Source organism: Dermacentor silvarum, chromosome 4 (genome assembly GCF_013339745.2).
Source record: "Dermacentor silvarum isolate Dsil-2018 chromosome 4, BIME_Dsil_1.4, whole genome shotgun sequence".
In the NCBI taxonomy this organism is placed as follows: Eukaryota; Metazoa; Arthropoda; class Arachnida; order Ixodida; family Ixodidae; genus Dermacentor; species Dermacentor silvarum.
In genome coordinates, this window is record NC_051157.2 from 108,990,130 (window position 1) to 109,134,308 (window position 144,179).

The window sequence follows — 144,179 nt, forward strand, 5'->3', positions numbered from 1 at the left end:
CTCTTTCCTTCCGTGTATCTAGGGCCTCGCGACACACCAAACAAACCTGATTGGTCGCGCGCGTGTCACGTAATCCGCGTGTAGCATATCCAATGCGGGTATACGCCGCACTTGATTTTTTCTTTTTTTCGCTATTTTTTTCTGTCATTCTTTCTTTCTTTATTGTCCCTGGTATCTGCCATTGAGCTAGGACCCTTTCTGCACTCTCGCCAAGATCAGCCCACTTTTTAGCGTGACACCACCACCACCGACACTTGTGAGCCTATAAAGCTTCGATTAAAACAGTCTATAAAAAGAACAATTTTTCAAAAAAAAAACCCCGTGTACATACAACAAGGCGCAAAGTGAACGCAAAAGAAAAAGGAGAAGCTCAGTTGAATAATCTGTGAAACTTTGACACAAGAATGCAAAGCTCGGAAACGAACAATGGCAGCAAGTTCCTCAAAGCATCAAACGACGTTTTTGTTAAGAAAGTAACTGGAACGCCAATGCATTGCTTCGGAAACTTCAGGAATTAGTATCTCGAAACTGGTGCCATCCTGAGAAATTGTTCCGAGTCCCTTGCGAACTCCACGGCTATAATTTAAAACTTGTAATATGGGCCATAAGGTGATTAGTTAAAACTTCATTAGTCAATTTTAGATGCGAATCATCTTATGGTCGGGGTTATGCCACTCCCTCCCTCCCTCCACTGTGCGGCGCCCATACCCCTACTGCGCATGCGCATCCACCTCCCCCTCCTCTCCTCTCCTTGTCTCATCTCCTCTCCTCCCTCCACCCTCCCCTCTCCTTGTCTCATCACCTCTCCTCTCGGCATTCCTCCTCTCCTCTGCGACGCTCCTCTCCTCTCCGGATTGCACAACGAATGGCAACACCTGCGGCTCCGCGCGCGATAATGCGAAGCAGCTTAGGTTAGAGGCGCGACGGTAGGCGCCCCAGAGGCACCGGCAACAGTAACCAACGTCGTGCGCGTTCGGTGCGAACGCGGGCAAAACTCCGACGGCGTCGCAACAGTTCTGCGCGTTGCTGGTGCTGCTGCATGTCCAAGTTTATACAGCTGATAAAACTACCTTGAGTCGACCCCATGGCTGCTTCGCATACTACTCAAGGTTCCCCTACGGGAAGATGGTGTAATTTTTTTATTATATGTATTATGCATTTCAATTCTTTGTGCAAGTAATGTACGCCTCGTCGAGTAGATCAGCTCATGAAATAGAATTGCGCTATCTGCCACAAGCAACCTTTAAACATTTAAAAAAAATGACAGCAGATCCACGAGGTGAATGATGATGAGTGGGCGAAGCTCCGGAGGGAATCATCGGATCTCCCGCTTAAGGGGACGCTAGCACAAACGAGTTAGAAACGTGCAGTACTCTCTAGTAAGGGGGAGCGGCCACAGCGTCTTACGCAGCCATTTACATATGCCGGAACGTGCACCGCGTTTGCCGACGCCATCACATGACTGCTGAGAGAGTATACCCCCCGTATTCATAAACGCTCCTCGACTGGAACTTGACTTGCCACCGCTTTGGGCAGCGCGTTCGAAACGCGTTGAAGGTAAGGTGGAGAGGCCACAGCGTCTTACACCAGCTTCTTACACGGGCCGTAACGCGCTAGCACAAACGCGTTAGAAACGCGCTAGAAACGCGGCCTTTCGTTAATGTTGGGTATTTATAGCCATCGTGGTGCGTTTGTCCATGTCCGCTTCGTGGCGTGGTGGGCTAACGCCGCGCGCTTGGAAACGAGGGGACCCTGGTTCGATTCCGCGCTACGGACACAACTTCGGAATTTTTTTCTCATTTTTCTCAGACTGGTTACACACTACTACTACTACTACGACGGGGACGGAACGGGTGCCGCCATAAGGAGCTTCGCCCCTAAATGTGTTCGCTGAAACACCCTGTATATAACATAGGATCTCGCATACCGACGTTTTCAGCACACGCATTGTCGGGGAACATAACCAGCGTATTACGTCTCGGCACGCACTTTCCGCATTTCATCTTACGCAGGTTGCATTCGAAGCACAAGCGATCGCGCAACTGACGTTATGTGACAGGAATGTTTAAAAAATATAATACATCGGTCGAGGCGGCGTGAACAGGCGCTCATGCATGGCGAAACAGGATGAAGAAAACACATTAATAAGCTGTTCTGCCCCCCATCAACGTGGAGGAACATTTGTGCCGCCTTTATTGGCCGTGAAAAGATTTCCGCGAGCTGTGTAATCCGTCAAATATATATATATATATATATATATATATATATACATTTTTTTCGTGGGACTCGCTAACATATATTACATTGCCGGAATTATTCCTACCCTGAAGGCACCATGTCCACATCTCTTTCATAAATTTATAACTCAGGTTCAGTCTACATAGGAGAGAAGTTATGTACAACCGAAATTTTCATTTCGGACAACGTATAAAAGAAACCCGTGAACATATGCCATAATTTCTCCATCCCCTCACGGAAGCCGGCGCTTGGGTAATTGGATGCCGCCAAGAGTAATCTCGCGCGATGTACAACACCCTCCAATATGGCAGTGAGGCTATGAGAGACCCACAAACTCGGCAATCTAATTCCGTAGCATCACGTGCTAGACGCGATCCAATTTCGGTCGGCAGCTCCGGTGAAAGCGCCCGTAGGGTTCTGATGTTCAGCGGACGAGTAAGAACTGGAATTCTGATAAATTTAATTGGAAATTAAAAACGGGGAACTTGGGCAAAAAACACGATTAGCGGAAACTGATTTTGCATGCTTAATACAAACCCTGTCTTGTGTAAGCGCTGTACTTAACTGGCAGTCACCCCAATGAACGCTTGGTATCACGCCGAGCGCTATCTTAAGTGGCGGCCGACCGAAGCCCATTTCATAACTACATGCTTTCACACACACAAAAATCTCCGCTGAGTACGGGCATAGATCGGCACCGGCGCTCGTATACACCTGCTGTTCTTATACGCTAGAACCGCTCGTGCGAGGTCGTCGTAACCAGTTGTGTGATGGTGGTCATATATCGTCAAGCTGGCCGAAAGAGACGAGGAGGACGGCAGCTACAGGCAGATCTAACTTTGCACAGACATGCCAGCAATTCCTCTGCCACAGCGTGCCTTTTATCAGGAAAGTTCATCACCGTTCCGAAGCACAGCCGGGACGAGTAAACAAGGCGACGCCCACAGCGCGGCAGCGCAGGACACAAGCCCGACAACTGATGCTGCGCGTAAAGTGCTATGCAAGAACGGCGAGATGGCGAGCAGACTCTGCTGGGGTTCACAGTCGCAACACCTTTCGAGGCCACGTTTTCTACACACTGCTCTGGCAATTATATTCTAGTACGGCGTATTGATGTACCGCCGTACAACACAGGGACGTTGATATGCTTGCATATATTTTCCTAACTCCGAATTACGCATTATAAAGCTACCTCAGCACATTTCAAAAGAAATTATTTGTACAAGAACTAAAATTTTGGCGAATTCGTACGTATGCATGCTTGCCTTAATAGCGGAAGGAGGACCCCGACATTAAAGAAAACGCGTGTTCTGTCGTTTCTCTGTCGTGCCGTCGTCTTTCTTGTCGTATAAAGGCGAACAAATAGATGTAACTAATCTGCGGAAAACGGTCACGTCAAACATTCTAAATGTCATCCTTACACCATAAATATATTATCTGCTACTACTGCGCAAAATGTTTGCACCCACAGTCTTCATCCGCGGTACCCTTTGGACAATGCCTGATTCCCTAGTCTCTGCTTTCTTTGCATTGCTTGTGAGATTATATTTAGAAGCATTGCCTCTAGAGCTTCAATAAGTAGCAGTGTAATGGTTGGGGAACCAGTTTTTATGCCTTCCTGTAGGCTTACTCCTTTGATTAGAGGGAGAGGCTCTTGAGGCACCGTATATGATCGTGGTAGTCTTTTTCTTACCATCACAAAGTCTGCCATTTCAACTTCAAGCACTAGGATGCCATGCGCGTTGTCAACAATTCTTTTACCTTTCAACCTTGCACCTTAATTTGCTTGACTCTCTTGGCCTCCTAGTGTTCTCGTAAATTTTGACATATTGCGAAAACCTAAAGAGGTGTCAGTGGAAAGGTGTGTTGTTATCCCACTCACTACCAGCAAGCGCAGTGCAGTTGGTGAGGCTAATTCATTTCTGTGCGTAAATACCATACTGCGCCACGGACTAACAAGAAAAGACGAATTGGAAGGACATGGTAAATAAGGTAAAATTTACAAAGATATCTAGCTGTTATGAACCAATGCGACGTAAAGCAAGACGCGTCATCCACTGTGTACGAAAGATAATAAGGAAGAAAACGAGGAAAAGAACTGTTGATGTCACTCAGAAACACCTGTCTACAACTGTGCTGGCGGGCTTGCCGGGGAGGCTTCCATTTAGGTAGCGCCTAGTGCCGCCTTGATTACAATGTCCCATATATCAGCGCAGAGAGAATGAAGAAATAGTTGCAGGCACAAACCTTCGCAGAAGTACCAGTTTCTGACAAAAGAAAAAAACAACAACATGCAGATACAACGCACAAGTTGAAATTTATAACATGCGAATCTTTAGTGATGTGGAGTTTTAAATGCTTTACTTTATAACTAACAGCCGTGCCAACAATATTACTCATTTCATGCTATGCAAGGTGGAATCTCACTGAATGTTTATGTTTATCACCCATTAAAGTCCTAGCTAACTTTATTGTCATCCAATGTTTATGGTTATGTACTATGTACACAGCTCACAAGCTATGCCGAAACGTAAACACCAAATCAGACGGACGCACAGTATGAGACGCATTCACAGCGATGTAATGAGGACGAAGGCGACGTATGACACTTGTCGAGGTAAAAATTGTGATGGCTGGTGTATGAACAGACATTTACAAGCAACAACTAGGAAGTAGGTACCGCTTGTGTCACAGTGGGACATAATTAACTATTCTGTAGTATTCGCCAAAGAACGCGGTTTGGCCAGTAACGCCAGTGGCACGTAGGAATGGCTAAATCAAAATTAAGTAAATCAATTATTCCTTCAAAAAAGTACGGCAAAACATATCTCACGATGACTGTCAGTATTGCGAATAGCAATTGAGCAATGTAGCGACAGAATACGAGTATATTATTGAAGTCACGAATATTCAACCCGTGTAGTGGTAATTATGAGACATCCGTGGCTTCCGCTATGTGCCACATACTCTGATAGAGAGATAGAGAGAGAGATAAATGAGATACGAAAGGCAGGGAGGTTAACCGGAAGCTAGATATCCAGTTTCCTACCCTGCACTGGGGAAGGGGTAAGTGGAGATGGAAATATAAGGAAAAAAGTCACAGGCCTGCGCGGCACACGCAGCACTGTCACAGCGTAACATGGTACAGCGGCTCAAGAGTACCTCCAATTTCGGCACCACGCACAACAGGGTCTTCGCGGCAAAGTCGCTTCGCCTCGATCGTTTTGACGAGAACGATCTGGACTGTCCGCCCGGCGGCGAGCTGCGGCTTGTAATGCTCTCTGCACAGCAGTCTGCTGAGCCCGATGATACCTGCTTGTAGCCGCGCACGTAGCTCTACGATTCGCTTCTTCAGCAGCGGTTAGTACCTTGCGAGGAGACGTCATAACGTGCACCGAAGAGGTATACAGAATACGTGGCGCACATCTCACATCCCTTGACTCGTGGCACGGTATGTTGTTCTTGTTGTTGATGATGATTATTTATTGGAATCTTCAAAACGGGCTGGTGACAAATAGTCACCTAGCCTGCTTGAGTTAACCAGGTCCAGTTACATAAAGCATGCAACTGCTATTGACCCTGTTCGCGGAGCAGTTTGTTTTAGAGAAACGAGATGGCGCTCACGGCTGCGCGCCGTACCTCTCCTCAGCGACAGCGCACGAATCCGAAACCATTACCGCTTCTAGCTTGCTTCTGTGCGATCAGCTGTCGGAAATGCAACTGAGTTGTCGCTAACACACTGTCCTCCAATCATGCTAGATTGAATCATGTGGATTGAAGACGTGTGCAGTAGTTCGCTGCAAAAATAATGACTGGCATGCTAAGGAATAGAATGAATCTGCGTGGCGAAGTTCGCCGACCGCTGCTGCAACTGCCCGAACGTGTTACCGGCACTTCGTGATGTACGGCTTCCCTCGACGACACAGAAATTTGCTCATGCGCCAGCCTTATATCGCTAACCTTCAAAGAAAGGGCTTCATCCCAGGAACGTCGGCCACAGTGAGTACCGCTCGTTAAACAATGGCGAAGGGAGTAGCGCCACTTTCTGTCATGGTAGGTTTCGCGCACAGTTTCTGCACACATCTACCCCAACTGGCACGGAAACTTACGCCCACTCTTTCACCAACGTGTTAAGAATAAGTGAATGGGTGCACACTTGAATATATGCGCGCTATATACGCACAATAAATGACGGACTACACCGATGGCGCACGAATGGTCGAAGCTGAATGTTTCGTGACGGTCCACAAGAGTGGGCGAGTTACTAGCTGTAATATATATTTGCTACAAGGTATTACAGAGTACAAAACAGCTACGTTTCAAGCCTTGTGCGCAGCAAGAACAGATCTATCGGAATTGAGCACACCCGCGATCGATTAGGCAGAAAAAAATTAGATAGTAGCCGCACCGAGGGACTTCACTGAGTCAGAAACTGACAAGCCACTGCTTCAAAATATTTGCCGAATAAAGAACAAAGATCAAAACGAGCTAATCCTGACTGAATTCATGAGCGGAATGTTTGGATAGCTTGGAATACATATTTAGCCCCGCTTTTAGAACAAGCACCATATACGCTGCTTGCACCGTTTAGATATAGCTTAATCAGCTCCGAAAGCGTTTTTGCATGTTCTCTGAAGCTGTGAACAAAGCTTCGTGTCGTCCACCTAGTCACCGTCTACGATATCTCCGAAAACAGAGGTTTTCTAAGCTGCGCCGGCGTCATGCACTTCCATTGTAAACAAGGAGGCAACGGAGGCAGTTGAGGCAAGCAATGGACGCGTCACCACGTCAACAAACATGGCAGCACCCGCGGGATCGCCGCGAAAAGGGTCAATATGCAACTTACATGTCGGGCACGCTGCGTTTGCAGGGGCCTTAACCATACAGGCGGAGGCTCGGGATCGCGTTGATTGCGCGCCTCGTCTGAATCACATTTCCTCGGCTGCGCCTGCGCTGCTGCCTAGGACGCGTTTATAGGGCTTTTCCGCTGCCTGGTAGCAAGTACTTGCGTGGCTCAGTGGTAGAGTATCTGACTCCCGCGCAGCGGGGCCAACTTCAATCCTGGCGGGAACCGAGTACCTTCTTTTTTGCATTTCCGGCAATAGCGGTTACGGACGCCGGATATCGGCGGCGGAGGCGGCGGCGGACACCATCGCGAAGCGTAAACGGCTATTGGAATGAGGCCATAACAGCTTACGCTGTAAAAATGCACACACGTAGAAAGAGAGGGCGATGGAAAAACATCACATCATCTCACCCAACGGGCAACCATGGTGGGATGCGAAAGCAGCGCGGGGGGTGCGCGTCGAGTTTCCGCTTCGTTTCACTTGGCAACACAGCCCAATGAAAGTTAGAGTGAGAGAATGTATTGAGAAGAGAGGAGACGTTTGTACGGGGCTGTTGCGTCGTCCCGACCTTGCTAAGGTTGTCAAACCAAAGCCGATTGCACACGTTGCAGCTGTGCCCGAAGCTCCGATCGAGAAGGTCGCGCTTGAACCGCGCGTCAGCACCGTCGAAGCCCGGCCGTTGTAATGGCCTCGAACGTGTTGCTGCTCTGGCCGCAGACTCGCGTTGCCTCGTCGCTTCGGGATCGGGAGCTGCCACTCCACGCTGCCGTTGCGCTTCGACTTTCCGAGCCCGGAGTTCGGGGTCGGCTTGATAACGCTGACGTTCCACTACGGCCTGCCGAGCCCGGGTTTCTTCCGTAGAAGTTTCCTGCCGACGTTTACGTTTACGTTCGGCTTCCCTGGCCCGAAGTTCGGGGTCCGCTTACCGACGCTGACGTTTACGTTCTTCTTCCCGAGCCTTACTCTGCTCCGCGGCGGTGGCGCTGCCGCTGCAACTAGCGCCGACGTTGACGTTGTTTATGGCGTTTTGCACATCGTTGCACAGAAAGACAATGCCACAAGCACAGCAAACGCGCGCTTTATACTGCGCCGCGACACTTTCGCCGCCTACCGGTGTACCTTAGAGAGAGAGAGAGAGAGAGAGAGTGAGAGACAGAGTTATATGCAATAATTTGCTGCGCCGCACCTGTGGCGGAGAGGGGTAGAGAGGAAGAGGAGAGCGCACACCTGCGTAGAAGAGGAGAATGAAGGAGAGTTGTGCATGCGCAGTATGGGAGCGGACGCCTCAGAACGGACACTGCCCCGAGCATAAGATGCTCTCGCATCTAAAACACTCGTACATAAAGAAACGAAGGAGTTTCACAGTCGAACAAACAGGTCGCTTGACCGGAGGAACTTCAGCAGTGCCTTCGTCGCCTTCTGGTGTGAAGACCGCCTTCAGAAGGCGGCCGCTCGTCGAGGCGAGCCAATACCATCACGAGGGACTCTTTCTGGGAGCTGTAGCGGAAATCATGACAAAGGATATATTCGCTTGTTTCATCTATGCCACAACTATCACAAGCAGCACTGGCCGCCCTTGCGATGCGGCAAGCAAATGCATTCGTGAAAGATACTCCAAGCCAAAGTCGGCAGAGAGCAGTTATCTCAATGCGGGATAGTCCAGATGGAATGCGTAGTCGAAGGGATGGATCCAGGCGGTGCAATCGAGTATGCTGGAGACCTGGCGTGTTACACATGGATCGTGTGGCAGTACGCGCGAGCGAAACCTTGTTACTGTATCGGTTTTTGCATAGCGGATCGGATTCCTTCACAGCATTTTTGTTAGCCCTCCTAGCAGCTTCATCGGCATGTTCATTGTCCGTGATGCCGCAGTTGCCTGGGAGCCACTGAAAAGTAATGTCATGTCCTTTTGCTGCTAGTTCGTTATATAGCTGCCTTATTTCCAGCACAAGTTGGTGTTGTGGTCCACGACGTAGAGCGGATAGCAGACAATGTAGGGCTGCCTTCGAATTGGTAATACGCTCCATCTTCGTGGTATATCTTCATGAATCATGCAAAGTGCGCTGCGAAGTGCAGCAAGCTATGCTGCAGTTCGACGTTGTCCGGTGAGTGGTTTTAAACTGAATGCTCACGGCTCTTTCGGGGGAGGTCACAGCTCCTGCATATCCGTCTACTGTTGTCGAGTCATCACTGTAAATCTGAAGATTGACCTTGTATGTCTCATGCAGCATGAGTAGAGATAGCTGCTTGAGAGCTGGCGACGAGAATCCTGCTTTCGTTCGAATTCCTGGTACCGAGAGTCAAACTTGTGGGCGAGCCAAAAACCAAGGAGGGGATAGCAACTTCTCGGCAGGCGTATAGTCACTAGGCAGGCAGTCAAGGTACGCCGATATATCCTGGCAAAAGGAGGCACTGGGCGGTCTTTCGGCAGTGCGGCGAGGTGGTGGAAAGGGGCGCGGGCAATGTGTCTGATGTGTGCTCTGAGCACTTCCAATGTCACATGAGTTGTGATTGGATAATCTTGAGCTATCGCAATTGTTTCCGCTGTCGATATGCAGCGTGGTAATCCAAGACAAGCCCTGAGTGCCCGCGCTTGAGCACTCTCGATTGTGCGGATGTTACTTCTGCAGGTATTGCTCAGTACAGGTAAGCTGTACCTCACATACCCGAGAAACAGCACCCTGTAGAGTTGTAACATCGCGTGTACTGACGAACCACACGTTTTTCCGCCAAGAAATTTGAAAAGGTGTGAAATGGACGTTAGACGCTTCTTCACGTTGGCCACATAGGCACTGCTGAGGTCTCAATCAATGACTACCACTAAGAATGTGTGCGTCCTCATGTAAGAGGTACTGCCCATTGATAGATATGGCGTAATACGTCATTGGCTTCCGCGTAAACGCGACCAGGGCACATTTCTCCGGTGAAATCTGTAGGCCGTGTTCGTTTAGACACGCCGATATTGAAGTCGCGGCTTTTTGAAGTCTCGCGCGCGCCGGACGACAGTTACACCTGCCATCCACACAAAGATGCCATCAACGTACATTGATATGTGAACAACACTTCGTATGCGTTCCACGAGACCGACAAGAACAAGGTTGAACAGTGTGGGGCTCAAGACGCCACCTTGGGGAACACCATGGTGTGTGCAGTGTTGAAAGGTCGGACCATCATCGGCCTGCGCAATAAAGGACCTCTTGTGTAAGTAGTTGTGGACTCGGCCACCAAGGCCAACCGATTCAAGATTAAGTATGGCGCCATGAGCAACATTGTCGTAAGCTCCTTTTACGTCCAGAAACATAGCGACAGATAACCGTTTACATGTCTTGAGATGTTGAACGTAAATGACGAGATCGATGTCATTAGCAATGGAGCAGCGTAGACGTCGAAAAACGGCCATAGCGTTTGGATAAACTTTGTAGCGCTCCAGGTACTGCTCCAATCTAGCAAGGATCATGCGTTCCATTACCTTGCCTACGCAACAAGCCAGCGTGATTGGGCGGTATGGCGTGAGCTCTAGTGTAAACTTGTCAGGTTTATAGGAGTGGCACCACACAGCTTGTCTTCCATTCTTATAGAACATTTCCACCCCGCCAGGATTGATCTAATATATCGCGCAACGCATTTCGTGCTCGCTCACGCAGGTGACACAATATGTGGTGCGATATGCCATCTGGTCCAGGTGACGACAACCAATTACCTAAAGCAAGGGCTTCATCGAGCTCCTCGGTGGCGAAAGTCAGGTCCTTGCGCGAATTCCATGAATGCGGCACGATGCTATCCGAACCAAGGGAGCCTGTGTGCGTTGATTGTACGCTGTTCACGCTGACGAATCGGACGGAGTCGCTCTAACTCCACGTCGGACTGCAAGAACATTGGAGAGGATGTCAGCGTGCACATCGCAATCTGAGTTGCGTCTTTGATAGCTTGCTGAAGGACAGAAGGGGAGACCTTTGCGACAAGAACCTTCCATGTTGGTTTCAAATGTGGACCGATCAATAATCCCTATTGCGTTGGGCGAATTACAGCTGGCCACACCTTTGATCTTAAGGTAACTGGAGATATAACCACTCCCACGCGTCTCAATGTCTAAAAACCACTTCACACGAGTAGCAAAGCGACGTGACACAAACGCCAATTTCTAAACAGCTGCTGTATAATGAGCCTCGTAGAAAGGTAGGGTTCCCGTCATTAAGCAGGGACAGCCCATGATCTGATAGAAATGAAGCGAGTCGCCGGCCCGTTACGTTAATTCTGGAGCTACCCCAAATAGGCTGGGCCGTTGTTAAAGTCTCCAGTGATAATCCATGGACCAGGGGTTGCTGCCAAGATGTCTTCTAGTCCCTTGCTATCAAACCGGGTTGATGGGGATAAGTAGGTGCCCACCAGTGTGAAGGCTACCTTTTTCTTCTTTACAGTCACGCAAACATACTGACTCTCATCATGAGGCGGCACATGCTGAACGACGTTGGTAAGTTCCTGGCGAATGAACACCGCAGAACACCTTGCTGCCTTCGCTGTAGGTTGAGGACATCATTGATTCGTAGCCGGATAGCAGGATTGGGTTTGATGATTTTATTTCACAGATTACGATGATATGGAAATGATTAGAGTATACACATTGACGAAATTCAGGCATTCAGACATACAAGTGTTCTCGCATTCTACTGGATAATGGCTGCTTCCCTGACCTCTTGGCGGAGCAATTGGTGATTGCCAGCCATGGATCTATTCGAGGGCTGCTAGGATTGGGCTCATCGCGTCCAACACTTGCAGGCCACTTCGAGCGGTTGGAGTCGAGATACTGGTCAGTAGTTCTTTGATCAAATTCATGAGGGACTCGAGCATCGCTATGATCTGTCGGTCAACCCTTGGTAATTCATCAACCTAAGTATGTGTGGAAGTAGACTTCAGGCGGGTAGGCTCCTTGGCAGGCTGTGTGCGCGGAAGCCTAGGCGAGTCAGCAGAGGCGTTTGACTTCGCCGTTTCATTCCTCTTCGTGCTTGCATGTTTACTTGCGCTCGAAGGTGATGAGTTGGATACAGTCTGCGTATGAACAGGAACCCGTCTTGTATGCTTGCGTCGACGATTACACCGGCGTCGTACAGTCTCAGCAGCTTCTCTTTGGGATCAGCTGCTCTCACCATTTGTTTGAGAATGGCAATTTCTCTCTTGATTTGCCGACAGTCTATGGATTAGGCATCATGGGAGCACTCACAGTTACCGCACTTTACATTTTTTGCGCTGGCATGCGTCCGCCGTGTGCGACTCAGTGCAGCGAGTACAAACCGCACCCTTTGTACAGACGACCTGGACATGGCCAGCCTTCATACAGTTATGAGACTGAAGTTCCGTGGGGACGAATGACCGTACATCATGTCGGAAGTGGCCAACCTTCACATGCGAAGGGATGGAAGCGCCCTTGGATATCAGTTTTACGCAGCGGGTGTTAACAAGGCGAAACACTTGCGTGATGCTATCTCCTTCGGTCGCTGGTTTGATGACAACTGGCAGGTACGAGTTCGTCATGGCCTAATTAATGTCGTAAATGACGCCCACCATGCCTGCTGCGTGCTATGGCAGAAACCCTCGGACTTTGATGCCACCCAACTTTGTTATATTTTGAGCCCTGTCCAACGCGCTACCATTTGTCGCCTCCACAACGAGGATATTCTTTCGTGTGTTTAATCAGACTTCCCCGATTTCAATCGGCGCGATCCTCTCAAGGAACGCGGAGAGAGCTTGCCTGTTACGAGTGTTCGGAGGCTGATAGAGGAGTCATCGGGCACGAAGCGGATAGAGTGCGGCCAGCCTTCACTTTTTGTCTGCATAGTTAACGTTCTCGCTGGTGAGGACACCTTGAGGATCCTTCCTGTTCATCACAGACTCAAAGATGTCCTGTGACGAGTCATCGCCTCTATCCCAGTATCGTTCGGTGACCTCGGTGGTGCTGGACTAGGTGCCTCGTTTCCTCGACGAGCTCGCCACAGTTCACCTCTGGCCGGGTGTCACCGCCGTTGACTCGGCGTTCATAGCCACAAGGCAGCGAGCGTCGCTGATGACCTCGCTGGTGCTGGACCAGGCGCGTTGATTCCTCAGGGAGCATGTCATAGCATACCTCCGGCTGGGCGGGCCTGTGGAAGGCTCCGCGTCCGTCGCCAAGAGGCAGCGAGCAGCGTCTCCGAAACATGGGGAAAACTTGATGAAAATGCAAGGAACAGAGACAGAAGCGTTCTATCAAAGAAAAATTTTCACATGCTCTGATATCGCCCCACTATGCTGTGGCACTCGCTTACGAAGTTCGCCATGAGCATGTAGGCATGGCGACGACAGCATGACGCAGTGACGATGGAATGATGAAGAAGGTATTATATGTATTGAACGACAAATGCGTGTAACGACGATGGCGTGACGACAATGATGCGTCGATATTTAAATTACGACCATGGTATAATGACGACAACGCCTTGATGACTGACATGATGACACTGAGATAACGACGACTTTATAACGACGATGGCGGGACGGCGATGTTACGACGACACCCGGATGAAGAAGCTGGGAATGACGACGATGGCACGACCAAGATGGAATGGCGGCGACGGCATGACAAAGAATGCATGATAGCGTCTCTGGGACGACGACGACGTAATTACGAGGATGACATGACAATGGCGGCATAATCACGATTTAATGACGACAGCATGATTACGATAAAATGACCAACAAAGATTGGAGACGTTTGATTGAAAAAGTTGGAATCATGGCGATGGCATGGCGATAATGGGATGACGATATTGAAGTGGTGACAATGGTGAACCGACAACATATGGATGATAACATGACGACAACGGTATGATACATTCTGACGATATTTTTTCATCATTGTATCGTAGTGGGAAAACATGTTTTAAGCGTTTATACGGCCAGTTCTGCTGCTATACCTTCGGGACAACGTCAACCCGTCTGGACACGTAAGTGGTATCCTTATGGCATTCGTGTTTACGAGATTTGCCATGGCTTTGAGGGATATTTGAGTGTTTTTCATACTTTCCAATCGGAGCGATGTTGACCAAAAATGTTCAACGCCAACGCCTAGTGCAGGACGCGCCTTTCTTCATGGGAACGTTCTCGAATGTATCGCTAATTCTATATGTTGTTTATGTTTCGCCGAGCCTTAGTATAATTAGATTGCGTTTGTGACGAGAATAGTGAAGTATGGTGTACAACCTATGCCAGCCCCCTGTGATTACGCTGGATTGTTCAATAAATCAGGTTTAAGATGCCGACGCATGTGCTCCGCGGACACGGAGTAAGATATAAAGGAGTGGCGATTTCGCTTGTCTGGGAGGGGAAGATCCTGAAACGCCGGTTGCCGGTTGACAGCGCGTTCGCCAGATGGCGCTACGCATGAGAGAAAAATATCGATGGGGGGGAGGGCTGGCTACTCCAATCAATCGATGGAGAGTGCGACCCTGCGCCAAGTTCGGCGCATGCCCTGACGTCAGCAGCGCGCATAGGTATTGCGGTTCAAGGAGAGACGTTTGAAGACAAAACATGTCTGCATTTCATTTTAATTGATTACTAACTTACATTATACCTTACCATTCATTATTATACCTTACAGGTCTCATGCTGGGCCTTTATTACGGGACGTCACATGGAAGTGTGTTAAGCACATGAAAAACAGAATATAAATGAAATACGAAGACTATGCAAGAAAAAAAAAACTAGAACGTTGTGTGTGCCTGTTTGTGTGTGCGGGGGGGGGGGGGATACAACAAAATTCTGTATGAGTCGAGCTACGTCAGAATACAGTGAAACCAAGCTTTAAGCGCAAGGCTGTATTTATTAATGTTTTTCTCAGAGTGTCGTTCTAATAGACAGATACTTCGCCTGCTTCATTTCTCGTGACGCTTTTCGTGTTACCCTGCTCTATCCGTATCTTGTGGCAGTCCCATGAAGGCGGAAGCTTCACTCTTTTCTCAGAAATTGCTCCGGCAAAAGTGCGTTTTGACTTGCGCTCGTAGAGTTTGTGCTGTTGTCATTCCGTGGTGTGGAGCTGCTTGCAGGCGCCCCTTTCTTGAGCAATATCGTCGTTGCAAGGCTTCTGTTCACTGAACAGGTCTCTGTAGCCTCCCGGCTGCCAATCGTGGGAATCCTCTTTTTGACAGCACGGTTCGACAATTCCAATCACGGCACCTCCCTGAACAAGGATCAGTTGTACACAAATTGTGGTTCTGCTGCCTTTCCTGCATAGGAGTCTTGTGGTTGCTCCTGCCATTCAGAATCAGTGAGCTTGCGCTGGCGTTTCTCGAAAATCGTAGAAGCGGCTGCTTCCCGAAGTCAATGAAGGAACTGTTTTTTTAGTCTGAAGTACTTAATAAAAATGAGATGCTACTCGAAATGTCATGTACATAATTTGTCTTTTGCTTTAAGTGGTCGCTTACTTCCTGGAATTTTCTGTTGCCACTGCTGCATGCAGCAGTTGCGGATCAGATGGTGCTGCGAAGAGAGGAACTTTCTCCGGTCCTTTGTCATGCCCGGATTTAGAGTAGGGCCCAAAACACGTCCTCAATTGCTGTTCTGTTGTTCCGCATTTTCAAGCACGAGTAACCACACACCTTGTTCCGTCAGGCACGCAAAGTAAACAAAGCGCCAAACACAAGAAGTACAGCAGCCCAAATCTTTAACTAGCGTGCGCTAGCGGCGACTTTCTGTGCGCCAGCATCTTAAATTAGGAACAAACTTGCAAATGACATCGCTGTCTTCACGATCTTTGCGAGCATAGTCAGATAGCATAGTCATTTGTAAGTTTGTTCCTAATTTAAAGTGCTTGTGCACAGAAAGTCGCCGCTCGCGCACGATAGTTAAAAATTTGGGCGGCTGTACGTAGCACATAACCTTCATTTCAGCGAAGACGTTCGGGCGCGAAAAAACGTGTACTTCTGCTGTGCCTTTTCGTACAACTTTAATTCTCAGTCTGCTTTCTCTAGGGAGATGTACAAATTGATTTACGTATGTGAAGACAAAGCCAGGGACGTTTTATTTGCGTGGTTTTATTTGCGCGCAATTTGGGTTTGATCGCTGTCGAATCGAGACGCCGAGGGCCCGAGTTTCTAGTCGATGGCAAGCTGTACGCACGCCGCCGTTCTTCGCCACTATATCTCATGCGCGTACGGAAGCAAGCTGTGGAATCGTTTCCACGCACCCCAGCAGACGGCGATACGCAAGGAGTGTAGTTAGGGAGCCTAACTAAAGGGCGATGTTATATGTAGTTGGCTAGGCGGCCGGCATCCACGTTTCACGATTTGTTTCGAGCGAATGCGTTGCGCGGTGGCGAAGTCCGCATCAGTCGGCGCTCCTGTCTATTTCACTACATGTCCGCGGGTCAAATTTCGATGATCGACCAGTGTGCTCGTCGCTATCCATGTACTGAGCTTTACTTGCTTTGGTGGGCACAGGTTCGCCCAACAAGGATTTTGTTTCGTGACGACCGTTGTGTCACGGTGGTTGTTCAGAGTCCCGACAACTTCAAAATATGGCCGACTCGACGACATATTGGTTGGGCCAACAGAAGCTCTAATTACACCGGAAATTCCACAATTTTCTTGCCTTGTTTTAGAGCGCAGCTCTTGGGACCCCGTTCCTAGACTGAGCGTGGACGTTGCAATACCTCGTAAGTGAGTGAACGAGCGCAGCGGCAGATGAGTAGTAGAAGTGGTTGTGGAAATGAGAAAAGATACATGTTTCCGCAGCCATTATAGGGAGCACGGCTCAGCATCTGAGGGGCGTGAAAAGGGGGAGAGACAGTAGGAAAAGTGGAAGAAAGGGGAGAGAGGGTAGTCGTCCTCGTCTCGGGCAGGGTGAACTTACAGTCGGTCAGCAAGCACTGAATCAGCAAGGTAGCAGAGTACGACCTCGAATGCCCTGCTGGGACTGCGGGCAGGGAACAGCGGGTCCGTGCTGGAGGCTGAAGGCAGCCCCATGAGGCGTAGTTGAGCCACCATGGTGGTTCGGTGTTGGTTGAGTGTGGGGCAGAAACATAGGAGGTGCTCCGGTGTTTCGTCTGCCCCGCACAGTGGGCAGGCTGGTGAGTCAGTTCTGCCCAGGCGGAAGCTTAGGGCGGCTGTCCAGCAACAGCCAATCCGTAGGCGTAGCAGGAGGGATCTCTCCCTCCTTGTCAGTCCCCTGTCTCTCAGCCGTGTCGGGGCACTACGCCTCGCCAAGCCTGCGTCGGGGTGACAGCTCAGCAGCAGTCGTTGCAAGGTGCTACCAGAGTAGCCTGAGGTAACGACTGCCAGGCTGAGTGCCGTATCCGTGCCGTGTGCCTCCTTTGCTAAGGCGCCTCTTCATTGCCCTGAATTCCCACGTGTGCAGAAATCCAGTGCAACGAGACATTGGTGCCACTGGCGCGGAGGGCGTGAAGCTTGGTTACCAAGAGGGCTGCACTGAAGCCAGCCCTCTCCGGGAGACACACGGCCTGGAGGGCTGCTCTCGACTCGCTGGCCGCTGCAACAGGTACTCCAGGAGGGTCTGCTGCCAGCAGGTCTACGACCAGGTGGAGGCCCGCCATCTCAGCAGCGGTGGAGCTGGCCCAGAAGCAGAGTCGGCAAGTCGATGCCCTGCCGAGCGCGGGGACCACACAGGATACAGTGGCTGAGCCGGAGTCAGGGAGGACAGAGTCATCCGTGAAGATGAGCAGTCTCCCCGCCAGCTCTTCCTCCAGCTTCTAGGTGGCCACCTGCAGGAGTGTGCAGCTGGGTGTTGGGTGTTGTCGCCACTCCCTTGGGTGTTGTCACCGCCGACTTTGGTGGCACCATTTCCCCGCGACGAAGGGCCCCTCTCGTCGTTGGTGGAACGAAAGCGTGCGAAGAAAAGGGTAGTGCCGCGCAAGACGGACTCTGTGGTGACGATGGCTATATACGATGTGGCGCCAGAGTAGCGCATGTCGTCTGTATGGAAACAAAGCGCTGCATAAGCTGCATGGCGGCTGCTGTGGATCACGCCCACGCGGCACCCACGCGCTGCCTCTCCCGATTAGCGAGGCGGTCGCGCCACACTTCGCTCCATTTGCAATGTGCCTTACGAGACAGATTGCCCACGCCAGCTAAGCTACTCACAGTGTTCTCTTCCTAATGAAAAGCGTGTATCTATACAATCATAATACAAAATATTCACCTGCGAAATGAAAACACGTATAGAGCTGCCCTCCAATTTCGCATTAGGAAGTATCGTAATCATCGGTGATTTTTTTAAACCGAACATATTTGTTTTCATAAAATATATAAAGCATATGTCTTCTGTTATCCAAAGTTTTTTAACGCTGAGTTGATATTCTTCCGACCTAATTGATATTTGTTCAAATAATAACTATATTTATTTGAAATAATAATCATTTACTACAAAATATAGGCTGTAATTTCAGAGCTTTCGTGTTACTGAAGCGAAGCCTTCGTCACCCACTTTCCAGAGTTTGGCGTGGCTGCTTGGGTGCAGGATCGGTCGCTACCATGGTGGATATATTTGTGGATATTAAGCGCGTCTCAACTATCATGCACCAAGATTTAAATGTATGCAAATGCCACGTAGCTCGACAGAACCAAGGTAATGTTGTTTGCCGTCGCTTGGAGTACGCAGATTATTTTTTTTTTCATTCCGCATACTTACACAATTTGTCTTAATTAATCAACTTCTCAAATATCTGAATTAGATGAAAGCAGTAAATGAGCAAAGTGTACAGTTACATGAAAAGCTTACGATACACCTTGCTGTTGCTCAATACGTCCAACATAAAAGTTTTTTGCCGACCGTGAAAGAAGCCCGCGAATACACGCAGAATGCCTCGAGCGATTAGTAGACAGCTATACGAAGTAAGGATAGTAGATTTATCGGCCGTGTAGACTTGTAAATATCGCTTCAACACAAATGTATCGATTCAACGCAAACGAGAACACCGCACGCACAAAGGTATGAGCCGCCTGCAGACCGCTGTCAAAACAGGGCGCGTGCGACCGCGCGCGGCCGCGCAATGTACGTAGTTGGTGCCGGAGTAGAACCCCCCCCCCCCCCCCCCCCCATTTACCGCGCTGCCTCCCCGCTTCCCTCCCTGCGTGCTCGAGATTGAGCCGGGATTGTCGGTTCCCCATGCGCGCGGTCGCGAAATACGCATCTGCATCCCTTATCGCATAAACAACACGATTGAGCCCACGTCGTCGTTGACGTAGTCAGAGCTGATAGTGCACCCCGTGCGAGCGTATAAACTCTGTAGTGACTCATTTCTAAGCAGAGAAACCTCCTTTACGTTTAGCTTAGCAATTCGTGCAAGGAAAAACCGATAGGAATTCCATTTATGGCATTCCTATCGAAAATTAAACCCACAACGAAAATTAAACTGCGCACTACGATAACGTGACGGGCGCCTCGCCGCTCTACCGTAGCCTCCACTAGAGCACTGTACGGGCTCGGGCTTACCCGAAAGCCCGGGCCGGGCCGGGAAGTTATTTCACGGGCTCGGGCCGGGCTCGGGCACGGCATGTGCTTTTTGACCCGAGCCCGGGCAAGGTTCGGGTTTTTTGACGCGGGCCCGGGCCGGGCTCGGACTTTCTGGTGGTGTGATATAACGTGCAACGAGTTATCCTCGCGCGTCTCGACTCTGAAAAACATGTCTTTTTCGGTCTCGGGCCGGGCTCGGGCCTAAGGTAAAGGGGTGGCGGGCCAGGCCGGGCGGGTAACGTAAATTATTTTCCGGACCCGGGCCGGGCCCCAAGTTGTGTGTGTGTGAGTCAACTTTAATAAATATCCGGAAAATTGATGGCCTCGGTCTAGGCCGCGCCGGGGGCAGCAGAGAGACCCTGTCTCTCGGTAGCTTCCCGGGCTTGCTGAATATCCCAAAGTTGGTCCTGAAGATCAGAGCTAGTCAGTGCGGTTCTCCACCGCGCCCTTAGTTCATCCGGGGGGACTGCAATTCTCCTCTGAACTATTTCACAATCCCAGAGTATGTGTTCTAGGGTGGCTACTCTCTCATTACATAACTTACATTTGGCCTCAGGGTATAAATCTGGAAACATGCGGTTAAGATGTACCGGGTTCGTGTAAGTTCTGGTTTGAAGTCGCCTCCAGTCAACCACCTCAGACCTGTTTAATTTTCGGTTAGGAGGTGGATATATACACCTCGACTTTCTGTAGAATTGAGTAATGTCACTGAATGAGAAAAGTCTAGCCCTATCCATCCGTTCCATCTCCTCCTCGGCCAAAGCCCCCCCCTAGTCGGGCGCGGTTAGTGAGTCCTCGCGCAACACGATGGGCGGATTCGTTAAGGTTTTGCCATAAAACTTTTGGTCGGAGTCGGGCGGGCAGCCCAACGTAAAAACGGGCCCGTGCCCGGCCCTGGCAAAAAAAAAAAAAAAAAGAAAAAACGGCCCGTGCAGTGCTCTAGCCTCCACAGTGCAAGCCGTTGAAGAAGGTAGGGGATTACCACCGAGGGGTTGAAAGGCCAGCTTGGATGAACGCATAAAATACTTATTTCTGCAGAATATTGCTAAAATAAATACATGTGGAATAAATTTATAGCATATCACAACTGCGTTAAAGGAGAAGCTGGGTCCTTCAAAAGCGCATGCACATAAAGCATGAACAATTCCAAATATTTTAGGTCTCGATGATCACGTCTCGATAATTTTGAAGCGTCACCCAGTGATGTAAATCTGTGCTCAGTTTGAGATAACTTTGCAGACCTCATGGTCTACATGAAACCTGTTTAACAGAACTACGTAACTCTACTGCACCTTTCACCAGAGAAAGCAAATTAGAAGCTCTCAAAAATACTACTTACGTAAAATGGGTTATGCTTCTATATTGTCAAACAAACCCATTTCACACGAAGTTTCTCATGGGAGTTCAATATTTTGCAACATGAGGCGCCCTTTAGAAGAGAAATTTCACAACCAGTATTTTATCCAAGTTGTTGGCAGGGCCCGTTAGTGGAAGATCCTTGACAACGCTTGCTAGCACTATAATAAAATCAATTATTACTTTCTTTATGCAACATATCTACAAGCCAAGAGTCTCACATTCCTGATTTCATCCTGCTGCACACTTCTTCGAAGTTCTCATTTTAGCTATAGCCTATATTCTCTTAGTAACCCGCTGAAACTGCACTTTTTTGTCTTTGAGGAACTAACTACCAAATTTTGATAAAAGGCTTATTGTTCATCGAAAATAATTACATAATTGTCTACAAATTACAGGAAAGCAATGTTTTTACAAAATATTAGGAAAGGGAACTGGAACTCGGATGGGTAATGTTGAATCAATTAGGAGTAGACGCGTGATGCAGCTTTGCTCTCGCGTAAACATTTCTGTGTAAGTCATTTCCCGCAACCTAAAAATCATTGGAAGCAAAGCTGCATAAGGGAGTCATAAAACCCTTCGGAAATGCTAGCGGGCTTGTTTTCCCACTGTCCCAAATTTGCCCAAGGCGCTGCAAACGCCGCTCACTATATCCGAAGCAATTCATTCGCTATACCCGATCCTTATCAAGTGAATCAATATATCCGAACAAAATAATTATAAATACAGAGAAACACATACATTTATTTATCGAAATCTTAAATACAGCGTACACTTGTGGCAGGCGTCATCCATGGATGGAGAGGTAGAGGGGTTGGGTTTGTAAGGGTAAGGGGTTACCATTTCAGCAGACATCCTGGAGTCCTGCTTCGCCGATAAAGTTTAAAGTGGTGTCCAGGACAACCTTGACCTCGCCTTGTGGTCGTTGAGGGTCATACCATTCGTCGAGGCTGTCAGCTCGAAATTGCAAAGGCAAGGTCTCGATGCGGAGAAGTGGCTGCAAACTTTCACGGAATGCGACGGGCACTTACTGGGGTATGCCCATCGAGGGCAGTGACCTGTAACTGCGATGCCTAGTATCTTGTGCTAGACACGCAGCTGTAGAGCCGGAGTGTAGGCCGTCTCGGTTTTTAGCCCCCTCTGCATGACGGTTTGCTGACAGCCGAGGCCCCTTAGACTATGAGTTCTTCGGTTAGAAGAAGGTTTCGCAGGGCAACTTTTCATCCTTGTTTTCGTTGTCCATCCACTTCCCAGAGTTATGGTGGGTTGCGATATTTTCTTCTGTTAGAACTACCGATGTTTGGTGTCCAGCCTGACCATTAATCTAGTAGGTTTGATCCATCAGAGTGTAAAAGTGATCCTCAAAAAGTCCGCCAATCGAGGTTCAAGACCATCGAGTTTCTCACTATAACACCTAGAGGGTAATGTGGCACCACCGTCTTTGCGAGTTCCTTAAAGGGCGATGTGCCGTCATGGGAATGATGGGATATGTGTATTCGAGGCTTGTGTTGGCTGGTGTTTGTACAAGGCTTCGTCTAAAACGTGGATATGGCTACACAAATGACGCGTTCTTAAAATGAAATTAGATACTAGGATTTCATTCACCCATATTACATCTCTCAATAAAGTTTACTCACCTACAATGCAGGATCAAGCGAAGAAAAGCAAGAACAGACGACAAGTTGTTGCAAGGCGAGCGAGAACCTTGTCGTCTGTCCGCCAACTTTAGCGGCCGGCTGACACTTTTTACGCTTCATATAATTGTACACCTGATAATAGGTCCTAATAATAAAACAGAACATGCTTTTGTGTAATAATAAAGCTAAAAAAGCTTTTTACTTGCTGTTTTAACAGAAAATAAATCATTGTGACAGACGGAACTGTGCTAGCCAGGCGCGTCTTCAAGGCTTTCTGGTTCTCCGAGAACGATGCCAATCCGAACCGGCATTCCCATGGACAACAGAGCGCAGCAGCACCAGTTTTCCCTCTAGGGTATAGTGAGAAACTCTATGGTCAAGACAAAGGTCGCCCTTTATTCGGTTCATGTGGTATAAGGATGAATTTGTACCCAAGCGACTTCAAAACTACTCAAATTCCTTTTTTATTTTAATAGGCTCGGATGTTTTTGCAGCAGTTACATAATTCCAACATCGAACCGTTGGCTTGCAATTACAGTATGCTTAGGCACCGGTGATAGATTCACCGGTTACACGTCGCGCTGCACCATGTGATCATTCAACAGGCGTGAACTGACCACTTATTTCCTGCTCAACAATTCTCTGCACGCATACCATTACTTATGCGATCACAGTAAAATGACTCTACATGTTGCAGACATCTTTTCCGAGACGTGACCTCCGTTCAAACTTCAGAGCATCAGCAGTATCCGGCTCACCAGAGCTAGTTGGCTTTCTCATCACCAACGCACGGCTATACCACACGCTCGGCAGCTTGTTTTTTTCGTTTCTGTCTCTATTTTAGAAACTTTCATTCGTGAGAAAAGGCGATCATTTCCCTTCCTTCCCTAGTGTCCTGAAAGGCACAACTAATTATATAAACGTGCCATGAGACTGACCTTCTCGAAGGAATGGCACTTAATTTTCACTTATCTACTCTTCCTTCATTGTTTCTCTCTCTTATGCTCTCTTTGCTCTTTCTACTTTTCCTAAATGCTGCGACGTTTCCTATTTGTCTCACAACTCACGTCCACGTTGTTCTAAAGTGTCCGGCTCGTTTGTCAAAGTTTGCCTTGTCTTCTTGCAGCCTGCGACTAGCGAGCTTCCAGCCTCACGTTTGTCAGCGTGCGTTTGTGTATTATTTGTGCCAGGAACACTGCATCGCCCAGGCACCCTGATGCTGTGGCTGATGAGTGCGATAAACACGTTTTCCTCTAGAAAGTTCAACTCCGAAAGGTCAAGTTAAGCGACTTCGTTCCTGTGCGTTTCGGTCACTCGCCGACGTAGTGTTTCCGGTACTTTACTCTATGCCTTTATAGGAGCTCACAGAAAACGAAGAGTAAGCTAGGTGCAATGTGGTAACTGCCTCAAACGTGGAGGCGAAGCTGTAAGTAAATTAACCATGGTTAGAAAAACAAAAAAAAAAGAAAAACACGCATGGAAACCTCAATCTTGTAAAGTTGGAGACGAACGCGCTGCAGGGCTGCTTTCAGCGGATGAGAATTCTCTGTCTTACTGCAGCAAAAATAGAGAGAAAAAGAAACAGAAAAAGTTGTATAAGTGAAGTCAAGTAGAAAGCCGTCTGTGAAGCACACTTGTCGTGCACTTAGTTGCGGGCGTCCCTTGAAGGCCCATTCGCTTCTTGGGGGAAGCTCCTTTCTCAAAAGCACCTGAAATTGAGTTGAGTTTTTTTTCCTCCTCGCATTGTCGTTAAGAGCCGCTCAAGGAACTTCGAAACTCGAAATATAATTACAGTTAACTGCTGAAATTACTGATCTCCAGAAAGCTGGACCAGAGAAGTGTGCTAGTTGTATACGAGCGGAATGTTCGCGCAGACGGTATGGAATTTTCGGCGTTCTCTTCGTGCTTTGTAATTTTGTGCAAGCAGCCTAGTTTAAGATATTGTAGATATAGAGGAACGCCCATACAAAATGTGACGTTCGGAATACGAACGCAAACGTCATGAAAAGCTCGCGAACACTGCCGTTTTTGATACCGAAACTGAAAGAGAAAAGCCGCCAGTAACACTCGACTAAAGTGACGTATGACCGATAAAAGGGCTTTTCCTCGGAATGACCTCTGAGATACGGCGGCAGCTGGGCTACTCGCCTCAGGCTGATGTATATCTCGCCGGCACTGCTCTGGGACCATGGCGTTGGCTGGGACTTGCATGATAACGACAACCACCATATGCACGCGTCGTCTGATGATGTGCTGTTTAACGGTTGCTAACAAGAAGAATAAGCAATTATCATCCCTGCGGCTTAAATAAGAATGATTCAGTGGTGCATACTACCCATTTACAACAAATTTAGCCAAAGTGAAATTTTGTTACAGTTGTACTTTAAGGTTTCGCGAAGGGAGTCAAGGACTGACAAATTAAAAGGGCAATATTTCAGAGTAGCGGAGTAATCATATTCAGCATAATAATGTTCAGTATTCAATTTGAGCGTAAGTAACGTCACGCCGTCGAATAGAGGTATGCATGTGCAGTTTATACTGTTCCGGACAGATATGCACTTTTATCCTCCTATCCACCGTCTCTGATCATTTTCATTATGATTTGATTATGAATCTTGATATGTTTATAAACCTACAACTGTAATATGTTTCGACAACCTCACTGGGCGTAGGAGCTCCTGCTAAATATGTCTTTACCCACCACTTATTGACCATGCAGTTCTCTTAATAGTGGTGTATGTATTTGCGCACTCATACTCCTTTATGGTGGAATAAGCTTGAACTAAGCTGTATGTTGTTCCGACATGTCATCTCAGTTTGAATGCAGAAGGCTTCTGTATAAATGGTTGCAAAGTTCAAATACCATATGCCGAAGTATTGCAGAGGCGGGACAAAAGTTACATGTTGATTGAACTCTGCGCCCACTGCAACGTTATCTTTCTTGCATTATAATATAATCGTGGGTTATAAGATATCGGTAATATTTCTTACTTATGCATTATTTCATTTTTGTTATTTTTCTTTTTGCTGTACAGCAAAGACAAATGGAATACCCTGGTAGATCCTACCCCAATCTTCGCAATTATGTCACATAACAGATTAGCACCAGCGCACTTCGTGCTCCATTCATGAAACACTTAAAGATCTTTCCAATATGGCACTTGTTGATTGCTCTGCAGCATCAAAAATGTCAGACAATACAGTGACACAAAGTTTTTTTTTAACATTGATGATAGTACTGAAGTAAGAACCACTGGTCAAGGAAAAAGAATTAGAACATTATTATGTTAGTTGTAATTATTAACTGTTTTCTTTAGTAAATACGAAATGCTCCTAATGCGAGAAGACCGTCTCGCTTCTTGTTTTCCCTTCTCGTACGTGATGGAGCTGCATTCAAATGACAAGAGGATATCGTAATTGTAGTCAATTTGAACTCAAGCAGAATAAAAAAAATTAAAACCCCTCCCATACCAGGAACAGGGATGCACGCGAAGCTTGTCCAACATTTGGGGAGGGATTCGTTAGTTTTTTGAACGCTTGAGACTCATTAAAGCGTTGTCGTTGTGCTTCGGCGATGGCAGCCCTAACCTGAGGAACGTCCCGTCACTGTCGTTTCGCTTAGACTTCAGCTTACCGAAGCTCTGGATTCGCCCGGCCAAGCACGAGCACGTTGACGGGCCCGCTCCCGCTGCCGTTCCTTCAACGCAGCCTGCTGTTCGGCAGAGCGAAGCAAACGCGTCCTCCCCATGTGACTGACCTGGCATGAACTGGCGGGAAACGGAGGGCACGAGGCCAGCGAACACGCGATCACACCCTTTCCCTCCTCCGGAGGGAGGGGACCCCTGTGAGACATCTTTGTTTGACGAGCGTGCACAGAAGACTGTTCACGTGCTATGGGCGCGCACCTTGCACTGCGTCTACTTCTTCAAGCGTATGGTGTGGTATGGTAGGAAGCACTTCATTGGCTCCTGAAGGTAAACCCTGGGTTGACACGGGCCGCTCCCACGTTGTTACTGTCAGGCCAAGCCCTTCAGCCACATCTCGGGCCTTCAGAATCGCCCGTAATTGGTCGGAGAGTGATTCACTGTGTATGGTATGATAAAGCTTTATTGAGAAAGGGATGGCTCATTGGCGTACTAACGGTAGCGGATAAAAAAGCCGTGCTAAAGGGCGCGTATGATGAACCGACAGTGGCTGAGGTAGAAAAGGAGAAGCTGCTTCAAACAGCCGTGTTCAGAACGTGCTCTGGCTGGAAACAGCGCATCGGCCCTAGGCCGAGGATCTCTTGCACCGTCTACCGGTACCGGTAAATACAAGATCGTTCTTCCCGTTTGCTATCGGGAAACATCGTTCTCAATAGAGTGTTTCTACACGTGGACCTCGCTGGTCGGCCGTACCATGCCCCGAATTTCCGTGACGCCCTGCTCTCGGTGCTCGATACCAAGGACATTCTCGGAGCTGGCCAGTATCAGATGAGCCATATGTGGCTCGTCACCGGTGCCAACAACCTTTCCAAGCAGAAGCTCATCAATAAAGGTGCGCTTCTAGTCAAAGGAGTGAAGTGCTTTGTCGTGGACCCAGAAAGCCGGAATATCAAAATGAAGCTTCGTTGGCTTCCTCCTTACACAGAACAGAAACGTATTGTCTTGTATTGTGAAACCATATGGCATGGAGCAGTCGATAGCCATATAAATGTGACGTTGTGAGTGCATGGAGAGTTGGCGGATGACGAATTGCGATGTGGAGTTCACGCTCAAAGAAGGTGTCTCTGCCAGTTCGCTTCCTCATCTTCTGACGATCTTCGGACATCAATGCCTAATTTTATTCCCGGACGACCTCCCTTGTGTCTTCGATGCAACAGAGTAAGGCACATAGGAAGACGGTGTAAAACAACACGCTGTACTAAGTGCCACCGTTATGGTCATAAGGCAGAGGCATGCGTTGGCACGTATGTTGACAAGCCTCGTTGTAGAAGACCAGTAGAAACTGGTGAGTAATGCGCTTCATGGTGGGTAATGCGCCTGCAGAAAACCACCAGTATCGCCAGCTGCGGGCACAGCTACAGCAAATGCTATTGAAGAACATACAGTGACCAACCGTGAAATGTGGGCCGAATGAACCAGCTTCATCCTGCCGAGGGATACTGAAATGACTGAGACGGCCAAGAAGCGTCCTGCCCCGGCAGATTATTTGGAATGCTCTAAGACAGAGCACAGGGTCACCGTGGCTAAGGCGAAGAAACCCCTTCATGAAGCCCCTGTGAGTGCAGATGCCGCTGCAGTTCAAGAAGTTCCTCTAGCTGTGAATCCTCAAAGGGGCGGGACAGGCAAAAGAACCGTAGCAGCGCTACGTGTAGGCGCTGCGCTTCAGTAGCGAAATGATGGCGGGCGCCCTTTCCTTAACGCTTGGAACACTGAATGTCCGTGGCTAAAGTAAGCGACGGCAGGGTCAGTTGTTACACTTGATGCGTAGCCGAGCGTTAGATATTATTGCAATTTAGGAAACAAAAATTGAATCCGATGACGACAGAGCAGCAGCTGTAGCTCCATTTCTTTCGGAGTATAAAGCATGCGTCAGCCACGCGATTGGTGTCTCTGGAGGATGAATGCTATTTGTGAGGAAAACGCGGCAATGCAACGTGCTGGGACTGTGCACTGATAGGGACGGGCGCCTTATATGGTGTGCTGGCAATACTGATAATCAAGTCTGCGGGTCTCTTTGCGTGTATGCGCCAAGTAAGGCACGTGCCCAGAAGGACTACTTTCTCTCAATGACCCAGCACTTACGCAATGACCGTGTACTGGTTGTCGGAGGTGACTTTAATTGTATGTGTAGTTCACAGGATCGGTCGTCTACAAGACAGCGTCATGATACCAGTGTTTACGTTTTGAATGTCATGACATCTTACTACTAGCTTGTTGATGTAGGGGAGCATGAAAAAGTCCCATTTCGCTACACACACTTTCTAGATACATCTCATGCAAGGCTTGATCGAATTTATGTATAATTACCTATCCTCCCTAGACTATACGGCTTCAATGTGTTCCCTGTGTTCTTCAGTGATCATTGTTTGGTGTGTCGGTTTGTTTTGTCAACCGGCAGTTTCAAAGTTCGCGAATGAGTTGGGATTTATGGAAAATTTATAATCTCTTACTCTAACCTAAGATTTTTCTCAAGCGCGTCCTGGAAATTCTTATTAACGTTTCAAGTCGTAGTTCTTTATCTGTCTTTGCGCAATGGGAGATATTCAAGCAAGAAGTTAAAATGATAGCCATTGAAGAAGCTTTCATATTGTCTTTTGAGAAAAAAAGGAAAATATAAAGAGTTGTGCAAGTTGCTAGATAAGCTACACGAACTTGAATGCCTGCATCCTGGCAACTACATTGAGGACATTTACAACGTTAAGGTACAAATGCAAACAATGGGCACTGAGATATACAGAGGTGCACTAGTCCGAGCGCGTACATATTGGTATTTGGAGCAAAAGCCTTGCAGTTGTTCGCTTGGTGATGAGTGTCGACATGCTCTGTCCAAGCAAGTTCTCGAGATAGAGTATGCTGGAGTGATTGTTAATTACCAGGATAGAACAGGTAAAGCACTCAAACATCATTATGAGACTACCTTTCAGTGTCATGAAGTAATTCATAGTGAAGCTGTAACAAAAAATTTGTTTCGTTGCTGCCACAGCTCAGTCAAGAAGAATGCGATGACGTTGATAGAGACATAAGTCTCACGAAAGTTGAAGCAACAATTGATTCGCTAGCTAAAAACAAAGCTCGTGGGCCTGATGGCTTGAGTGCGGAATTTTATTAGTGGTTTTGCGCTATATTGGCTCCCTTTCTGCTTAAAGCGTATGATTAAGCTTACAGGATTGGATACCTACCTGCCACGCTCTATAAAGGGCGCACAGTACTTATACTAAAAAGCAGTGATGCAACAAAATTGCTGGAAGTTGAGGGATATCGCCCCATATCACTTTTCAACGTGGATTATAAAAAAATTTGCTAAGATATTAGCTAGTCGCCTTCAAGACGTAATTCGATCAGTGGTAGGAGACGATCAAACATGTGACATTAGAAGAAGATCAATCCAGACAAATATCCACGTTGCTCGGTCTGTGCTTGATTCTGTAGCACAAAGTGTGGGTCAGGTTGGAATAGTTCAGGTTGATTTGGCAAAAGCATTTGATTAATTTAATCACTACGTCTTGTTTCGTGTGTTAGAGCACATAAACATTTGGTCTCTTCTTTTTAAAGGCATCACCATCCGTTATGCTAATGGCACAACAAGGCTAATGGTTAATTGTTGCTTATCTGAATTTATCTACCTCAGGGCATCGATAAGGCAAGGTTGTCTCTTGTCTCCTCTATTATTCCATTTGTACGTGGAACGGCTTTGCGCACGAATTGTTATCCAATGAGGTCCGGGTATTTGCCTATGCAGATGACATAGTCTTCTTCGGCGCTGACAAGAAAAGTGCAGAGACTGCCCTTGCCAGAACACAGCAGTTTTGCTCAGCTTTTGGTGAAACAGTGAACGTTGAGAAGAGTTCAGGGTTTTGGTTCGGTCTATGGTGTACAATGCCAACCCAATTCGCAGGTATTCTGTGGAGGCAAGACTTTAGGTACTTAGGTTTACCCCTCTCTCAATATCGCAATACTAATCCACACTGGTCAGCGGATTGCAGAAGTACAACGGACGGTTAACAACTGGCAGGGGCTGCAGTTGTTCATATTTAGCCGAGCTGAAGCTTGCAATGTGTTCCTAGCAGCTCAACTAATGTATGTCCTGCAGGTTCACGACGTAGGCTGCAAGCTTCCAATCGTGTGTTTGCTACCTATGTATGAAGCTCACGTGTTGAAGCCATGCGGGGTTATAATCCCTTGTTTTTCCTTTTAGAGTGGGGCCTAAATCACCTTTTTCTTACGCAACTTGTCTCTCGGTTATTCTTCTTTCGTGACGTAAACCGCCCATTTCTAAGAGAGATGTTACAACTTCGACTAATCAATTATCTTCCGGAAATAGTTCTGTCGTGACCTGTCAGAGATGCAGCACCTGCTCCTTGAGGCTTCTTGAAAGAGGTTGTTGAAAGCGTTCACTTACTTAAGGCTGCACCCCGTAAAGAAATTTCGGCTGCGCTGATAGACATTGTTTTGTGTTCCTCTTTAAAGTGCGCGTTATTTGGAATGTGATTACTTATATGTACTTCAGCGTGTCCGTCGAAGAGTCATTCCTGCAGGTATCAAAATATTTTTCTTTATTTTTAAGTTACATTCGGCAACCCTTCCTGTCAAAACCTGGTTTAGAAAAAAGGGGCTGTTTCGTGTCGTGGTTGACAAACTGCCGTTTGTGCCAACATGCTGAAACGATTGATCACTGTTTTGTCGATTGTATAGATGCCGCTGTTCGTCTGGGACATTCTCCAAAGAACACTTAAATAAGATTTAGACATCACATCATACACAATTCGTTTCTAATCTTTTAACGATCCCTGTGACCCACCATATGACATGTTATAACATGTTCATGGCCTACAAAGCCTTCGGCGCAGTCGAATGTGTGACAGGCGCGCGTAACCACCACGAAGCACTCGGTGCCTTTTTTTCGGGAATTTGCCGCCTGCGTTCGTCGTGTTTACGCTGCATTAGAAACAGCACCGGACTGAATGCCTTTATTGGACGCTTGCACATGCTTGACTGAGTTTTTATTGTGGTTTTAGTCACCGTAAATTTCTGTAGCGCTTTGTTTTTTCTCGCTTTGCTGAAGATTCTTCTCCTATGTAATAAAGAAAAAAAAACGACATTGGCTGAAAGAGTTAGCGTCGTGGTCTCGCAACCGCAGCACGACGAGCAATTTTTCTTTTCGTGCGGCTTGGGTTGTTTCGTACGCCAACACCAACAGCGGTGCCGACACGAGTAAGGCAATACAAGCTTCGCTTGAAGTAGTGATTGACAAAGGCCCTTGGTCGGTTTTAGTCGAGGGCAATTAGCACTGGTAAGGGCAATTATAAGACACCAAAGCAATAACAGTTCACCCATTTAAGCCAATGTGGCTTCTCTAAATGTCGTCAACAGTCCCACAAACGGCGCCAATGAATATTATATGATGCGTGAAGCCTTTTAATGAACAATCTGCGCAAAATAAATACATTGCGCATGGGAACGCATGGGAACTTTAGCCGGTGTGTGTACGCCATCTAAATTACGCCGGCTACACCTAGCCCTACCGTGAAACACGCTATGAAGAGGTAGCATCAGTGCGGCTTAAAAACAAGGATCCACTTGGAAAGACGTCGAAAGCTATGGTTAGAAACTCCAATCTGGCACTCGTTGTCGCTCTGCTAACAAGCCCTGCTCTCCTTCGACCAATGCTTCCTACCCTTCTTCGCACGACCGCCATTCGCATGCCCCAAAAGTTTAATGTGCAAACAAAAATAAAGAAGAAAGAGACAGGCATGCAGTGCACGAGGAACGAAGCGTTAAAATCGACCAGAAAGAAAGGCTTCTCGCAATTTATTGCTCAAGGGCCAAGACTTTAATCTTCCTGCAGGTTTTCCAAGTTGAGCTTGCTTTCGTGGTTGATTTTTTTGTCTATCGACTTCTTCCTTTGCCAACCCTTTGCTCTTTGACTCCTTGCAGCTGGAGATGAGGCTGAGACTTTGCTAGGAGACCTGGACCCCAGTAAAGGGTCATTGAGCTGCTTGGGTTCATGGAGAGAAGAGAAAGCAGCGAAGAAAGGGAAGCACCGAGATGTCGAGACGTACGGTTGCCAACGGGATTCCACTATAGCGACCACGACCAAGTTTCGTGGACATTTCTGAGCTTCCTTTAGTAAAGTAAGATGTATAGTTTGTCTTTTCTTTCGTGCCTTGGTTTCCTTTCGTATGTGTGCTTCGCGGTCATTGCCCTTACGTTTTTTGAGGACTTACTGCTTGTCTCCTTGTAGCTAGTAGCCTTTGGCCGCCCTGCCCCTCTCCTATTTTATGGTCTCTGTCGGGTCACTCTTTCGTTAGAGAGGTCGTGACCCCTAAAAAGAAGTTCAGTAGCTGCTAGTCCCGTCAGCGTTTCGCCGATGAAATAGACAGAGAGAGAGAAAAGCACGCGCAACTTAGGAGAAAGCAAAGTGCAACGATAAAGCAAACAAGTGGTGAAGTGTCCGAATGGGTTGTAGTGTATTTCAGAATTTAAACCTGATATAAGAAAAAACCATCAGCCACATTCTGTGCCAGAGCGCACAGTATTGTGTAGAGCGCTCGATTACCGCTTTGCTCAAGGCAAGCTTGCGTGTAGAGGTAGTGAAAGGCTGAGTTGGTAAAATTAAATATGTTAAAGAAAATCTTTTCGCATAAGACACAAAGCAACGGTTCGTGCACTACTCGCATTGAATACTCTAGGCGAGACCGCTTGCTTTCGCCAGGGCCACGAAGCACACATTCATATTGATTATTTTACGATGTACACGCTATTTCACCGCGTTTTGCATAAGCGCCCCTTCCACAAAATTTGCTTAATGCGTCGCCGCCTCTACCTGCTGTAGGTAAACGATGAAAGATGAGTCCACATGCATCGCTTGCATGTTTGAATTGTGTTTTGGCGCGTACCAAAAATTTGGTCGTACAGGTAATTCATCTCCTCTCTACACTGCAGCTTTCACGTAAGTTCTGAGATATACTAGTGAGACATGCCTGTGGTGCAACAACGCAAAAAAAAATATATAAAAAATAGACGCATTGATAACGGAATAAAAGTTCATTGATAATGGAGTGAAAGTTTGTCTAGCTATGGGTTTGAGTTTGATGTCAGCAATCACTTTGGCCATCGTCTAAAATTTAGCCTGCGCGAACTGCTTGTCTTCATATAAAACCAGAAAATTCATTCGCTGATGTGCATTCAATAATAAAAACAAGCAAGAAGGCTGCAAACTTGCGAGCGAAAGAAGCAAAACAAAAATCGAGCATTGATATAGCAACACGAAATAGGTAAATTTTTTATAGCGGCAGGAAATTTTTAGCACACTATTATTATAAATCATGGTGGGTAATGGGTGCAATTCCTCTACTTTCTAGATAGGGGTGTATTTGCGTAGTTATCGGCTAAGTATTGATGTTGTGGAAATTATTTCCTAAAATATTGACCTAAAGTGGCTAATTCGAGAATCTCCAAACGCGTCCTCGACCTCGTTTAGCAGCCTTACGTTTCGAAACCATAATCATCCCTTCAAATGCAAGACTGCATTTGGCATCGGAACACTCATGAAAGCCCAGTCAGTTCTTTCTCAGCACACCCTTATTTCATTGTATTTGGCTTTTATTCATAGTCACACCAACTATGGCAATGTTGCTTGGGAAACACGTAGAAATGTCACCTTTTACCGACTCAGCGCATTCAAAATCAAGCCATCCGCATCATCACGAGGACTTATAACTACACGAGTCGAGAGTACTTACGCCGTGATGACACGGTTTTAATTTTTTTTTACAACGGAGCTATTTAAGGTGAACGTTGAGCCGTGCCTAGTGTACGCTAAGAATAGGCGCATCTGGGTGAGGAGTGCGCGCTGGGCGCAGGTGTTCGGAGAGCGGCAATGGTGAGAGAGGAGGAAGGCGCGCGCTGAGAAGCCGGTGGGTGTAGCTAAAGAGAGGGTAGTGAAGACCTTGTGGTGAAGAGATCAAGGGAGAGTGTTCGTCAAGCAGTAGTTGAGGCGGAGCTTAAGAGAGAGAGAGGTTATGATGTAACCATGATGCACAGGGTTCTCCTGAGTTGAAGAGAGCATGCTCTGGCGGCGGCGTCATTCTGCCATGAGCATGGCTAGGACGAAGAGGCAGCTTTCTCCCGAAGAAGAAGGGGCGCGGCGTCAAAGGCGTCGTGATGCTACTCGGGAGCGACTTCAACCGACTGCGCGCAGATCCGGAATTCCGAGCAAGGGCTGCTGAAGCAAACGACGGAGTAGGCTTGGAGATACAGACTTTACAGAGAGAGAAGCTGTGTCTCGGAAACGCTACGAAGAAGCTCACCGTGAAGATAGACAAATCGATGTTAAATGAAAGTTAAAGCTAAGGAAAAGCAAAAGTTGAAAAATTGAAAATTCAAGTTAACGCTAAGTATAAGGCAAGTTACAGCTAAGTTAAAGCCAACTAAAGCTAAGTAAAAGCTAGCATAAGCCACCAGCTCCGCTGTTTCATCTGTCTTTGCAACGTTAAGTCTATGAAGCTAGCTATTTTTCTATTGGAGAAATTGTTTCGTTTTAACGTGCTTGCTTGTTATAAGATAGCAACAAATGAGCTAGCTTATAACTTCATTGATCTTAAGATGCTCAAAAACAATAATCACAAGAGATTTGCTATAAACAATTTCTTACTCCCCAGAGGCGTGTGTTCACACTAATTATGAACAAATGACTTCAGCATACACAGCTATACGACAATTTAATGTTTTCCTTAACTCTTTGAAATAATAATCATCTACATGTTTCAAATCATCACTTAGAGAATTTATTTTACAATAAATACAGCGATATTCATTTACTTTCAGTTGTATAATGTGTTATGTGCAGTAATTGTACTGTTGTATGTAATCTTTTGTTGCTTCTGTTTTTACCCACTAGATTACTATCAATATTTCAGACTTCTTATTACTGACTGAATTGGGTTTGTTGTTCATTTATACTAAGTACCTGTTATGCTGCTTCTAATCTATAATTATTTGTATTTCGTGTTGGGAGTCCCGGTCCAATCTCTGATTTTATAACCCGCTCCTGCATCTAATTCTACCTGTTCCTTCCGATTTTGTAAAGAATAGACAGTTCTTGGATGAATGAATGAATGAATGAATGAATGAGTACATAGGCAATGATGTGCGTAATAATCATTCTATATTAAATGTCACCGAAGCTGGCATCCCGGGGTACTTCAAAGTAAATCTTTTGCTTCTCCTCAAGGACGCTCATTATGCGGCAAAGACGACTTTCGGCGTCTAGGCTTCAGAACAGTGGCTTCTAGGTCGCCGCTGTTCTGAAAAGTTCGCCACTAAACCGAGAGTGAGACAGAGAAAGGGAGAGTGAGTGCTTGATCTTCGACGCTGACTGGACTCGTGCATCGGCAAATTCCTGCGTCTGTGTAGTTAGGGGAGAACGAGGGATACTATGCAAACACGCTTGCCGAGCGCCAAGGATTGCATTGGGGATTCGAAACGCGTACGCATCAAGGCGTGGTGCGTAATTAATGCAGCGCACGCTCTCGGGTCGAAATATCCTTTCAACTAGAGCTTTTCTGCTGCTTTCTCTCAATCTAGCTTCTGTGTATTGAACGCTGTCAGCGACTCTTATCGCTTACATTACTCTCCACATTTATATCCCGACTCCTCCCGTTTCTTTTAGAATCATCTCCTTTTAATATAATTCAGTCGGTTTATAATATCGTTCGTGTGCTTCAGTAGGACCCACAGTACTTTTTCTTTAATGTTACACAACTCTTAGGTTATGCCAAACAGCTCCGGCAGCTCACTTTGTAGCCTATGAATCACGCCATTTGCAGCCGTAGAAGCTGCGCCAGCACGAAACGTCATCGCCGCGCTCAGTACAATTTAGGTCGCCGGCTTCGCTGCCACGTAAACACTCCCTGATTACCTAATTGCGGTCGGCTGTTTTTGTTGTCAGCTCTATGCACGAATGTTATAGCTATTTAACTTCACAAGTCAGGAGGAAGTTCGCGTTTTGCAGGATTACCGTGCAACATACATCCAATATTTATTACTTGTTTTGACCCCACAGCATTCAATGTATCCTTTCTGATACAATGAGTTTCCTGCCTCAAAACGCTGATTTAAACGTGCTACAGAGTACGAAGCCCACATTAGCCTCCATGACATAATGACGGAAAGTTTAGGCTGTGCATAACTCAGCACACCACTTACTAAATAAATAATTACTCTAAAATAAGTTTTTCCTCAAATACAACTTTATTGTTATTTTGGTACGAATAAGCAAGGAATGATAATGAGTATGATTATAAACACCCTTTTATACATTTTTGTGTGCGAAATTGTGTTTTAACTCTGTAGGCTTAATGTGGAAACAGTAGGCTACTTTTCTATCATACCGCTTGTATGGTGACGTCATGACGTATGGTGACGTTGTTTTCATGCTGGAATCATACTTTCCTTCACGCACTTCCACGTTAATGTTAATTTAAAAACACATGGGAATCAAATTTGTTTAAGGGTTCCGCAAGCCTCCTATAAGAATGTTGTGTTGCATCTTTCTCTATCCTATCGACAAATACACACGGGTCTGTTAGATCACCGCGGTGGCCGTTACGGTTATACAGCGGGGAGGTCAAAGAATCTCTAAGGATGAACGGTTCAGTGAATCAAGCATGCGCTAGAATTATTTATTTATTTTATTGCGATAGCAATTATATGGACACTTCAACCGGATTTCTGCCGTCGGCGTCGCCGTCGCCGTCGCCGTCGCCGTCGGCGTCGCCGTGAGGTTCCGTATAGATAAAATCTTCGCCGCGCGCCGTATGCCCCAGAGGCAGCGTGCGGGGACGCGCGCTATCACGGAGAGCGAACGCACTCAATCTCCCACGCGCAAGCAAGGAAGCGGAAAGCCAGCGCCGGCACTTCTCTGCCAACAACCGCGCTCGTCGCTCGTCCGCACAGTCTCTTATCTCTCCCACGCGCAAGCAAGGAAGCGGGAAGCCAGCGCCGGAGGGAGCAGGGGGGGCACTTCTACGCTGCCAACAACCGCGCTCGTCGTTCGTTCGACCGCACCGTCTCTTATCTCCACACGGCTCTGACCTTTACGCGCATTCGCCGCTCAGTTTCCGTTGAAGCGATAGACCGCACGTACCTTCGCCCGCTCCTGCGGCGTCTATATCCGCTCGCTGCCAGCGTTTTGACGGTCGTTGTCTGCAGTCATTCAGTGTGATCTATTCATGTTTGTTTGTGCGCGCTCACACCACGCTTCTTCAATCAGTTAGTAATAGTCGGGCCACATTTTCCAAAGCACGCTACACATGCAATGCTGCCCGGGTCGGCAGTGCAGCGCTACAGGTGTGTCCCTTCGCACGCGCTGCCCACGGGAAGCGCTTCTCATCAACACCACCGTTTCACACGCGCCTTCTCGTGGTCATCGAGTCTCTCTTCATGTCGGTCTACTTACGCCGCAGCACACCTGCTTACTTAATCAGCTCATGTTTACTACAATTCATATTGCTACCAAAGCCGCTCACCTTACTTCGTATGACATTGCTGTGTTGCTATCGCATTCATCGCTTCGCCCTTAGGGCGAAACTGTGACATTTTTTTATTCAGCTGCCACAACGGAAGTTTGAAAAAAAAACAGTAGAGGGGGAGGGGGTGGAAAGGGGATGAAGGAGAAAGAGAGTAAGCTTAAGGGCATGTACAATAGCCGATAAAGCATAATGAAAATCACAAACATTACTTGTAATAAAAGTCGGAAACTGAAATTATAGCGTGCCATTTATAACCGCAACCATATTACAGATAAGGTAAGTAGGATAATTAGTTGAGCGCTTGCTTCTGACATAAAAAAACATGAAATATATTTCACTAATAATCATCACATTTCTCAATAGGTTGTCCAGCAAATCTGTGCATGATTAAAATGGAACTACGGCAGCAACACGAGAAAGAAACATTGCACCTCTCTACTATAGTATGATATCGGGCGCATACCGATTTAAAGCATTTCGACAGTTTTCAATTGGAAAACCAACATTTCATAATTTTGAATGACAGCGAAGGACGAAGACAATCGATTCCCAGTGGCGAATCGTTTTAAGAATCAACGCATAGGCAAACATCGTAGTTTCCAATTGTATTATCTTATACTTTCTGCATGGATGACACGCATGGTTTACATGGATACACAATGATTTATTTCTGACTGTTAAAGGACACAACTCAGCTCGCTTATGCTTCAGATTACCTAAGTTGGAAGCGTTAAATAGCTGTGTTAAAATGACAAATTTTACTTTCAAGTGTCAGAAGAGTTGACGCGACGACAAGGGGTAAGGTTGCTGAGCCCCCTGTGTCGCTGTTAGAACAAACGAGACCGTTTTGACTCTCTACCTGTCTACTTATTACAGATAGATGTCTCTACTTACTGCACCTAAACGGTACATTTTATAATGCTCGATAGTTAATCACTACGGGGCGCTCCTGTTGAATAACAAGTTAGCTTATTTCGTGTGCTAATATCCAGGCTGTATCAGGTAGATAAGCCGAAGTGATACGTGCCTGCGTGTAGCATCTTCGGCCCATGCTCGCCACTTATGTACCCTTTCTTGCACTGGGTATGAAACGAGCACGAATAATTGCTGGGGCGTCTTCGTTTGTTGAGAACTGTTCCATGCTTTTACTCTGTCGACACTACTCACGAGACATGGTGTCAGAAGTCACGACCATAGTACTCGTGCACGGTAAAGAAGCATGGAACTTGTGAAGCCACCGGAGTCGCTACACTTCACCGGCGAATTCAGTAAGCAACGGAAGCTTTTCAAACAAAAGTTTGAACTTTTCTTGGTTGCCTCCGAGCCCGACAAGAAGCCTAGACCGGATGCCTCAAAGATTGCTTTACTGATAATTGTGGCAGGCGGCAACGTACTGGAAATCTACAACAATTTCACCTTCGGGGACGATGAGAGCCGGGAAATTTGCGCAACTGTCATCGCCAAGTTCGACACCTACTGCGCAGAACAGCTGAATGAAGTGCATGAAGGCCTACCAGTTTAGGCAGCGCGTCGAAGCTTAAGGTGAGCCAGTCGAACTGTTTGTCAGAGAGCTCAGGAAGATGTCTCGTTCCTGCAACTTTGGCCCCATGGCAGAGTCGTTCATACGTGACCAAATAGTCTTTGGCACAAATGATGACAAAGTAAGGCAAAAGCTGCTGCAGGATAAGAAGTTGACCTCGGCTAAAGCGGAAGAAGTAGTGCAAGGCTACGGAAATGACGGCCGCGCCAAACGAAATCTCGTCTCTAGAAAAATAGACAGATTGACGCTGTCAAACTACGGGAGCATTCGAAGCAGCAGCAGTGCGAACTAACAGCCTGCAATGTCCAAGTGCCGCAGGTGTGGACATACGCACGGTCCGCGAAGCTGCCCTGCATTTGGCAAAGTGTACAGAAAATGCCAAGGGCAGAATCATTTTGCTGTCCGTTGCAAGGTGCATAGACAAGTTCGGGAAGTGAGGAGCACCGAAGATAGCGAAGCGGAATAAGGCATCCTTGATGTATCTGTGAACAGCGTTGGAAGATGGTGTGACCGTGACTGGGTGGTCAGAGCTAAAGTTGCGGACACGACACTAAACTTCAAAGTGGACACAAGATCGCAAGCCAACCCCGTGCCATTCTCTGCCTACAAAAAGCTGAAGCTGAGAGTACCCTTGGCTAGAAGCAACTGTCTCCTACGATCTTACAACGAAGGAGTCATCAAGCATCTCGGAGTCATGACTACCATGGCGGCCGTCGGAAGTAAGAAGGCTAAGTTCGACTGTTCTCGCGCACCGTAAACGACATCGGAATAAGCAGCAGCGAGGTAGCCGTCCAACAGTTTTGACGACTTACTTTTTTCTGGGACTGGATGTATCAAGTGACCATACCGCAAAGTTATTCGAGAACATGCGGTCCCAGTCATGCAGACAGCCCGCCACGTGCTCCTTGAAGGAGCTGTGCGAATAACTTGCCCGCATGGTCAAAGCCGGCATTATAGCCAAGCAAGACCAGCCGACGGACTGGTTGAGCCCTCTAGTTATTGTCAGAAAAAAGGACGGAAAACTACGGTTATGCATGGACTCTAGGAAAATTAACGACAGCCTCAAGTGGGAGCACTATGAGATGCCGTGTCGAGAAGAGATTGAATCGGAACTAGCTGGAGCACGCTTCTTTTTTTACCGCCTTGACGCCAACTCGGCATTAAGGCTAAACGCACATCTACAAATAAACTAACAGTGTATGGAAGCTTCTCCATGCTTTGTCTACGCTTCAAGGTGCACAGACTCATCTTTGATTGGCCAAAGGAATTCACGTCTGCTAATTCCCCAGGGTCCTTACAGTTCTGGAACATTTTATTCGATTGGAGTAGAGTTAGTACAGTTTAAGCATTAACTTGTGTTGTGTTTATCCAAAACTCATACACACTGTATTATGACTCAGTCGCTTACAGAGTGAACACTTCATGGTGAGATGACACAGTGTCAATAGCCTATAAGAAGTTTCCTCCTCTGTGTCTGGACAGAACGAATCGATTGCTACTATTTATTGTTAGCCATAACGTCATTTGGGGAAGCTAGTTCGTCTTGAACGTATGTTGAAGCAGAACAATGTCCTGTTCTGTATGTTTTTAACCACGTACAATCACACTGCTTCAATATGTCTTTGTCCCAAGGGCTCCGCTGACAACAGCGCCGTTCTCAGGAGGCCACCCGCCTCTGTTTTGTTTAGACAAATTTGCTCACTATACAGTAAAGTATGTCTGCCTTTCCCAAATTCTTTCAGATAGCTTTAGTATTTTTCGTACATTCACTTCAATAAAATACTACTTCAGCGTCCACTGTTATGCTACGCGGTCTTCATGCATCGCTCAAGTGCCATTTTAGAACTAGATGTCGGTATGGTTATGAAGGTTCCCTATATATGTTATGCAAGTGCAGAGCACTCATTGAAAAGGTACGGCAAAAATATATCACAAATGTCTGGCATGAAAATAATCAGGTGACCCATGCCATGGGTGTACGTCACCAAGGTTGTCGTATTATAGCACATTCAACACATTCTGTAGCTGCACGTTTCTCGCAATCAACTTGTTTCCAACAGCGAAGTGAATGCTACGAATTACACTATATTACCTACGCGACGTCACACCATTGCTAAGGAGTAATATTCCTCGAAAATATAGAAAATCGTGTAAGGAAGCGTTTCGTTTGCTTGTGCTGAATTATGGTGCAAGGAGCGATTCGAGAGCCGTTCTTTTTTTTTTTGTGACACAATGGGCACGCGAAACCACACCTTTCAGTAAGAAATGAAGGGTAAACTTTCATGCTGCGCTAGGGGTTAAAGTCCCTAAACTGCAATGGGCTGTGGGGGCCACGATGGTGAAAGGCTCCGAATCAATCTTGATCACCCGGGACTTTTTATTAGAGAGACAACGCATGCGTGATACACTAGCACTTCATGTGGTCATGCATCCGCTTTTATTCTGGGAGGCGTATGCTTCCACACCGCATGAGAAGTATGGGGTGTCCTCACGACGTGTAGAACCGTTGCAGATGTATCTAACATTTATGCCAGACATTTGACTGATCGACTTATGGTGCGCGATATATATGTGACGCGGATACACGCACTCAAACGGAAGCTTTGCCGGCCACCAAGTTTGCCTATTTAACCCCGCTTGCATAAACATTATCACAGCCACCTCACAGCGTCACAGCGGTGGGTGGAGCGGTCTCCTCACGGTTTCCACGCAACTACAATGTGACAAAGACACGGTGATCAATTTCGAATTACCAATCGGATATATCTGAACTGTATTGGGTGGTCAAACCGAATGACTTATATTCGAAACACCCAGTACTTATAGAATACTTTTCATATATTTATCAGCAACGTTCGAGCCCTCGAAAAAAAATGTACGAACTAAAACGACGATCGGTTCATGTTTTCGTTTCCCTTATTCTGATTAACCGGACATAACCATTAGCTCAAGAATTGATATCACTGGGGGCACAGTATTGTTGTCGAGGCGATGTCCCTGCCTAATGCTCGCGAGACATCGTTGCTCATGCCACACCAATCTGATGATATTTTGATATTATTGCTAGCTTGGTTAACTATCACACACATTCTATCACGCACCTTTTTGTTCACCGCACTCTTAAGGGTTTTCTGCTGCGTCCGCTTCGCTTGTGAAGTTTCCGTCTGTATAAACATTTTATATAATTTTAGTGTCTGACTTATGTAACACATGAACTACTATATTCATTGCCAGATAGGAGCTTATTTCAAAGTATATATAGTGTTCTGGTATTTTTTTTATATAATGTTTACGAAATGTATGCGAGTAAGTAGAACTGCGCGAAATATTAGCAGTATCTTGACAGAAGTATTATTAGAGACTTATCCGAGAAGTACTCGATTCATATTCGAATCGTATTGCATGTGGCTTTGAAAATTACTATTCAAACACCCCTAAAAGCTACACGTTCAAGGGCACGCGACAAGGAAGCGGCGCTTTGTTCTTGCTGAGAGCCGGCACTCATGCCGGGGTGGAACTCCGGTCATTAAGGCCTCATTAAACTATGATCAGCTGCAAGAAGAGCAGGACAGCTTTTTGCGTCATTTACATCAAACGCAACAAGCGCTGAAGACGTCAAGAGATAACCAGTAAATCTTGTTTGCAGGCACGAAGGAGAGGAGCGTTCGAAGCGAGAAGTTGTGTAGCACCTGGCGCAATTACAAAGAGACCGGCAATTACATCCTCCCGTGTTTATTGATCAAGGCGCCGGCAAGTGAAGGAACCTCACGTGAATCGCTGCAGGAAACGAAGAAACTGAGGAGGTTGACAATGAGTGTACAGCGAAAAGGCACTGAATCGAGAACGAAGGAAAAGGGGAGAGGAGGAAGGGAAGAGGTTAGCGGCTTAAGGAAGCTCCCGTTGCAACTTTGCACCAATCACCGATGACTCGGTGGCGAGGAATGCCGAAAAAGCAAAGCGTGTCAGCCGGCCATAGTAGGCGACACTGGCAAAGCAAGGAGCGTGTCGACGACGATGCACCAAGAAGCGCCACCGGCTCCTAATTACCCAGCGGCACTATCACGTCCTTTCTCTTTCGTGTCAACCGGGTCGTCCCGTGCTGGTGCTGTACATGTGCTAGGAGATGGCGCCCGAAAAGGGAGAATGGAAGAGAGAGGCGGCTTCCTTTTGCAAATGGAAGCTGCCTCTGCAATACTTGGTGGTGCCACGAAAGGCGTTGGGCGTACATTTGCCCACGATGCTTTTTTTTGTTTTGTCTTCATTCGGCAAATTTCAGAGCATGTATTCTCAGAGACTAAATAAACCACCTCAATTACACTGAAAGAGTTTTGCTTAACGAGCGAAACTCAAGAAAGCGCAAGGAGAGTTGCCAGTATTTCCTTCAATACGACATGCTGGTAAATATTAATGAGAATACGTTATGTGATGTCGCTTACGCGATAGTCCGCAGTAGTCGGCGGCGTGACCGAATGACGGTACCAAAAATGGCTGACGGTGCAAAGATAAAGAACATGTAAAAAAAAAAGCTCGGATTGAGGTCAAATTTCTCAAGAGGTTCCTGTACAGAAAGCAAATTTTTGTTTTTGAAAAGAAAATTTGGTAAATTTTGGTCTGACTGCGAATCGAAACCGGCCCTCCGGGGTGCGAGATGAGCACGCTTCCCCACGCCACGACGGCTCCACGGTCCTGGTTGACTAAAGTTGTGCCTAGTACGTGCGTCATTTTACATGTCACGTAGAAGCCATGAGTTTATAAAAAAAATTCCGAGTAGCTTGCACTAGTGGCGCAAGGCGAAAGACAGAGTGGAGCTGATCGGTATCGTTCGTTCTCGGCTTCTCTCACGTCGGGATCTTCTCAGAGCCGACGCTATCTCTCCCGTTCCCTGGCATTCTCTCGCTGGACGTAGACTGGGTGTCCGGTTCGCCGTCGTCGTTTTGCAACGGCTTCTTCGGGTAAACGTGCTGGGTCCAATCGGCGTCGACGCTGGCAGTCTCGCTTTCGCGGCGCGCTTTCGAGCTGGTTATTATTCCTGCTACCGTGCCTCGAGACAAAACTACAATAGCGAGAATATTCCTGTCTCTTAACGCATTAGTAACACTAATGCTGGGACAGAAAACTCTAAACGAACAAAAACAAATGAGGCTGAAGCGTATATCACTATAATTCATTAAGCCCTTGCCTAAACGCTCCGTGATTTGAAACACTAGGAGATATTTAATACGTGTAAAAATAAAGCAATATTCTACTCGCCTGGAAGAAAGAAGTAGAGCACTGCACGGGCTCGGGCTCCCCCGAAAGCCCGGCCCGGCCCACGGGCCGGGCCGGGCCGGGCTTTCGGGCCGGGTAGAACAGTTTCTTCACGGGCTCTGTCCGGGCTCGGGCACGGCGTGTGCTTTTTGAGCCGGGCCCGGGCCGGGCTCGGGTTTCTTGATGCGGGCCCGGGCCGGGCTTGGGCTTTCTGGTGGTGTGTCGGGTGTCTCAACTCTGAAAAACATTATTTTTCGGTCTCGGGCCGGGTTCGCGCCGGTTTCGACTCGGGTTCGGGCCGGGCTCGGGCCGGGCTCGGGCCTAATGTAAAGGGGTGGCGGGCCAGGCCGGGCGGGTAACGTTGATTATTTTCGGGCCCGGGCCGGGCTCGGGTCTCACCATAAAAGTTTTGATCGGGCTCGGGCGTGCAGCCCAATGTAAAAACGGGCCCGGGCCGGGCCCGGGCTGGAAAAATCGGCCCGTGCAGTGCTCTAGAAAGAAGTCCTCCCGAGTGAAGTGTTTCGAACAAATCGGTATAATATATGTGTCACCATTTCTCAATGCGGAAGTTTTTTTATCCGAGTGGCTCTCCGATTCGCGTCGTCCGCGTCTTTCGGGAAAAGATGAAATCATACATTGCTGTCTTTCCACCGCGATGGCACGCATATTAGTACGTACGCGTATTAGTACATAACAAAAGGGTTTCGACATTCGTTCTTTTTTTTTCAATTTTGGGCTTGTTCCCGGTGGCATCACAACGATTTGAGAACTACGAGAATTCAGCGCATGTCGTGATAGGAGACCGTCTTTCGCTTCGAGCTTCTATCTGGATCGGCTTTTTATTGGCATGACCGCTAGGTGGCCAGCGTTTACTTGGAGTCGCGAATATGCTTGACATGCAACACTACCACGAGCCCGACTCTGCAACACCTCTTGTGGAATTTAGTCGGCCTGCAACAACTCCGCAACCAGGATATCACTCCGAATATTAAATTCTTGAGGGATTGGTTTTACCTCGACATGCTGTTTGCGCCTGGTAACATTTCGAGCCGACGCACGCACCAACGTCGTCAACCGCCGAATGTGATTGCTTCCTTCTCGTCCTTATTCGAAGAACGGAAGTGAATCGATCAACTTGTTCTTCCAGTTTTAGTGTTGAAGCGCGCATGTGCAGAAAGAGAAGCCAATAACAATAATGCAGGAAAGTTTCCATAGTACACGTAGCCTGAGACTGGGGGGGGGGGGGGGGGGGGCAAGCTGCCTCCTCCCTCTTTTTGGTGGATTAAAACGTGGAAGGCTATGCAAGTGTATTGTTTTGTCAGTTTTGTGGCTTCTAGTGAAATGTAGTTGACTGCACACTTCTATCCATTACTTCCTCTCTGTCAAATGTGTTAATATGAATCGAGCAATACACTAGAGCGTTCTTTACCTCTCTGAGCAGACGCAGATAATCTACTTAAAAGGGATCGTATTACGCAGAAAAAAAAATTACACCATCATCCCGAGGGGAACCATGGTCTGATGCGGAGCATCACGGTTGTTATAACGGCGTTAATTACGTTGTTATTACGGTGTTATTAACGTTGTTAGCTTGGTGTTATTACGTTTTTATTACGTGTTAACTTGCGTTGGTCACCATCACATCGCGTGAACGACGTTATAACGACCGCGATGCTCCGCATCAGCCCATGGTTCCCCTCGGGAAGATGGTGTAATTTTACTTGAAGAAGAGTAATAAAATTGCGTAGACGAAGGTGAAACGGTTAACGAATGTCTTTATTGAGCATCGTCTATTTGAGGTGTGCACTTGCTTTGAGTATGATGGCTTTGTGGTCGGTGAAATGAACTGTGAGTGGATCTCGTAGCAGTGGTTGTATCTTGAAATTGCTGAAGACGTGATCGATGTATGTTCCGTGAATGGTAGTTGGCTGTTGTTTACGGTCGTCGTGCTATACGTGTTGTAGCGAGTGGTGGGATGACATGTACTCAACCATCCAATCGTTCTTCATGATGTCGACATTAAAGTCGCCAATTAGCATGAAAGGTTGTGTGTTTGCGTATTGTTGCTTTCGCTATTCACCCATGGCCTCGTCGATGTACTTCTCCACGGCTTTGCGTGAGAGGTTAATTGGGTGCGAGGTACATTGTCATGACGTTAACGCCGTAGACGCTAGCGGCACAATGCTCGCCGTTGCTACGTTGGTCAGCAGTGGGGCGCAGTTCTAGGTCCAGCGCGTTGACAGTACGTTTGTCGGAACGCTTGACGTCGATTTCCACACCGCCCGCAGGTCGTCCAAACCCCTGCGTATACGCGCGACCGTAGCGTAGCCCGCAATGTCGACGTTCACGGCGTTCCACGTCTCCGTAAAGCAGAGCACGTCCACTAAACAGATCGCGTGGAGAGGGGGAGAGGAGGAGCGAGGCGTTATCGCACAGCTGACGTGGAGAGAATGAGGAGAGGTGCGGACGGACGCCGACGCCGACGCCAACGACGCCGCGGGACAGGCCGCCGCTATAATATGCTCCGCATCTAATAGAAAGAAAACGAGTATTGAGCAAGTATGTCTACGCGTCTATTTGACCTAAACGCTTCAAACATTCGGCATATGTCACCCGGCCACAACGTGGTACCCATTCTAATTAAATATATCATTGCTTCGTCTTTTGATTCTTCCGCGCAACGAGAATACAATGCGAGCTTTGAATATCAGGTACGCCTTCAAACATGCAGAAATTAGAGGTTTACAAATTTTCGTTGAGCTCCTTATCAACGGGCACTTTTCAAAATTTGACTGACCACCGCTCCTAACGGGCCCGCCGCTTCCCCAAAATGTAAATTCAGTGAATAAGTTCGTTGGTTCAGGACACCATGAAAACACTCCTGAAGCGCTTTCGAGAGTTTCCAGTCGCAATAACTGCACAAAATGACAGTGGTGCAAGTACATTTCGTGCAATTGCGAAAAGCCGCAAAATGTAAACGCATGACGTGGTCATGAGTTAGTCCACCATATCTCCATATTCACCTCACGCTGACCAATTTGGTACCTACGTTTGAAGCAAGCGGAGAGCTTACCCGTCATGAACACGTGTAAATAAAGAATTTCATTACAGCACAATATGGGACTGCGAATTCTGAAACTCCACCCTGGAGGATCGCAAAACACTGGAGCAACTCACAAATGAATGAATAAATATAAGTCAGAAGATCAACGAATCTTTCTACGAAGAGATTGAGCAAAAAGGGTGCGTACGTTGTACATACACTATGTACTCCTGCTGAACACACATTTATACTGCGCTGCAGATTTTCAAGCAAATACGCACGAAGGTAATGAATGTGCCAGGAGTCACTATGGTCTTATAAGCGAGTAAAACATGTCTGCAGAAACGAGTTGCTCTCGACTTGATAGCACGCACTAAATTTATCTCCTGCCTTCTCAGCTAGCGTGATTGTGCCCTGTTTATTCTTTCTTTTCCCCTCTGCTGTTAATGCTCTCCCACGATATCTCGATCATATGAAAGATATCCACGCTTTCAGTAAATAATATTGCTGCAGATTTTACTGGTTGTAAATAAACCTCTAGCGCCTTCATAAAGCTCCATTTTTGCGTAGAACGATCGGCGACATATGAGGGCTTCCCGGTTGCCTTTGGGCGCCTATGTAGAATGCAGAATGCCTTAAAGACTTTCTAAAGATTTTCGGCACATTTGTGTTTTTAAATTTAGCCGATAAAGATAACAAAATAAAAAAGAAATAGACTGAAAAAGGACAATATAATATGTCCGTAAAAGCGAAACTCTAAAACTTCGCATATCAGTTCATCATCACCAGCAGCAGTCACCTACTCTTATGTCCACTTCAGGACGAAGGCCTCCCCAGTGATGTTCATTTCCCCATGTCTTTCGCTAGCTGTTTTAACTTGCACCTGCAAATTTCCTAATTTTCTAACAAGCCAGAAATATTTGCGGACAAAGAATAAGAACCATTCAATAGTCATAGAGTCAAGCAGATCCTACGTGCTTTTGGAACCTCTGTAAGTGAATTTCTGACGTCTTACACTTTGTATTCACGGCCGGAACACGAAATCGCTTACGCCAATCAATTCGGCATGCCTTCACTAACTTTGCTCACGCATTCCTCTTCTCTGCCCTACCATTCTCCTCCTCCTGACCGTCCGCACTTGCCGCTCTACAATCCTACCACCGACCCCGAGCACAGCTTCTAAATGCGTCGGATGCGAAGCGGAAAACCTAATTTTAGAAGTAACATCTGCAGTAATATCAATAAAGCAGGGAAGCAACCTTCTCATTAATCTAGTTGAACAACCAACCACAACGACAAAACCCGTTCGACTCTGTAATGAATTTCTTAATTTACACGAAGCTGGTCCAAGATCATGGAGAATAAAACTGCTTCCAACAGAAACACCTCAGAGACAGCCCGAAAGCTTCTACATTACCCTCTCCATTTCTCGCAGTCTGCTGCATTGAATTGAGCCTCATCTGCACCGTTTTCTTTCTCTTTTTACACAAGAGCTGCCTTTATTACTGCGCTTGGTATTCTATGTCGCGTCTATATTGACAAGTTCCACTTGTGCCTAAATCATTCCAGCACTTCGTCCTTGTCGCAGAAGTTGGGTAGGAGGATAAGACAAGATCAAGATGGTGGATGTGAATGTGCACGGTAAGATTCTCGCCTTCCCGACAATCCTGAGATGGCAGGCGGCTTCTTTTAAAACATTCGCCCGTCTTCACATTCCTGTATGAACACCAAAATGCTTCATCGCGTACGCCTCCACATAAACACTCGAAATGTGCATTTCCAAGCGACGACACTGCGTAGAAAGGCAAGGCAAGTAGCGGCCCACATTTGTTTTGAAAGAGAAAACTCCTACCTTCCCGGTCACCTCTTGTCCTCTCGAAGAGCTTCCAAGTGTCGCGCGTAAAATTATACCGCTATATTTCTCCTTACGAAGCACTCACATATTGATGGCACTATCGAACTCTGCAGCAGAGTGCACCAGTAGTAGCGGATCAGTGAATACTTTTGACAATGCAGCGCACGCACGGTTAAAAAGAAAAGAAATATAAAATCAGATAATGAACGAAAGAAAACGCGGGAACTATTGCACGAGCACAGAAAAATATCAATCAGCGTAACTGAAAACAAGTTATACAATAGAACTCATATGCGAAAAAGTGTCTTGTCATTCTTTTTGTTCCTTTATGTTTGCATTTCCTGCAATCCAATATTCCCGCGGCTTCCCTTTTGTTGCAAAAACAACGCTTATATTATAGCATCGGCGAGTTTTACATCATCTTCGAGTGTGCCTGTATACGACATTACCATTGACGCGTATGAATTTACCCAGGCTCGCAGACACAGCTCGCAACATTGCACGTGGGCGAATTCTGAATCAGCAATACATAGACTCCCGGAGGTATAACGCTCGCCATGGCGAGGTTATCTACCAACCCGGTGATGAAGTTTGAACATGCACCCCCACTCGCCAACGCGACCCGTTGAAAAAGTTACTGCGCTGCTACTTCGCTGCCAACAGAATCCTGCGTCACCTCAGTGAGGCCAGCTACGAAGTTCTCCATGTAGAAATGACCCGTCAATCCCGTCGTATGCAGCAGACGGAGATGGTCTATGTTTCTTCTCATTTCCACTCGCCTTCATGCCCACTTGTGCGACCCTTTTCTCTTCCTAACTTCATCAGTGCTACGGTGTGTGCTTTGTATCCTTGCGTTTTCCTCTGTTTCGCATTGGAAGCATCGAGAGGGTGCTTTCCGGAAGGGACTTATTGCTACGGACATAACAGCTGGCTGTTTTGTAATTTCGACGCTTAAATCGGGAGCTGAGGACTACGAAGTGAACTGGGTGGCGACAAGGACAAATGCGCGCTCTCGGTGAAATTGTCGTACTGAAGCTCTGTGCTTTTTCTCCTTTCAGAGGTTTCACGTGCCAAAACCAGTTCTGAATATGACGCACGCCGTAGTGGAGGGCTCTGGATTAATTTCGACCACCTGGGGTTCGTTAACGTGCACTACAACGCAAGCACACGGGCGTTTTTGCATTTCGCCTCTATGGAAATGCGGCCGCCACGGCCGGGATTCGATCCCGCGGAAGCTCTGCGCTTCCTTTAGATTGCAGTTAATAGTTCTTGCCATATATAGTAACACGGCTATATATTGGAGATTAGTGGTTTTCTCTGGTTTAAGTGTAATATCAGCCGATCGGATGGTTGCTAGCACACTACGCAGGTGATGAAGATGTTGCTCAAGTGTTTTGTAAAACACTACTACGTCATCAAGATAGACCGAGGCCAGTCTGCCACTTCAGTCCAGCGAGGACAATGTTCATCATTTGTCGGAAAGTTGCTGGGAAAGAAAACAAGTCAAAGAAAACAAGCAAGTGTTACACGTTTGTAAAACATTAAGGCGAAAGCCTGATTGAACTCTTGGCAGACTTTTTGTCACGATTAAGATACGTTTATGACGAATTGATTGTATCAACTGTGCGCCAAGTGTGTCATCAGACTTTCGCCTTCACGTTTACAAACGTGTAGCAAGTGCTTAATTTTTTTGTACCAGCTCTGTCGAACGTTCGTCCATCGGAGTGCACGACGAAACTCACCGAAATCGCCACACATACTGGTAGTCGGCAAGTGCCGCCGGCGTCTTCGCATAAGGAGAGGCGGTATGGGAAAGCTGACATGATGAGTGGCATCGGAGCCATCTGCGGAAGACAACGAGGGCGAACGCGCGAGCAGTGGCACGAGCGCGTCTCCGTGACGTGTGTAATCACGCACGCACTAGGCTCACCTTTAGTAAGCCAAGACCGAGGAGCAGCCATGGATTCAGGGAAGCGTAGTCGTTTCGCACCCCCGAAGGTCCGTGTTAAAATCCCACCCAGACCGAAATCTACCAAATTTTCTTTACAAAGCAACTAATTTACTTTGTTTGCAGGAAGGTCCCCCAGAAATATGACGTCAATCCGAGCATTTGTTTTTTTTTTTCACTCTTTGTGGCGTCGGCAATTTTTTTTCACGTCACAGTTTCGCCAAGGGAACCGCTAACATAGACACCTAAGGCTTTCGTCTTAAAAAAGAAAGAAAAAAAGAAACACTCAAAATTTGTAAAGGCCATCTGAAGTCACAATGCAGTTTTTTAAGCTGTCTCTTTCGTCTACCTATATCTGCTAGTGCCCGCGTTTCAAATTCAGGGTCATTTCACTATGTGAATTAATGTAGATCACCAACGAAGCTGTGTATGCGGTGATTGACCATTGCTGCGGTGAAACGTTTTAATTTTGCAGGATCGGGGCCACATGGACGGTTTCCATTTCTTTCCGCCTTCCGGTCCTGGTGGGCTTCACACTTACACTTGGCGTCCGCGGCCTGCTCATCGTCAGTGGTATCCTTCCGCCACCACTGCGCCCATTCCCTTTTCTCCGCGAAACCCGAGAAATTTCAGTGGGTGCCACAAGGTGGCGCTACGCTTTGAAGCAATGCAAATAGTTGCACGTCGATTGGCGGCACCGGCTGTAGCTTTTTTGGGCGGGCCAAAGGCAATAAGGAAGCAAGTATAAGTATTAAATGTAGTGACACACTAGTAAAGGGCAGAAATACACCACAAGGAATTAGTAAAAGATGCACAAATGATAAGAATAGAGAAGGTAAAACAGACAGACAAAAGAAAAGGGAAATGGCAGGGAGATTTACCAGAGGGGAACGTCTGGTTTGCTATCCTACGCTAGGGTAAGAGGGGAAGGGAGGTATAGTGACAGGAAAGTAGATATAGAGAAAGAAAGGGAACACAGATGCACAATCACACTCAGTCCCTGAAACCGCATACAATCACTGCTCAGCACAGTAGCACTTGTAGCACTGTAAACATCAGTTCTGGCTGCAGCCGCTTGTCCAATTCTGTATTCTTTAAAACTTAAAAAAAAGCTTTAGTCACCCTCCGCTGCGATGTCTTGTGACGGCGGCATTGTAAAATGGTTTCCTCTGTTACAGGTATTTGGCCCCAGCACGCTATCGCGATTGTGAGTGATCGGGTCTATAAATTGTAGCGAAGACAGTCACAGAGAAGATGTTGAGGAGTCTCCTCGCTACCACAGTCATCACATGAGGCGTCGTCGGCCCATCCGATTCGGAAAGCAAAAGACTTAGTAAAGGCTACTCCCAGCCATGTTCGATAAAGCAGGGTAGCTTCGCGTCTGCAGAGACCAGCTGGGATGCGAAGGCGAAGAGAAGGGTCTAGGTACTGCAGTCGGTTGCATTGCAAACTTCGTGTGTTCCACACGGAGAACTTTATATCACGGGTGAGCATTCGAAGTTTTCTAGCGGCATCGGTCCTTGATAACGGTACAGACTCTTCTTTGTCGCCTTGCAGAGCCGACCGAGCAGCGTTATCGGCGTGCTCGTTGCCTATGACGCCGCAATGACTTGGAAGCCACTGAAATGTCACGCGGTGTCCTTGCTCAGCCAAGGTATGGATTAGCTCTCTAATCTCGAATACCAATGGTTCGTGCGGTCCGCGGAGCAGAGCTGGTAGTAAAGACTGCAGTACTTCCTTGGAGTCACTGAATATGGACCATCTTCGAGGTTGTTCCTGGTTGACGAGACGAAGTGCAGTGCGAAGAGCTGCAAGTTCCGCAGCCGTCGACGTCATTGGGTGACACGTCTTGAAACTGATGGTAGTGGCTCTCGCACGGAGAACCGCGGCTCCAGAGGAACACTGGAGAGTTGCTGATCCATCTGTATAAATATGCACGTGTTCGGCGTACCTCCTTAGCTGTTTAAGAGCAGATGATGGTGGCTCAGATTTTTTCGCGATTGTTGCTACGGTGAGATGTACTGCAGGTCGAAGCAAACACCATGGATGAATTTATGGCGTAGTTGCCGGCGTGAAGCCTTAGGGAAGGCGGGTATAATAATCAGAAACCGTAGTACAAAATGATGCCTGTGGCCTTTGTGACGGTAGTGTTGCAAGATGATGAGAACGGGCACGGGCAAAGTGCCTAATGTACACTCTCACCGCTTCCACCGCAAATGTGTGTTTGTATGGGTTCATCTTGCGCAATTGCTATAGTCGCCACTGTCGATGCGCATTTAGGCAAAGCAAGGCAAACTCTAAGAGCCCGAGCTTGAATAGTCTGTAGAGCACGAAGATTTGTCCTGCAAGTGTTGGTCAGTACGGGCAAACTATCTCAGAAAGCTCAGAAAAAGAGACCTGTACAATTCCAACATTGCATGCACTGACGTTTCCCAAGTCTTGCCACCCAGAAACTTGAGAAGCTGGGAGATTGATGTCAGGCGCTGTTTCAAGTAGGTCATGTAAGAGCTCCATGAGAGATCTCTGTCAATGATTATGTTCAGAAATCTGTGAGTCGACTCATAAGAAATGACCTGACCATTTATACAGATGGCATAGAGTGTCATTGGTTTGCGAGTGAATGCCACCAGTGCACATTTGTCTGGCGAGATTTCAAGACCTTGGTTGCGGAGGTATACAGCTGTCAGAGTAGCAGCTTTTTGAAGCCTTGCACGTATCTGAGGGCGTGTCACACCTCAAGTCCATACACATACATATGTCGTCCGCGTACAATTGATATCTTGATCGCTGCCTGCTACATGTTCAACAAGACCGATGAGTGTCAGGTTGAATAGGGTGGGGCTTAGTACTCCGCCTTTGAGGAACGCCTCCGTAGTGTAGTGTCATGCAGTTTGGCCATCTCCGATACTCACAAAGAACGATCTCATAAATAGATAATTAGAAATCCATCGGCAAGTCTCCGCTTATACTCATCTCATACCGCCCAAAATATCTGGCCAGCTGTGTAGGGAAAGATAATGGAAAATATTATCCTTGCCCGCTTGGAGGGGTACCTGGAACACGACAACATGTTCCCAAATTGCATGGCTGGTTTTCGTCGAGATCGCTCATCAATAGACCGTGTTGTTGATCTCGCTATGTATGTCCAGCATCAAAAGTCATGTAAAAGTTTATCTGCAGCTATGTTTTTAGAAGGTAAAATTTGTTACATAAACAGGCAGGGTGGTTGCAAGCAGGAAAAATGACTGGAAATTCAAATGCAGCTGAATGATGATGCTATTAATGTGTACGTCTTGATCGAAACGCATCTACGAAATTTGGAGCAGCCACCTGTTATTAACAATTTTGTATGGGAAGGGTGCAACAGAATGACCCGGTAAAGCAAGCAGTGCGAAACCGTAATCGCTACGAGAGCCCGGTCTCCATAGCTGCACGGCACGCTTCCCAATAGTCTAGTACATTATAACACTGGGGCTGTGATTGATTGTTCACGCTTCCCAACAATCTAGTACGTTATTATAACACTGGGGCTGTGATTGATGGAAATTTTATTAGAAAGGATGGCCTGTAGCCTAAGATGGGGCTGTGAGAAATGTATGCAGCAGAATTACAGGCGTCGCACCTAGGTGGCGCTCCAGATGTGACCGATGGGAAACTGTCGGCGCTTCTTCAGCGCCCTAGAAAGAACTTGATTTAGTTCATCGTTTCGTGTCCGTTCTGCTCAGGCCAGTGTATGCACCTTGGTTTCGTGTGCAAGCAGCTGCTTAGTAGGAACGCTAATTTGTGAGTGCCATAAGCTCACCCCTAAAACGGAGACCAGAACGCAGCCACGACTCCAGCAAGGCAGATTGAGCGGAGCCTGGCCGTATGTCCGCTTGGCTTCGTTGCTTTCGCACTTAAGCGCACTGCGCGTCTCTAGTGCCCTAACCTTCCTTCCACGTGCGGTGCACGTATGCCCATAGATACAACGACAGTACGACGGCGCGAACACGAGCCGAGGGTCAATATAATTACAATCGCAATGAAAGCCAGAAACAGTCCTTACATCCGAGAAACCTCTTTGTTTTCGTGTGTTATGTGCGGCACATTCCATCTTTGTTAAGTGCGCGACCCCAGGTCGGCCCCATTACAAAGTCTGTAATACCATATTTTGATTTACTAAAAAGAAATAAATGACATAGTCTTCATGCATCTTGGACCAAGAATGTGCTTCGATTACCGAGCCCACTAGAGTGCAGCGTTCACAACGCGCACGCAGCCCAGCTTTGTGACACTAATTTTGTTCTTTACTGCTTGCTTCCATGCGCTGCTTGAAAGGTGCTTGTCATTGACGACGAAGCGCAATTTGCCATGGCTTGCAGTATGACATTAACGTTCATTAATCACTGACAGGCGCTTAATGAGTACGTCTTATTTCGCTTTTAGTTTTTCTGGTGGCTTCATGACTTATGACATTGATAACTGGCGCCATGGCCTCAGCTGAAGTGGTTAATGGGGTGTTTGCGCACGTGAGATGCACGTTGAAAGCCCTAGGAAATGTAAGACGATATGTTTTCGTTTTATTGCTGTCAGGCTAAGGCCGACCTGTCCTAATGGAGGGCTGTGGGCTCCTTAATTTGTCATTGAAGTTCATTATGCAGTTTGGCCTGATTCAAATAAAACTGACCACCCCACCTTATATATTTATATCGTGATGCAGTTTCTTTGTTCGTGAATACTCCGGCGGCAGTAAAAAAGTAGAAATTGCTTCGTTACCGTACCGTCATGAGAGCGCTGGCTTTTCGCCCTTTTACCCTCTGTTCGGGCGTCACCCTATTTTGCCCCTTGACACACTCGTTCCTTCCTCGACGAACACTCCTACTGACCAGGCTCAAGACATCTTCGTGCGGGGCTCACACAGTGCGTCAGAGTGCCGGCTCTCGGCTCATTGAGCCTCAGACCGCGCAGAACATACGGTACGACAGCCTACATTGGGATGTTCGATAACCCCTCCCCCCGTCTTCGTAGTCCTCCTATGGACACCAAGTCACCGCATCTGCTTGTCTGAATAGCTGCAGCCGCGCTTCACTAGACCCTATACGATATTGCGGTAGCTTCGTGATGTCAACTACGAGAGCGCTCCGCTGGACTCACGTGTCCTCACTGACGTTGTGCATGTATCTCGATTTGAGCCTTACATCAGCGCGAGTTCTCCTCCATTATACGTAGCAAGCGCCAAAGCGGTGTCGTTACAGCTGGGGTGATGTAATGGCACAATCGAGAGTGGCGCCAAAGACAAATTGTCGAGACCAGCAAACACGTTGTGCATGAGTTTGCTATCAACAATACTGCCTGTCAAAACACAGATGTGTGGAGGGCTCACCACAACTGCATGTGTGGCACATAGTGGCGTCAGCCATTTCAGTGAGGAAGGCATAGGAGTTTGTAGATGTGACGCTAGCCATAAACGGTGTTGCAAATCGCAGCGCTTTCACCACTGTTGCAAAAGGGCTCACGAGTCCGTAGGTGTAGCATTGGCCTTGTGGGCAGGAGCTTCACCACCAGCGCGAAAGGACCCAAAATCATGCGAGGAGACGTCACGAATAAGTTTAATTAAATCGGCACCGTAACAAGTGGTCAGCTGGAAAAGCTGCTCGACGAAGAACGACTGCTCAAAGCTTGTGTTGAAGGCTGAAGATTCAAGGGTGTCTTGGTGCCGGCAAGGGGCTCTTCTTAAAGCTTGCCAGAAACACTCTCGCCTATGGGAGATGGGAATCGGCTCTCACCTCACTTGCGGCTGGCACTCGCTAAATGTCATAGCTTTGCCCCGTCACGCGGCACCCATACTGTGGGTCACTCTGAAGGGGAGAAGAGACAAACGCGCATACGCGCACACACAGAAGCCAACGGTCGCGGGCATGCTGGTTCAAATTCCTCCAATCAGGTCAAACTACAGGTACGCTTGCCGGCGCGCAAAAGCTCTCGCCCGCGCGCATTGCGTTTGCCCGTGCCTCGCGAGGAATGGCGGTTTGAACCTACAAGACGCACGCCAGCGCGCATTCACATGGCTCGCATTTTCGCATTGGTAGACATTGTTTCTTATTTATCTCAGACAGCCAGAGCACCGATATTTGTCAGGAGAAGACAGACAGTTTTAAAATAGCGCCGTGGCCTTACGTACGTGAAAGGCAAGCACCTTTGCGGGACGTTTCGGTGCACTTCCCGTCAGGACTTATAGTTTAACGCACAGGAACGCAAACGCAAAGAAGACGTTAGCATGCGGGGTGCATTCGGGTGCCTCGTGCGAAATGTGCCCAAGCCAAGACAATTCATTAGCAACCAACCTGTTGCTGCTAAGCGGACGTGCATGGAGGAAGGAAAAATCCTGCGCTTCTGTTGTTCAAACCCTGCTCAAATCCTGCGCTTAATGTAGCTTCAATATGCTCAAATTTGCGCTTGTGAAGTTAAGATCCAGTGCTAATGACGCTCCCCTAACCTGAAACCTGTGGAAGTTCGAAGCAGTGTGGCGCCGGTGTTTCCTTTTGTTATTCTTGAGCTATTCTTGTACAAGTGAGGAGGAATCTAGCACTTGTGGGGTGGTGGCGCCCTCTCTTGTGCTGCGCTGGTACCAGACTGGCGTTTCGGAAAGGATTTTTATGAGTATCGGCTAATTCCCGCATATACCTAGCTCATACCCGCATATCCAATGCGGGCATGTGTCACACGTGATTTTATTATCGTTAACCGGGACGTAACTGACGAGCATGTGATGTTATTGATGTAATGACCTATCAGTCATGTTAGTCATACATTCTTACACTTCCATGACAATGTTGGTATATACCAAGTGAACGAGACGCGAGTTTTCGGCAGATGTTTTTGTGCGTGACCACAAAGACATGACATCACATTAGATGCCGACAGCCCGCGCCCCTGAAGTGGTTCGCACTGAAAAGGACCATTCCACTTGTCGAGGTGGTATCAGTGTTAGCAGCCATCTTGTTTGTGTGTCATTGCCCCTTGCTTGTAAATAACTTGTAAGTACATCTGTACGTGTGATCCGTTGATTTCTGCAACGTAACAATATGAAGAAGGTGTATGTTTCATTCCACAGAGGACAACCAGTGCACATCAAATCATGCACGGAAAAGGCGAAAAGAAGTGATGGCTTAATCATTATTTGTAACCGTCCTAATCAATCCAAAGAAAGTTAAAACGTTGGCACATATGTTAGTTAGCATGGCCTGCACTTCAACGAAATTTAACTTTTGTGCAAGGCAGACTTCTTTTGGGATATTGGGTAACAACTGAACACAGCAGCATTACACTTTGAAGCATCTTCTAAAAGAATAGTTTACAAAGGCTGTATTTAGGCGACATGCGTTTTGCGTGGCACACAAATTTGACAGTGTCCTCTTCTCAATTTCGCTGAACCGGATTTTAGTGGCATTTGTATGTACGCTAAGGCATATGGCTGAATTTTGCGTCAGTCATCAAGCACATAGCTTGTTCTCCGGAGCCTTTGCATGCGTCATTTAGTGCACACACGGCATTTAGGCTACACACAATTATTTTGCGCACAAATTATGGATAACCCTCGCCTTAAAACCACGAAACGAATTCAAGGACGAGACAAAGAATCAGATTAGGCTCCGAATATTTATACAACGAAAATAAATTGATTAACAAATCGCGTAATCGCGTGTTCATCCTCAACAGCACGAGAGTTTCTAGAGAAAATGAGCACACCTGAAAACGAAGGATAAGTACACAATCGGGAGTATGGTGGGTTCTTTTGTTCTGTATTAGTTCTAGCGATGAAAGCACAAGCGCTGCAAGCTACCTGCTCCATTACCTACCACCGAAAACTACCAAGAACTACAAAAAAGAACAGTTAAGAAGGAATACACAAATGACATTTAGTACGGGTGTCACACGGCACACTTTTGATCATGATCGGGGTCGAATTTCTGGTCGCGATTGGCTGCCTTGCTCAATGTGCGGAAGGGAGCCAATCGCAGTCGAACATTTCGATCCAGGTCGGGCTAGGTCGCTATCGAAAGTGGCCATGTGACACCGGTCTAAAACTTAGTCTCCGCCCATCTTTAGCTACAGAATGAACCAGCTAGCCAAACCAAAGTATTGTTTACCTGCCTTCGCCGAATACAGGCGCGTAGGAGAATATCATGCTTTACAACTGTATCTGCTGTCCCAGATTACTTTAGGACACATGAACAATGAAATATTCGATTTTAATTCTTTTTCACAATCAGGGCCCGTGGGCTAAGTGTCTGGAGTACACATAGCTCACTCATATACAAAACACCTTGTGCAGTTCTTTTACGAAATTAGGCGAAAATACTGACTCAATGACGCACCACATAAAAACGTTAAACGGAATTACATATGTACCTATTACATAACCAGTTCATGCGCATTGCAAATGTCCCATGGTGTGAAGGCGAAGCGCTGTCATGATATATATTCAGTACACGCCATTTCCTCTACGCAGTGGACAAACGATGTTGAGGATGGATTCCGCCGAAAAAAAAAAGAAACATGCACTTCATCTCTGTTCAGACAAACTGGAAGTGGGTTTATCCTTTGGCATGAATCATGGCCATCGTAGGAATAGGAGGAGGAGGAGGAATAAACTTTATTTTTGTACAGCAGATTTTTGAGACCTAGGCCACTCTACCTAGATGACGGCCTCGAGCGCTTGGGCTCTGGCGGCATCTTCGGCCTGCTGGATTGCCTTAATTTGGTCGTCCGGTGCAGAGCTGAGCAGCGTGGTCTCCCACTGCTCTCTGGTCTTGCGCGTTTTATTCTGTGTGGGTGTCCCAGGACAAGCCCAAACCATGTGTTGTAAGTCCGCCCTTTCTTCCCAGAATCTGCATCTATCGGTGTAAAGTTCTGGATAGCAACGGTGGTAGGCCACTGGGTTGGGATATGTTTCTGTTTGCAACAAGCGCCATGCTGTCGCTTGCCGTCTGCTTAGCGAGGAGTGGGCCGGAGGGAAAAGGGTCCTGCCCAATTTATAGTGTTTGGTTATTTCGGTAAAGCTGGTCATCCGGTCTCTCTACGTTCCCAGTATTCCCGTGTCACCTGCTCGGTCCGTCAGTTCTCGAGCCAGGTTGTGCGCTATTTCGTTCCCGGGAAGGGAGGAGTGTGCGGGTGCCCATATAATGTGAACATCTCGATCTTCACGATAGTTGGCTAAAATTCTTAGCACTTCCGGCGAGATTCTTCCTTTGGCATAATTCTTGACGGCGGTCTTGGAGTCGCTAACTATGATGTTGGCCTCCGTGGAGGCTATTGCCAGTGCTAAGGCAGCCACCTCAGCCTTTCCTGTTTTTATAGTGCCACCAGCTCTCGAGTCACCCTCTAGACTGGTAGCAACTATCGACATACTCTGTCTATTTGTGTACTCCGCCGCGTCCACATAGACCACGTCCCTAGCACTACTGAATCTTTTGTGGAGAGCTCTCGCTCTTGCGATTCTTCTATCTTCGTGAAACTCCGGGTGCATGTTTCTGGGGATTGGGAGTATTGAGAGATGTTCCCTTATTTTCCTTGGGATGTCTCCCCGCAGTCCATGCTGTGCTTCGTAGGATACTCCGATGTCGTCTAAGATGTGTCTGCCCGTCAAACTCTGCGTAAGTCTTTCATACTGCGCCACTCTCTGGGCCTCAATAAGTTCGTCTAACGTGTTGCGGACTCCGAGTGCTAGCAACCTGTCGTTTGACGTATTTCCTGGATGTCCCAAGGCTTGCTTATACGCCCTTCTAATGATGCATTCTATCTTGGCTTTCTCCGCAGCGTAGAGCTTAAGGTAAGGGACCACATATACAATACGGCTCATTACAAATGTTTCTATTAATCGAATAATATTGTGCTCTTTCATGCCATAGTTTCTGTTGGATATCCGCTTTATTAGTCAAATTGTTTGGTGAACACTATTCTCCAGTAGTCTAATGGTTTCTCCATTATGGCCCTTTTCGGATATGCGGAGTCCCAGTATTCTTAGGCTCTCCACGTGGATATCGGTATCCTGGTGCCCTCTACTGTGACCACAACGTCCGGCCTTTCCTTAATGCTTTTTCGACCTCTGCATGTGGGTCTATAGAGCAGAAGTTCTGATTTTTGAGAGGAACATCGCAGTCCCTTGTCTCTGATGTAGTCTTCGACCGTGTTTACTGCTTTTTGGAGGATCTCTTCCACATGCCCATCGCTTCCAGCCACCACCAATGTCGTCCGCGTGTAGGCTGTGTCCGAGCCCTTGTATTTTTTCGAGTCTCGCAGGAAGACCAATCATTGCCACGTTGAATAGAAAGGGGGATAGGACCGATCCCTGCTGAGTACCCCTATTCCCTAGTTTGATCTCCTCCGATTTGGTTCCCCCAATTGTAATCTTTGCCGTACGATCCGTCAAGAAGTCCTCGATGTACGCGTATGTTTTAAATCCTACATCCAGCTCTTGAAGATTTTGTAGTACTGCCTTGTTCGTGACAGTGTCAAAGGCCTTTGTTAGATCGAGCCCTAGTATCGCCTTGGTATCTAGAGTTCTCGCGCCCGCATCTATAATGTGATGTTTCAGTTGGAGCATAATATCCTGCGTCGATAACTTTGGTCGAAATCCAACCATGCTATGTGGGTAAAGTCCTCCATCATCCATGTATCTCGTGAGGCGTGTGAGAAGCACATGTTCCATGCGTTTACCGACGCAGGATGTTAGCGATATGGGCCTTAAGTTTGTCTGTTGTAGTCTCTTTCCAGGCTTCGGTATAAAGATGATTTGAGCTGCTTTCCATTGACTTGGAATGTCACCTTGCTCCCAACTATTATTCATGTAGTCTATGAGAGCTCGGATGGATTCATCGTCGAGAATTCTGAGCATTTTGTTTGTTATCCCATCAGGCCCTGGTGCAGATTTCGGGTTCAGTCTGGTAAGTTCATGTCTGACTTCTGCCTCCGTAATAGGGGCATCGAGATCAGGATTCTCATTGACGCTGTAATCGGGGAGTCGTTCTCTATTCGCATCTCCAGCGTACATCTTTTGGAGCTCTCGAAAGAGCTCTTCTTCTGTACCTGCGTAGCTGTGTATAACCTTCTCTACATTGTGTCTTTGTACAGTTTCTGTACTCTCGGCATCCAAGAGGCACCGTAGAATGTTCCAGGTCTTGGACATACCCATTTGCCTCTCCATCGAATTGCACGTGGCTTCCCAATTTTGTTGGGTTAACCTATTTGCATAAACGTCGATTTGCTTGTCTAGTTCCGCAATTCTCTTTCTTAATTTCCGATTATGTTTTTGCTTTTTCCATCTTTTCAGCATACTACCTTTCGCTTCCCACATATTCAATAATCTGCTATGCATCTCCTCTAATCCTGCCTCTTTTGGAACAGTTTTGGTTGCTCGTTTAACACTTTGTTGCAGTTTCTCTGCCCATTTCTCGATGTCCGTTATATTCTCTTCCGCATCTTCCTTTCGGATTTTGCGGAAAGAATCCCATTCTACAAGTTTCAGTTCTCTGCCCCCCTTTTTCTTTGGGCCTGCTTGTACCGTTGTGACGACGATGTAATGGTCACTACCTAAGCTTTCCTGCATGTTTTGCCATCGAGAATCTACTACGTTTTTTGTAAACGTGAGATCTGGTGTCGTGTCGTTGCTTACACTGTTTCCTATTCTGGTGGGTACTTGAGGATCAGTTATGAGCGTTAGTTATTCGTGCTGAGCGTCTGCCCATAGGCTTCGGCCCTTAATGTTCCCTGAGCTGTATCCCCAAGCAGCGTGTGGCGCGTTAAAATCGCCGACCACGACCAGCGCCTGTTTGTCGGCTACGCTCAAAGTTTTTCGGCGTTGTTTGTCGGCTACGCTCCAGGAGGAGGAAACAACTTTATTTCGTCAATTTGGCTTAGTGAGGGGTGGCTACCAGGTGATGACTTACAGCCACCACCTCCGCTCTATCGATAGCCCGAAGTTCAATCTCCAGGCCCGGGTCCTGGAGTATTACTTCCCATGCTTAAGGTGAGGGAGCGGCCAGGAAACCTTGGGAGACGGCCTTCCTGCAGTCCCAGAGAATTTGATCTAAAGAGGCTATGGACCCAATTAATGAGCAGTTTCGGTCTCTCAAGTTAGGGTAAAAGTGTGCGTGTATTTGCGGGTTGGGAAAGGAGTGCGTTTGGAGTCGTCTGCTCCAGGTGACTTCTTGTCCCTTGGTGAGCTTGGGATGAGGTGGCGTTATGTCCACCTTGCGAGGCGGTAGTGTTGTGCAATGTCGTGGTAAGGGGTCAGTGGCTCACTGACCAGGTCCCCCGAGTCAGAGACGGAACCCAGTTCTCAGTTGACGAATCCTCGAGAACATTGGTGGGCCACTTAGTTCCCCGGGTTCCCTATGGGAGCCGCGACCTGTATCAATTAATTGGGTTGGGTTCTTCACTATCGTGTTGTTTCGTGGAGAGTAGGGGGTGCAGTATTCGCAGCGTGGTTGGGGCCACGATCCCACGTGCAAAGTTGGGTATGGCGGTGGTCACAAAGAAACACAAATATTGTAGGCCACTAGAACCTTTCTTTCTGCCGTATGTCGCGTCGCCTTATCCAGGACGCTCCTTTTGCATCAATGAACACAAATGGACACTAAAACAACGATGTGATGCAACTAAACACAGCCAGAATCAAACTAACTACTCACAACTTCAAGACTGTCACGGAGAACAAACACACCCCACGGCCCGCCACGAGATTCAGCATTTCAACGACAGCGGCGACAGCTGTCGGTGAAAGTTATTGCGATTTCGGTTTTGCTTTCAAAGCATAAAAAACAAATATTCTTTTACACTGCGCGCGTATATTCCTTTCAAAGCAATTTATTCTACGCTACCTCTAAGCCATTTACTGTGCTTACGGGTAGTTTCGCTAGAACTTTATTCGCCTAAAGGTTAGCTGAAATGAAATTAAATGGCAGGGGTGTGCTGGTAACCGTGCGTAACTAAAATTAACGGATAAATGAATCCGCTTTTTTGTTATTACCTTTGCTTGGACGTTTATTTATAAGAAGAGCTCACCCTATCTACTTATTGTGTAAGATGTTGAGATGCTCACGAGTCTGTCTTTCCTTTTCTCCACCGAGAGAAAAAGAAAGCTTCATTTGGCATTTTCAAGCGCTTCACAATTCGAATATTTCTGAGCTGGTGTGTTCACGAAAATTTTAAGTATCTAAAGCAAACTACAGATTTACAAGTACTTGCATAATAGCTTTCTAAACGTAGGGAAGTATACGTGAAACTGAGGAATTTGCATGTGCAAAATTACATGACAGACCTAGAGAGAGCGAGAGGTTTATTTGAAGAAAGGCAGAGAGGTCGGCTTGAGCGTTAGTTTGTTCTGGCCTGCTACTCTACATTGGGGAAGGGGGGAGGGGATAAAAAGAGCGATGAATGATGATGATAAGATTAGGAGGTGCGTATGTACATCTCCATCCTGTTGAGGTCATACTATAGCCGTGCATGGAGTCCAGTGGCTTGAAGGAAGGCTATAGTCGCTTCGATGACCACAGCTGCGCTGTTGGCGTCAGGCCAAGGACCTACGACAATCTCGTCAGACATTGGTCTTTTAGTGACTCGCTGAATAGTTGAAATGAGGCTCCGCCTTTCTCGCGCGTACGCTGGGCATGAGCAAAATATGTGCTCAAGTGTTTCTGGCACTGGGCAGTGATCGCAGTTGGGACCAGTGTCACTGCAGCCGATGATATGTGTACAACGCCTCGTGAGTGCAACACCAAGACGAATCCGGTGTAGCAGACTTGTTATGCTCCTCTTCAGTTTATGAGGCATGCGGAACTTCATGACAGACCTAAATTTCCTAGTATGAAAAGTCTTCCTTTATGTCTTTCGGTGGCGTCATGAGTGTGCAGTAGGAGCGGCTCCGTTCTCTTTATTTTTTTTTACTTTTTTTAGAACGGATTAGCAGGCGGGGTCGATGATCGCTAAAACGCAAAGAACAAATATAAAAACGACCTGAGTCGTTGTTATACCTCAGTCGTTGACAACAACGGCCGTCAGTTGTCACTGTTATAATCTTAAGTCGGTTCTTGCCTCCCTAAAGTTGCTTATAATACCAGTTTGACGGGTAATAAGGAAAGTACTTTCACAAGCGAAATATTCTGTGCATGTAGTAGACAAGTATTTTCCAACCAAACTACTCTCGACCTGACATTACCGCTAGTAGAGTAGCAGTTTAGTATTTATTGTTCCAATTAAACAGCTTCGCCTACACCATCACCAATCCCCTCTGCTCTGCGATGATTCGGCTGTGGTAAAGGCTATTGACTGACAACAATACATTATTTCCTTCTTGGCAAAGTGTGGGAACTGTGATGGCTGAAATAGAGTGATTCGCGAAAAAAACATTTGTGCTCCCTCTGCTTCCCTGGATATTGATTGCTCTAAATATGACGACCATTCTGACATCCAACGAAAAGCTCTCGTCCACTCTCGTACGTAAAAAAAACTATTGTATGTACATCCTACGTGCATTCCTACCAAGAGATGTAGGTTTCTTCAGAAATGCCTTCCTTAGCGACTAGAAAGGCAATGGTATCAGTAAAAAAAAAAAAAAAAAATCCGGCAGAATCCCCCTGTGGACACTATAACGTGACATCAGGATCTCTGGTATTTAGACAGAGTTCAATTTCATTCTACGAAGATTTTCTTTCTAAAGATGCCCCGACACTGGCCCGTGAACAAAAATTAAGCCTGCAAATGTGCTGCAAAATCCTGGAATCTCAATTTATCGACAGTGATTCACTCAATCTCCTATAGATGCATGCATTTATACTGTCTCGAACTTTCCTGTCAAATTGTAATTATACGCTGGTTCTCTATACTCTCCCACATTCTTCTCCCTTTCTTCTTGCGCAGTCCGCACTGGCTGAAGTTTAGGTGTTTGTAAGCCAGCAGAATGTTCTTTTCATACAACTACTAACTAATAGTTGCTTTTTGTACAGCCAGATTCGTAGGTTGACGCGACGCGAAGCCATGACTGCTTTGTACGGCTCTTCCTGTAGATGCCGTTTCAGCAAAATATTGTGGTCGGTGACAAGGCTCCAGCTTGCCAACGAAGTTACCTTGTGTGTAAATGGGTGAGCAGCAGAAAGGACTGGGGTTGCCTCGACGAAAGAATGTGGGGTGGAGTCAGGACATCCGAATCAGCGTATAGATCTTTTGTCCGCGTTGGCGAATATATTGAATTCTTCGACGCGCTCTTTTCTACATGTTCTGTTGTGTTTTCATAGAGAGCTAGACGACAGCATTGCTTTGGAGCAATCGCAGAGCGCCCACCCGCATGCTATCACCTGGCCTATTCATTTTGCTGGATTCCTGGCGTCCCAAAAGCAAGAGCTGCGCAAGTTTTGCCTTGCTGAAAACGTTTTGAACACTTTTCTTTTGCTTAAGAATTCAATGCGAGTAAAATGTGCGCGCGCTTTTGGATTACGCAGAATTTTATTAATTGTGCACGAAGACATTTCAGAACTGTGTGCCACCTAGCTTCATCATCATCATCAGCCTATATTTATGTCCACCATGCGATCTCCAATTACCCCTGTCTTGCGCTAGCTGGTTCCAACTTGCGCCCATAACACCCTTCAAGGATGTTATGATTCGCAAATCTCACCATAAAGGGTATAAATGATTTAAGTGTGGGTGGTCAAGCTTCAAGATAAGCATGGTCCAGTTTGTAGGTGGCATATATCCAGTGGCAGCCTCAGTGATCAATTTTGGGATGGGTAAGTGGGATTGTGGTTTTGTATAATTAGTTTTCCAGGCATAATAGACAATAGCGTTTTAGCTACAGGTTTTTAGCAGGGCACTCTTAAAATTGGGGTGGTCGTCAAAACCTATAGTGCAACGGAGCGGGACTCTCTGCACGAGCTTTGTTACCTTTGAAGACCCGACATGTATCAAGGGGAAATGGTGAGGGTCGGAGAGGGCTCCCTACAGGATCCACCACTGGTTTGTAGTGCCATGGGACAAGCTTTCTCTTCATACAACTGCATGTATCTGAATGTAACAAAAATAAGTTCAAACACCCTTCCACCCTCGCCCAATTTTCTTAGTATACCTTGATGGTAGGTGTAAGGGTGCTGTGACATCTAGAACTATACCTATGCTTCACAAAACGACATGACGATGGATGATGGCATGTGTCTTGAATGAAAACACCCTTAAAGGCTGTTATGATTCGCAATTCTCACCATGAAGGTGTAAATTATTTAACTGTGTGTAGTCAAGCTTCAAGATTAGCATGGTCCAGTTTGTAAGCGGCATATATCCAGTGGCTGTCTCAGTGAACAATGTTGGGAAGGGTAAGGGGGATTGTGGTTTTGAATAGTTGGTTTTCCAGAATGTTAAGTGGTGCACCGCGAAGCAGGACACATGGAGACGCAAAATACGAGGACGTGCGCTATAGCAAATTTCAGTAGGCAGTGAGCTCTCATCCTCGTCTTTTACGTGTACCTCTGTCCTGCTTCGTGCTGCACCACTTAACGTTAACTCAAGGGGGAGTTCGAGACCCTGTGCTTATCAATATCCGTACTACTGGTGATGAAAACCATAGGTGAAACGTCGCCTTCATTGCTTAATGAGAAAGCTGTAGTCCACCATGACAATCAGCACAATTACAATATACCGAATGATAATGCGAAAAAGCACCGCATTTTGTTATCCGTGGTTGACTTGTTTTACGTGCTTTGTGACTCTTCAACTCAGAATTGGTCTTTCACAGAGAGGGCTTCCATACAGTCTGCGCTACTTATCAAAGTGTCGTGCTACAAGTACTTTAAGTTAATGGAAGAAAAAAGTATAAAAGCCGTGGAAGTAGCTTACACAGGGTTTCGCCTTTTTGTTCTCGTTTCTGGTTTGTGTTTGTACTTGTACTTAGGTTATATCAAGCAGTTTAATGGCGACCACTTCAACAAAACTACCCAACTTCGTCAGGTTCATTTGTTCTCAGTCACAGCAACACGCTTCGGGAATAAAGAAACCGCTTGAAAGCACAGGAAGGACTATCCATAGAAATACGAACAAAGAGAACAAGCCTGAGCACTTCGCAGAAAGTTCTGGAGACCCGTGATTTGCTTTAGCTTCCGGACAAGAAAAATGACCACCGCATGCACGGCGGACGGCGCAAATGTGCGTGACAGTTCTGACATATCTACTTGCACGCGAAGGAGCAAATGTTTTATAGACCCGTTTCTGTCTGGTGTAAGAAAGGAAATGAAAAGTTAGGAACATGTACGGGTTCACCAGCTGTTAAAAAGGGTTGACAATCATACGTAATAAAAATTGTGGAAACGCTATTTGTACATATTAATTTACATTCTCTTCTTATATACTGTTTCTTTTAGAAAAAAAGAAATTGACGCAGGAGTTCATATACGCTGGTGAAAACTCTGCTAAGTGCTAAGTTCTGTGTCTAGTTTGAATAAGTGCAATTCTATACAAAGTGGCGCCACAAAATAATCACTGGAAGCAGAGCACTATACGTAATTCCGTTTGCTGTACAATTTGAATATTGCAGCGGTGCGCCAGTTTTCTTGCGTTCAAAACAGCACCAAGTATCGATAGGCATTGCAGCCACGACCATCTTGCTCCTGATAGTTGTATCTGAGTCAATGCAAACCCAAAGCTCTTTTGAAAGAAGTTATTGGTTATTACATGTCAAAACTCTGTTATTGCGTGAAGTCAGCGTCATTTTGTTTTTATGCATTACGGAAGTAAAACACGGTGGCAAATTGCAAGCAATCATGAATTTGCTCTGGAAGCGTGACGTTAGACATTCTTTGTGAATAAGCCCATGTCCACTGAGTTCATACGCTAAGAGTCGTTCAATAAATTCTCTTCGTCAGACGATGTGGTATATTAAGTGGTATTTTGAGAATTGAAAATATTAGCATTCTTCGAAGTTGTTATTTGCTTTTAACTATTTCTGCCTATGGTGAGCTACTTGGATAAAGTACAGCTAACTGTGAAGCAAAAAACGCATCAGCGCGCTGAGAGATATGTATGCACAAATCAAGCTAGTCTGGAGTTCAAGGAAAGGATGTTTATCTTTATTTTTGTAATATTGAGAATGAGGTTGCAAGTGTATAAATTTGCGAAGATAGTGTAAATGCCAGTTGAATAGGACATTCTCATGACTGCAGCTGCTCAGAGTTACTCTAAAGATAACGTGAAAAAGTTTATTCCAGTGTGAAAAACATCAGAGAAACTTAAATTTCTGCCATAAGATCAGATATTAAGTTTTTCTAGATCATCTCCTTATGCTTTAAAGTTTACTATAAACTACTAAAGCCAGTAGTATTAGGACGCTGCGGATTATGCGTTTGACTACGCGCAAGAAACCATGGTGTATGGAAATATCGCAATGTCAGTTGTGTGATGCCGAATAAAAGATTGCAACATTATGAAAAATCTGCTCCCGGCAGAATTTGCATGAAACAGCTTCCGCTGGATGGTGCATTTATAAAGTTCTTTAGTTTTTTTTTGTTTTTTTTTTGGGGGGGGACGGCAAAAGCATGTTCATTCGCCTTTCTTTTGGCTTCAATTGGCATTCGCGCTAGTAACCTCCTCGTTTTCACCACACTCTCAAGAAATATGTGTCAGGACCCTAAGTGTGATTACAATAGTATCGCTTATGGTAATACCTGCATGTGCTGCTAAATAGATAGCTGTGAAAGCTACACATATAGCAAGTCACGCCACAAAGAAAGTATTTTTTTTTTGCTTATGAGTGCGCTAAATATAAAGCTATAATAACGAGGCGTGGTCAAGTAGGCAGAAGCTTATACTAAGCTTCAGTCTTGGAACCAAAAGATCATGCAATCATATATATATATATATATATATATATATATATATACATTTTTATCAATCTTTTAACGGACCCTTAGAGACAACCTCAAGGGACCTTCTTTTAGCTACACACTGCAGTAGGCTGGTAAGCCTTAATTTGCAATTCCCAAATGCACATTGTTCCACTCTCTTTCTTTACACTATTTCATAAATGGAGTAACCGTGAGCCTTAGAATCTAGCTAGGATCTAGTGCACTCAATTCAGTATCTGATTTTTATGCAGAAAGCAATAAGTGCTTCTGGGACCTTACTTTATCCTGCCCCTTCGGACCCCACTGTACCTATATTCGGGAAATACGGGCTGGGGTTTACTTGGCACATTCCATTACCTGGGCTGGAAGTATAACACCTGAAAACCCACCATAACTCGCCGAGGAATTTTCCTCGTCTGTAAAGCGGCCATTCACCATCTGTAGTGGCAAAGCTCACGAACGATGGCTTCTAGAGAAAGCATGCTAAATGACAGCTGCCAAGAAACGAGCGGATCAGACAGGCAGTTATAGGTGCTGGTTGGTCCCTGTTTAGTTACTACATAAGAAACGTCCACGCGTTTGTTTAAATTACCATTTATACAGCAGAGCAAGATTCCAGAAAAGACAACGACAACAAAAAAGCTAGTATATCGTGTCGTTCATAAATTTATATTTAGTATTTGAAAAGGCTTGTGACTTGACCACGGTAAAAAAAAAAAGAAGACAGGCCTGGTAGCATCAGATCGGTACTATGATTTGCAGCAAGTCTTTGAAGAAACTGCATTAGGAAAAGTTAAGTGCGCCCACAATAAACCTAGCCCAGAGTGGGAAAGAAAGTATAGCCTACATATCTAATTGTCGTATGCCGCAAATAGAACGGAAACCACTGCCCCGACAGAATTATGCGCCTACCACATACCACTGACCTAAGGATATATAGCTTAGAACGAATGCGTTTTAGGGATATAGGCCACATATACATTGTTTCATAAACGATTTTCCGGGAAGTGCCTAAACGTCACAGTACACTATAAATGCTACTGAGATAATAACGTAACTACTAAGAGCAGAATGCGCTAAACAGTCACATACGTCGAAACGCCCAGGATCGGACTTGTTGGCGCTTGATGATTTTTTTAGCACATACCATGAGAAGATACGAAGTATCAGCGGCGCATATGACCCTATCAACTGTATTTTTATGTTCCACATCTGTCCGTAGACAAAGACCGAAAGCCTAAGCCTCGTTTTACTTATGTTCGCAACTACTTAGGATTCCGACTTTCTCTTTCCGGCACAGATCTCCACAACCAAGAGCGTAGAAAATATGTACTTACTTTATTTGTGTGCGTGTGTGGAAATGTTTGAAGCAGGTGTCGGCTAACTTTCACTCAAAGTACGAGGTGACAAATCTTTTAATAAAGTTCGTATTCGCAAATGCAAATGCCAAAGTATGAAAAAAAATACAAACTTCTTTTTTTAGGACCATCTATTGTGGATCACAACAAGGGAGCCAAAATTGAATATTAGAGTACCTTGATGTGCACTGTAAATGTAAAATTAAGAAAAACGACTATTAAAATTCAGGCCGCCGGCGGTATAGATGCGGGTGAGGATTTTCAATGTGTTCTGATGGAAGGGGTGGGCCGAGGCGAATATGTTAGTTTCGCGTTAGAGCACGCAACATGCACTTCGCTCACTTGGTTTCGTCGGTCACGTCTGAAGTCTGAAGAGATAGTGGAAGCTCTTGGCGGGAAAGAGACATCGTTGACAGGCCAATGCAGTGTGAAAGCATCCGACGGCCGAAATTCCTTGCAAAGTGCCGTTCGCAATGATAGCCGCCTCGACATTGAGGATGCGTATTTTGAAGAGGGGACTGCAGAAAGATGCGAAGCTCGTCTTCATGCTATAAAAGATTGAGAGAGCCTTCCACAAAAGGAACAAAGCTAGGTTTGCCACGTTATTCTTAATATTATTCGCACGCAAATACTCCCACGACTACATTTGAATGAAGCGTCCACATGATTCCCACAGTAATTGTATCACAATGTGTTTCGTGTGAAATAGGAAGTTAGTTCATTAGTGTTCATGTGTGGGACATCACGATATCAGAGAATCGCGCAATTCTATAGCACTGCATCACTATCATTTGATACCACGAGGATTCCTTAAATTGTTCTTGTTTTCTACGCTCGCTGAGTTTTTTTTTCCAAGTAAGCCTCGTATATGTCTCAACAAAGTTCACGAAGACGAAGGATTTCAAATCAATAGCGATAAACCACCTCAAGTACAATTTGTATACTCATTCATGGCCTGAGTGTTCTCGTTTCTTCATTTAATTTTCATAAATTGTTTTGATGCTGTCCCAACAAGCTGAAGCGGAACGATAGCTAATGGTGCACATGAGGCATCAACATACCCATTTATGACTTAGCATTAAACAAAATCTGAACAGCAATAACTTACGTTCAATAAACGCAATTCTTCAATAAGCATACTAAATGCTTTTGAAGTGTCTCAAAACGCACACGGCACATCGTGTTGTCAAGGAGGTCGTATGGGAGGGCTTCAGATTATTTTGACCACCCGTTGTTGTTCAACTGGTACCAAACTACACTACCCAACTGGTACTAGAATTGCACGGTAAATGAGCGGTTTGCCTTCCGCGCCCGTTATATCAAGGCTGCCGCGGCTGGGTTGAAACCGACGACCACGTGGTCAGTGTGCATGGCCATAACCACTGGGTTAAAAATTGCTGTAGAGCATTCATTTTCAGTCCCCAAATTTTGAGCTCTTTTTTTTCTTCTTTTTTCTTTTTGTTTCAATGAACACAACAGAGTATGCTTGGCATTTGCTTTGGATAGTGATGGGTGGTTTTTCAATACCCACAGTATGTTGGTACCTATAGCGAAGAGTAGAGATCATTTCACGAAGTTAAACCTGCGCAGCCAAATTCCTCTTGCGAGCAGTACAGCTAACGCCCTAATGGATAGAGTTCTGCATCGCGGACACGTTCGCGTTGATGGCTATTTCTCCCACGCCTGAGGGCAAAGGAAGAGGGAGGGTAACATCGCTGCTTCCTGGGCACTCGAAGAGAGAACTGCACCTCAACTACCACAAAAAAAAGAAAAAGAAAAAAAAAAGTCGGAGGGATAGGTTGTAGGAAAAGCAGCTACAGCAAGAAAAAAAAATATATAGAAACATTCACCGAAGAGCAACGGCGGCCTCGGCAGCCAGGGCACAAGGGGAAACCGTTAACGACATCACGTTTACGACGACTGACCGCTTTCGCTCGAAGGACTCCGCAGCCAAAACCAGTATCACAACTTTAAGGGGATGACCCGGTGAGGTAACAGAACGGCGCACTGGCCACATTTTCGTTATCGGGTCGCGAGACGTCGAGGAATGGCCAGAAAGGTTTTTTTTTTCGTGACCCTATTTTCGCCATGCGAGCACCGACGGTGCAGAACCGTTGTCGTTTCGGTGACCTCGCAGACCACTCGTGCGAGATACTTGTGCCTAGCTAAACGTTATTCCCGTCAGTTTGACATGTGTTATCATTTTTGTTGCTGCTTCTTTATTGTTCGCTTGCATTTCGTGGCGCAAAAAATGATTCCTGGTAAACGTTCTAGTGGGCTTGTTCCTCTAAATTTTTGTCACAGGCTGTTCAGAAACGTTTGTGTTCTAGTTTCGTTTTGGGCGTAGCATCCTTCGTGTAGCAAAGATTAATAGCGTGACTTTACCTGGAATGACAAATATTCTAACATAACAATAGCGATATAGTAGAACGAAACGAAAGTACGAAAAGGTTCCTGGCAATAGTTTCAGCGGATACATCGTCACTCCAGGAAGTGCAATGGCTTTCATATATACTGTTTAACTTCAAGAGCGTCTCACGCAGCCATTCACTTGTTTTCTTTTCAATGACAACTAGTTTTAATAAGTGGTGGGGGATAAGTGTTCTGCGTCTAGAAAAGTTCGCGCCTCAAAACCAGAAAAAGACTTCGCCAATCACTGGGTGACCACCGCATGCTGAAGGATGCTGCGTAAACAAGGAAATCCAAAATAAATCTTGCCTACATTTTTCACATATCCCACCATCACCACTAGCAGGGACAACGTTTCAGGCTCTCGCTTCAGCGTCACAGGCATACCGCTTTCAGCGTAGAAATTGCCAGCACCGCGGCCACCAAATAAGGGAAATCCCTCAAACGCGTATAGCGCCCAAAACCGCTGCTGGAAATGCGCCAATCTCTGTGAGAAAAGGCGGAGAAAAATCATGCCGATCCCACGCTCTGTGGAATTCGATGTAAGCGAAGCTTTTTGTGTTGATTGCATTGATGAACAGCAACTGTAGATGATGCTGACGGCATGCGACAGTCGTGAGGTGACGTTAAACCTTACCTTGTGTGCACCGCTGGTATTTCTGTACGTATGGTACACAGAACCCACCGTGAAACTTGTTTGCTCAAGCCGCTGTTTTGCGTAATTGTTCGTTACCACAGCGATTACCTCACGGGGCGCATCACATCGTGAATAAAGTGTTGATTTGCTGGACGGCCGCTTGATTTGTGTCGTCTTGACGGTGTCATGCTTTATAGCGGTTTTGCATCTGCTAGCGCTGCAACAGTTGTCCGCATGGGCAAACTTCTAGGATGTTTATTTTTCAGAGACAGTAGGTAGCTACCGTGCTAAATATTGAAACAAAAAGTTTCAAGCTTGTCCGTAGTGGTTTCCAGGTGTAGTATTAACGTTTTGTGTATTGAAGAAACCCCAAGCGGGGAGATATGCTTTCTGTAGACGCCTTCCCCATAACCTTCGTACGCATTACGTGAACGTTGAACTGCCGCTTGTGCTACAGAGACAGCTATGTAATGCGACGACCACGTAGTATGGAGGATGTGGGTTCGATGACAAGTTCTCTCCGACCGGCGGCAATTTATCTTTTCATCCACTTTCGCTCTCGCCTTCCCTCATTATTTTCTACATTTAAATTTCAACCACTGCTAATTACCCCTGTGCTTTTCTTGGCTTTATTGCCTCTTGAAATTTTATTGTCATCGTTAACAATAACCGAGCCATTACGATTTTCCTTCTTCTGGTCCTCTGTTGACTGTCGTGCATCAGTGCAAAGGTAAGTGCTCCAGCTTCTGCAATGCGTTTTTGCGACGAGGGGGCGGGGGGGGGGGAGGGTTCGCGTGTAATTACAGTCGTCTAGATGGCGTTGGGGTGATGGTGAAGGAAGTTTCGTTAAAAAGGTATCATAGACCCAAAATGGGGCATTCTTTCTGAGGTTGCCTGTCTCCATTTGCGCGCTTTTTCTCCGACCATGTAGCTTATACACGTTCTCTAGCACCTCCTAGATGCGGCGGGAAAGGCAGCACCAGCGACAGCAGTGGAAAACTTGAGGGAATAGGTAACGAAAGCGCTCTTTCAATAATAGAAACTGAGCGGAGGTCTTGATTTAAAAGGCAGATGGGCCTCGATCTCCGACATTTGCAGTGGAAACCTTCGGTTCATCAATGAGCTCTACCAACTCAACTTAAGTTTTATTTATATGTCTGTCGAGTAATATTTGTTGGAAATATTCCAGTATTCATTTTCAGATGTCATATGTATTGACATCTACATGTGTTTCGGGCTCTGGCGTTGCGATTGTATAATTTTGTTCTTACGTTTTTCCCTTTTGTTTCCTTTTGTCGGCACCATACCATTGGTTGTGCATGCTGATGATTCGTAACGAGAAGAGGTACTTCTACATACCTGTGTATCCTTACAATGTATTAATATTATCGCACGAGTGTCAACCGGAGAGGCGATGATTACGGTGTGACGGAGCACATCGGCGGAACAGTTGAGAATATGCGCGTATAGTCGAGGAAGCGCAGCCCAGCCTCGGTTTCTGTCCGTAAGAATTTTTCAGGGACGCCTTATACGCATCATTTCTTAAAGCCACGTGGAGACTTTGAGCCAACGCAAGTCAAGACACGCCCACAGAAGCGCATGGTTTCGCGAGTCCTACTAGCGCATCTGGAAGATCTAGGCGTCAATACAGAAAAGTTTAGGCGGGCCTAATGAAATACAATTTAACATATTCAATAGCTTCATAAAGGCTGATTGGCCACCATTATGGCAGATAATGTTATGGGAAATATATGGGAACTGATGAAGTCCAACCTGTGACAAATGCGGCTCTACCACTCGCGTTTCGACGAACTGCATTGTGGTATGCGACAACACCAACAGTCGGAGACTCTCGAAACATTACGGTTCATCCCTCCTTCATAGGAATCGGTAGAACACGAAAGGGAAACGTGTCTTCACAGAAGTTGTTGCATGTTTGCTTCGTGAACTGCCGATCCGCTGCAGCGTAAGGCGCATGATTGGCTAGGCCGGCGACCATGTTGATAGTTTGCTTAAGCCTCATTCACACTAGCCCGATACGAAACTGATTTTGGTCTGTCGACTGTTGCCGACAGCGTTTTTCTTCCCTTTAAACCGTTGGCCACAGCGTTTTCTCTCCTGTGAACTGCTGTCGCCATTAATCGGCAGACCAAAATCGGTGTCATGTCGGCCTAGTTTGAATTAGGCTTGAGCGCGCGGCGTCCTGCTGGCGAGTGGCCTCGGCGAAGGTGCGAGCATTCTGGTCCGGCTCCGTAGTGGATATGGCAACCAGTCGAGCTGCGACGCGCACAGCTGCAGGAATGCCAGTGGCAGAGTTCGCACCATGCGCCGCGAACGCGCGCACGCATTCGGCTTCACACTGGAGTGTCTCTCGCACGAGCCAGCAAGATTGGCCCGGCGACGCAGTTGCCTTTCTGCGCCTTTTAGCGCCGCAGTTGTCTAAGGTGAAATGAAAAAAGCATTCGATTAAGTAGAGATACCAGCAGTCACAGAGGCATTGCGTAATCAAGGAGTACAGGAGGCATACGTGAATATCTTAGCAAATATCGACAAGGATTCCACAGCTACCTTGGTTCTCCACAAGAAAAGTAGAAAGTTACCTATCAAGAAAGGGGTCAGGCAAGGAGACACAATCTCTCCAATGCTATTCACTGCACGCTTAGAAGAAGTATTCAAGCTCTTAGACTGGGAAGGCTTAGGAGTGAGGATCAACGGCGAATATCTCAGCAACCTTCGGTTTGCAGATGACATTGCCCTATTCAGCAACAATGGAGACGAATTACTACAAATGATTGAGGACCTTAATCGAGAAAGCGTAAGAATTTATTTGAAGATGAATATGCAGATGACAAAGATAATGTTCAATAGCCTGGCAAGGAAACAAGAATTCATGATCGCCAGTCAGCCTCTAGAGTCTGTAAAGGAGTACGTTTATCTAGGTCAATTACTCACAGGGGACCCTGACCATGAGAAAGAAATTTAGAGAAGAATAAAATTGGGTTGGAGTGCATACGCCAGGCATTCCCAAATCCTGACTGGGAGTTTACGTCTGTCGTTGAAAAGAAAAGTGTGCAATCATTGCATTCAACCGATGCTAAAATATGGGGCAGAAACTTGGAGGTTAACAAAGAAGCTCGAGAACAAGGTAAGGACCGCACAAAGAGCGATGGACCGAAAAATCTTAGGAGTAACGTTAAGAGACAGGAAGAGAGCTGGTGTGGATCAGAGAACAAACGGGGATAGACGATATTCTAGTTGACATTAAGCGGAAGAAATGGAGCTGGGCAGGCCATGTAGTGCGTAGGATGGATAACTGGTGGACCATTAGGGTTACAGAATGAATACCAAGAGAAGGGAAGCGCAGTCGAGGACGGCAGAAAACCAGGTGGGATGATGAAGTTAGGAAATTCGCAGGCGCAAGTTGGAATACGCTAGCGCAAGATAGGGGTAATTGGAGATCGCAGGGAGAGGCCTTCGTCCTGCAGTGGACATAAATATTGACTGATGATGATGATGATGATGATGATGATGATGATGATGATGATGATGATGATATCTTAGGTGGTGCCATCGCAGGCAAAGCAGTGGGCGATGCACTGCTGATGCACGTTGAAGCCGCAATCCGTAGGTGACGAGGCTCCACAGGCTAATCCGACGCTAACTGCCTATGCAAGGCTACAGAAGTACATGGATTTGTCTGATCTTCATGCTTGTGGATTTAGACGTTCTTGTGGCTTTGTTTATTGTGCTTTATATGCCTTCATTGCCGTAAATTTCACAGCAATCTATACTTTTAGAAGTGCAGAATATGTTGCAAATGCGCACAATCGCTACTAATTGCAACGATGCAGCTTGTCGAGGGGGCCAAATCGAAACGCGCCAAGCATCTCAATGCACTGGCTTGCCTGCTGGTGTAACGGTTTCAGTATCGGGCTTCTCTGCTTGAGATCCTGCGTTCGAATCCTCCAATCGGACAATTTTAGTCATGTTTTTTGTTGTATGATTATTTATTGTATAATAATTGCGTGAAAATCTAGGCACGAGGCTACACTTCTTTATTTATGGCTACACCGCATTGGGGCCTCCGTTGCATTGTGACTACCGAAGCGCTCCCTGTCGGTGGTCGTTAGTGTTACGATGCAGTAATTCGCTACACCGCTTCTAGATTGCGGCGCCGGAGCTGACAATATGAACACACGTTGCGGGCAATTAGTACTGAAACCCAGCATAAAACCCTTTCTTGTTTTATACACCCCTTTCCAAGCTTTGAGGTCCCATAATGGCCGAGCACCAGGCCGGGAGCGCGCTTGTACCTATTTTACCGGTAGGTACCCGGCTGGCAACACTTGCCTCCCACAGCCGCGGCGGATGCTCGTCTACAAGGCCGTCTGTGGTTGGACAAGAGGCGCCAAGAGACAAGAGCTGAAATCTCTACTAGGCCCTCTTTCGAGATGTTGACCCCCACGACAGCCGAGCACCAGGCCAGGGGACATCTCTACCCATTAGAAAAACCGGTGGGTTCCCGGCGGCACCGGGATTTGAACTCGGTACCTCCCACATACGAGGCGGATGTATCGAATTATGAGCAGAAGAAACTAACCTAACACAATTGTCAGCCACTAAAGAATGATATTAGGCAAAATTGATTCTTTGCAATTAAAAATAGAAATCTGGTCAGCCTGTCAAAACAGATGGAGTGCTGTGTGTGTGTGCTTTGATGCACAAATAACATCTCGCCTATTGATTATATGATTTCATTAAGCTTGCGAAAACGGCGTTCACGACATCCGCTTGACCACATTACGAATCGTTCGTTGTATTAGAAATGTATGATAAGTGCCACTTGCTACATAATATCTTTACTACCTCTTATAGTACTGTTTCCATTTATTCCCTCCTTACTTCACGCTCCTACGGGGACCTGTAAGGTCTTTGTAAATAAACGAAATAAATAAATAAATGCACTGCTACAGACGCACGTTAGAAACTTTTGTGAATAATTGATATATCATATGTACCACTGAAAGAGAGTCAGTGGTTACAATCCCGCAAGGATATGACACACCAACTACATCAGTCTTAAAACAGTGGAAAAGGACTTCAGAAAAATGATAGGGAAGAGATACCTTCGTCGGATCGTGCAAACACGTCCATTCACATGCTTCCATGATAGAAAGAGAGAGAGACAGAAATCCACGAGTGTTCAGCAAACGTACTTGCCAGTCAAATCAACAAAAAAGGCTCCGCAGATCTCACTGTAGACCCGCTTTATAGGCCGAGATGAGGCAGTAACATTCGAAACTCATACTATTTTCCTGCTCCCCCCTCCCTCCCCCCCAAAATATAAAATAAAATAAAATGATAATAATAAAGAAGAAGAATTGGTTGACAGAAGTCAAGACGCGCTGAGTGCATTTCAACATCAAAAGTACATACGGCAATCCCCAAACGGCAATATATAACGCACTCTACTAAATGGAAGAAACACGCCATGACCAAATCGAGAATCGCTGCATTTTCCTCTACCCTCTAGCTGCGCATTCCACTCGACGTCCGACTGCACCCTCGTCCATGCTTCTCTTTATTTATTCGATTGTACCATGTTTGATTTATTTATAATGTTTTTTTTGTGTCCAATCTTCTTTCTTCTCAGGATATGGACGCACTCTTTGGACTTTTGGTTTTCGTCTAGCAACCAGTTTATTATTTGAGTGATTGCAGTACGCGCCTCATATATTATTCCTTAGTACAAATGAATAAAAACAACACAGACACACAGATGCAATATCAATGCCGCATTATGGTAGCGAAGCCATCGTCCGTGGTTCTCCATACATATGAGTGTTTGTAGGCACCGTGACCCAAACATCCCGACGCGTGCGTCCGTACTGCCATGTCTAGACTTCATTATATTTTCTTTCCTGCTACTGATTTCCGTGATCCCCAAATCTTTCCAGTGACCCGCGGGCGCGGCCTGAATTCTATAAGCGGAACGTGACGCCTATGGCTTCCTGCTGCCGTTTCAATACGCGGCACTCTCCCGCCATCTTGCAATAGGGTCATCAAGAATGCCAGAACAGTGCATGGTCACGCATAGCACGTACACGCGAGATGTATTACGTCAAACTTCATATCGATTCGTTCTTTTTTTTTGCCATATCAAACCTTAGGTCATGGTGACCCGGCGCGCATATACAATGCGTTTGTGGGTTTCTGGGGACGTGAAGCAAGCGCGAGCCAAGCGCGAGGCGAGCTCACTCACTTTTTCTGTACCCCACAGCAACCTTGAAACATAGAGATTTAAAGCTTTCACCCTAATAAATGAAGTACAAAAAATATTCGGGACAACTGCTTCAAAGGAAGGTGGAGCTTACAAACACTTAGCTTTATTGTCGCTGGCGCTTAGTTCTACATGATGTACGAGAAAAAAATCGTCATAAACGACATCAACCCTGTGTTTTTGGCAAAAAGACATAGAACAAGCTGATGCGGAAGAAAGTGCGAATATTTCAGAAAGGCTACACTTAAAGAAAAAAAAAATAGCGTAGCTTGCACTAGTGGCGCAAGGCTGAAGAAACAGCGGAGCTGATCGGCACCTAGCTGCTCCTGGCCTTAGGGGTTATGCTTTTTCATGATTAATTGATTATTCATCGATTTTCGATGATCTACTGAGTGGCTATAGATTGGCTATAGTGAGGCATTGACCACGCATTTGCGCTAGGCTAAGCACTACCAAGTCATCCCCAGCATTTCCCAGAATTTATTGATTATTGATCGATTATCGGTTAGCAATTGATTGGCTATCAATTGGCTATCGAAAGATAAGTGAGGCGCAGCTGTGCGCAGCGACGTCATCGCTAGTGTGGCGGCGGAGGAGCTAGGCCAACACCACCTAGATAGCACAGGCCTACAAACCGATCTATGACCTCATGCAACCTGGCCCGAAATTTCCATTGCCAAGGCTGGCGTGACGAAAGCGGTGAGCTCAAAATCACTGTTGCCTACTCGGGAGCATTCCCATTAGATTCTATGGCAGTCGGGCCAGGTAGCATGGCGTCATGGATCGGAGTGTGTAGGCCTTGTGTTATCTAGGTGGTGTTGGCTGGGCGAAGCGCAGCTGTACGCAGTGACGTCATCGCTAGGCGAGTTTTTGCGAATGCTACGCAGGGAAACGAAAAGCTTAAACAGTTCCGCTGTTAAAACAAGACAAAAAACATTTAGTTTGGATGAAGACAATGTATTCCTAATAGATATCTGTCGTCCCATTACTGGTCGCGTTCGTATGAAGTCGCACCCACAACTAATTGTACGTCGCGCAAAGTTATGGGCGCAACACCACGCAAAACAAAAGGGGTGGAATAACTATAATAAGGCGCGTACTCAAACTTTCTTGCCTTGTATATTAACGAGTTCGATATCCGAAGCTAAAAGCACTGCACTATTTTGCTTTGTGGTAATACACAAAATTTCATTTGACGTTTTTTCGGCAGTAGCAGCACAAATGTAACACGACTTCAATTGCAGAATGTCCGGGCCATATGCCAAGGTGTACGAAAACAAATATATCCTATGTCACATTTATTAACGTTATAAATAGTTTCATCTGGTAGAATGCCTAAGGGACATCTGGCTGAACTAGCGAATTCACTATCCATAACGAGAAAACTGGCACAAGCAACGTTTTCTCATTATAAATGATAAATATTTCGCTCTCCATCGTTAAAATAGTGGCGCCGCGTCACCCGCACGCTGCGCTACCCATAAATCGAAACGACGTCTTCGTTTACTTCGATTTTGCGCGGACTGGTTCTGGCGCTTTGTATAATTTTACGCTCGGTGACGCGCCGTGTCCTACTTCCAATCTACTCGCAGCTTTCCTTCCATTTACTTGGCAAATGCGTCTCGGCACTCCCTTTTGCATTTATTGTATTATTAGTATTGCGCAGTTTTACTTCCGCTGTCCGCTGGCTTTTCTGTCAGACACTGCGTTATTGCTTCGCGCACTAATGCACAGGTTTCCAATTGCACCAGCGGCCGTCTCCGGTGGCCATTAGTTCACGCTGTCTCACTCTCCAGGCACAGGCAGCGCCATTGCCGACTGGACTTTGAGGCAGACGCAGAGAGCGTATTCGGTGCAAATTTTTTTTTACTACTACCGTTGCTCCTTTGGTGTTAACCACTTCCCCCCGCCATTCCTAGTCCGCTTCCGGCCAACTTCTTACTTCGTCTTGTCCTTCAGCGGCGTGTTCTAAAAGGTCATTACAAAGGGGGAGCCGAGAGTATCTCGAAGTCGCAACTGGAGCATACAGCCGCTGTAAAAGCCTTCATTTTTGCTTCACAATGCTTCACAATAAATACTTTTCTGGGGCAGAAAATAAAAATCAAGAGGGAAAAACTGGCTTCGGAAGATAACCCTGGAAAAGTGTTTGGCTCGCAATCTCGAGTTGGTGAAGATGTACACTGTTGGTCCCGTTGGGGAAAAATAAATATCGGCAGGATCGTAGCATTCACATGTTTTTTTTCTCATCTTTTTTTAAATTCCTGAACATTTCAAACATCACAGCCTTGAATCAGGAATTATGATTGCTTTCCTCGGGTGTGGAGCATACAAACACGGCCGTCAGAATACTGGGCGGTTTTGCACGCACAATTCCAAGCGTGCTTAACTCTCGATGGCGCTTTCCCTATATACGACTAAAAAAATAGTGCGCAGGATAAACGCAATCTACTTTGATGAAGGGGTTAATGAACACCGAATTCTACACTGTACCAAACGCGCTCGGTCATTTTGTGGTATTCAACAACCCAGACGTGTAAGCTGACCTCAGGCTGCAAAACAATGCAGTAATATTTCACTATTTCGTCTTTTTTATCCACTCAGTTCTGGCTGATACTCTAGACGTTTCTTTGGTTTTATGTACTTCTACCAGTACCGATGCGTATACCACTAAATACATTGTCCTTTTTCTCTAGCCTTGACATTGACGCACGAATAATAATAGTTCTAGTGTTGCTCCTGAGCTATTTGTAAAGAAAAATAAATTATTTATAACTCATTTACCAGTGTGAAAACTTGCCCAAAGGCGTGTTTTTTTTTTTTTTTGCAAAGTTCGCTGAAACATCGGCATTTCTTGCGTCCTGTTGAGCAATTACTATTCTTTTGAAGCGAATGTTCCTTTTCCCACACCTCCGGCTATGATGTGCATGGTAGTTGCTGTCTGTTGCTCGGTTGGTCGGTACATATGTGTATACATAGTATATGAAGTTTATATGTAGGACTAATGGTGGGACCGGCCAATGGACGTTTTAAACCTTGTATGCTGACCCACGATGCAGTGCGAGTAAACACATCTTCGTTTTTCGTAATAAAAATTCAATCACTGCGTAAAATTACAACAAGAACATTGCGGCAGGACTAATCTCACGATGACCGTCAACGATAATGAGATTAGGATCATTCCACGCCAAATCACCCAGCTTGTTTTCGACCATCACAAATATAGCAGAAAAATTTCGACGAGTTTGTTGAAATTGAAAACTAATTCTCCCCGTTTATTTTTCTTCAAAAAATTTTGTAGAATGTTGACGAAACGTTATTCTCCTCACCAAGCTGAGCCAGAAGGCATCGATCAAACTTTTTTTATTTCAAAAACACATTGTCTTATCCAGTCGTTCAAATGCTATGTATGACAGGACGATGAAGTTATGTGACTGCCAAAATAACCATTTTCTCAAATACTTGAATACAGTGGGCACCGGCAAAAGTTGGTAAAATTGCAAAGCTTGATTTTTTTTCGGGACACGGGGAACTACAGAAGCTACAAATGAAATACAGAATGGAAGCCCGCTTGACATAGTATAGCCGAAAAATATTTGAAGCTTTGAAGGCTCAGCCTAGCACCTGAAAAATAATTGTAAATTTGCTATTTTTCGCAAAATGCTTCGTGTTGAAGATAAAAAAAAGTAGCTTTGATGGTCTACTTTAAAATATATCTAATATATCATTACACAGCTCTACATGTTTGATATTCATCTGAGAAGTTACAAAAAGGTCTTATTTTTTAACGCGAAAATAATTTTTTTTTTTGTGCCAGCCCCGGCTTCTCTCTGACGTGCGCCCAAGCTTGCCGACCTGGGCTCCTGACGAAAAAGCTGGATTCATTTCAACGTAGAGGACAGAGCAACAGTGTCAGGGTCTGCGTTTTATTCCCAAGAGACGCACGCTCTAACGCATCAATGCTTGTTGCTGGGCTAGTTGGTTCATCTTAGTCCGTAATGTTAAGACGCAACCCAGGACGGAAAAGAGCTTAAGAAGAGGAAAGAGCGTCGGCTGTAAACGCTGTAACGCTATGCCTTTTGTGCCTGGTGTGGGCCAGGTGAATCATACAGCCAATGCACATCGATCTTCATGATTTGTTAAATTCGCCAATGAGGGCTATAGATTTAAAATGTACGCTTCATGTAGTTTATAAAAAGAAATATTTGCACTTAAGTATAGCCAGTAAATCCAGAAATAGCGCTGATATCGTTCACGCAAAGCATAATACTGCATAATATCAACATGCATTGCGACATACAATGCAGTGCATCATACAGGGAGCAGGACACTATTTGCCTTGCTGCCTGGAACCCAAATACTGTCACAAGATGGTGCAAGTACAAAATATCTTCATTATTATAACTGAAAGCCTACACGAGCGTGAACAAAGTCTTCTTGTGTTGAGTGTTACCGCTGTTCGACAGCCTGAACATGCTTTGTTCATGTATTTTGTAAGCGAGCACTAAGAAACGGAAGCAGATAACTTGAAAGTGGGAGGATATCAGACGTACATGACGGTCGGTAAGACCGGTATGGCCATCTTAACAAAGAGACACCTCACGACACGACAACAACCGATCAACCATCGCATAGAACATGCCCTGGTCGAAATCCTCCCAAGGAAGAGGACCAAACGAAGCCTCTTTCTCCTGAACCTCCGCAGCCCTCAGGGCGAAATACTAAAGGATTTGGACTGTTTCCTGCGAGAAGTAAAGAAAATTGCCAAGGGACATGAAATGCTCGTTCTCGGCGGCTTCAAGGCCCCTCATGCCACATGGGGATACAAATCTACACACAAGAAAGGGCAAGACGTTCACAATGCGGCCCAGCAGCATCTCTTAACTCTTTGGAACGACCCGCAGGTAGAAACGCGGATCGGAAATAGTGTGTCGCGGGACACCAGTCCGGATCTGACCTTTTGATGGGAATCAAGCCCATAGAGTGGTCAAGGTTAGATGAGACCTTTGGCAATGACGATTACATTATACAGTCCCTCTTACCGCTTCACAAGATGGCCCTGAAGGTGAAGGTGAAAATCTTGGACTGGGACTCTTTCCGCATAGGAAAAGACGACGGAGAGTATAGAACTTTTTGAAGAGTGGACCGAAAGCATCGTCCAGAGGGTAGCGAAAGATACAAAGACCATACAACTGACAAATAAGGTCGCGGCAGTCGACTCACTGCACTTGTGGGATGCTCACCAGGGATGCATCAGACGCTGGAAGAAGCAAAAGTGTAATAGTAAACTCAAAATCAAGGTCGTCGAGATCACGGAGGAAGCCGAGGTATACGCCGATACACTTGGCAGGCAGAATTGGAATCAAGTATGCACCAGATTACAAGGTACCTTAAACAAGAAGAAGACACGGGCCATACTCCGATCGCTGCTGGTTAAGACGGAAACGAAAACGGTCATCCGCCAGCACGTCAGCTGACTTATCCACAACTTCCAAGGCACTAATGAAGATATCCTTGCGGCAGTCACAAGCAAGTTCCTGGAAGACGGCAATGCAGGACTTGTTCACCCCGAATTCCTAGAATACAAAAGACAACCCAATCCAGAACTGCAGCTGGCTTTTACAGGAGCAGAGATGGTAGAGTTCCTAGGCAACCTGACCCGAAACAGTACACCAGGCAAGGACCAAATCAACACATAAGACACTACGGAACCTAGAAGCAACAGCTATAGACGCCTTGCTAGAATTCATTAAATATTTTTGGAAAACGGGCAAGATGCCGGCTATGTGGAAACACGCTGATGACACCCTGATTCCTAAGCCCGGAAAGTCATTAGCCATGCAGAACTTGAGGCCAATTTTGCTGACCTCGTGCGCGGGAAAACTTTATAAGCATGTGGTGCTCAAGAGGCTTGCACCACCCCTGGAAGACAGCGAGCAGTTCCCAAACACGATGTGTGGCGTTCGACCGCACCTATCAACATAGGATATCCTCCTTCAGGTCAAAGAGGAAGTAACAGATCTAAGTTAGGTACAAGCAACAAGAGAGCCATCCTAATGTTAGATGTAAAGGGGGCTTTCAACGATATCTCACATGAAGTGATACTTCATGTGAGATATCGGGGGAGAGGGTTTACAATTACATCAAGGAGTTCCTATCCGACCGTGCGGCAACAATGGGCATAAGAAATCTGAGATCTGAAAAAGTCAAGGTCCTGGCCCCAGGGCTTTGTAATTTCCCCTGCGGTCTTCAACCGGACATTGAGCACCCTAACGAACATTCGCGGTAAAGTGGAGGGAATTCGATTTGCCCTATATGTGGATGAATTAACTATATGGACGCATCGGGGATCGACGTGAAGACAGCAAGAAGCCATACAGGAGGCAGTAGAGAGAACTCAAAGCTATCTGGGTGCTTGTGGACTATCATGTGCCCTTAAGAAATCGGAACTGCTGATTCAAAGAAAGAGAACACGAGGGCGCTCCCGACAAGAGACACCATACCCTGATGTAACACTGAATGCAATCCACAACCGAAAAGTAAATACACTTCGTATCCTTGGATTAATCTTCCAGAAGGATGGCGCGGGGCTTGCCATAGTACAACAACTTCAAGAAACGGTCACGCAGGTTACGCACCTGGTGAAGAGGGTGACAAATAGAAGACACGGATTAAAGGAACAAGACACCCTAAAACTCTTACAAGCATTGGTCATCAGTAGAATCACCTACGGTGCAACGTACTTAGATATGAAGAATAGTAAAAGAGACAGGCTGAACATGTTGATAAGTAAGACCTACAAATTGGCAATAGGTCTACCACCCACCACGCCAACAGAAAAACTGCTGAAATTAGGAGTACATAATACCTGGGAATAAATGGCGGAGGCTCAGAAGACGAACCAAATTGAAAGACTAAAGCTTACCACTGCTGGCAAAACGCTCCTCAGAAGACTTGGACACCCTCTCGAAGAAGAACAGAACAGTCTACAATGTGTACCCCCGACCCTGAGAGCAAGGATACACGTAGCACCCATGTCAAGAAACATTCATCCAGAATACAACAAAGAGAGAAGGCAAGTGACAGCCACCGCGCTACAAAATATTCTAAACCAAGAAAGCATCAAGGCAGAAATAAGGTACACGTACTCCGCCAGATACAATTCAGGGAAGTATGTTGCCTGTGTAATCAACAAGCACAGCGAAGAGATAGCAGCTGCATCAGTAGTTTCTAGGGACAATGAGATAGCCGAACAGGTCGCCATAGCAGTGGTCATACGGACCTGCCGATGGTACGTGCCGGTCATCATCATCACAGACGCCCAGGCAGCCTGTCGCCAATTTCGGGCAGGAAGAATTCCCAAGACCGCAATAAACATCAAGAACCAACACATCCCTGAAACGTATATTAATTGTCTGGACCTTGGGACACGAATCATTGGTAGGAAAGCAAGCGTCTCACGCCGCCGCCCGAGAACATGGACGCGGGCAACCCCACCAGGACATCGGCTACCGCCAGACTAAGATGAAATTATACATTTCAACATTCTAGAACATTACAAGAAGAACAGGTGGCAATACCCGCCATCACACATCAAGCTTAACAAAGAAGAAGCCGTCATACTATGCCGACTTCAGATCGGCAATTATCCCCACGGCACTCTACTACACCCGACGAACCCCCAACATTTACTTGAGACTGCCAATTCTACAGTACACTAAACACATTTACCACATGATTTGAGAATGGAAAAGGAACCCGCGGAATCCAAGCACCAACACAAGTCCAGTGGAAGGCCCAACTGACACGCCCAAGACCTGAAGACCAGCTATGGTTGGTGAACAGGACCAGGCTATCAGCGCACGGCTACGGCTACCTTAAATAGGGTAGCCGCCCACCTTCGGGTATCAACAGCTTGGTCTCCGAAATAAAGTTCATTCACTCACTCAGTCAGAACGGGTGTTTGCCACTCTAGCACAACAGGTACACACTCCCTAAATATAGAGACATATGTGTCGTGCATCCGTATGCGTACATATGTCATCACCATTGTTTCCTTAACAAGCGCCATACATCGCCATCATTCTTGTCATATATCCCTGCGTGGACGTCGCACTCTGTGCATCCGCCTGATTTTGCGTTTTCATTTTGGCATAGTTTGTGAACGATGTAGTGCATAAACATTCGAATTGCATGAGAATAAAGATGTCGCCTTGCGGTGGATAAATATAAATGTTGAATGAGGCTGCGCACTGCATAGGATTAGAGTAAACATAATTATACGGATCTACGTTAGTTACAAAAGATTTATCACGCACCGCTTGACTGAAGCTTCGCTTCACATAGGCTTGCCACTTGTGGATTAGATCTGCATAGTTTTTTTTTCATTAGCTCTTTTATTGTAACTCGTTGTTATGTGCGTGAATGGTAAAAATACTCATTTTTAGTGCCAGAATTTAACTCGAATGCGGTAAAGCATTCAAGTTAACACCGAATCGAGGGGAGCAACAATATAGCATGTTTTACCAGTGCCTCCCCTATTTCTTCTGTGCCTGCCGAGTGATCACCGCGGCGGCTGCTGTGCCCTCTCCTGGTTTCTCTCGATTACTCGCCGAGATGCCGCTCGGCATCACGGCGCGCGAATTGATTACACAGCTAAGACTCTACCCTCGCGTTTCCAATGATCGCATGAGCAGACGCGTCGTTCACACCAATTAACGTCGAAAGAGCTTTTTCCCCGCGGGCAATCATTTTCAGTGATGCCGCTTAGTATTACGAAGAGGCACATACCAAGACGAAGAAGCACTAACATATACAACGTTGTATACGTGTGTGCTCCTCGGGTGTCTTCGCGTGTCTTCGCGTGCATATATTCCTTATACTTAGCGCAGTTTTCACTATGTCAGTCTGATTATCGTGCATGGTGGCTTTGAAGAAAATGAATCCTAAGGCACAACTTATAATTTGTATCACGCGAGTACACACCTTACTATGTTCTAAATCAAAGAACGCCGTGGTAACCCAAATGTGCAGAGGATGGCTTACGTGACGTGCACTGCCACTAGTATGAAAAGTGTTTCCTGTCACACAGGGCACATTCTGTCCGGGAAGCAGCTGCAACACTTTCACTATGAGTTTCCGGTTGCGTAGTGGAACCGCGACTGCGATGCAGGAACGAGAAGAGATGGTCGGCCACTAATTACGCCTCTCGGGCATTAGTATACGAGAAACCCGAAATCCGACACGCGGTCTCACGCTTGCTGTTGCGGGTTGCCACGAATTCCACGAGGGTGGTGCCTGTTCCCGGGAGACGCGCCCACCCTGCTTCTTGACGCAAGGCGAGATGAGTGAAGCAGAAACTGCGGCAGGCAGAGAGCCGACTTCTATCCCCGCACTTCGCTGTCATATTTATGCGCCTTCTTCTGAAATTCGTGTTCGTCTGTTCTCTGAGACACCTCGCGCTCGTATTTAGGATTTTTGTGTGAAAGTGTCTGTGTTAGTGCTTGTGGCGGCGTATGCGAACTCATGTTTTTCGCTACGTATTAAGCTTGGCATATCTGTTTTTGTTGTTTTTTTTGTTTTTTTGGGGGGGGGGGGGGGGGGGGGGGCATGCTCAGTTTCTCAAGCGATGAGTATGTCCATTCTTGCATGTTTCTGCGATGGTTAGCTGGTAGTTATGTATAGTTTTACGTGGTAATAATTGTGGTGACCGTCGGTAGCGGCTCCTTGCAGTTCACTTATTATAGTAAGCATGGCATGCAATCACTCCGTTTCAGCGAAAGCTTTCATGCGTGAGTCGCAAAGTGTGAATGAGCACTGCGTCGCAAGGAATTACAGCGCAACGTTCAGAGAACTCAAGTGTTTTCCACTGAGGGTTCTCTCACGAAAACCACGTAATAAAAAAATGTGTGGTATACATATGCGATGCGTTCAGTCTTTATGATACAATATGTGGCGTATGGCCAGCACTCTCAAGCTAAGCATTCCGCAATTCATTGACAGGCAAATTTAAAACGAAGCCTCTCGTTCTCCGCAATCGTGAAGGCGTATACACTGACGCACTTCTGACTGCGAGCATAATAGCTGAGAACAGTTTCGTTTGCATATACATTAAAAGACTTAAGTGTACGTACCTTCACATAGGTGAAAGAGGTCATACAGATTCCAGTCGAACCAGCATTGGGTTGAAATAATTGTAGGAGAGCTTTTTATGGTGTACGCCACGATATCACGTCATGTCCGCAGTGCAGGGCGGAAAACAAAAATCTCTTCCGGTTGACAGGAAGCTTCAGCTCGAAGTTTCCTATGTAAACACATGGGAAAGAAGAAATCGTTTTTCTCAGCAACCAGAGCACTAAATTTCAGTAGGCTCATTGCATTTAAAAGAAAATGTGAAAATACAGGAACTCTTTGGAGCAAATTTTTTAAAATTTATGCATTCAAATGTTTAATAATAAATGTTGAAAATCGACAATTTTCAATAAACGAAACTACCATGCTTACAACTCTGTAAATCATAAATGGAGAATGACATTACAATTCTGTAAATTGCACCTTATAATACATCTAAAGTGCACAAAATTGATGCATTATGCACAACTTTCGAATAGATGATTACTATGTGAGTACGACTTTTCCGAGGTCCTTGTAAACAATGTAGCGAATTTACGTGGAAAATAAAATGATAAAATAAATTTGTCCGCTTTGGTTGCTCTAACGGATGCAGTGAACATAGCTGCAACACCTGCTCTCGGCGCAGAGGTACGAATTCGTAAACTTCGTGCTGCTATATTTTTTCGAAGCTACCAATGTTTAAAAATTCATTTAGTATATTCAGGCTTTAAAATAAAATTACGCTTCGGACTGTCAAAATAATGTAAATTTATTTCTCAAATGCAGCAAATGTCCTTAAAATTCATCATGAAAGTTGGTTCAGTGGTTATCTCAGACAAGCATTTCAGCGTTTTACATGTATTCGAATAGGCGGCATTGGAGTTGGGCCCGAGCTACAGCTTCCTCTTAACCTTCCTGCCTTTCCCTCCCCATTCGTTTCTCTCTCTCACGTCGTGGTGCAACACACGCATACAAACATATACATGTTTGTGTTATATATTTACATATGTACTTACTTATTTTATATCCTAGCTTTCAATAAATGTCCTTCGACTTCTTTTCTTTCTACTGTCTTATTCCTTATGATGCCTCTTACATACCGCCGTGCTGATATTGCAGGCAGATGCACCGCACATGTTAGAATCTCTGATGCAAAGTTCTTTTAATGCTAAACTCTTTCTGTACCGCGCCCATTGGGCATGGCTAGCCCTCTATCGATGGTTTTAAACGCCGCTTTCGAGACCTTCCGCGCCGCTCACGGACATGTATACTGCGCTATCGGACGTGAAGGAGGAGAACTACATTTCAGTTGTCTAAGCAGTTCGCTGTTTTCCCGCGAGGCGGTTGTTATTAAACGCGCTCCGAAATTTCGCGATCGTCAAAGGAGAACGAAAAAATGGCCCCCCGCTATCATTTGGTTTGAAACGTCGCTTTCGGGACCTTCCGCGCCGCTCACGGACACACTTCCTTACCGGACGTGAAAGAAGAGAAAGTATATTTTTGTTTTCTAAGGAGTTCGTATTTTTCCCAACAAGCGATGATTTTTAAACGCGCTCCGAAGTTTCGCGATCGTCAAAGCAGAACGCAAAAATGGGCTGCGCGCTTCTGGACATCGCAGATATCGCGATTCCCCTGCCTCTGCGGCTGATCTTATCGATACATCGAATAGCAGGTGATATGGTGGCTAGAAGGAGAGGTGAGAGCAATGCAGCTTTCAGAGAGCGCGGCACGTGATGCAGTGAATCATGCTGCCGTGTGGTGGCGCGCGCGTCGACGCTTAGCTGCCTCTGCTGTAGTTTGGCTGCTGCCGGAGCTAGCGAGTGCGCTTGGTTGGCATGGTTCTGTTCGGTTCTTTATGATCCATGCTCGTTTTTGTTCGCATTCACACTGTGGAGTTGTGCCTCCTTGTGGTCACAATATTTTTACACGTTGCCATGCCATCAGGAGCAATGGCAAGTCGCGTGAAACGACAGACGCACTGTTCTGCTCCCGGCTGCACAACAGGCTATGTTTATGCTAGAAAAGCAGACAAAAAAAACATCCCTTCTTGCGGTGCCTGATGACGATGAGGCACTTAAAGCGTGGCAGCGGGACAGAACCAAGGTAGTGTTCCTTGCCGTCGCTTGGAGAAGCTTAGATTATTTTTTGCATTCCACCTAATTAGATATTTAGTCATAATTAATTATTCAACTTCTCAATTATTATTATTAGATGAAAAGTGTCAATGATAAAATTGTAGAACAACATCAAAAACTCCCGATACAGCTTTCTGTTGCTCAACACGTGCTACATAAAAGCGTTTTTCCCAGCGTGAAAGAAGCCCGCGAATACGCGCAAGGTGCCTCGAGCAAAAGGTCGCACGGCAATTTTGCGTGCATTTGCGAGCTTCTTTCACGCTCGGAAAAACGCTTTTATGTAGCACGTGTTGAGCAACAGAAAGCTATATTGGGAGTTTTAGGGGCGAAGCTCCTTAGGGTCGACCCTTGTCCGACGTCGCGCCGTCGCGCCCTTGTAGCCACGCTAGTAATCGCCGCTCCCGCTAGAGGCGCAGCTGTGCTCTCTTTCTCTTCCTCTCTCTCTACCGTAGCTAGGGGCGCTGTGGTGAGGGCGTTCATTCCCGACACGCGCTCTCTTTCTCGTTCCTGACGCGCGCGCTCTCTCTCTGTCTCGTCCGTAGCTCTAGTTTACCCAAATGATCCCCGGTGCTTTGCCCACTCATCATCATTCACGTCTTGGATATGCGGCGATTTTTTTTCTTGTTGCTCTACAATTTTCTCATTGACACTTTTCATCTAATCATAATTTTGAGAATTAGGTTGATTAATTAATACTAATTATGTAATTAGGTGGAATGCAAAAAATTATCTCAGTATCTCCAAGCGATGGCAAGCAATATTACCTTGGTTCTGTCCAGCTACGTGACATTTGTATACATTTAAATTTTGGTGCATGATAGTTGGGACACCCTGCATATTGAATCATATAATCAAAAGCTGTATGTCGTCCTTTTGAGTATTATTCATGGTCACCACCATTCTAGTTCATCACATTGGCGACTAAAATAAGTTTGTTTACTTAACTCCTATGTGGAATTATTTCGAAATAATCATATATTGGTAATAACAATTTTGACGATCAGGATGCAGTGAGTCGCAGTAATATGACCTAAGAAGCTCTTCACTGCGAGCCTAGAAATCGGTGCACCTTTCTTTACCCACACCACTAGCATAATATTTTTCGCATTAGCTGAAATCATTTTTTTCCCTCCCGACGACTCGGGAAAGCACGTAGAACGCGTGCGGCCGAGACCAGCGAAAAATCTTTGCGCCGGCCTTGAGGTGTCCCAAGCGAACGCATCTTTACCACTTAACCACTCATCAGAGGATAGCTGCTAGTCATTTATTGCCCCCTCTTCTGACAAGGTACGATATGAATTAGCATAGCGCTAGTTATCTCAAATATGCGATCGCTAATTGCGAACAAAAACACCCGCTTCGAAACCGGCGGCACCAACCGCCGTGCCTCCGCGCCCGGAGGCTACGCTTTTCCTTTTGTTTTCCTCTCTGTTTGCCAGCGCGGCCGTTTGAACCGCGGCGCCACGGCGGAAGCCGTGGTGCCGGGCGCCGACGCAAAGCGGCGGTCGTTGGGGTTCTGCGGAGCGCAGCGTAGCAACACCCCAAATAAAAAAAATACTGCTCCAGTCAGGTAGACTGCTCCCTCCCTGATAGTGAGATTATATTTGGATCATCAAACCAGTGATGCGTTTATTTAGGAATACCACCGATCCCCTAACAGCAGGCAAGTCACCCCCAACCCAGCGTGTTCTCCGTCAACGCCTCCTCCGTTTCAACGGAGGCGGCTAGAAGCATGGTACGCGCGAGCGGCGCCAGCGGTCGAGCGCTGTATGGGGGTGCAAATAGAAATACGCCGGCCCGCGGAGAGCAATCTTGCTGGCTAATGCATGTAGCGTCGCCGCTGCTGTCATGATTGCTTGCTTCACTCCGCCGCCGCCGTTTCTCTCACCTCCCCCTTCTAGCTACCATAGCAGTGAGTCAGAGGATGCTGAATGTTTGTCGGACTTGAAAGTCTGAAAGCGACGACGACGCAAAACAGCCCGGAACATCAGCGGCCACAGCCCGGCACGCCCAACTGTATTGCTTGCAGTGAAATTTTGTAGCGAAATACCCGTGCAATGAAAAATTTTGATTTGTTCGGAAATAGTGCCTAATTGACAGCAACACATTTTTAATATCTCATAATTTTCGTATCATCTTTTCTTAGTACATTCAAGCCTGTCTTTACAAACTTTGTTCAATTTTAGTTTAACAATTTATATATTTTTATTACATACATCTCGTTAATAAAACTTTTATTCGTGAAAAGTGAATTCATTTGTTTTCTGTTTATGTATTACATTAAATATTGAGTGCATTAGTTCACCTCAGACAAAAAAAGACATCTGCCGTAACACACAAACGACACTTATTTTCCCCATGGTAGGGAAAGAGTTAAGCATTTTAGGCGACTCGTCCAGGAAATCTCTCCGTCGCTCTGTTGCTCCGCCTGTAACGCGTAACAGGATGAGCTCCATAAAGAAAAAAAAAGAATCAATTCGAAGAACGGTGGGAGTGGTGAGTTTCGAACCTACGACCCCACGCTGAGAAGCCGAATGCGTTACCCACTGGGCTAACCACCCACGTTTCTTATTCGTTATTGGATAGAAATATGAGTTTTGCCATGCGAAAATTAGTTACATTTAGACACGCATGAAAAATAAAGGCACACAGGCTACGCAGTCCAATGAAAGTTCAAAAACCTGGCAAACGAACACAAGCACCCAGATGCGAAATCCACGAAGGAACGGGTTCAAAGGTCCCACCCACACGACGCATTTGAGAAGCCTCTTTTCGATAGTAAAACCTGTCGATCATGCGGATTCGCAATAATGAATAGAGTCCAAATACCATTAACAAATCGTATTGTGTGTTACTGAATGTCCCTTTCAAATGAATGAACCGGATACGGTATAACATGTGAGCAGAAGGCGAATATATCTGAGCCATATGAATGTGTTGTATCCCGGTGTCTGTGTTATCGCTCAACCTATACAGATAAACAGTCAATGAGTTTATAAGGATGATAAGGATGATAAGGAGTGATGAGGGGTTATACAGGGTGTGTCACTTGTGCCAAAATTGAACAAAAAATACGCAAATGCTAAGCTGAACAGAACCAAGGTAATGAGGTTGCCGTCGCTTGGAGATACTCCGATTATTTTTTGCATTCCGCCTAATTAGATAATTAGTGTTAATGAAATAATGAATTATTAAATATTATAATTAGACAAAAAGTAGAAATGAGAAGATTGTAGAGCGACATGTTAAACTCGCGATACAGCTTTCTGTTGCATGCGAATACACGCAAAGTGCGTGGAGCGGCCAGTCGCATAGTAATTTGAGTCACAACAAGTTACAAAGGGTGACAAGTCAGGTGACAACTCTTGCGCAAAGAAATTGTGATTTGACGAAGAAACTTCACACTATACGTCTATACAAGTGCAATGGTTGAAAGTTAGAGACCTCCCTGCCAGGATCCCGAAATAGGGCGCGCGTCCTATCGTATATATTGCAAGTTCAGACATTAAAATTTATCGCTTAATAACCAATTTGTGTCGCACATTTGCCTGTCCGTACGTAATAATCAACCAATAAAACTTATACAACTATCTTTGGTTTTCGACATGCTATGTGATATGTGGTCCGTTCATCACCGGCATAACTAGTGAAACCCTCATTAAGAATGTGTTAATTCTTCCGCACACAGAGAATCATCCTCGTCATGAGCGTAGCTACTTTTAATTTAATGTATTAGTATAGCAAGTTTTATGTTTGATAAGTTTTCTGTTTGATGTAAGAGCCCACGAACATACATCAAAATTCACAGGATCTCTTATTTTATCCCTAAGACGACTTGAAGGCGAAAGCCCAAGTGCGGATGCATTAAAGACAAACACATGACGTACTTATTTTTTTGCTGAGTCATCCACTTTAATAGATTAGTTTTCACCTTAATTTGCTATAACTACTCTTAATTAACTTACTCATGAATCTTAGTTTGGTTTGATTACTTTTATTTCGATAGTGATCCCTCTTAATTCGTGTTGATTCGTCAATTCGCTTTGTCATCCTTCTTAACTCAATTATTCATCCATGTTAATTTACTTTCATTATCATCATCATCATTAGCCATATTTATGTCCACTGCAGGAAGAAGGCCTCTCCCTGTGATCTCCAATTACCCCTGTCGTGCGCTAGCTGATTCTTTGGTTACTTTGGTTACTTTTATTTCTTTTTGATTGCTCTTACATAACTTTGATTCCTCTTAATTCGCTTAGATTCCTCTCGTTCGCTTTGTCATCCTTCTTAATTCGCTTTCTCTTCATTCTTAATTCGCTTAGTCATGCACTGGTGCTTAGTCTGGCTTTGGTCCGTACTAACAGCTTTTAAATCATCTGTACGATTTCGCGTCGACAACATGGTCTTCGCTCAAGGACGTTGGAGGTCGACTGAACAATGAGACATATAAGGTCTTAGTATACCTTGACACTTGAGGAATGTACTCTGCATAAAACATTAAAAGAGCGCAAATAAAACACGCATAAGAGATGACTGTGCTAGTACTCAGATAACAGATGATTTCTTTCGGAAAAAGTGAAAAGTGTTCGTGTTCTGCACGTGCGTTGTGAAAGATATTGGAATATATTTAAACATAACAAGATATCAAAACAAAGCCGAGAAGGGAAGTTGTGTAATGATTTGTATTGTTCTCCCTGAATAATAACGACTCTAACATGTTTTTCGCGACAGTATCCCCACTCACTGCTAATAAGTTCTTCAAACAAAAAGATGCATTCCGAGCTGTCTGAATGCGCGCTGGTGAGCATAGCTCTCGTTTTTCGGTGACGTTGTGGGATCTCGAACAAAGCAGTTAAGGGACGTACTGACATAGCCGTTCGCGTTTGTTTCCGTCATGGTTACACCAAATATTTGGACACCATTACGAGTGTCATAACGCCAATATCTGCCCTGATGATTGTTCCTGCTCATTTTATGTAAGCGAAACACATGCTTCACTGAAAGGCTACCCTCCAGCTATTGAATTCCTACAGCTTCTGTCTCCGTACTCACACCAATAGCAATTCTATTTCACTTTGCTTGGGGGTATCGTTGCGGTAATCTGTTGGCTGTACTGTCGACGATACTACACAATAAAGAAGCTACAAAGGCTACAAGATCGAATGAGAAGGCAAGAATCACTCTCTATTCCGTCCCACCTTTTCTTTTGTTAAAGGCAGGCTTTAGAGAATGAGTAGGTTTACAGATGCAGGCTACATTAATTTTTCTTTCACTTGCCGGTTCCTATACGATAAGAACGAGAAAAAACGAAACCATAATAGAAGCCGCACGTTTGTCTGTCTCTTTTATTGTAGGCACCATTCCGTCTTATGTGGGAATCGTAAAAGAAACCATGCTTGAATGAGTCCCAAGAGAAAATTCTTGGAAGAGCCATTGGCAATTTGTAATTTAAATGGATGGCATAACCGGGGCTAGGGCTCTCTATTGGCACTAAAAGAGCCATATGCAAGCCTGCCAAATCTATTCGTGAGCTGAAAAAAGCGTACTTGAGTGCCCCAGGGGCTTGCACTATAAACGCCCCGAGGAACTGGAAGGTTCAAGTAACTGATGTCGTTTAATAGCTTAAAATAGACACACACGCGAAGCGTAAAGTTCTCGATGCGAGGAGACAAAAGCTCTACGTGAATCTTTCCTATGTGCTATTTTTTATCATGAGGTTGTTCCTTATTCTGGAGATGGTACCTATTTGCGTAAGTAGTAGCAAGGGCGCGCTTCGCTGCCTTTTCTACAGTCTTCACTGGGAAGCTATAAATCGACGTTTTGTAAACTAATTTCCGAAATTGATTAGATAAAAAGAAAAAGCACATTGTTTTGTCATGTGTTCGAAGCATTGAAAGGTGCGAGAAGCACATTATTACGCGTAGTAGGAATGAAAACGGAAGCAAAATATTTGCTGTAGTATACAATCAAGCCCCTCTACAACGAACGCCTCCACAACTAAATGGCATATTTAACGAAGGAATAATTCTGTCCCGGTTCTATTGTGAGTCGTGCGATGCGCAAACTTTACAGGCGAGTTACCAGTATAAAAATTTTTCGGAGGCTCTGAGCCCTTTTAACTGCGAAGCTGTTTAAGCCAGCCGTAATGTGTGGTTCGTGTTTCGGTAAGTCATGGTAACCAGGAGGTTGGCGACACTCAGGACAGCGGCGCGCGCACGCGCACGCGGTCTCCTCCTCGCCAGCTCCCACCCTTCCCGACCCCCGCCTCTCTTCTCTCCGTGGCGCGCTGAGCCAGGAGAGAAAGAGAGAGAGAAAAAAAAGGCGAAAGTTTGCACTATAGCCGCGCAAAGCTCAAGACACCGCAAAGCTGGCCGATTGATTGTGTCTCTTGGTTATAGCTAGGTTGAGCTTGGCTATGTCGAGGTTTACACTTGGTTGCAGCTAGGCCTGTACTCGTGTACGTCATATGTGCTAGTGTACTGGAAAGGCTGCGGTAGTACTGGAAAGGTGTGCGGGGGAGCATGACGTCATACCAGCTGTGGCGGCGGCCATAGCAGGGCGGTGGCGTGATGGCGCAGCGCATCTTTCCAGTACTACCACAGCCTTTCCAGTACTAGCACAGATGACGTACACGAGTACAGGCCAAGCTACAACCAAGTCTAAACCTTTACATAGCCAAGTTCAACCTAGCTACAACCAAGAGGCGCAATAAATCGGCCAGCTTGGCTGTGTCTTGAGCTTTGCGCGGTCTAGCGCAAGCTTTCGCCTTCTTCTTCTGAGACAGACAGACAGACGTCTGTCTGTCTGCTAGAGCACTGCACGGGCTCGGTCTTACCCGAAAGCCCGGGCCCGGCCCGGCCCGTGGGCTGGGTCGGGCCGGGTAGGGCAGTTTTCTTACGGGCTCGGGCCGGGCTCGGGCATGGCATGTGCTTTTTGACGCGGGCCCGGGCTGGGCTCGGGTATTTTGCCGCGGGCGCGGGCAGGGCTCGGACTTTCTGGTGATGTGCATGTAACGTGCAGCGAGTTAACCTCGCGCCTCTAGACTCTGAAAAACATGTTGCCCCGGCGCAACTGGAAGCAAGCAGTGCTACTCCTGTATGACGTAATAGTTCAGCGGAAATCCGCTAGGTGGAGATAAGCAATTAAAGGGAAACCGAGACATTCACCCAAATGTAGCAATTCGCTACAATGGAAACCCAACCGTGCTCCTCGAAAGAAAGCCTCGCAGTTGAAGAAAAATTCGTCCTGGTCCGGGACTCGAACCAGGGACCACCGCCTTTCCGGGGCAGCCGCTCTACCATCTGAGCTAACCAGGCGGCTAGCAGATGGCAGGGCGAAGTCGAATTTGTCGACAACTCGAAGCAAAGGCAAGTGTATGACGTAATAGTTCAGCGGAAATCCGCTAGGTGGAGATAAGCAATTAAAGGGAAACTGAGACATCCACCCAAATGTACCAATTCGCTACAATGGAAGCCCAAACGAGCTCCTCAAAAGAAAGCCTCGCAGTTGAAGAAAAATTCGTCCTGGTCCGCGGGACTCGAACCCGGTAGAGGTAGAGCGGCTGCCCCGGAAAGGCGGTGGTCCCGGGTTCGACTTTGAAGTTGAAGAATTCGACTCGCAGTTGGAGAATTTTTCTTCAACTGCGAGGCTTTCTTTCGAGGAGCCTGGTTGGGTTTCCATTGTAGCGAATTGCTACATTTGGGTGGATGTCTCGGTTTCTCTTTAAGTGCTACTCCTGTGTACTTCTCTTTTCTTCTTCCGTCAGATTTTGCGCTGTTTGAATGGAATGTGAAAGTCCTGAAAGACCGAAGTCGCCTCAACTCAAAGGATGCCATTATATTCCTTACCTAAATCAATGTAATTAATGCTTTCAGCGCGGTGTAAGCACGTTCGCGACTTGCTGATTGTTCAAAGGCGAATTGGTAAAACGATGACTGTTAAGATGAGATAATTCGTCACACGGTTGAAATATGGCACTGCGTCCATCCATGTTCCGGCCATCAAGCAGCGGCGCATTACGCTGCACCATGGAGGAATGCGAAGCTTTCTTTCTCCATTTACTCCATCCATGCGCTGCGCTCACGACCGGTCGTAGCTGAACTTCGGCTATAGTGTACTAGAACACGGTTGAGTGGGACGAGCAGCTGGGGCGGCGCATGCTTTGCAGTGAGGCACCCGACGTGGAAAAATACTGTGGCGGCGCTGCGATAGAAGTGGATTGGGCCGCATCAAGGTCGCGCCGTTGGAAATTGCTGGCGATACTGCTCGGCAGGGTCATTCGTACTACTTTGCGTGCTCCTATTTGCGTTCAGACCGCTCAAATGGTGTTCCTAATTGCTTATGACATCTATTTATGCCTTAAGAATAAATTATTTTATTCCCTTCTTTATTTTAATTATTTTTATGCCGCTCGGTGGTCTTTTTAACACGAAGGTGTTTTATGCCGGGGTCCACCAAGACTTCACTGACGTATTTCCGTCACGGAAATACGTCATAGAACATAATACAAAGAAAGAAACCAGAAGAAAAAGTTCCACAAACATGCAAAATTTGGAAATCGAACCCACGACCTCTCGGTCCGCGACGATAGATCGCCGAGCGTTTAACCCATTGCGCCACAAACGCATTTGCAGAGAGCTACACAGACGCGCCTTATATATCTAACACTCCTCCGTGTACCCGCGCTCTTGCTCGGGGCGGTGCCGCCGCCTACGAGCAGAAAAGAGAAGTACTGCATTATGACACTAACGCGCACCGACAGTGAACGCTTCGGTGGTCTCAGCACTACGACGCCTCGATGCCAGCATTCGAAGGGACGCTGGCATCAAGAAGCACTACCAACGCCACCTAGGTGGCGTTCACCGTACTCAGCACAGAGGAGCGTGGCCTCCGCAATTAGCTCTGAAAATGTTTCTGAAGTTGATCGCGGAGGCTGCAATTACGACGCGCTGTACGCGCTGATTTGACTCGGTGACGATTCAGTTACGTGCTTTGTCTTGCGCGTTGTATTAGTGTGTCAGTTACGTGCTTCGTCTTTCGCGTTGTGCTAGCGTGTGCAGCGTAGTGCAGCTTCCATATGCACGACGGTTGCTCATGGTCATCGACGTTGGTAGTCGTGATGGAGGAGACGTGCCACCAGGCGTCAGCGTGGGTGCATCAACGCCTAAGGGCGCTTTAGCCACAAAACACCAATAGCCATTATATATCAATGTGCAATAAACATTACACTACTTCTGTGAAGACACGTTTCACTTTCGTGTTCTATACCGATTCCTATATAAGAGGGATCAACCACATTTTTTTTTGGTCTCGGGACGCGTTCGGGCCGGTTTCGAGCTGGGCCAGGCGGGGCTCGGGCCTAAAGTAAAGTGGTGGCGGGCCGGGCCAGGTGGGTAACGTACAAATTTTCCGGGCCCGGGCCATGCCCGGGTTTCGCCATAATACTTTTGGTCGGGCTCGGGCGGGCAGCCCAACGTAAAAACGGGCCCAGGCCGTGCCCGGGCTGCAAAAATCGGCCCGTGCGGTACTCTAGTCTGAACTATAAACGTGCTGCGCAAGATAAACCAGAAAAGAAAAAAGAGGAGAGGACAAAGCACAGACTAAGAACTTCATTTCATGAAACGACAGAAAGCCTTCATATAGGCGACCTAATCACATGCGCCACATGGGTGCTCAAAAACGTGACAATCAAATTTCCACCACTATATTTCACTGGAAACAAACAAAAAAAAACATTGATCGCAGGCTTTATGAAATAAAGTCGGTAGTCTGCGCTCTGTCCTGCCCACTTTTAAATGCGTAAGCATTTCGATGGTTACCTAAAAAGAAAACTGTCCGTGCGTCCGTGCGTTCGTCCGTCCGTCCTTCGCGTAAGACGATCGCTTTCAAGTTACGGACAGCAGCAATGCTTTCACCAGGCGTGGAAAAGGATGATGACGAACGCTTCGAGCAGTGGCACGAGCGCGAGGGGCAGTATGGGAACGGTGAGATGATGAGAGGGTCTTCTTGGAGCTACCATCGGGAGCGGACGTGAGGTTCGGAGCTCTTGCGTCTACGGGAGACGCTACAGCGTCTCACGCACGTTTCTTCGCCCGATTCCGACCTCCACAACGAACGCTTCCCGCGGCCTTCCTCGGCGACGTCAAGATCACCACCGATGGAGCAGGGACGCTCGCGGCGTCTCTGCTCTATCGCTGTGAACAGCAAGCACTTCATCTTTGAATGGCTATTTACCAGCAAGTGCTAAAAATACTAGAAATGAATTTGTATTATTTCAGATGAATAAGGTATTCATTAATGTGTAAATATATTACGATTACAATATAAATTCAGTAAAGTTGTATAACTACAATAGAAAGGGTGTACAGACCAAATGCAGCTCCACGCAATATACGGCTACCTCATGAATAATTGCCGGTTGCTGCCGTTTTACAAATAGTACAGAAGCAACGGCCGTGTGCGTTGTATTTGATAAAATCGGTTATTTGTTTATCATAAACAGCTTTACAAACGTTGTAACAGCAGTAGGATGATGTAGTAGACAGTTTGACGGAATACCGCCTTCTCAGGTAAAATCATTCTTATGAAACAAGCGGTTCACGGAACGTAGTCGAAAACTGCGGCTAGTCACTAGGTGACTATGTCAGCGCATAATTGTCAGTAAATTCGGTTTTCCTTAAAACTGTAAGAGCAGCAGTATTGACTGAATTGATTGATTTTTGTTATTTTGAATTTTGAATTTCATTTTACCATTTGCCGCTTTTTAAATAAAGCCAGGCGCAGAAGACAGGTTTCGGTTATTTTATTGCGGTTGCACCTTCCAAGAAATACATTTATATATACGGAGCGACTTAAGAACTTAAAAAAAGCTTTAAAAGAAAAAAAAATAGCCCGTATTTACCACCGTGCGATTGGTGTGCCATTGTGCACCATTGCTAACAAATATATGCTGACACGAGAGCATGACCAAAAGCATGGTATTGATTTAAATATAAAACCATAAAAATGTCCAAAAATCTGCTCATTGTCGATACGATGCGAGACGCAGGAAATTACAACGAGACTGTGTAGTTTTCGCAAATCATTTACTGAATTATTTTATTGATTTTGTATTGGAATATGTGTTATCTAATGACGGCCTTTCTAAGCTTTTGTGCCTGGTTACGAGAACATGGAGCTAGAACTAATCAGCAACACAAATAAAGAGAAGGCAAAAAAAGTATTTAATAGCCCAGGCTGAAAATTATTGCATTAACTATATATAATATGCTTTCGAGCCCTCTGTCTATTCCCTGATAAGGGCAGCGAGATGCATTATATATTTTATTGGCAGCGTCTAAGCCATAGAAAGTTCCAAGTTAGCACTAACTATGTTATTCATTCTGTGTACTAAACTTAGATTGTTACATTCAAGTAATTGTTCGATTATAACTGTTCTTGTTGATCGATTCACGGGGTCTAATATACGAGAGATAAAAGAAAGGCGGTGATGGTAAACATGAAGTAAAAAAGGGCTCTTTATTATCCTACACTGGGAGAGAGGAAAGAAGAGATAAACAAAGATGAGGAGATAGGGTAGAGCGTAGATAAGGTGCAGACAGGCTACAACTGCAAACTGGAATTTTTGCTATTGGCTCGCTTAGGCCGGTTGATTTCAGAAATGAAAACATCCCGCGCGAAAGCAAAACAGGAGCTATGTGAGACGCTGCAGTCGAGGCATGTCCACAAATTTTGAACATTGCGTCTTCGGCGATGTTTTCAACTTCGGCATAATAGACCAGCGTAACTCAAAAAGCGTGATTTTCACAAATTACATTTCTCAGGAGTGACTGAGTTTCAACATATTTCAGTTAGCAAGATTGATACTGGTGGTTGCTTCTAATAACATTACCATTTATGGCACTTAGTCGGCAATTAATGCTACATTATAGGATTATAGGAGTGTTGGGGTCAAGACCAACACACTGCTATGACGGCGTCCTGTTAGAATGAGAATCTGCGGCTTTGTGCCGAAACCGTGAACTGATGCTAGTAGAGAATCTTATGTGGTAACAGAAACTCAGTTACTGCGTTCATGAAATTGCTTCTACTTCACGGTAATATGTGCATGCACGGTGGGCGAATGGCATTTACAAAGTTCTGAAGCACCGAGTGGAATCCGTGGGAGGCGCTATACAGTTTCCCATCTGGTGATTCTTTGTGATAGGAATTCCAATATCAACGGTTCCCGTCATTATTGCTATATGTTTCTCGAAGCCGCTTACTAAAATTGAATAGTTTCCAGCTGAACTCTTTCAGTATATGAGTGTGGAGTCAGTCAGTACGAAGCCGCTCCAAAATAAGCCGATAAACGATGCCGAGAAGATTGCTTTGGGATTGGTAAAGCTGAGTCGCCGACGCGAAATTCTTGGTTGTGGAATGTATCCTGTTGAAGCAGGAATCGTTTATTATTATTTAACTTGGCGCATATGTTTCTGTCGTTGCTCTATCCTCAAAGAAACATACTAGCACTCGTTAGAAAATATAAATGTATTGACGTCTGAGGCAAAGAGATTACTCTACCATCGACTTTTCACATATGTCGAAAAATATTTTTGTTAAAAGTGAGCTTTTTTTGTTTTATTTGAGTGGGGGGGGGGGGGGGGGGGGCGGAGATGATAGAGGTCGGTTGGTTAGTCACGCAACTGGGCTTCCTTGCTCAGTTGCTTCCGGCTCTATTTTTTTTTTTTTTCGTGTGACGCACTCAGAAAAAAACATGCTCTTGTAGCTTTGAGCAAGGCCCAGAATGAATTGAGCCTAGAGTTAATGGCAGCACCTAGACAATAGAGCTTAATAAATTTAAAAATTAAGCAGACATATAATACGACGGCAACGGCACCTTGACCTTAATCAAAGCTCTCAATGGGGAGCTGAGTCTGTTGCACGGATTTTAGCCTGTGTTCGTCAGCATTATGGTAGCTGGAGTATGCACAGCGTTGAAGGACAACTTGACGGATATGCTCGAATGTCTACAGATTGTATGGTGGTACCTCTTTGTACGACTGTCATGCAGATGGGGTAGGAAAACTGTACGAAAGCACTGCACATTTTCCTGCATGGATAATTCTGCAGATTTAGCTTGTCAGAACGTTTCCAGCATTTATATTCGCGTGCTTATTTTGGTCACAGTTAATTTTTTGCTTATCGGCAAATGTTACATTTGCAGAATGATGCTCCACAAATTAGCCGTGGCAATGTTTTTTCACTACTGATGGAGGTTCTCCTTGAAATTGAAATGCAAGAATGGTGTTAAGAAATTCAGAAGTAGGCAAATGGCTACGACAGGAAGAATGAATAAGCTTTCAGCAGAAATACATATTTGTTAGAGGAACCGAGTATCAGCGCCTAAAAAAAAGACAATAAATTGCACCTATTCCTGCGGCTCTGGAATCACTCACAGTGTCATCAGCGTTTTCGCACCATGCAGAACACCAAGTTGTTTTCGCCTGCCTGATTTTTTATCAATAATTGCATTGACACACTACGGCTCGGTTGCTTGATTTTTCATCAATGATTGCATTGACACACTACGGCGAAGTGGCAAGAACCCATGGTCTATATGGTGTTTTTTTAGGAGAGAGGTGTGGTTGTAATAAAATGCAGTATTGCTAAAATATTTACAATGTATTATTTCAATATTTAAAAGGCAATAATACTTGTGTTATAATGCAGCAGGAATAAAATATTTTCGATTAGATAAATTCGTCCTTACTTTAATTGTCTTCGGTGATGTACGCATTTCCTTTCTGTGTGACATAGTAACGTATGTTGCAGAATTCAAACTGCGTACATGAACCCGTCTAAGTAAGCATTGTTCATCTGGTAAGCATCTAGGCGTGTAAGCATATAGTTTTGTTCAATACTAGATTTATTGATATAATCATTATAGAAGTATGAAACCTTCGATTTTTTTTTACCGTGCACACGTTCTAATTGTACGGAGTGGCTGTCAGAATGCGCCTAACGCCCATCATATTTTTCACTTCGGCAAGCGACGGGGACAGAGCTCCGAGCACGCTTTAAGCGTGCGCCCAATATTTAGACATCTACGTCGCCTGTTGCTGACTCTCTTTAGCTCTCACTTTTTACGTCTCCCTCCCAGCAATGCGCACCTAAGGCAATACTCACGTTTCAACAACAAAAGCCAAGCGTTCGTGTGGTCGTGTACAAAGTATTTTGAATGTTAACGCACTTGGAAAGATAGGTGCATGTTTCTTGTTCGTAGTGGTTCTAGCGTAGAACCCCACGTGCGTTGCAATAGACTGAGAAAAGTTCCATAGAAGAAACCGTTCCGCTCGGTAAGTCAATAGCAGAGAGGCGCTACAAAATAATTGGGCTCTGCACGCTAAGGAAATATATGGGAGAAACGTGACAATCTCTTTGCTCTCCAGCTGCATAAATGGTAGAGAATTGTTGCTTTTGTAGTGAGAAATACGGGCGCCAGCAAAAGACGAAGAATAAGACTGAAAGCTTTAATCGTACTCTCGGCGACATGCTCGCCATGCACGTTTCCGCTAACCACACTAACTGGGACCCCATCCTTCCCTTTGTTACGTGCGCTTACAATAGCGCCACTCAGTCTACGACGGGATTCTCTCCCTTCTTTCTTCTTTGTGGTCGCGAACCTTCCTCGTTTATGGACACGATTCTTTTGTATTGCCCCGACGCTTCAGAATCTACTCCTGTATCCCAAGCCGCCACTTATGCCGAAGAATGCCGTCAGATTGCCCGCTCACTTACCGCGCAAGATCAGGCCAGCCGGAAACATCGTCGCGACGCAGGCTTGTGTTTTCCATCATATTGTTACGAGCAATGGCAAAGACAAAGACGTTGTACTGGGGCTGGGTCAGAGGCTCTCTTGTCGGACTGAAAACCAGCTGGAACCTGTGCGCTCTGTGCAGTCTTGACTAGGCAAGCGCTAGCCGTTCACGGTTAATTAAATACTCCCCGTAACATCTTTTTGGTGGAGGTTGCGGGCTCTATTCTACCCGGCCCTGGATCTTCGGAGCGGACGCCACGTTTCTCCCGCCTCCATGGCCGAAGACAGTACGCAGTCATCGGAGCCCGCGCCTGCGGCGCCGCCGACCGTGGTCCTTTCGCAGCCCCTCGACCCCGGCACGTTTTGCGGCACGGACAACAAAGACGTCGACGATTGGCTCCTCTTGTACGAGCGCGTCAGCAAGCACCACAGGTGGGATGAGACTCTAATGCTTGCCAACGTCATTTTCTACCTACGGCGCACGGCTCGGGTGTGGTTTAACACGCACGAAGAAGAACTTACAAGTTGGGACCTATGCAAGGAGAAGATGCGTGCACTGTTTGGCCGATCGGCCGCGCACCACATGACAGCCCGGCACGAGCTGGCGGCCAGAGCTCAGACGTCCACGGAGTCGTACGTCGCCTACATTCAAGACGTACTAGCCTTATGCCGTACCATTGACAAAGACATGCCAGAGACGGACAAGGTTGGCCACGTGTTGAAAGGCATAGCTGACGATGCCTTCAACATCCTCATGTGTAAGAACTGCACCACGGTTGACTCCATTATCACTGAATGCCGGCGGTTTGAACAAGCCAAAAGCAGGCGGATTACTCAGCGCTTTAACAGACTCCCGAATACAGCTGCGACATCCTCGTGCGATGATCCCGTGACGCCCCCTCCGTTCTCGCCGCCTAACAACTTGGCCAGGATTGTTCGCCAGGAGCTCGAAGCCATGGCTCCAGCCGCTTATCAGGCACCTGCTCACGACCATTTGGCGACAATCTCTCTCATTCAGGCCGTCGTACGTCAGGAGGTTGCCAATATGGGTGTCGTATTTCCACAAGCGCCTAGTTACGCCCCTCCGCCCATATGCGCGTCCGGTCCTCCCACTGCACACCACAACGCCTAAATTGTTGCTGCTGCCGCTTCCGCTCCCCGGTTCACACCCCGCTACCGCAACCCTTCTGAGTGGAGGACGCCTGACGATCGACCAATCTGTTTTTCTTGCTCTCGCGTCGGCCACATTTCACGCCACTGCCGCAATCGTCGGAATTACCGACCAAGAATTACCGCTCTCCTTCTCCGGCTTCCTCTGGACACCACCCGGGAAACTAGCCAGTGCAGCTCCGGGAGGTGAGGCTGCATTGACGACAAGGACCGCAAAACCTCTATCGACCCCTACTTCAAGACGCAATTTGCTCGGTGTTCTCGTCGACGGCGTGCCCATTACTGCTCTCATCGATACTGGCGCCCACATATCTGTTATGAGTTCTACGCTCCGACGCCGCCTACGCAAAGTGCTGACACCTGCCGTCTCTCCTACTGTGCGAGTAGCTGACGGCACCCGAACACCTGTTCTTGGCATGTGCACTGCCCGCGTTACTGTTGCCGGCCACCACACTTCAGTTCTCTTCGCCGTTCTCGACGCTTGCCCACATGATGTCATTCTTGGCATTGACTTCTTGAGCGCCCACTCTGCCCTCATCGATTGTTCTTCTGGCATTTTGCGGCTCGAACTGCCATTGTGTCATGATGACACCGCATCAAGTAACGCTCGCCTACGTTCCCAGGAGTTTCTACGACTACCCGCGCAGGCTGCTACCTACGTCCTTATGTCACCGTTTCCCCCAGTCCCTGATGGTGAATATGTGGTCGCTCCCCTCACAGATCTGATCCTTTCGCGCAATATTGCACTTCCCCATACCGTAGTGCTTATTGCCAACAACAAAACGTTGCTTCCAGTCCTCAACTTTTCTACTTCGACCCATGTTCTTCCTCAAGGAATTTCACTAGCCGAACTGTCACCTTTGGAAGAATGTATTGTTTCTGCATTCGCTGCTGACGCTGAGACCGCGACGCAGCCTGCCATACCGGTGCCAACCCAGGCACTTCTGGACAAAATGATATCCCCCGACCTCCTACCTTCCCAAAGTGCAGCACTCCGTGGTGTCCTATTTTCGTACCTGGACGTATTTGATGTTGCGAACAGTCCACTAGGACGTACACATGTAGTGGCCCACCGCATCGACACTGGAGACGCCAGCCCCCTTCACAAGCACCCTTACCGAGTATCTCACTCTGAGCGCGAAGTCATCCAAAAGGAGGTAGAGAAAATGCTTGATAAAGATGTTATAGAGCCTTCCTCTAGCCCTTGGGCATCCCCTGTAGTGCTTGTGAAAAAGAAGGACAACAGCTGGCGGTTCTGCGTCGATTATTGCCATCTCAATCGGGTAACGAAGAAGGATGTGTATCCTCTCCCACGAATTGATGATGCGCTCGACTGCCTCCATGGTGCCAAATATTTCTCGTCGCTAGATCTCCGCTCGGGATACTAACAAATTGCCGTCGATGACCGCGACCGCGAGAAGACCGCATTCATCACACCCGACGGCCTCTACCAATTTAAGGTTATGCCTTTTCGGTTGTGTAATGCTCCTGCAACTTTTGAACGCATGATGGACACTCTTCTACGCGGTCTGAAATGGTCGACCTGTCTTTGTTATCTGGACGACGTCATCGTTTTCTCGCCCAGCTTTGACAGCCACCTCCCTCGTCTGTCGGCCATTCTCGACATCTTTCGCCGGGCTGGCCTCCAGCTCAATTCGTCTAAGTGTACCTTTGGGCGCCGCCAGATCAAATTACTTGGACACTTAGTCGACGCTACTGGTGTCCAACCAGACCCTGACAAGGTCCGTGCCGTCCGCGAGTTCCCAGTTCCACGGTCCACTCAAGAAGTACGCAGCTTTCTTGGGCTCTGCTCCTACTTTCGCCGCTTTGTTCTCAACTTCGCGGACATTGCTCGACCCCTCATGGACCTACTCAAGAAGGATGCGGCCTTTTCTTGGGGCGCGGACCAAGCGTCTTCCTTTGCGTCGTTGATTTCTGCCCTCACTACACCACCTGTGCTGGCTCATTTTGACCCGGCTGCTAGAACAGAACTTTGCACTGACGCAAGCGGCCATGGCATTGGTGCTATCCTCGCCCAAACACAGAACGGAGCCAACCCTGTGATAGCGTATGCTAGTCGTCTTCTGTCACAGTCGGAGAAGAATTACACAATCACTGAGCGGGAGTGCTTAGCTCTCGTCTGGGCTGTCGCGAAATTCCGTCCGTACCTATATGGACGGCCGTTCGTGGTCATAACAGATCATCATGCGCTCTGCTGGCTTTCAACACTCAAAGACCCCACAGGGAGGCTCGGCCGTTGGGCATTACGATTACAGGAGTACACGTTCTCGGTAGTGTACAAATCTGGCAAGTTACACAATGACGCCGATTGCCTCTCACGCAATCCCGTTGAACCATCCGACTCCACTGAAACGGACCCCGACACCTATGTCCTGGCGATAACAGACTTCACCCATGTGGCCGACGAACAACGTCGAGATCCATCTTTGCTCTCTCTTATTGACCGTCTGCAATCCGGCACCCTCGACCCTTCCCTCAACATGTTATTGCTTCAGGATAACGTTCTTTACCGCCGCAACATGAACCCCGACGGCGCAAAACTCCTCCTCGTTGTCCCGCATCATCTGCGCAGAGATGTCCTCCTCCAGTTTCATGACGCCCCCACTTCCGGGCACTTAGGCGTCTCCAGAACTTATGATCGCATACGACGACGCTTTTTCTGGAAGGGCCTTTATCGGTCCGTTCGCCGCTACGTAACATCTTGTGACCTGTGTCAGCGTCGGAAGAAACCTGCGACTCTACCCGCTGGTCTCCTTCAGCCAATTGACGTTCCAGCCGAGCCATTTCATCGAGTGGGCCTGGACTTGCTGGGTCCCTTTCCAATTTCCACGAAAGGCAACAAATGGATTGCAGTCGCTACGGATTATACCACTCGATTTGCAATTACTCGAGCGTTGCCAACCAGCTGCGCCACAGACGTAGCCGACTTCCTACTGTACGACGTCATCCTCCAACATGGTGCTCCACGTCACCTACTCACAGATCGCGGTCGCTGCTTCCTGTCTCGTGTGGTTGACGATCTACTTCGATCATGTGCTACTCATCACAACTTCACGACCTCATATCACCCTCAAACTAATGGACTCACCGAACGCTTAAACCGTACACTGACCGACATGCTTTCCATGTACGTTTCCGATGACCACCATGATTGGGACGTTGCGCTCCCGTTCGTCATATTTGCATACAACTCATCGCGTCATGAAACTGCTGGCTACTCACCCTTCTATCTTCTCTTTGGACGCCATCCCTTACTACCCTTTGACACCTCGCTCCCTTCTGATCCGGCCTCCACGTCCACGACTTCCTATGCGCAAGATGTCATCACGCATGCGCTCGTCGCGCGCACAGTAGCCCGCGCTCGGCTCACGTCATCGCAGACCGCACAAAAGGCCATCTACGATCGTCGACACCGGGATACTGATTTTCCAGCGGGCTCTCTCGTCCTTCTCTGGCTCCCATCTCGTCGCGTCGGCCTGTGTGAAAAGTTAATGTCGCGGTACGTCGGACCCTATCGCGTGCTGCGCCAGGTGACTCCTGTCACCTATGAGATATCTCCCATGGCATCCACCTCATCGACTGCCGCACCGCGAACTGACATCGTACATGTTTCCCGCCTCAAACTTTACAACTGTGATAATCCATTTTGATCACAACAAGCACCGGGACGGTGCTTCATCGGCCGGGGATAAAGTTACGAGCAATGGCAAAGACAAAGACGTTGTAGTGGGGCTGGGTCAGAGGCTCTCTTGTCGGACTGAAAACCTGCTGGAACCTGTGCGCTCTGTGTAGTCTTGACTAGGCAAGCGCTAGCCGTTCACGGTTAATTAAATACTCCCCGTAGCAATATTAACCTGAAACGCTGGTATGGCTCCGCGTTCTCTCCTCTACTCCCGGCCTTCCCACAAAGTTCAGCTCAATGTACGCCGGCCCTTACCGGGTTCTCCGACCGACATCTCCGGTCAACTACGTCATTGAGCCTATTCACCCATCTACGTACCAACGTCGTCGTGGACGCGAAACTGTTCATATTGACCGACTCAAGCCGCACTACGACCCACCAGTGCTACCTGTTCCATGGGTCGCCAGGATGGCTCCTTTTTCTCCGGGGAGTGATTGTAGTGAGAAATACGGGCGCCAGCAGAAGACAATGAATAAGGCGTTTGTTGTTGGTGCTCGCGCTCGCTCCGTTTTGGCCGTTGCCTGCTTCTGCGCATTCATATAAACGCCTAGCGCATCTCCATTAAACGCGTACTATCACTTTATTTATCAGTATTTTCATTCCGCTGCCATTGAATGTAACGCGTATGCACCTACATTCTGCACCTTTTTACTACGCAAACCTCAACATCCCTCCGAAACTGAATGAATGAATCTTTATTTCCCATTGAACAATAAAGGAGGGTGAGAAAAAAGCTGTAAAGAGACAGCTTGAAAACTCTCAGCCTCCTGACAACACATGGCAGTGAGACAGGTCAGCAAAACAACCAATAAAGAAAACTAAAACGAAAAAGAAAAGGCAACAAAGACATAAATTTGGTGCAGCATGTCAGCAAATACAGCAAACAGTGCCGGAACGTTTAAAGTGACAAATGCGTAAATCTATAAGGCATATATGTTGTGAAATTTCTAAAACAAGAAGCAAGAAATGGCAATAATAGCAAGAATAGGAACAAAAAGACAGTATATCACCTTGACCAAAGCACTCAAAAACAAATTGTATAAACAGAAATAACTTACATAACGAATAATGCATCCAATTCAGACTGTTTAAACAGAGAAATGTCTATTCCCAATATACAAAATCGTTTAATAAGCGCGGCAAATTATTGTTCAGTGATTGAAGGCCATACGTGGAACGGCAAGTAGGAACTTCCCAAAGTTCAGTCCTCCGTGTGTCATTAGTGGCAGTACTTCTTTCTAGATTCTCAATTTCTGTAAACAAGAAGTTTCTTTGCTTAACACCTAAAGAATACTGTCGCGCTAGCCTATACCGGTACATATCGCTAAACTTAAACATGTTGTACATGTTGAACAACTGCGACGTAGGCTCGCAATAGGCGAGGTTTGCATACCGCGCATAATTATTTTTTGAGCTTTCATGAGCCTCATAACATTTCTTTGTGTAGTTGTGCCGTATACTAAATTACAGTAATTTAAATAGGAAAGAAGATGAAATTTGTACCTTAATGACTTCGCGGATTGTGGTAGTAAATAGCGATTTCTGTTCAATATGCCTGTAATATGGCATAATTTTTGTAATATGCAATATACATGGTCTTTCCACATTAACGGCTCAGAAAATATAACACCAAGAACCTTTGTAGATTTAATAACTTCAATTTTCGAAGAACCAAAAGTGATGTTATATTCTGCGAGAATTCGTCTGTTTCTAGCTCTGAAAATGACTGCTTTACTTTTATTCGCATTGATACTTAGCTTTTCTTTTCGTCGAGAAATCTAATTCTTCCAAAACCTTATTCACCTTTGAAAATACATCGTCTGTGTTGGAAGAAGCTACAAAGATGCTGGTGTCGTAAGCATGTATTACATATTTAGGAATGGGATAAATGTGCACAATATCATTTATGGACACGTTGAAAAGTAAGGGACCAAGAAGGCTTCCTTGGGGAACCCCAGAAATTATTTTCATTTTCACTGACGTTTCATGACCTATGGAAACGAATTGGAATCTATTTCAAAGATAACTCCTTAAGAGTTCGACATGCAGACCGCGTATACCGTTGTGGCTTAATTTAGATCAAAGGATATTATGATTTAAACAGTCGAACGTATGAGCAAAATCAATAAGAACACCGACTACTTTTTGTACTCAACCTTTTCTGAGCAAATATTCTTTTTGATGAACTAAAGCAAGCTCAGTGGAGCGGTGTTCTTGGAAACCGTATTCATCTTTTCTTATGATGCTGTTATTATTGCAGAAACTCAAGAGCCTCTTTAAAACTATTCGCTCCAGACCCTTCGAAAAGACTGGAAGAATCGATATTGGTATGTAATTTGTAGCACTATTTTTGCTGCCTTTTTTATGCAACGGAATCACCCGTGCTATCAGCATCTTAATTGAAAAGACACCTGTTGATATATGAAGATTAAAAATATGTTCTAAGACCGGCACAATGGTGTCATTTACATACTTTATGGGCTTCATCTGTATACCGAAGGCACCAAAGTTCTATGATTTCTTCAGACCCATGGATTATAATATATGACATACAAATATATGTCATATTAAACTGTGTATGCAGATTTCAGTTTTATTCGTGTTTTTTTAGTGCAACGTAAAACGCTACAGAGTTGATTTTAAATACATAAGAAAGTCACTGCTACTTTTATTCTCCGATCATATAAACGCGCCTTGATAACATTTTTCCTGTCCTTTGCGTCTCTCAGAAAGCGAACTGAGATGTAAAACTGAGTTCTATGTTACGAACTCAGCTTAAAACTGGGAAATATGGTATAAAATAGTAGGCCATATATTGACAGGAAACCTCAGAATCACGTTGTCGGGCTCTTGTGCTGCTTTCTACGTCCCATGGACGTCTTTCTGTTACAGTTGGATTGCGACATATTGTCACGGGACCGTTACCCAAGCGCGCGCATGAGGACGCAGGGAAACAATGACGATGAAGGCGCGCCTCGGCTCGTGTTTGGATTTCGCCATATTACCTGTTGTACGCGTATATAGGTTCCTGTAAATTCATATTTTACCTCTCGTTTTCCTTTTTACATTTTGGTGAAGGTAACACCACGACAACGCGGAACTCCGCAGTGGATTCCTCGTGCGACCGAAGGGCCGGTCCAGCATGTATCGGTCGGCGCGCCAATACGTCGATTCGTTCGAGCTCTGCCAACGCCGAAAGAAGCCCACCATTTCTTCTAGGGGTCCCCTTCAACCCTTGGACCTTTCGCCTTTCTTCCGCCTTGGTGTCGACTTGCTTAGCCCTTTCCCAGTGTCTTACTCTCTGGAACAAATGGATCGCCGTCGCAGCAGATTAAGCCACACGGTACACGATCACGCGCGCCCTCCCTACAAACTGTGCAATTGACGTCGCCGACTTTTTGTTGCGGGATGTTACACTTCATCACGGTGCCCCTAAATAACTTCTTACGGACACAGGTCCGCAGTTCCTCTCCAAAGTAATCGCCGACATTCTTACATCGTGCGCATTCCGACACAAGCTCTCCGCCGTTTATGATCCCCCGATGGCCTAACAGAACGCTTAAATCGCACGCTCAGGGACATGTTGTCGATGTACGTGTCCTCGGATCACCGTGATTGGGACGTCAACCTTCCATTCGTGACGTGCGCCTACAATGCATCACGCCACGACGTCACCGGTTTCTCTACATTTTATTTCTGATACGCCTTCTGATACGTCTACCACCACTGAGTATGCCCACGACGCCATTGCTCAAGCTGATCATGTCCGTCAGCTTGCTCGCCACCGATTAGCCACATCGCAAGCAAGACAGAAAGATTTATACGACAGGCATCGCCAGCTCCATCATTTTCCCCCAGGTTCCCTCGTTCTCCTCTGCAATCCAACGTGCCGAGCCGGACTCTCACAAAAACTTTTGTCGCCTTACATAGGCCCTTACCAACTCACCGAACTGACTTATCGAATGGAACCCCTCCAACCCCCGACATCGTCGACTCGTCGCCCACAATGTGAAATTGTGCACGTGGTACGGCTCAAACAGTACTATGTCTGCGAACCTTAGCCGTCGTGCCCTTGTTACTTGCCTCTCGTGTCGATCCTTGAACCGCACCGTGTCTGTGCTCCTGCCGCTGGAGGTTTGTGTCATGGGATCGCTACCCAAACACGTGCAGAAGCACGCCGCGACAGAAAGTTGATGAAGGTGCGCCTCGGCTCGTGTGTGGATTTCGCCATACTGCCTGTTGCACGCGTATATAGGCGCCTGTAAATACATAATTTACCTTTCGCTTTCCTTGTTAGAATATGTTTGCAGAGCTGGTAATAATGCAACGCTAGTGTTTTATTTATGGCTGGTGAACAGCGTTCACCACGTCAATACTAGTAATTTATTATTGCTGTCGCACAAGGCGCATTGCTTTACCAGAACCTTCGTGAATGTTGTCGTCAGCAGCGATCTCAGAATTCTTTCAGCTAGCAAGCAGCGGCTGAGACGCTCGCAAAATACGCACACCTCTTTGTCGATGTTCGCTGCCATCTTTGGAAGCACAGAGGCCAAACCGCGCCACCGCCCCTAGAGCGCTCTTGTGCCCTGGAAAGTGGCATGCAACGTAGGGAATATGGCGGCGTTGTTTCATTTTGTGAAATGCTATCGAAAGTGTGAATGTGCTAGGCAATGCTGTGCCTTAACACCGCAGATGAGATAAAGGAAAGAGTTTGCAGAAGTAGAAAAAATGACGATCGATCCGTATAACCTCGTGCTCTGGCTTATGAATTTGCGGCGTGCATGTGCTACATATCCCCCTGACTGCAGTTTGAGTTTATAGCAGTAATGCAGTTGCAATTTAGCCATGCTAGTTGAAATGAAATATTAAAACATTGTTATATTCAATTATATATCGAACGGTCACCAGTCGCTTCGCTAGAGGGTTACTCGCCCTAACGAACGCCCACGTGAAAGAAGGGAGCAGATTGAGCTAGCTTCCTGACTTAATATATATATTACAATTCATCGGGACTGATCCCATGCAGCCGGACTTCGTCACAAAAAAATAACATCCTACAGAGAAAACGAAAGAAACTGATTGCTTTCCAACATTTAACATTGTTTTGCTCGTAGGATAACAAGTTGCCATCAATAATAATCGTTGTGCTGATATTTACTATTAAAAATTGCAATTAAAGTGGCTGTAATATTGCTTTGCTATTGCTCCGTGCCCTATACCACCAAAAAAAGGTCGCTTGCATGACACGAAGAACACTTGAGCGATGAGAGCTGAACAGGAATTCTCGTAATCCATCCTGCCAGACGAAGGACTCCTGCCAATTTACTTGCCACCCCCCGCGATCATCCTAGAAGAAATATAATTCAGATATTGTCTCGTCGGCTCGTGATAGACGGTTTCCGCGCCACACAACTCCGCAACACAATCAATGCCCCTGCAGCAGCGGCTTCCATGGCACGGGGCTGTGCCTATTCGGTCGCTCTATTGACTTCCAGAGCTCCGAAGGGCGCGAAGAAACTTTCGCGAGGCAATCAACTCGTTACGAGTCCCCACGGACAACGAGGTACCAACAATGCGTCCTTCCGTTGGGGATTCTTTCCGCCTCTGCACTCTCTCGCTGCTTCTCCTGATGCCTACCGACGCTCCTAGAAGAGGGGCTGATAACGGTGATTACCGAGAGTGTTGTCACTCCAACTACACTTCTTTTATGCTTCTTTGTGCATGAAAGGCTCCTCCTCGGAAAGGACTACGGAGCCTGAAGAAAACAGTTCATGATAAGAAGCGGGAAGAGGACTGAGATGCGCGAGAAGCGATGGTTCACTGGGCTGCCAGTGAGAGGGTTGCTACAACATCTATGGGTATGCGCCGCTGGGTCTGCCCTAGTGGCACCTACCAAACGATTTATTCCCTGCAAATGAAGTAAATCGATGAAACGTTCATAAAAATGTGTTATTTTGTTACGAAGTTGGTGTGCTTTAGAGATACATATGAGCTGACTTGCCACGAGATAGGTTTACGCAGGCTTTTTTTTTATTGCGATACCAATTCTATAGACACTTCAAGCGCATTTCTGCCGTCCCTGTTGTCATGATGTTCCTTATAAATTGCAAACACGATAACAACGCCGCCACGTGCCGTACGCTGTATGTGTGAGGGGAAGCTTGCAAGAATCAGCCGACGATCACCGCAGGAGGAAGGCGGGGCGGAAGCGCGCCGTCTTCTGCCGCGCGCAAGCCACGGGGGAGGCAAGGGAGGGGGGGAGGGGGGGGGCAGGGTACGTTCTACTGCGGCGGCTGCTGCTTACAGCACGGCCGCGCGGGTGCCGTATCTTAAAAGCGATCTGTGACGGGGGCGAATGGCGCACCCACGCGAGCCTTATCTTTAAACCAATCTGCGATGTGGACAAAGTACGCCCAGTGCCGGTAGCTTTGTATGCGCTGTGCTTTCGACCTTTAGTTTGAGTTGAAGTGAGTAACAGCACGAAGGTTAATTCGCTCGCTGATTCTGCCGCGCTTCCTCACTCCCGCATTTTGACAGCGACTTTCCGCGGTCATCGAGCGAGATGTGTTCATTATTACCTGTGCGCGCGTGACACCGTGCTTGTTAATTTAGTTGGTAATCGAATGTTGACAAATTTATACGGCCGGTAAAACTATCTTTACTTCGTACAGCTGTCTACTAATTTGCTATCGCAATCGATGCTTCGCCTTTCGGGGAAACTGCGACTTCTTTATTACGCCGAATAGATGTGCGCCTAATGGAAAAACTGTAGGTTACCATACATGGGCTATACAAGCCTATTCGCTGGTGCTAGCATTCGGCGCACATAACAGGTTCCTATATAAATCTATAAATATATCCGCCAAAATAACCAAACCCAGCAGCAGGCAACAGCCCCGCCAAACCCGGGAGGGAGGCAAAGAAACCATCGCTTCAGAACTGTAGCGGGCAAAACACTGGGCCGATCTTGGACCATGCATACATCACTGCATGGTGATAAAAAAACAAGAATAAGAGCTGAAACAAACATAAACAGAACTGGAGAAGCTTTTTCAATGACAGACAAAACCGCAAGAGCATCTTCCGATGACTGTAAGGCAGATTTACTCCTCGTTGAGAGCCCTCTTTTTCTTCTGGTTGGTGTTCCGGACGGCATGAAAGCACCAACAACAGCAACACAAACAATGACAACAACAACCACAACAGCAACAAAAATGATTGCAGGCCAACGCGTACGTGTCCTCGAAATGTCACCGAAAGTAGGCTTGGCTGAACTCGTTGCCTGCATACTGATTAGTAGGCTCCCGAAACAACCGAATAAGGCCGTTGCTGAGGCGCGGTGTCTGCGAAGAAAATGCCGAGTGTCTTTCTTTTCCCATTACACTTGTGTGACACATCCTTACAGAGGGAACAGAGTCGCGTTGCATGTTATACTTCGAATTTAACTTCGTGGTGTCTGTCGGTTTCTGAGTCGCGTCTTCGCAGATGTTCTTTCACTGGATAGGCATTCTTTTGTCCACCGACCTGTAGACAGTGCCACAAGAAATGAGAAACCGCATTATTTAAACGACGCTCATAACCGATCTTTGCGATCAGGACCTTCTTGAGCAACAAGACCGCTGCACTGCCTTCGGAAAACGACGGAGGTGCTTCAATACAAAAGCACAGCTTCGGAATAGCCGGAAAGATCTAATGAAGTCCAGTGTAAGGCTTTCGCGTAGTAGCGTTTCATTTATAATGAAGGAGGTTCCGCAAGCAGTCGGCGCCATATAGTAAAGCCGAAAGGAACTAAACACATAAAGAGATCGACGCTTCCCTCGTGAACAACAACTTCTCCTAGCGTTTCCACCAACCTATCACTGTCGCTTAATGACTGGCCTTATATATGCTGCTGAGAACGGCGTCGCGGTTTTGGTAAAGTGTCATGAAAAGCCCCTTATCTACCGAGCTTTGATTGGATGATTTATTAATGGAAGTGAACAAGATTAGCCTGCAAACTTAGGCTGTTTCGGGCAAATTGTGGCATAACAAAAGCCCCCTGGTTAAATTTTAATAGGCCGTCTCAGCGACCGAATTATTTTGGGTACCTTTAAATGCGTTAGTAAAAAAATGCTGGGCCAGAACACAAGCCGGCAGGAATATACTACAGGCAAATAGGGGCAGAGCGAAATAGGTCAAGGTGCCCACTGGTGGATGAAGTGGAGTTACGAGCTGAGATTAGGGATATAATTAGAACCACGCCCCTTCCTAGAATGCATGCATCTAGAGCGCAATATCAAAAAGAGAAAGGCAAGAGCTAAATCACTCTTGTGGGAGATACAACAGCAGAATCAACAGGCGGCTTTCATCGATGCTGCCTGGGTGAAAGGGAAAGAAGCATATACTGCCGTAGTAGCAAACATTCAAGGGAAGGTACAAGATGCCATCACTGTCTTTACCAAGGATTCCATGGTGGCGGAGCAAGTGGCAATTGCTCTAGACATCAGGAGCAATAACGGGACTTTTATTTACAGTGATTCCAAAGCTGCTATAAAGGGTTTCGATAAAGGCACCGTGGCCGGGGTTGCAGCTAAACCCTTTGAAAACGCTATGACTATAAGAACTGAAATCCAATGGTTTCCTGCGCATATGGGAGAAGTGGACGAGACCTGGGCTAACCTCAATGAGGTTACTCATAACTTGGCACGAGGAGTTCCTAGCCGTGACAGTCACAACCGAGCCATCCACCACCAGGCCGGAGAATTTAGAGATAATTTATTAACAATAACGAGATTACTAAACATTACTATCTAGGACGCAGACAATTTCCATTGCCACATTCAAAGCTGAACAGGGCTCGGGCAGTTTCACTGCGACTATTACAGACAGGAACTTATCCCACGCCGTACCACCTTGAAAAAATTTATTCAGAAAGGGAGATCAAGATTGTCATGCGTGCAATGGCATCATTGGGATCAGAAACATGCTCGCGGGATGCCCTGCGACTGTCACCAACTCTGAAGAAGAATGCCCCCATTGGGAGAAAATGCTAGAGTTCATGTTTTCAAGATGAGCTACGGGCTCTCCAGAGGGCCCACGATGTCGCTGAAGGGCTGGGCCTAACAGTGCAATCTTTGGCGCGGCCTGCCTCGGCTTGAAAGGGTCGAGCTTCAGGACTTTTGTAAATAAAAAGTTTTCACACACACAGAATTTTGCACCGCTAACTGAATGAATGTGCGATAGATACATAAATTTCTGACCTCTTGACAACAATGCGCGCGTACTTCACGGGCGACCTTGCAGACTCTCGTTTATCAAAGTGATAATGATATACCTCGTTATTTCTTACAAAGTTGCGATTTCGTAGACCGTGAGACGCCCGCCCAACGCATCTTGAATTTTTGTTAGATACCTGTAGTGTGGATGAAGTCCGTAAATAATGCCGGAAAGAAATGCGTCCCTTTCTGGGATAAGTAGCGATGCGAATTAGGGATAAACACTATAGCTGTAATGGGCCATTAACTCGGAGACCAAATACCTTGATATCTACGTACCGGGTGTTTGAACACACTTAAAGTTTGTTCTAATGCGAAGCATTTTCTTTGTACTCAGAGGTTCTTTGCTGTAGGCAAGTTCACATCTAAAATCATTTAGCGCCGCTTCAAATAAAAAGTAGGCCACGCTCCGCTGTGCTGAGTACGGTGAACGCCACCTAGGTGGCGTTGGTAGTGCTTCTTGATGAATTATGTTAATAGCCATGGCTAGGTGGCGTATGCCACCGCCCGATTTAAAGGGTTCAGCCTCATCCATCCATCCGATGCCAGCGTCCCTTCGAATGCTGGCATCGAGGCGTCGTAGTGCTGAGACCACCGAAGCGTTCACTGTCGGTGCGCGTTAGTGTCATAATGCAGTACTTCTCTTTTCTGCTCGTAGGCGGCGGCACCGCCCCGAGCAAGAGCGCGGGTACACGGAGGAGTGTTAGATATATAAGGCGCGTCTGTGTAGCTCTCTGCAAATGCGTTTGTGGCGCAATGGGTTAAACGCTCGGCGATCTATCGTCGCGGACCGAGAGGTCGTGGGTTCGATTTCCAAATTTTGCATGTTTGTGGAACTTTTCTTCTGGTTTCTTTCTTTGTATTATGTTCTATGACGTATTTCCGTGACGATAAGTGTCTAACGGTGAAATCGAACCTCGGCACACAAGTACAACTACCGATGCTCCAACCATTATGCCACAACCGCTTAATGTTCTTCCCTGTTATATACTTGGATCAGGTAACAATTTCACGCATGCTGCAGTCGTTCCGAAGGGAGCCAGCTTTTTAACGGAGTCCAGACAGCAAATGTCGGATGCATATTTTTTTTACCCTTGGATGAACATAGCATCTGGGGGACAATAATAACAGCCTGCGTATGGACGTTTGTGTCCTGTACAAATACACGCACCCACACGCACACACCACGCATACACAGACATACACACACACGTACACCCGCACTCACACACACGCAATGCACGTAGGTACACATGCACGCACACGCATGCACAGGCACAAACGCATACACTCTCGCAAACGTACACCTACACAAAGACACAAACACTTGCTTGAGGTACACAAAAACACTCGTCGATCGGGTGACGCCTTATTGAACCCCAACTGGTGCTGGATAGTTGCCTGCAAAATTACTCGCATAATATTAGCTTACAAGTTTATTTGAGTTCAATAAATGGTGATTACAAGACCAGAGTATACAGTAGAGGGTCCCTAGATACTTGGATCTGCATTACCTTTTTTTTTTTTTAACGGCAACGCCGGAAGCGAGCTCGAAGTCAAACTTCAAGCGAAGTATTTAGTCCTTCCTAAAAAAATGTTATCACGTAATCATCACGATTTTCCGAAATTATAAAGTAGACTGTAAGTCTTTTCGTAGGTAAGCAGGGTCAAGGAATAAATATACGAGCGCTCATCGTTCTAACGCGCCCAGAATCGCTGATAAGCGGACTCGCGCCAGAATATTGAATGCATCATGATCGTCTGGTCATTAAATTTCTGTTTGGAATACGCTTAAAATCCTTCTTAAGGGTGACTCGCACGCGCTTAATTATTCTGACGAGTAAAGTAAAAAGTAACGGTTGACTACAGCGGGAAATTAAACCCGCGATGCTTGCACGTGGGCTAGGACACTTCTCCTCAAGAAGCCTCATTATGCTGCAAAGCCGACCTTCGGCTCCCCCGACCACTGTCATTCTGTCCCAAATCACTGCGCTCGGAAGGGAAAGAGATAATGCGCTAGCCTTCCTGCTTTATTTTAGAAATCTTCTTAACACAGTCAATGCCGCCTATGCAGGCTGGTTGGCTCTTGGAACAGCGGGTTCAGATGTGAGGATGGGAGGAGCTCAGTGAGCGTGTACACCAAGCGTGCAGATTGTATCGAGTATTTCATACCTGGCCTTCCCTGCGTAACCAAGCGCATAATTAATACCGATGGTGCCGCTAGCTACTTATCTGCCAAGAACTTCTCCGGGTTTCGGGCGCCTTACTAATAAACGCTGATAGAGACTTTAAAGACCTCTTTCTATCTCAGGCTGGTGTCACCCGCTAATGACGTCTCCGGTCCTCCTTTTCCCTGAACCTCCTCTTATGCTTACGACTATTTTGTTTTTATGCTGAAACTGACAATCTTGCCGTGCGTCGCCAGTTAAAGCTACGGGGATAATAATACGTGAAGTAAAATATTCCAAGCATGCAGACGAGCAATACAAGCATGAGCGAGATGAGTTTTAATTACAGTGAGATAGCTTGCCATCCCCACTCAGTAGCCCACTTATATTCTGCAGGCTGTCACCTCACTTGTAGGTATATGTTATGCATGACCAAAGAAATGAAGTTCTTCGAATAATTTTGCTTGAAAGTACGGATGAGGTGCTGAGAGTTAAGTTTCCCTGTCTTACTTTCCTTAAACTTTTCTTGATCTGTGACCAGTCTTCGCCCTTAATTATAATGTCAAGTATACACTCACTGAGATACTGCCACTTAGTGTATGCCACTAAATGACCTGTCACTGCTCAATCATCCCCATAAGTCATAGATGTTTGTGACACTCTCTTCTCGTTATTTTTTAACCTCCCATTTTCCTCTGCAATTTCCATCCTAGGCCTACCAGAAACTTTTCCTTATTTAATCCTTTGCTAGGGAGTTCTATTCGGTAGCAAGATTTCTGTTCGATTGTTTTGTTGGATAATTATGACAACGACAACAAACGTACTTCGATAGCCTCTTCACCATAACGGAATGGTTGATTTGAAAACTTATTCTGTCGCTTCGGTTCTCGCTTTTGCTTCATTGCATCACTGTCTTTACGACGGTAAGCGCAGTAGATATGAGCAGAATATCGCACACTATTTCGGTATAAGACAAATAAAATAACTCGCCGGGCCCTTCGCCATCTGTACAGTTTATTTACTGCTTGCTTATAGCTGCATACGTCTTCTTCTTCTTCTTCTTTCTGGGGTTTTACGTGCCAAAACCAGCTCTGATTATGAGGCACGCCGTTGTGGAGGGCTCCGGATACGCCAGGAAACTGTCAAATAAGCAGGAAGAAGCAGCGCTTATAGATTTATAGAAGCAAACAAATCTGATATACTCAATGCAAGGAAGTGGCGAGGAACATCGTGGATAACTAGTGGTCATTGATACACCGGTGCTCAATAGAGCGCGAAACGCTTTATTGAACGTGAAAGAGCCGCGATCACTGTTCGAAGAGTGGCCCTGCAGATAATGTACAGAATTATTGATGCAACTATCCCTATTCATTTGTCTTCACATCATTTGACCAATTTGATCAAGTTATGTTTCTTCATTCTACAAGTTTTACTTTATCACTTCTACTCTCGCTCTGTCCTTGTTGTGTTTACTGCAACTAATTTCATTTGTCGATATAACAATTAGCAGTGTTCATGGGTATAATAAAAATTAGAAAAGCAGCATTATTTTCACCACAAATTGCAATGATCATTTAGCAAATTTACGAAGTTTTTTGAAAGGCTTTGTCGATTTTTGTTTCTTGGGACAAATTAGGTGGTAATGACGCCATTTTTGTTTAGGAGATATTATAAAATTCACAGCACTCGTCCCCGTAAAGTACTATGTATTCGACGACTGCCGGAAATAGCATTTTCTTACAGTATGCGAGCTTTCCTGGGTTCGTGGCAGGTTGCTCGGGGATTCAGAATCTATTATAGTAGTTCAGCATGTAGGTTGTTAATGTTAGCTCTGCGTGCCTGCGTAGGTTCAAGCCTTGTGATGCAGGTCCTTATTTATTTTTCTTGTATTTGTGGTCATTCTTGTTTTCTGTCTTTATCAAATGTCGTCCTGAGCCAGGGTGACCAAATTGGGGTCTGTTGCGACCGGGGAAAATCGTTTGTTACAGTGAATTTTCCAAGCGTGTGGCAAGAGGAACACACGGGAATTGTATAAGTTAGCGGAGCATAAGGGCCTGAAGGGAGCTGAGGTAAAGGCATGGTTACGCGCAACAAGAAGCGTGAGCGCGTCACGAGTGGGCTGCAGAACGATGTGAGAAAAAAAAGTCAGCAGACAGAACGCGCACAGAACGCGAAGAGGGAGCAGCTTGAACTCGAGGAGCGAACGTTGCTGTTAGGGTTCCAAGTCGCCAAAGCTGAAAGGCTGCGTATTGGGAAAGAGACACACGAACATGTGTCGTACGTAAGCTCCGTTGAGCAAACGTACGAAGCGCGCTCCGAAAGGACGTCTTGTTGGAGCAAATCATAGCCTCTGTTTAGTGACGGTCGCGAAAGCCTTTCGTTAAAGCTAAGATGCTTAGCTTTAACGAAAGTTTGCGCGTGTCATAAAGCATTATTAGAGAAAACTGTGCTCGCATAAGCCCTCATTTAAAGGCCGTGTCGTTCCCCTGCAAAAACGCGGATGCCATCGCTGACACCGTTGGTATATAACTGAGCGAAGCGGCTGTTTATGCTGCTTGTTTCTCTTGTTTCGGGTTTGACGCAGAGATAAAGAGTACATCTCAAGAATTAAGAAATGTGTCAGTATGCCAACACGTATAAACCCACCCATCTACGTTGCGAATACGACCGGCAGCCTACGGGAACGGTGACGTACAGATTTTGGCACAGGCGTTGGGCACAGCGCTGTGTCCCCGCTTGCAACTTATTGCGTACGCGGCGATCGAAGTGAAGGGTAGTTTATTTCAAATCGCTAAGGCTACAATTGGGCTATAAAAGCAATTCCCTTCATTATAACTTGCTTACTTTTCAGTACCGGTCCGCCGGTAGGGGGTGCGCGAACTCGACGGCGCCAGGCCTAACCTTCGCGGAACAGGATCAACATTGGCTCAAACTTCTGTCAAACTTATGTGCACGCATTGAGAGGGTCGAATCTTGTGCATTTCAACTTCGTAGGCATGTCTTGACTCTCTTTGAGCGTGATTATTTATATATACCAACGAAGCCGTTGCGGCTATCGCGTTATCGGTTCGACGGCCGATCGCGCGGGGTTCGGTCGAACGATGATCGGCACGCTGATTTTATCGCTGCCGTCGACAAGAAAGCCCGTCGCAGTACGACAACTCGCGCTCGTCGGTTACGTCTTGTAGGCCTGGTATGATAAAATGGTCTCAGCGACACAGTGCTGAATGGTAGGCCAATCGTAGGCGGGCGCGTCTTGTCGGTCTCGTATCGACCCAGTGTTACCGCGCCTTGAACGAGTACGTGAAGTCGGGCACACGCTGCCACTACCAGCAAGCGAAGACCGACGCTGCAAGAAGTCTTCGTCAGCAACGTGTTTTTAATTGTCGTTCAAGTGTAACGCAGGGATTTATCGATAAATTTGCTATTACAGCCATCAATGCAAGGTGGCAACTACGTGGTTCCCTGTGCAGTCTGGACGAAGCCCTCACCGCTTTCTGTTAAAAGTGGAGTTGCAGTCTTACGCTACGCACGTTTTCGGTACCGCACCGATGTTGAGCTACCAGTGAAATTTCAACGAGGTGCACAGCACGAGTTTGCACTTGCAGTCGCGCGCTTGCGAGAGCATTTTATTTTACTTATTTATTCATTTATTTTATTTTTTTTTTTTTTTTGGGGGGGGGGGGGGGACGTTTCCCCTAGACGGGGCCGCACGGCCGCGCGCGCGACCCTTCCAAAACGTTTCGTGACTAATCCGCCAGGGCAGGGCGCATGCGCCGTAGCGCCATGAGAAAGGCGGATTCTGCGTGTGTTCGCGGGCTCCTTTCACACTCGGAAAAACACATTTATGTGGCACGTATTGAGCCACAGAAAGCTGTATCGGGAGTTTTTAATGTTGCTCTACAATTTTCTCATTGACACTTTGATAATTAGGACAGTAGTTCTCGAGTTAATTAATTACAATTAATAATTATTTACAATTAGCTAATTAAATCTCAGCAACGAAAAACTACTGGCGGCTACTCCACCGCACTGGAAACAATACGCACTAGGTTTGCTTCGCGTTACGCCGTTCTTCTTTTTGTAAATCGTGCCGCGCGATAGCTGGGACACCCTGTATATATATATATATATATATATATATATATATATATATATATATATTGTTACGGATGAGGCGTGTTTATTTACAGGTGATGGATGAGAGTCCAGGAAAACCGTCCAGGGGTGCTATGCAGGATGCGCCGAGTTTCTCGTTCGCACGAGTTTTACCCGAGTTTGCTCGATGGCAGTCAGTGAACGGAGATATAGCAAGGAACGTGCAATAACAGCAGGCAAAAATAAATGTCGAGATAAAGCCGCGTATGACAACATGAGCGCACCCTGCGCAGCACAGTGCTTCCGCGCTTCAAGCACAGAGGACTGCGTAACAAAATGCGCCAGCGCCGCCGATTGCTATCAACGTATTATCGCAATTTAGCAATACCGTCCCTGTCCCGCTGTCTATCTGTACACTTGCCGTGAGCCGCTTGCCACGCCTTTCTCGGGCGCGTCAAGGGCGTGCCTCCTCTTTCGAGCATTATCTTTCTATCCTCGGTCGAATGCGCACAAGCACATGCGGTGCATTCTTGCACCTACACTTTCCCACAATCGAATACATTGAAATACAGTAAATAAAATAACAAACATTTTATTTCTTAAAGTATTGGTTTTTCGTTTTGAATGCTATAAATTTGTGATGAAAAACGGACATCGAGTGAATTATTAAATTTTTCACTTTTTTGCCGCGAGTGGCGACAGTGAGGCGAAAGATTACAAGCGGATACATTCTAGAGGGTCGCACGCACGAGCGAGTTCATACGGTTAGCAGTCGCCAGGGGCGCTGCAGTGCTATTCTCGATAAAATCGATGCGATAATGACGCATAAAGTCAGTCATGACAATGATCTGTCCATTCCCTATCTATTAGGGGAATGGCAACGCAGCGCTGCGGCATGGTTGTTCACCGCAGGTGCTTTCACTGACGCGGATATTAAGGCCGTTGCTCTACAAACTGAAACGACACTCAAGCCATAGAGACGGGGGCAACGACTGTCGCTGCGAAATTGCTGTGCAGTATTGTAGGGTCCGTAGTGACGCAGCACAGTGAAAATGCACCAGTTTATTAGCGTACGCGAAGTCTCCGCGATGCATGCTTGTCACCGCTTGCCCAGTGAAGGTGCCTCCATGCGCATGTACGCAGAATTTGAGTGTGTTGTTCACTCCAATGTGCTTGCCGATTGCCTCTGCTGCTGAGCAGAATTTGAGTGTGTTGTTCACTCCAATGTGCTTGCCGATTGCCTCTGCTGCTGAGCTAACAGCGATCGCAGATGGATATCGCAACGACAATGCAATTATCGCATTTTGGCGGGTGATGGCTCTTGTGTGCAGTTGGAAAATTGGACTTCGAACGCAGGAAGGTGTTGCAATTGTTTAGTGTGTCGTGCTTGTGATGAAGAAATGCCATCGCACTGGGTGCGTTTGCGCTCACCGCTGACCGTGTTTGCGCCACTGCGGGTCCGATACATCACTGATGACAGAGCAGCCATCTGAAATGACAGCTGCGATACGTTGTCATTGGAGAACACTACGCAATGCTCAGGATGGTCGTCTACCGCGGCGCATCGACGCCTTGCAATCAGCTACAGTGACCTGCCGATAATTATTTACTGTGCGCTACATCGCCACAATGCAGGCAATGAACCATGTTGTGGGGCCATCACAGCCCAAGAAGATATATGCATAAGCCCGCGAAAGTCGACGTTTTTTTTTTTGATAGCGGTGCTCAATGCATCACCGACGACTGTGCGTTGTGCGTGTTTTATTTCGCCGGTCAAGATTGTTAACGATTCTCAGTTCCGCACGACGTCGCTGTTGCCGAAAAATCAGTTGGGCGTGGCCCAACCATGGTGGGCGCGCACAAGAGTTACATGCCTCGCGCGGGGCGTGACCTATGATTTTGATTGCCAGGCGAACTCGTGCCAAACTCGTACATCGAGAAACCCCCTTCGAGTTGAACTCGTGAACATGGCGGCGGCAGCAGCAGCCTGCGTCATCGCATCCAGTGATAGTAAGCGTCAATATGACCGTCTGGACCCGTTCACCTACATCACCGACGTAGAGTTTCGCGTCATTTTTGCCTTTCCAAAACGTCAGTGCGCTGGCTGTGTGACGTGTTAGGCGAAGGCCGTCGTCTGCGGAGACAACGTGGCGGGAAAATTGTGCTTTCCGAGCGCAGAGTGGTACGACTAGGCTGCGGAGGAAAAGTTCACCAGATCGCTTCAGCTCTGTCCTGTTTCAAGCACTGCTCGTCCACCGCGCCCCAGCCGCCCCAGTCCGGCGTCGTCATCGGAGTACTGGGGCACCTGCGAGCACCTGGGATTCAACCCGGACCAACCAACATGTGCAGGCGAAGCGGTCACATTATATTGGAAGGCTCAGAATGGACGTCGGGCTGCCTTCCGGTGCCACAGCTGCCGAAATCAGTTTTCGCAGTTACACGGTACCGCTGCACTGCACGGGCAGAGAGTCGAAGGAAGTTACTTCGCCAACACGGACCGCCTCATCCGTCCGAACGACCACCTCTCGAGGCGGCAAATGATTTGTCTCACGTACTGCCTGAGCCAAAGCGTAGACCTATGGCTGTTGAAGGAGATGACCGGCGACTTGTTTCCTCTATTGGAGCACATTGTCGCTGACTAGAGGAACTACCTCCGTAAGTTCGCGAGGGACGAGCTGCTGGCGCAACCTCCACTCGGGGTCCCCGGGGAGATAGCGCAAATTGACGAGTGCCTTCTTCGCGGCGAGCAAAAGTACAACCGAGGCCGCCTAATGTCGGGCGGCAACTTTCCGCTGAGCCGCCAAAATTACGGCGGTGGTAAAGATGGTGGCTCATGGGTCTTCAGCATGTTCTGCGCAACCAGAGGGGTGCTGCGACTTTCAAGGTCGACCGAAGAAAGGCGGCGATGCTAGGCGCCATTATTGCAGCTAATTTTCAACCGGGGACCATTATTCATAGTGACGAATTGGCCGCATACAAATATATCACAAATTTAGTGGATGCTAACGGGGCTATGCCTCAATCTGCATTGAGAAATAGTCAACGACAGCGTAAACTTTGCGGACCCCATCACGGGCGTTCACACGCAAAAAAAATAGAAAGTTATTGTCAAAAAGTGAAGCGCCACCTCGTCAGCGATGGGTAAGGGGTAACTGCGCCGATGCTGGAGTCCCACCTGGGATGGATGTGGTGGCACTCAACGGCCACGTGCTCTGCAAAGACCTTTGCTTGCGTTTGTTAGAAGCCACGGATGGCTCGCGCTACCCAGTATAAAGACTTTTTCCTGCGGTCGTTAGAAGCCATCGCTCGACGCTTGCCAGTATGAAGGTGCATCGCAAAGTAAAAAATAAAGCGTAGTTCTGACCCTTGTACGAGCGATCTGTTGAAACCCCAGCGAGAAAAGCAAGCGCATACCAATCGGTGCTCGGAAATGCTAGCGCAAGTACTTAGCGAGCCGCGCCAATCCAATCCAAAGAAAAAAAAGAGGAGGATGAGCGTCCCCTCGTGGTATACCGCGAAACGTATTATGCTACAAATTAGTGTAATACACATTCCTGTACATCTTGTAAACTTTAAAATGCTTATAACCCACAATAATGTCACTAATATTATTGTACTAAATGCATTTATTTTATAACTTGCTTGTGCCTGTAATGCACTCGGTGGAATGACAAACAAGTGAAAAAAGGCACAACCATGCACCGACCGTATGATCACGTGAGCCCCAGTTTTTCGACCGCCCACATGGAAACGCCCAAAGGTTGATAGCCACCCATAGTGAATCTAGATAAACCAATGAAACTGGAGGCATGCCGACGGACAAACTTTGTCTTGTTACCATTAGTACTTTCATCTTGGAGCGTCGCCAGAGCTCGTGAAGATACCGAGTTTCGCCAAACTCGGCGCATCCTGCATAGCACCCCAGCATCGGTTTCGTACTACGCTCCGCACCCAAAAATATCCGTCGTCCTCCTCTTCTTCCTTTCGTCTCAACCAAGACGTTACATTCCCCGTTTCGCAGACGAAGCCCATCATGCGAGTTAGGGCTGAGTTATAGTGTGATATCGCTTGAGGCGCGTAACATGCGTAAGTTGAGTAGCGCTAGAGCGGCGTCCTGGTGACCTTACACGGGCGACCACATACGTTAAATCACTAATGCGGTCAATGATGGTGAATGGACCGGTATACTGAGCCAAGAACTTTTGGCAAAACCCGCGCACCTTTTTCGAATGAACCCGAGTCATGGCGGCGGTCATACCACTCCTTGGAGCGATCTTGTGATGCCAGTGTACGCAGACGAGCAAGTTGTCGGGCTTCCTCAGCACGGCACAAAGTTTTGGCAACTGATTCCTCTGCATGGGGGGTAAAGGGGAAAATGGTATCGAGACAGCTGCGCGGTGCCCGAGCATAGAGTAGGTAGAAAGGTGTGAAGTCCGTAGTTTCGTGCTTCGCTATATTGTAGGCATAGGTAATAAATGGTAAGATGTCATCCCAGTTCTTGTGATTGGATGATACATACATAGCCAGCATGTTGGTCAGGGTGCGGTTCGTACGTTCGACAAGGTCATTCGTCTGCGGATGATTGGGTGTTGAGTGGCGGAACTGCGAAGTGCAGAGTCTAAGAAATTCTTCCACGGCATCGGCGACGAATTGGCGACCACGGTCGCTGATGATTACGCGAGGCGGACCGTGGCGAAGAATTACGTAGCGTAACAAGAAGGCAGCGACGCAGGTAGCGGTGGAGGAAGATATTGCTGCGGTTTCCGCGTATCTAGTAAGGTGATCGACACAGACGATGACCCAACGGTTGTTCGAATACCGTGGAAAAGGTCCTAACAGGTCGATACCAACTTGCTCGAAAGGTGTAGTAGGCGCTACAGGATGAAGAAGGCCTTGTGGAGCGCTTGTAGGTCGCTTGTGACGCTGGCACTTGTCGCAGCTCGACACGTATTGTTTAGTAGAATGTCGCATCTTAGGCCAGTAAAACCGCTCCTGTATTCGATGTAGGGCGCGAATGAATCCAAGATGGCCTGATGTCGGATCATCGTGCATGACATGGAGAATATCTCAATGCAGGCTTTCGGGAACAACCAGTGAATACCGCGCACCACTTGATGAGTAATTTGTCTTATATAGCAGTCCATCGCGAAGACAAAAGCGACCACTGGCCTTGGGACTGCTGGCATCGGCGAACAAGGGGTCCAAACATAACTCATTGCGCTGTTGCCGCTGGAAGACGGTGGCGTCAGGAAACGAGTGAGAGACAGCAGCAAAGCAGGTGTCGAGACTGTCCGTGTTATCCTCCGTTGTGGACAGAGGAAGGCGAGAAAGGCAATCAGCGTCGGCATGACGTCTTCCACTTTTGTACGAAACAATGAAGTCAAATTCTTGGAGCCGTAAAGCCCAGCGTACTAGACGACCGGAGGGATCACGGAGGGAAACAAGCCAACATAAGGAATGATGGTCAGTCACAATTGTAAATGGACGCCCGTAGGAGTAGCAACGAAACTTTTGAACAGCAAATACAGCCGCTAAGCATTCTTGCTCTGTCACAGTGTAGTTTCGTTCAGCCTTGCAGAGAGAACGGCTCGCATAGGCCACCACATACTCTTCATTATTATGGCGCTGAACAAGCACTCCACCGATGCTGATTCCGCTGGCGTCACTGTGCACTTCAGTGGGATCAGACGCATCAAAGTGACGAAGAATGGGTTCTGATGTTAGGAGAAACTTGAGTTGAGAGAATGCCGCGTCGCATTCAGGTGTCCACTCGTACGGGCTGTCTTTTCGCAAGAGACTTGTCAATGGATAAACAATGTCCGCGAACTTGGGCACGAACCGTCGAAAGTAGGAGCATAATCCCAAGAAGCTGCGGAGTTCTTTTAGTGACTGAGGTGGCTTAAAGGCACTGACTGCGTCTATGTTGCGGCTGACAGCTGACGAGGATAGCTGAAGCGGCGTTCGTACCGCGACTCTGGGTAGTGATTGGGCTGCGGCCTCGGTGGCGAGCGAGAACTGTAGTTGTAGTCCTCTACGCCCGTTGCAGCGATAGAAACATGATGAGCGGGTGCTGGGATTGGCGCAGCATCATAAGGTGTCGAGTGCACGTGTCGGGAGAGCTCTTCCCGTACTATCTCAGGTATTGTAGACGCGATATCAAGGGGCGCGTAGTCGTCAACACTCGCAACGGTTGTCACATTCGGTAACCAACCGAATTTTGGCGTGACACATCGCATCTTCAAGGTCTGGAATGTACGACAATGCCGTATGACATCAGCTACTGTGCCAAGGTTCTCTTTGCCGATGAGGAGGTGGTATACATCCTCGGCAATTCCTTTTAAAAGGTGGCCGACCTTGTCCTTCTCTGACATGCGAGGGTTGACGTTCTTGCAGAGCTTCAATATCGCCTCAATATACGTCGTGCACGTCTCGCCTGGCACTTGGGCTCTTTGCAGCAGCGTTTGTTCAGCCTGCTTCCTCTTCGCGACTGAGTCCCCAAAACACTCTGTTTTTTCCGACACGACCCGTTGGACAGCTGAGTTGCCGCATCCCAATGGTAATAGTTGCTCACCCGTTTGTAGTGAGTGAGCCACTCATCCACGTCCTCGCCAGACTTGCCTCCAAATGTGCGAGGCTCTATCAGGTGCTGACGCTGCCAGGGACCAGCCGTGGCTGAAGCAGGTATCGAAGGGGCCGCTGTAACCAGGGCAGGGGCTGCAGCTGTAGGAACTGGTACAGTCCGGGTTCCATCTTCCCCGCGAGACATCTCGACCACCAGTGGCAAGGGTGGCAGTCCAGCAAGGCGGCGGCTTCGGCGCAGATCAGGTGGTTGCAGAACCGGGTTGCGTGGTTGAGTACCCAGCACCTTCCACCACAAAACTGTGACGGATGAGGCGTGTTGATTTACAGGTGATGGATGAGAGTCCAGGAAAACAGTCCAGCACTAGTTTAGTTCTGCACTCCGCACCCAAAAAGGTTCGTCGTCCTCCTCTTCCGTTCGTCTCAACCAAGGCGTTACATTATATATATATATATATATATATATATATATATATATATCGTGACGTCACCACGCTTTCATATTTAAAAGGGAGACCCGTCTAGCAACTCAATGAGTTCATGCTAAGACTGCCATGGGTAGACCACAGAAATTAAAGACACCCGAACACCAGCGTGCATACAATGCTCGACCATGTGCGGTGTTTGATACAGCTTCGCTGGAGATTCACGTTCGCAGGGCAGAATGGCGGCCAATTTTTTTGTTATCTAAGTCATCGACAAGAGGCGAGGATCATGCAGAAGTGTAGAGAGTTTCGATGTGGTCGATCTAGTGGAGAGAAAGTTGTTAACCTGGTAATAAGGGTGGCGCCGGCGTCTGTCGATTGGCCCACTTCGCCTTACTTAGCTTGCGGTGGCTGGTCGAAAATCGCCGTGGCGTGCAACGGTAGGTTAAAAAATGTAGTTCAAACGGATCCTCAGCGAACAAGAGTTGCCAGAGCGATGTCGCATATGTGCTTAAAGGGCTTGACAGCGCTATATCCTCACATAAAATTTCTATTATACGCAAATAAATCCATTCTCTCAGGCAGCCGCGAAAAGCCAGTCCCTGACAAATCGGTGCGTAGACGTGCTCTATTCTTTTGAGAAAGAGGCAGTGCCTGGCTATTCCACAAAAAAAGCAGTTTTGTTCGGCATAATGATACATATTTATAGCGTACACCTCACTTTGACGTAGTGAGTTTTCGCGATTTTTGATGTCGCATTACGAACAGGTGAACTTCGAATGGCTAGAAAAATTTTCGATCAATCGTGGAGAATTGATTGCAATAATGGAATAGAGAGATTTGAAATAGCTTTATGTTATAGCGCCCCTGTTTTAAGTTTGCTTACCTATAAGTACTGTTGCTTGGATTCTGGGAGCCTTTGTAGGAAACACCGGTAACGACATATTGTAGCGCGAAGGCAGAATCCAAAAGAAGACACACAGACGCACGTCCCAGGCGTCTGTATGTCTTCTTTGTGATTGTGCCTTGGCGCTAAAATATGTCGTTTAAGCAAACACCAACTAACGCAAGTACAAGTGCTCCTGAAGCACCTGTAACTTCAACCAACCTATTCCACGTTTTCCATGCATGCCGCACTTTGTTTGTCTGTTGGTAGATGGCTTTTCAAGAAGTTAGAGCGGTGACAAAAAACAGAGAAACAAATAAATTTATAAAAGTACAAGCGCGGCGTGAAGCTTACTAGTTTATGTTGAAATTGCTGCAAAGAGGGCGCCCAGATGACGCCGTCGTTGAAGAATTATACTTCACCGATGGCTGGAAGAGATCCCACGAGAAATCAGCGCTCGCTTCTTATCATAGTCTTCTTACCTAACGCTGAAATTTGGTCGATACGAACGCCTTCGAAGACCCACTGCGCTTCCTTCGATAAGCGCTGTGTGTGCGCTTCCACGTCCTATCTGCAAGAGTTTCTCGCTGCCTTCGCAAGTTTCAAAACTTTCATGTTTCCCTGAGCGACAACTCAACTCTGGCGATGACGTTAAAAAAGTTAGACACAGTGCCAGCTCCCTTTATCTTTTCGTTTGTTTTCCAAGGTTGTCCTAAGTCTTCTCGGGAAGGCACTGTGAAATGTTTCATTTTTAAGAAGAGGGTGGGTGGAGTCGTCAGGCGTTTCAGAGTAGTCAAAATTTTCGAGGTTTGGCTGAAAGTCATTCTTCAAGGTGCATTGTCGACGGGCCATAAAGATAGAAGATCAAGTTTATACAACTATAAGAAGTTGAATAGCGTAAACAATAAATTTCTTTCCCCTATACTTTTTGCGCTTATTTTTTTCGCACACTGTAAAGCCTCGTTTATATATGGTTAGGTAAGCCAGTAACCAAGAGCTCAACAAACAGTATGACGAAGAGCGTATAAAAATTTTTAAAATCTCCACTCACTTTTCAGGTATAGTGCGCTTCATGTGTTTCCGGAGGAGGTGCTATAACACAGTACTCTTGCAAATTCATTATTTGTCAATTAAGCCACGAATCTTAATCTTCCATGCGTTTTGTCTGTGAATTTGTGAAGTGTTTAATAAATAACGAAACAAAATCCTGCACATTGTTTCTGAACGAATAGATCGAGAGTTTTTATTCACGCCACTGGTTCGACAGTTATTACTGATGTACTCAGATATCCGTTCCTAAAATAAGTCATCGGAAGTGATCGAAACGTGCTGAGTAATTTGCTCTAAAGAATGAATGATAAAAATGACATATTGCTTATAGTATGTTGCCTAAATGCCCCCAGACGTCCACGAAATAAAGAAATATTCTTTACCAGTTAAAGGGATAGAGAGGTCGGCCCAAAGAGCATGTCTCAGATATTTTGACCCCGCGCCGTCACAAATGGCTAAGAAGGTGTGCAGGGGAAATGGAAATACACTTAAAGAAGAGAAGAATAGAGTTAATGGGACGGCACTAAAATATGTGTGAGCTACGGGGAAATAGATATAGTACAAGTGCACATGCAACGCACTGGCCAAAAGGCATGCAACGAACCACACAGCAGAGAGACCCGGTCAACCGCTGAAATTTAGAGAACAAATGATGACAGGCAGAAAATAGTAGCAATTGATGGTAATTACGCCATCTGTAATTTTCAACTACACCATAAGGTGGTGTAATTCAAGTGTACTAAGTGTCGGCCACAGTTATAAAAAAGTGAAAATTGGTTCCGAAATTTCCTATCAGTGAGCGCGACTCGCGGCTACAGAAAAAAAAAATCTAATTAGTATTGAAGAGAGATGCCGGAATCTGAATGAAAATAACTGGGCGACTAAAGAACGCAACCATGTGCATTGGTAAGGCGTGGACACAGTATGGACGAAGAGGTCAGGAAAGTGGGCAACCAACTACAGGGTAATTGAAAGTGTAAATGGACAGCCAGGAGTGAGTTGGATGCAAAGAGTGGAAACAAAAAGGACCGTGGAAGTTTACAAGAATGGGAAGAAAGAAATTAGAAGCACAAATGGAAATGCCTTGCTATCTGTGGCTTGAGCTGGGCGCCTGAGGAAAAAAAAAAACATACCAATACAGATATTCGTAACGAAATAGCCGATGGGCTGCGAGTGGTGACATATACTCATTCAAGCTTTGCTGTTGCAAAAACTTTTATCCATACCGATACAGCATTTGCCCATAGCGCGCCGAGGGGCCTTCGCGTCACGTTTCGTCAACAAGCCCGAACGTTTTTGTTCTTCCTTCTTTCTTTTTGCTGCGCAGCGCACTTCTATTGACGGTATTGTGCGTTCTGAATCGGATGATTTAATGAAGTCAAGTGAGATCTCGGTGACGTTGCAGACAGTGCAGTCGTACGTACATGTGTTTGTGCTTGTGACCGTGACTGCCTGACTGGGAGCGTGCCTCCTTCCAGAGGAAGGGAGTGTGGGCTTCTCTGACAATTCAGATCCTTTCGCGCAGTGCAGCCGTCCGACAATCTTCGGACGCGATTGCCAGCGCGTGTTCAAGGGGAGCTGTCCCAAACCTGGTGAGCGGCTCTTTGAAAGAAAAGTTTGCTACAGTTGCACACAACATGTCCCGAAGAGCGCCGGGAATAAAAAGGGGTAAACATTATTTGGTTGAACCTCACTCGATGTCTGGCGAGTAGCCGGACACAGAATAAAACACGGGCACTACCAGATGGAGTTGATGTTTGTGCAGTTCGCTCGCTCTTGCTCGTAACCACGCCCTTGATATGAACTGTTCAATTACCGAGCGTGAAGTTGGCGCGATTGATTTCTCTGAGGTTGCGCTTTTCTGTGTCGAGTGCCAGGAACACACTTGGTTTGCGCAAGCTGAATATTATTTCAGCGCCGGAACGCTGTCTCAAGACAGAGAAAAGAAAAACAATTGTGAAGAAAAAAATATTCCTAGTGGCAAGGATGGCCTTGGCGCAAATGCTACTGAAGAAAGTGCCGTCAAACAACGGATAAGCTCTCTGGCCAATTTGCTCTAATTGCTCCTCCATATGCACTGCATTGTGGCGCCTATGGGTTTGTCGGGGACTTCCGAGAGCAGGACGATGTGAAAGAATGGGTGGCGGAAATTGCGCTCGCGTATTATTAGGACAAGAAATTGCTACTGAGGAGCGTTCCCTTTGAAGGACAAAGAGAAAAATAGACCACATCGAGAAGAGACTGGAAGCGAATTATAAGTAAGTTGAGGTGGCTTAAACATTTTCGTCACAGAAAAGCACTGTCTGTTTTAATGTTGACGCTAGATGCTGTGAGAAGTCACCGAAACTAGCTATAACAAGAACGTGGACTCGGATTTGGTGTGAGTGGCCTGTTTAACCCACATTTACCGTCCTTTGCTTCGTTGCTCTGTGTGGCAACGTATACAGAAAGAAAGCATGAACTGCTACACAAATTGTGCCAATGAAAAGCAGAACTGGATGTAATTGCTTCATGGAGCAGTAGGTGCGAAACAATCTGGACGCGCTCTTCACTAAACAGGTAAGAAGGTGTGTGTAAATGGGGAAAGTTGGACGCAAGAGAGAGAGAGATATCTATTATTAGAGAAAAGCTGAGAGGTTGGCCAGAACTACTGTGTTCTAGCCTCCTACTCAGTGATTGGGAAGGGCAAAAAAGGAACAAAAGAAAAAGTAGGAAGCGAACATAAGGATGACATGAAAATACAAGTCATCAATAAAAAAGTCCACGACGATTACGATACTTCCTAATGCGAATTTTGAGCGCACCTGTTTAGGTGTTTTGAGTCCGCAATATATTGTGGTAAAAAAAAATTGATTCTGAAGGCCAGGTTCATCTCGGCGGCGGCGCTTAGCCTCTACTCGGGCAGCTCGTTCAGCAGCAGCGGCAGACGAAGCATTTCCACCGGTTGCGTCACTCATTGTTGCGAAAGAATGCGTGAACATGGAAACGCTTGGCTTGCGCGGCGCGCATTCTCTAGTTGCGGCGACGGCGCAGGCCAAGTAGCGCATGCGCATTGTGTCTGAAGGCCACACCAGCGCTTTGTTTCGGTACAGTGCACTAGAAAATATCAGGTAGTGGAAAGAGCGGCGGCCTCGGCGCGAGGCATATTGTGTAGAAGCTCACCAGATGGCGCGCGCGCTCACTTCCCGAGCACCGGCCGAGGGAGTCTGCGGCCGAACGCAGCAGGCGAGTGCGGCGGCACAGAGGTTCAGAATGCTGTGTTCATTTTTCCTCATGCTAAATATGACAGTATGAGTTTATGCAAGCAACGCTAACATCTGTTGCAAGGGATGGCGGGGCACGGTACGGACCTACAATGTATGTTATCGCGATGCATGCACTTCGTGCTGCAGCGGCAGGGTGCACTTTTAGCATCAAACTTTTTTTGTACCCAGTTGCACCAGTCACAAGTCCCGTTCGAAACATAGAAAATACATTTGCCTTGAATAGGACTTAAACAGTGACTCCAACCAAGTAAGGGTATTTATTAACCCGACGTTTCGGAGCCAATTCGGCTCCTTCTTCAGGGGGTATTCTTTGGAGGTGACGGTGTGCAGCTTTTAAAAAGTCCATCGTAAGAAACGGGAGAGAAAGGAAGGTGGGGAGACATTCGACAGCGCACCTATTATAGACACACGAAAATGGCGAAAGGGTGGAGAGGCTGCGGCGTTGCTGGTTGACTGGGATGACCGATGCTGGGGGACACTTTACCGGCGGGAAAGCCGTTGAAAGGGGGGGGGGGGGAGCGATATGTTTTGGTGTTGGTGATCTAGAGCGGGGGGTCTTCTTTTCGCCGTGTCTCCGAGGCCATGGACATACACAGAGGGTAGGATGCCCTTCACGCGGTTTATATTACGTCGGGCTAATAAATACCCTTACTTGGTTGGGGTCACTAAGTTCTCATCAATTTTCCCAACCAGACAGGTAATTCTGTCGAAATGTTTAGCTTAAAATTTGTACTGAATGCATGTATACTGCTGCATTCTTCTCTCATTATGATTTAAGCAAGCGATGAACATGCGCATTTCAGAATCATAAGCCTCCTGCAGACAGTTTATTTCAGTCACTGTATCAGTAGGTCGGGGGTAGGCATTTTTAAGAAACATACTGCAACAGATGAGTTGCACGGTAGAGAGTACACAATATCATTTCACATACTTATGTACAGCGGCTCAATTTCAGATATCTTGAAGTCACCCGACTCTTTGGAACGATTTAAGGACTTCACAAAGAAATGGAGCCGTGTGTGGTAACATAAGAAGCTACAACCTTCACCGTCAAAGATTCTACATGGCTTGCGCACCCTATCCGGTCTTCTCGGTTTCTCTTAATAAGAGTAATAACATCCTTAATACTCTCATGATGCAGCTCCTGTGTACTGAATATGGCTGTGAAAAGGTTTTCTAATCTTCGAATAAACCTATAAAGCCACCCGGCTGGATACAGCAGGCCACCATTGTATCCTAGTGTACTGGGGCGGTATTCTGTAAGAGTCTACCTAGTGGACTGTCCATTTCGGCTGTCGCTGAGTGGCTGCTGCTTGACGTGCATGAAGGAGACTGGCTGGCACCTTCCTGCACATCAAGCAGCAGCGAATCAGCGGCCGCCGAAATGGACAGTCCACTAGGTAGACTCTTACAGAATACTGCCCCTGGTGTACAGCCTGGTGTACTGAGCTGCAGCAAGACTTTCAACATCCTCCTTCTTTGGGAGAAGCAATTTGTGGCATTCCCCCATCACACTCCAATTTCAACAAAAACTTCCTGGCACCATAACCACAAATATAAAAAATGAGCCGGTCGTCACATTTTGCTTGAACACATGAGACATGGTCTGGTACAGGGCCCTGCTTTTGATACCCTGCAGTGGTAATCATCAAGAAGGCTTTGAATTATGAGTTTTGCCAGGCCTTCCATCATGTCTAGCTCAATGAGTGCTGTAAAAACACCAGGCTCGGCATTCCCATTAGCAACAGATCTGGCAAGCCAATAAATACTAAGGCAAGACACAGTAAAGAGAAACTGTGTACTGGATGGGTATTGCAACCGCTTGACTGCCGTGCTATACCAAAGTGATTTTCAACTGGGTCCTGACTCAGCTTTGAGGCCATTAGGTACTTGCAGCTAACATTCTTTGTCATGTAGTTCAGCAACGACAGAACGCTTGCAACTGCGACTGTCAGGCCAACAGCAGTAGATGCGGACAGGAAGCCACCTCGACCACCTGCATGCAGCTCCGACGTTCGGTCAGGCATGTCAAAAACGAAAGAAGCTTTTCCACAGGAGCAGATTCTGGCCGCAGAGCGTGGCTTGGAAATCTGAATGTCATTATTTCAATGATGTCTCAGATCATCTTGCAACAAAATTGCACCAAGAATTTATTTTCTAATATCCACACTGTTTACGATCGCTTGAAGATTGTGCTGGGGCGCTGTCACATCCAGGGTGTCGTTGCCATATCGAGGCTAGATGAGAACACTGCGTACAACCATTGCTAAAAGTTTCAAAGCCACTGTGCTGCCTCCATACAATGGCAACATAGATAAATGTATGTCTACATCCCCATCATCTTGGGATGATGAATCATGAAAGTCGCGACGAGACAAACGCACCTTCTTCGTGCGTACAGCGCGTTTTCTCTCTTGTATTCTCTGACGCATTTCCTTTGAGAAGAAGGATGTCAAGTCGGGCAGGAGCGTGGGCACCGCGGCGTCGGTCAGCGCAGGTTTACCTCGAGGAATCCTTACTTCCTCACCGTTGATGAAGTGAACATGGTGGCGCAAAATAAAATGCGCTTCAAAGTGCTTCTCCCACACAGTTGAAGTCTCGGAGAGTGGCTTATCTTAGCAATGAAGATTCCTTTCCCATTGTTTCCGTCTGTCATTGTGTTTAGGCACTCCAAAAAGAGACAACGTGCGCCCATTTACTTCTCAAAAACCAGGATACCCGCTCTTGCATCCGGGCGCATAGCAATGCGCATCGCTTTTTTTTTCTTCTCTTACGTTATCCGAAAAGCGACAACAGGGCAGCATCGAACAGACAAATGGTCACGTTCAGCACTTTCAGTAGCTTCACTTGCAAAAACACGAGAAGCACGCTAGCTCGTAACACCAAGAACGATCGACGCGGTAAAGCGGTTGCAGCTACGCGGGCAACGCGGGCTCCAACCGGCACGGTCTCCTCGGGAAGAGCACACCAGCGCCCCTAGCGGCAGTCTTCGCTGTTGACTTCACGCTGCCTGTGCACCCAGCCCTCCGCTCTTTCCACTACCCAATACTTCTAGTTCACTGTAGTTTCGGGCTCGCTGCATGCCTGGTCGCCGCCGGCACTCCGCTTTTACCCTCACCCTTTCGCCATACTCTCTTCCTCCGCTTTCCTCCTCACACTCTCTTCGCTCTCGCCGTCTTTAATCCGTGCACCGCATTCGCTCTTTCGTCCTTCGCTGTACTCGTTCGCTCCTTTACGAGGGACAACGCCAACGCTCGCAGTAGCAACTGGCGCCTAAGTGCTGCGCTCTAAAATATAATAGCAAATAACAAGGAACACCTATTACAATCCTATATCCTGTTCGCCGTCTCTCAAAAAACCCACTATGGTCTTCATGGCCTGACACAAGGAATAATATGGTAATGGCCCTAAATGCAGGCCCTGAGAAAGTTACCGATCATCGATGCTTGCCAAATATTCCCCCACTGATTGTCTTTCTCGCAACTATAGCGGGCACAGACAAAGCACATGTTCTATAGTCTCCGGCACGGCTCATTTCTCGCAGTCCGCG